We start from the raw sequence: 126,515 nt of genomic DNA, 5'->3' as shown, positions 1-126,515 counted from the left end.
CGGTAGGCATGCGGTGAATGACAGGAAGTATTACTATCTGTAGCGTCCTGATCCAGCTGTGTGCTAGCAAGAAAATGTTAGCCTGCCTTGTTTTGGATGAACTTGTGGCGGCTCCCAAGGATCACTGTTTTCTTTTCTAAGTGCTTTTAAACCATATGTTGAATAATGTGTTCTCCAAATTTGCTCGCCATCAATAGTCAGACTGATGGTTAAAAACAGAATTTGGTCCAGCTCCATGCTCCTGGCCCCTCTTCAGATCTCCAAAACCCTCCCAGCCTCTGGCCATGATACAGGTGGACAACCCAAGAGTTCATCATCTCAACCAGTGCCTCCCTGCTCCCCCTCCCCTCCGCCGTTCTCTAAAGTCCCTCCCTGCCGTCAGCTGCCTTCCCTTCTTACCAGTGGAATGTCTGCCCTTTCAAGCCTAATTCTTTCTTCTCAACAGAGCAGAATGAAGCCAACACCAACAGAGCATCTCCCCCTTCTCTCTTCCTCTCCTTGTTACTCTCACCCTCTCTGCTCCAATGGCAGGCCTGCCTCATCTCATCTTTCTTGCCAAGAACACAACTTTCAAATGCCTTCTGCCTGCTCTGGTTTTGCAACATTCAATTTTGGAGCCTGCCTGTTCCGGCAATTCTGGGCCTGGGTCGCACCCTTTGTACCTCCCCATCTTTCCTCCCCTTCCTCTTACAGATATCTGATTTATACCTGAATTTATCCTAGGGCTTCCTAGGCAGCCATATCAGCCTTTTCAGACTGTTTTTATCTCCCTCATTAGGATTTTCAGAATTTCACAATAAGAGACTCCCATCACCCTAGAAGGATCTTCCCATTTTAGAGCTTCTGTACATGGAATCTTATGTTTTCCCTGATCTGAAAAAAAAAAGGCATCTTAAAGCCTTTGGTAGGACTTTAGATTTAGGTGGTACAAATAGAGACAGGCTAACGGGATGGGCAGGAAGACAGGGGAATGAGGAAGAGCAAGTGGGCTGTATTTATGTTCTCAGTGAAGTCAGTGCATTAACAAACACCTACTGGGAGGATGGGGAAAAGGAAGTGAGATTAGGGATGGGGCTGGAAGATGGGAGGAGGGTGGCAGGGATAGGGAAGAGAGTGAGAGAATTAGGAAGAGAGGATGGGATTAGGAGATAGGCAGAAGGATGAAGGGCAGATGGGGTATTTGACGGTGGATGAGAAGATGCTGGGAACACCTATAATATGAGAGTGGGTGGTGGGCTGGTGGGAGGACAGGAGTCAACTCACTTCTTCTCCTGAGTCTTCTTGATAATGAAGGCGATGAACTTCTTAACCAGCAGGATGAAGATGAGGAACCCAATGACCCCTCCCACAACAGCCAGGATGATGAGTGTCACTGTGTTGTCCACTTCTTCCACTTCATGGTCAGAGCAGGGAGAGAAGGGGGGTGGAAAAGGGGAACAGGAGTCACCATGGCAGCCCAGCAGCTCCAGAGCCTCCAACCTGGGCAACTGGGACATGCCCACCTCAGGCAGGAAGCAGGAGAAGCTAGAATATGGCATCCATCAGGCTAGGGCATAACAGGAAGACGGCCCTCTCCCCCGACACTCTGCACATACGCCCTCCCGCAGACACCCACACAAGTTCTGGAATAACTCAGACTCAGGGACCACAGCACCCAGGTTTGACTTGACCCTCAAACATGAGACTTTCACTTGCCTCTTCCTAGGTCTCCGCTGCCCATGCAGAAGAAATTGAGAATCTCCCTGTGACATCTCTTATGTGATCAGAAGGCACTGGAGCCAGGTAGTCTGGATTTCAACTACAGGATTTCCATGGTCACTTACTAGGGGGTAACCTAGAACTGGTCACTTAACTCTTCTAGCCTCAGTTCCCTCAACTGAAAACTGAACCCCTGACTTCCCAAACCTTCTCCACCCACAGTCTCTCCCATCTCTGCTGAGAAAACTCCATCCTTCTAATTGCTCTGGCCCAAATCCTTGGAGTCATTCTTGACTCCTCTCTTTTTTACAAACCCCCATATCCAATCCACCTGAGAATCCTAATGGCCCTAACTTCAAAAATTCCAGGGCTTCCCTGGTGGCGCAGTGGTTGAGAGTCCGCCTGCCGATGCAGGGGACACGGGTTCGTGCCCCGGTCCGGGAAGATCCCACATGCTGCGGAGCGGCTGGGCCCTGGGAGCCATGGCTGCTGAGCCTGCGTGTCCGGAGCCTGTGCTCCACAACGGGAGAGGCCACAGCAGTGAGGCCCGCGTGGCGCAAAAAAAATAATTTAAAAAATAAAAATAAAAAATTCCAGAATCATGAGCATCTCCTCTGTAGAAATTCCACACCATCTAGGGAGCAGTGGACCCCCAGGCACACAAGAAACACAGCACGATCAGGATCCTTAAGCAGATTTCCTTCCTTTTTCTCTGCTTCTGCACCTCCCTAGCCTTCCAGGTTCCCCCCTCGTAGATGCCTAACTCCTCCAGCCCTTTCCCTAAACACCTCCAGTGTCCGGGATCAGGTGACATCCTCATCACATGCTTCCTCGTCTGTTTCACCTGTGTCAGAATGAAACCCCACCAGCTGGGACTTAAGCTCCAGAGGGAGAGATCATTCTTATCAGTCGGGTACCTGTGCCTCTACCTGCTTTGCCCCTGTTTCAGTTATGTGTTTACCTGTCTGCTGTCCTACCCTGACCTGTCAATTCCTCGAGAAAGAACACTGTGTATCATTCACAGCACTCTTTGGTTTGATGCCTGGCATCCAATCGGCTGTCGCTAACAGAATCCACAGTAATAATCAGCACATACGGAGAACTTTACAAAACACTGCCGTGTAGTAGCTTCTGTAACTCTCACAACAACCCTAAGCGAATGCAGATTCTACAGATGAGGAAAACAAGGTTCAGAAGGCCTAAACGTATATCACAAGCTATTCAGGGGCAGAATAAGTATTCAAGCTAAGTTATTCAAGCTTCCAGATGTAACTCCAGTAGCTCTTGAAAGCATAAAGCGAAAGAAAACACCAACGTGGTCCATTTCACCATTACACTGAATTGGGTACCCACCCCCACCCCCGTCCTTCCAACTTTACTGCCCTTGTCCCAGGCCTTACTGCATACGTTTATCAACAACTTGGAGGAAGATGGTGGCCTGGTGCTGAAGATAATTCTCCTTGGGGTTCTTCACGTGGCAGGTGTATTTGCCCGTGTCGCTGAACTCCAGGTTCCTCAGCAGAATGGAAATATTGTTCATTTTCTCCTTCACAGAGCCCTCCAGAGTGATGCGGTCATCATCTTTCAACTTCACCTTGGGGTCTGACTTCTCATTCTTCACGATCCCATCTATGAGCTGTGGGGGGGAAGAGGGGAGCCAGGAGGTGGCCGAGAAAGAATCAAGGTCCTTTCGAGAGTCATGACATCACTCCAGCCCACTCCTTGGGTATCTCGCTGCCCAGGTCCAGGAAGAGCCCTCCCCCGGTCGTTTCCTTCCAGTATCGATAGCTCTGCCTGTCTAACCTGGATTTTACTGGCTTCAGGCTAAACCCACTTTCTGTTATTAAGGTCTCCCTAGAATGTAGCATGCTTTTACTGTTCTCTTCATAAAAGCCTTTTAAGTAACGAATCCTGCAAATACCACACTCGTTTCCCTCTATCACTCCCCCCGGCCTCTGCTGACGCCACATCCCATCTGTCTGAATTCTGACCCTCCATCAGGACGTGGATCGACCCCACAGCACTGTGCATCGGTACCCTCTGAATTCAGCGTCTAATTACATCCAGAGTTGGTGTCTTGTGACTGCTGGTCCCCTACTAGATTGCAGAGTGAGTACTCAATAAACACCTGCTGACTGCCCCATCCCCACCCGTGGCCACAGCCCTGGCCCCTTCTCTTCTCCACCTTGCCCTCCCATCCTTCCAAGGCCTGTTCCCCAGCCCTCCTCCGATTTGGACTCTCCTCATTCCCCCTCTCCAAGTCTCCCAAAGGTCTTGTCTCTCCTGTTTTTTATATTATAGTATTAATTTTTATACAAGCTGACCAAGTTTCAGGTATTTCTTCACACCAGACAGAGGACTCTAGCCAAGAATTCCAACAGACCCCAAATTCTGGGAACACAATCTAAGCATCCTTCCCACTTAGATCCTTCTAGACAGGCTCCGACAACAATACTGGGAGAAAAGGTGATGAAAGGTCCTGGGGACCATCACCGTGGGGTCAGGCCAGAAATGACCAGAGCCTGGGATGGGAGGCAGGGGTGAGGCGACAAGGAAGGGAGGAGGATCTGAGCTGTCCTGTCCCTTCCCCGCCTACTTACGATCTTGAATGTATCACTGCTGTTGTAGGACCACCAGAAGCGCAGGTTCTGGAAGCCAAAGCAGCTGGTGAAGGTGCAGGGCAGCAGGATCTCCGTGCCGTTGACAGCGTAGATGGTAGCGGCCTTTCCCACAGATACCTCCAGCGACAGGGACACAGGGACCAGGAAGAGACCTGTGTGAGGGGCACCACTTCCCTTAAAACCCCATCGGGGGCTTCCCTGGTGGCGCAGTGGTTGAGAGTCCGCCTGCCGGTGCAGGGGACATGGGTTCGTGCCTCGGTCCAGGAGGATCCCACATGCCGCGGAGCGGCTGGGCCCGTGAGCCGTGGCCGCTGAGCCTGCGCGTCCGGAGCCTGTGCTCCGCAACGGGAGAGGCCACAGCAGTGAGATGCCCGCGTACCGGAAAAAAAAAAAAAAAAAAAACCCATCGGAACCTCCAGGCTGGAGGCCTGGAAGGGACCTCTCGGATAGGGTGGAGTGGCTTGGTCAGGCTGAGAGGTCTCTATCACCCTTGGTGTCAATATCAGGAAGATGGTTCTCTTTACTTCAACGTACACTGCCTGGGCCACCGCCGTGATTCATTCTCCCGCTTGGGCTGAGCTGGATGGACTTCCGAGCCAGTTAGCAGCCCTTGGGGCATTCTAAGTGACCACCAGGAGTCACCCCAACCCAGGAAACCCAGGCCCCTGCCTCCATGCCGCGAGTCCTCGCCCCCTAACCTGCGGATGCGGTCCCTGCATTGCCCCCAAGGGCAGGACCCGCGCCTCCCGTTCGCGCTGGGAATTTCCCCGAGGGCTGTGCGCGGCATCCCCGTTACGTTTCCGGGATTGGGGGTGGGGTATTGGGAGGCTGAGGGGGTCCCGTGAGGTGAAAAAGACGAAAACGGCAGCAGCCACTCATCACCGACCCTGGCGGCTCCCACCGGCCCCAAGGGGCGGAGAGGTAGAGGGGAGCCTCGCGCTGGACCTTGCTGAACCACCGAGCGGGACCCCGAGAAGAGAAGGGAGACAGGGCGGGATGGCGTCCAGAGGGGTGGGGTGGAACAGAGCACGTCTGGGCATCGGTCAGCAGCAGCGAGAACCGAACGGATAAAGCAATAACACAGAGAAAGTCAGGGCGGAAGACGCTTTGTGGAAGCCGACTGCGGGCAACCAGGTGCACGCAAGCGGGGTGCCTGGAGAGGGCGCTGCACACTCCGTCCCCTCGTGACCCGAAGTGGCCCATCCTGCCCCCCACTCCCCGCAGCCCCACTGCGGCCTCTTGTCCTGGGAACATCCCCCGAGCCCTACACCCCCGCCCCTGCTTCTTTCCCACACCCTCGCATCAAAACCACCCCTACCGCTTGAGCAGGTGGCAATCGTGAATTTCCACTCGTGGCCCCCGGGTTCTGCCTCATGAGTTCTTGTAAGGAAACCTGGAACTCCTGTCCTACAAAGTCCTTGAGGATAGTCCACCGTACCTCAAGGTCATGGGGAAGAGGGGTGTCGGAATCAGAGAGTAGCTCTCCTTGCCCCTAGATGAACCAGGCACCCAGGGTCACCCTGGGTGAGGACTCAGAGGGAGTCCTTCTCAGGTTTCCAGTGATCCTAAGAATAATGACCTTTTCCTGGGCCGGGATGCTTGCTAAGGCTATGTGTGAGTAATCTCATATCACCCTCACCTCACACCTGTAAGGGGGTCTTATTAATCACATTTTACAGGTGGGAAAAATGAGGCTCAGAAGAGCAAAGTGCCCTGTGCCTTGGCCGAAGTCATACAACTGCTAGAGGCAGTTGAAATCTGAACTGGGGTCTGACCTCAGGTCTAGTGGGCAGTTGAGAGCATCCATCTGGCTGTACCAACTCCTATGCCAAAGTTTCCCTGGCATCTCTTCCCAGACTGTAATTTCTCTCAACTACTTGGACCTCCAGCCTAGAGCTCCCAGAGTGTAAGAGCTAAAGGATCCAGACTGATCCATGTTACAGACACTAAGTTGCCACTGCGTGATTTTAGAGACAGGACAACAAGACCTAAAATGGGAGGAAACTTGGCTGAACTGACTGGGTTTAGTGGCCGAGTGACTTGAGAACCCTTCTCAGGCCAGGTCAGCTCCCAGCTCTAAAGGCAATTCCCAGAACTGCCCTAGTTCCCAAGACAGCTAGGGTCAGTCTTTGTTTTAAAGGCCACCGACCTTGCTCTTTCTCCCATCCTCACTCTCAGGGAAGGACCTCTTTTGTCAAACTTAATTCCCTCGTGGTACATCATAAACCAGCTTCCTCTTGTTTTGCCCACATGAGATAATGATGCCTGGTACCACATGGGCGATGCTTTTTAACTAGGGGAGGAGGAGTTCCCCGGCGGTGGGGAGCTAAGATCACACATGCTGCGCGAAGCCCAATAAATAAATAAATAAGAGGAGCTCCAAGGAGAGCTGGCAGCCCAACTCTGCTCTCAGGGCCCCCCTCAGCTTCTCCATGTCCACTTCACTTCTGAAGGCAAAGTGGACTGCTCTTACCACGAAGCTCAGAGATAACACCCCGGGTCCAGGATCCCCTGCCACTGTCAACAACTGCTGATACTTACTCAGCAATTACTATGTGCCAGGCACATTTAACCTTCACATCCATGCTATGAGTGGTGTACTGTGATACCTCCCTATTACAGACACGGCAACTGACCATAGACAGGTTAGGTGACTTAACCTAAGATCAAAAAAACAGAGACATTTCTAGCATCCCAAAGCCCCAAAGCAAGAAAGTCCTTCCTTACATCCTTAAGCAGCAGGGTTTGCCCACCTGCTGGGTTCCAATTAGTGCTGAGAGGTCATTTCAATTAGCCTTCATTCTTTGATCAGCTCCTCTGTGCCAGGAATTGTTCTAGAGCAGTGGCTTTCAAATTCACAGAGCGTCAGAATCACCTGGAGGGCAATTACAGCTAGCTCTGTGGGGGAGTTACTGATCTAGCATGTAGAATGGAGCCTGGAAATTTGCATTTCTAAGAAGGTCCCAGGGAATGCTGTGGTCAGGGATGACACTTTGAGAACCACTGTGCAAGAGGATTGCTACCTGTTAACTCCAAGTTTTATTAGAATGCCAAAAGGTAGGTATCATTTTTCTTATTTCACAGGCAATGAAACTGAGGCTCAGAGACGTTAAGTCACTTGCCCAGGGCCACATAATAAATGGTGAATCTGAGTTGAGCACCTATTATAAAATAGGACAGGCGTTTTACATGCACTGTCCCATTTAATCCTCATAATAATCCTATAAGGTAGTTAGTTATTATTTTTATCTCCAATATACAAAATGAAGAAAAGAGGCTGAGAGAGATTAACCTGCTCAAGGCCACACAACTGGTGAGTGGAATAGGCAGTGTACCGACGGCACTCTGCTGTCCACCCCTTTGTGACGGTGCCTCTCCAAGAGAACAGTGCTGTCAGGGCCAAGCTCTCCTTAGCACTCTTGGTTTTCTTTTTATCTCTCCCCTCCCCCAACCCCCTGCCCCAGAGGTCTAGGGATGGGAGCCAGACATGAGATCACCCTCCAGCCTAGAAGATGGCCTTCTGATCGGAGACCCCAGCTTTGCTGCTCTCCCCCTACCGCCCCCGCAAACCAAGGAACAGAGTACAGAGCTGTGACAGGGAAGCTCTCGGGAGAAGGCAGCTTCCTGATGGCTACAGTGCTCCCTTGGGGCCTGAGCATGTGCTCCAAGGATCACCACACTGCCAGCCTCCAGCGTTCGGGATCCTGGGGAAGGTGGCGGGGAATGCAAGTCAGGGGCCAAATCCCTCTCCCCAACCTCAGCCAGAATGGGCTCTCCAAGAGCACCAAAGATACACATCAAAAGTGAAATTATTTGACTGCTTTAAATAGAAGCAAAAAAAAAAAAAGAAGCAAAAAAAAAAAAGTCCAGAACAGAGGAGAAAAGTATTTCTTTAAGGTCTGGCTGATGACAGTGCACATTTCTGCCTGATTAGTGTGTGCCCATGTGGATGACTTAACTCTAATACAATCGGGACTCCCCGACTCTCAGAGTGAAGCATTGCCATTTCCATCGTAGCCCGGAGGGGACAAAGGAAAGGCAGAGACGTTTCCACGGAGAAGTTCAGAGCCCTGCCCGAGTTAAGGCATCAGAGAGGCCAAACAAGCCTGGCTTCTCCACAGCACGCCCTCCCAGCAGGCAAAAGTCCTGCCAGCTGTGTCTGGGAGACTCGTGCACAGGAAAGCCCAGGGGCCTGCCTCTTGTACCTTCTCCCCTGTGAGCCTGCGCTGCGGGGAGAGGAGGGAGCAGGGGCAGGTATAAATCCACTAGAGGACCCCGAGAGGTACTTCAGCCAGGGTGGATGGGTCAGCAGACACAAGGCAGGCCCCACTCTGCCCGCTGACCTTGAGAAAGTCAGAGGTGCCATAGCCCCAAACCAGGGATGGCTGTCTTTCCTACCTTCTGAGCTTGGTATAACATGAGCTTATAAAACACGAGAAGGGGGCTTCCCTGGTGGCACAGTGGTTGAGAGTCCGCCTGCCGATGCACGGGACGTGGGTTCGTGCCCCAGTCTGGGAGGATCCCACATGCCGCGGAGCGGCTGGGCCCGTGAGCCATGGCCGCTGAGCCTGCGCATCCGGAGCCTGCGCATCCGGAGCCTGTGCTCCGCAACGGGAGAGGCCACAGCAGTGAGAGGCCCGCGTACCGCAAAAAAAAAAAAAAAAAAAAAACACAAGAAGGGCTTCAGTGAGTCCATCCTCTGGCCTGGGCACTCTGCAGGTGGAGGCTAGTGTTTAAAGGGAGGGAGACAGAGGTGGCCCCCATCACAGGTCTAGATGTAACCAAGGCACCCCAACTCAATGACCAGTGTCAGTCAACAATATCTCCAGGCCATTCACATGCTGTTTTATACTTTCCCCTTGTATTACTTCTTGGAGGTAATTATTTCCATGTGGTTATTTCCTTAGATAAAGAAGGACTTCCTTTGCTTTGTCCCAAACTAAACTCTTCAGAATTTCTTGTGTGTGTTTCAGATTGAGGGCCTCTTTCTGGCATCGTGGGATTGATGAACAAGTCCTCCTACTCATGATCTTGTGGAATTCAATCCTAAGCCCCTAAGCCTTGCCTTTGCTCACTGAAAGACCCTAACCATGGAGCCACTCTCAGAGCAGCCGTTTCCTTTGCTATTTACTGATCGGCCCCCTCCTATATCATCTGGGTGCTGCGGTTTTGTCTAAGGATTGACTCAGGCCTCCCATTTAAAGTAAAAATGTGTTGGGTACATGCAAATGTTATCATTAAATACACCAGCAGGGATCTCAGGGCTACCATCAGACCTTCCAAGGCAGATGCCAAGGCAGAAACATTCTGCCACCTTTTCCTACATCCGGGGACAGTGACACCCACCTTGGGGTGGAGGGAGGAAAGAGAGGCAGCGTGGTGCCCTCTCTAAGTTTAGCTCCCAGGGCTCTCCTGGCAGGGCAGGCGGAATCACAGCTGACGTTAATAAGGAAGCTGATACACTCTGGCCCCCGGGGGAGTCAGACAGGCTCAAAGTTAGAGCTGGGAGGCAGAAAGTGGGCCGAGGTCAGCAGGACAAGACCCCTCCTGGGGTGCAGGCCCTGGGGGCCGTGGTGGGGGGGCAAGGCTGAGCCAGGAAGCCCCCTGGGCCCAGAGACAGAGGAAAGATTTCAGCTCCTTCACCCTAGGCAACCTGCCTCCTTCCGGCCCACACCGAGGGGCTTTGCCGGGATAGAAACATGCCCCTGAGACAACACTGGATGCTCAACAAAACCAGCTCTGCAAACAAGTCCAAGCAGAGTGCCCATCCCTCCTCCTGCAGGCCATGGAACGGGTGCACTGGTGCAGCCAGCCCGTGGCTTATGCAGAGAGCCCTACACCCACAGCAACAGGGCAAAGCGGGAGGATCTGTACCTGGGGTCTACCTAGCATGCTGGTCCCACCAGCCAAGGCAGGCATTAGGGCTCGGGAGACCCCATAGGCCTGCATCTCCTGAAGAAGAACAAATCCCCCGTTCCAGATTCAAACCTGGGGTCTTTCTCCATTTCCCCCCTTTCCCATCCTCTTCTCCATGAACTCCTCACTTACCCTTTCCTTTTCCTTCCTCTGAGCGGGACTCAGCACCCTCTCCTTCATTGCCTTCTCGTTAAACAAGCCCTTAATAAACACATACCAAGGGAAAGAAGGTGGGGCAACATAGCACCCTCACAAGTGACCATTACACAGAGGTCACAGTAATTAAGCAAATCAGGGAACAGGAAGGGGTGGGCAGGACACGTACATTACCAGTTACATGCTTAGGAAGGGACTGGTACCCATTTTATCCTCAACTTCGCAGTTGAGGATAAAACGGCCATGGCCACAGTGGGAACTCGGGCTGATCAGGGATGGGGTGAGGGGCAGCTAGTGTAGAGTGGCCCTGTGCCTAGCCCGTGAAGAGGAGCCTCAGTCCTACAGAGGCCCACTTCCTAGGGTCACTGTGAAACCAGCACATCTGTGCCTAAGGTGCAAGAGAGAACACCAGTGACTTCGATCCAGCTGTGGGGATGTAATAACATCAGTGGCCCCTGAGTGCAAGACATACTCTAACCCTCCTCCACCAGGTGCCAATGTGACGGGTCTGCACACAGTTTACATTTGCAGAAGCAGCAGTGACCGCCCTTAAAGGCTTCTGTCTCCCTGTTTACAGCCCAAATGCCTACATGGTGTGCCTGACCCGGCGAGGGGGGAGCTGCCAGAAGCCAAATGTGACTAATATAAACAGGAAGCGGTGCAGGTGCCGGAGATGGAGTCGGCTTACATTGAAATCCAGCTATGATTTGTGAGGCGATTACATTCTGGCCTTAATAAATATCATCCCCCAATCTGTTGGAGTTTGACGCTCGAAACTATCGCGAGCATACTAATAGATAATAATCTGTTCCTTCTGTGTCCTCTGGATGTGCCCCCTCCGTCTTCATACTCATCCCAAAAATGAAGAGCCAGGAGCAGGCTAAACAGGTTCCCCCACACCCCCATGGAACCTTTACCTAAGAAGAGAGATAAGATCCTTCCTAAAAGGGGGCTTGGGGAATTCCCTGGCGGTCCAGTGGTTACAACTCCGACTCCGCGCTTTCTCTGCCGAGGGCGCGGGTTCAGTCCCTGGTCCGGGAAATAAGATCCCGCAAGCAGGCGCGGGCCAAAAATAACTAAATAAATAAATAGGGGCTTGAACTGTCCTCCAAGTCCCTTCAACCTCATCCAGTCTGCAGGGAAGGCAATGGGCACTGGGGGAAGTAGAGAGCAGAGGAGTCAAACAGAAAAAGGACCAGGAGGAAGGGGAGCTCCCCCACCCCCAACTGGTGCACGCTACTGCCTGGGCAACAAGCATCCAAGTTGCAAACGGCTCTGGGCAGAGGTAGAAACCAGCATCCGAACAATCACACGTTGGGATGCAAACCCACCCGGCATCCCCTACACCCAAGGCAAAGACACCCTCCCCCAGCACGCTTAAACCTCCGAACTCTGGGCCCCAAGATTCAGCTTTAGAAGCCCGGGGCTGAAGGCACCACAGACAGCAAAGAACTAATCTCGGGGCTGGCTGGCCGGATGGGGCAGGGGACGGCGCACGGTCCCCAGGGAGCTCAGCAGTCCGAGCCCGCGTCCGGCAAGAAGCGGTAGCCGCGATGCTCATTCCGTGCCGCACTCCAAAGCCCACCCCGTCCAAGGCGCTGCTCTTCTAAGTGTCTCCTCCTCTGGGGGAAGGTGGGGGAAGGGTGGGGGAAAGAGGCAGAAGAAACCAAGCCGGGGCTGCCTTACCCAAAAGCCCAGTGCCCAGCCATCTCGCCCGGGCTGCGCCTCGGTGCCCAGCCCCGGGCATCGTGCTGTTCTCTGCCGAGCGCACCAGGGGTGCGGGGACAGGATACACAGGTCACAGCCGCGCTCGCAGCCCTCGGTCTGCAGTCGGCCCCGAGGCTGCCGGGGAGCTGTGCGCCGCCGGCCGGGGCTCGGGAAAGTTGGCGCGGAAAGGGCGAAGAGGGGGAGGGAGGGAGAGGAGGAGCCGGCTGCGGGAGCAGCCGCGGAGGGCAAGGGGAGGAGAAGGAGGGGCCCGAGGAGGAGGACTCGGAGCAGCAGGACCTCCGAGCTAGTGCAGACGCGAGCGACGCTGCTCCTCTGCTTTGGAAGCGCTCCAGCCGCAGGAGGGGCGGTGGCCGCCGCGGAGCCCCGGGCGCCCCCGCCTCATGGTCCCCGAGCCCCGGGAGCCAGCCGTACCGGCCCCACCACCACCACCCCTGCTTCCGCTCCGGCTCGGGCTGGGCGGCTGCGGCTTCGCACTGCAGGGCCGCCCTCAGCCGCGCGCATCATCCCGTGCGCTGAGCTGCCAATTAGGAGGATAGTTTGGGGAGGGGTAGAGATGGAGCTTTTCGGCTGTTGGAAGGCTGTGATGTTCTGCTTTGAGGAACACGAGTAGGGTAGCGGCTCCCTCTCCCGGGGCCGCGAAGGGACCGCTCGGATGCCCGCAGCCAGCACTGCAGCAGCCGGCGGGCGTGTGCGGGCTTGCCCGCCGCGGCCGCCGACCCGCGAGTGTGCAGCCTCACGGAGCCCCGCTGTGCAGGGTCCCGGGAACCCGGCTTCCAACTGTAAACTACCCCCGTCACCGCCCACCATCCTCTCCCACTGCTTCATGGACTCCTCGAAAATCATGATGCTCCTAGTTAGGGAATCGGCCAGACACCGCCGATCGGGTCCAAGCCCTGCTTCACCCTCCCGCGGCACCCCTACTTCTCATTTTTCCCACCTAGGCCACCCCCCTCAGACCCTCCCCTTTTACCCCCCTCCAAGGGTGTCCTGAGTCCTTCAGAATCCTGGAGGACTCCCTTGGCCTCGCCTCCCTTTTGGGGTGGGGGTCGAGGAGCCCAGGGCAGATGTCCGGGCTTGGTGGGGGTCGCAGCCAGGTCAGAGGGCTTTTTCCCAGACCCTCTTGAGTTACAAGTGACTAGTGCTACTTGGGGTGGTTTGGTGACTCATGTCTGCTATCCTCCTCAGCAGCCCCTTCCCAGCCATCCCAGCCCCCTCCCGCCACCACAGGGCCTGTCTGAGGTCCTGACCCTCCAACCTTTGCCTGTCTGGAGACTGGTTCAGACCTGGAAACCTGCTCCCACTTCATGGCCTGACCTCTGCTACTGCCCCCGCACCGCCCACCTTCTTAACCTGGGGTCCCTGGGGGGCTTCAGAGATCATGGACCCCTTGAGGTTGTACTGGAAATGCTGAATGTCTCTCTTTTTTTCCAGGATAGAGGTTTGCTCAGTAGAGCTGTGATAGTGGTATAGGGGCTCTGGAGTTAGGCACTGGGGAATCAAGTCCCAGCTCCAGCATATGTTGTCGTATGACCTTGAGCAAGTTATGCAATCTTCTGCAGCAGCTTCATCTGTAATATGGTGAAAGTGACGATATTCACCTCTTGCAATCGTTAAGAGCAATGCCACCCTTAGACCTGGGCAACAGGGGCCTCAGCCCTGGGCTCCTGAGTTTGGAGGGCCTCACTCTGGCCCTCCTCTGGCCCTACACCTCCTCACTGGAAAAGTGGTTCCTGGGACAGAAGGGAGGGTAGTCTATACACCTCCTCTTCTAGACCATGCTCCGAACATCCGGGACCCTGGAATTCCCTGTTCACATGACCCGATTCTGAGCAGGCCTCTTCCCCGGGTCAATCCTCTCAGGAGCTGCCCATGCCGGATGTGCACCCACAGGCCGGGGCAAAGGGCAGCTGTTTACAGAGGGTGGGAAGTGGATGGAACTTGACATGCAGATGAAGGGTTCCCAGGCATGCATGAGAGACCCTGTCCCAGCAAGACCAGGGAAGAGTGGACCAGGGAATGGCTTTTGGGCCTGGCCTTAAAATTAAGACTGAGGAAAATTCATCAAAGGTGGAAGATAATAGATGAGTTTTAACACTTTGTTATCTTGATTCATAACTTATATTTAGACATATATGTAATTATCATTTGTGCAGTTGCCCCAGGCCTCACAAACATCAGATGTGGACCTATGAAGACTGAATGAGATATTATCATACGTAAAAGTGCTAACAGAGTTCTAGGCACAGGGTCAACCCGCCGTCCATTTTAGCTCTCATTATTCTCAAAGAGGTCTGTGGCCCTAAAAAGGTTAAGACTCTTCCTGTCTCCAAGTTTGCACGTTTACCCCCTCCTTCTCCAGGAGCTTCCAGACACTAGATCCACAGGGCCAGACATCCACACTGCCCACTTTATTTTTACAGCAGGGGTCAAGTTTCTCAGAGCCGGAGGCTGATTTGAGCCAGGAGGTGAGCCAAAGGGAAGGAAAGTGACCCCTGCCCAGAGAAAGGGGAAGGGAGGGGACAGCATTCCCTGGATATCTTTAGACCCTGGGGACACAAAAACAGGCCAGTTTCCTCCGCACCCTCCACCTTCTCAGCTGCCTCGCTGCTCGCCAATTCTTAGAGCCAGAAGGGTCCTTAGGAAACCCACACGCCTCCCAAATGAAGAAACAGGCCCAAAGAGGTAGAATGTGTGGCCCAAGGTCACAGAGAAAGTGATTCTTAAAGTCAGAATTAGAACTTCCCCCATTATTTGATTCCCTCCCTCCACACCCCCAGCTTTCCTCCAGAGAGCAGGAGGGCTCCACAGCTGGGCAGGAAAAGTGCTTGAAAGATGCATTAGCGGCTAGAGGAATTTTACATTTAGAGAGCACTTTCCTCAAAAATTCTCAAAACCCTAGTGCATCCGTCAGATGGACGGGCACTTTGGCCCTTTCTGCACCTCCGGCTGCAAGTCCCTAGAGGGCAGGATGGTGGTTTGGACACAGCCCCCTGCTGTGCCCAGCAGGCTGGCTTCGTGGTGGTGGGGTCCTGGGCAGCCTGTCTCAGAAATACCTCAAAGAGCAAGTTTTCAGGGATACAGAGACGGACTGGACCCTGAGCCAAGGAGCTGCCAGGAAGCTGTTCTCAGGTGGGAGGAGATAGGGCCTAGATTTAAGGGGAAAGGAGATTTTTCCAGGGGGGTGGGTGTGCGGGGGAGGGCTCAGGGTCTTTGAAGCAGTTAGTCCAGCAGTCCTCTCTGAGACCAGGCAAGCCTCTGGGTTCCTGCCCTCCGCCTCCACCTCAGGGCCAGGATGGGAGCTAGGAAGCAGCGCAGGTATGAGGTTCAGTGTGTGGTGGGGAAGTGACACGGGCAGAAATGGGGGCCGAGCTCCGGCTCCCAGCCTCCGGGAGATGCTTTTATCCAGGCAGGTACTCAACCCTGGGGGTGGTCCCACCTTCCACCTACACCAGGGCGGGTAGGTGGAAGATTCCATCTCTGTCAATTCTCAGAAAGCTAGCCAAGACCCCGGCAGGGGAGGAAGGGAGAGCTCCGGTGAGGCCTCCAGAGCTATTTTGGGAGGAGTTCCTTCTAAGTAATAAGAGCCTGGCAGGGAGCCTCCTCCCCCTCTGGCTCCCCTATTGCCCTTGCCCTTGCCTGCCTCTCCCCCTCCCGCATAAGCCCTCTTGGCTCCTGTCGGGGCATTGCAGGTAACGGAGCTGGACGGCAGCCACGCTGACCCGGCTCAGAGAGGCAGAGAAGAGGGAGCTCTGCAGGGATCCATCCCCCCGCAATGCCCCCACCTCCCAGCCCCTCTCCCTCTGACCTCAGATCACTCAGATCGACACCAGGAGCTTATAGCCCAGTTATCAACAGGGCCCCAACCTCAGGACAGTGGAACTGCAGGAGCCGGGATGCTCTGCATACAGTAACTTAAAGTTGAATGCTCCCAAATCCTTCTGCCTCTGGGGTTGGGGCTGGGTGGATGCTACCTGGCCAGGCATTTGGGTGTCTCCTAATGCACCTAGGTCTGTTCCCTGCCCATCCCGACTCACCATTCCTGCCCTCCAGCTCAGCGCTCACTTGCCTCAGCCACAGTCTCAGCATCCACTGAAGTTTGGCAGGTGCTGAGGGGGTTAACAGGACAGCATGCACCAAACCAACCCGCAGGCACGTGGCTCAGCAGCCCAGCAAGGAACCAGTACTGGCCCCCTCGCCCGCTGCTCCCCAGCCCACCTCGAATCCGACCTGGAGCAGCGATGAACTCTTCCTGAGCTCTCCTCACCCATCTCCACTTTCTCTAAGGGCTCTGGGCGCACGCACCTCCTCCATCCCTCCCTTCCTCTTTTTCTGTTTTCTGCCAGGTTCTTTCCAAACATCCCTTCAGGCAAAGGGGGGTGGGGAGCCCCAGACAGATGAGCTCATTGGGAGGAGGAGGGCAGAGGGAGGAGGGAGCTAAAACATCCTGACCAGGGAGGTGCTCACTGGACAGTCCCAAGCTGGAGAGGGGCATGTGCCCCCTGGCAGGAGCAGGCGTCTGCTTCCCTCACTGCAGCTCAGAGATGGGGTGAGTCCTGGGCATCCCTTTATTCTGGGCCACTTTGGGGTAGGGCGTGAAGCCCCATGGCAGGGTCTCAGCCACCCTACCCAGCACCCCAGAGCTGTGTTTACCTCTGTGTTTCATGGATTACCATGCCCCACTGCTTGTCCATCATGGGAGGATGGGGGCTCAGGAGGGCTGGGGGTCGGAGGCATTGGGAAGGTTTGCCATTCATTGTAGGGGGACCGCCTAGTCCGCTGAATGGCTAGATGTCCTCCTGGAACCGTAGACCTGGTCCTGCCGCTGAACTGGGCGCTGGGACAGACTGACCAAACCAGAAGCATAAAAAGGTGCAGAGCGCCAGGCAGGGCTCCCCTAGTGTTCAGGTCCCATCCGCTATGAATATTTTAGTGTGAGAGCAGTGGATCTTGCAAAGTGAGAGGAGAGAGAGGATGTGGAGTAGAAGAGGAGATATGGCAGGGACAGAAGGTCAGGAGAGATGGCCGAGAGGAAGGGAAGAAGCATGGGAGCAAGGGAGAGTCTGCCTGGAATGAAGGGGAACCTGGGGAAGTTGGAGTGAGACACAGGCCGAGGAGGAGGGGTAGGGATGGAGACAACTGGTCAGCAGGTGAAGAAAAGGTTTTATAGGTTTTCAGAAACCAGGAGAGGAGAGGGTGGCCAGCGGGAGCCAGAGCTGTTTGCACAGAGCTGTGGGGTCAGGGGCAGGAGGTGGGATGTTAGAGACCCACTGGGAAGCCTTTGCCTCTGCTTCCAAACACTTTTGCCCATCTCTGGCTGTCCATGGTCATTTTGAGATTGGCTCCCAGTCACCCCTCCCCCACCCACTCCTAGGTCTCTGGGCTGCAAGAGGCCAGTCCACTGCCCTTTCCCAGTCACAGCCTGATGTGATTGATGGCTTTGGCATCGCTCCACCCTGGGTCTGAATTCTCTGCTATTTTCTGTGTCACCTTGAGTGTACCCATAACTTAGTATAACAGGTCTCCTCATCTGTAAAAGTGAGAAAAGAATGCATATTTGGGGAGTTGTCCTGAGTACTGTCAGCTGATACACATAGAATATTGAGCTCAGGGCCAGGCACAGAGTAGCTACTCAGTAAATGGTGTTCATCCTGATTAGTCTAGCCAGCTGTCACTCACCCTGCTACCACCCCGGCCCCACCCTCCAAACCCTTTGCGGCTGGATATGAGCCCTCCCATCCCACAGCCCTTCCCAAGAGCATCAGCTCCTGTGGAGAGCCCACAGGGTGTGAGCCTGCTATGGGACAAGGATGGGAAGGCTGAAGACTTTGACAAAGCTGGGAGGGTGAAGGGAGGAGAAGGCTGAAAAGATTGTCACCATTTTCTACAGTCTTGACTGAAGGACAGGGGAAGCTTTGCCCCAGCTGGAGGGCCAAAGATACAAGTTAGACTTGGCCTGATCTTTGGAAAGAAGTTCCTGAGGGTTCCTAACTCCAAATTTCCACCCTCTTCCGGCCTATTTCTCACTGTGAATAGGGGCTCGCCACCTACCCTCTCCCCACCACCATCGCTAAGTCGGGTAAAGATGAATAGGGCAAGCAGGTAGAAGAGTGCAGAGGCAGCCTGGGGTAGAGCGTGACTGAGTAACAAGGCAGAGGGACAGGAGTTTGCCCATTCATGTGTCCTGTTTATCTTCAGGCAGGCAAGCAAGAGTTAATCCTACTTCTATCATTTGAATCCTAAAATGAGGGCTGCAGAGGGCCATTGTCGGTAAATTTAGACGGCATCTAAAAGTATGCCCTGACATATGAATCTTCTCGACAACACCCCCAAGCTATGCTTGAATACCTTCCGGGATGGGGAGCTCATTACCTCAGAGAAACTCAACCCTCTGCACAGCTCTGACTTCCATTGGATCAATATCTGCCTCTGTCCGCCAGCCCTAATGTTTCGCCCTGGGGCAGAATGGGTCAAGGCGAATCCCTCTCCTTGTGGCCACAGCCCCACCCGCTGTATTAGCCATCGGCTGTGACACACACTTCCCCTCCAGGAGGAACACACCCCCTTCTTTTGCCCATTTGCCCACAGGAGGGTCTCAGTCTGTTGAGGCAAACAGTTCTAGTCCTATGCTACCCGTTTACAGGGAATTTGTCGCCGTTGAGAAGCAGAGGCAGCTGCAGTTGGGATAAAAGTGACTTTGCCAAGGCTGTAAGGGACAGCCCCTCTCATGGACTCCAGAGTAGCCAAGCTGAGCACCCAGTGTCCACTTGGCCCCCTTCCCAGCGCCTCGTGGACTCTCAAAGTCATTATTGCCAGAGAAAAGGAGAAGCTGCTTTACAAGCTCCCTACTCCCAACTCACCTGCTCCCACCACCTCCCTCCCGCAGTCTTTCTCCCTTTTCTAGACAGAGGCCTCCTCAGCCCTGCAGAGGAGTGGGGTCCAGGCTAATCTGTTTTAGGACCAAATTTATGGGCCATGTCACGATGCCAGGATATAGTTCTAAGATGGGCTTCCTTCCCCATGGCCCTCTGGAGCTCTCAAACACTGGGTGGCCAGAGCCTGTCCTAAAAGGTGGTTGGTACCCTGCACATCAGCATGGTAGCAGGCAGCCAGGAATGACTAGAACCTGGCAGGCTTCAGGGTCAATTTCACCATGGCCATCCGAGAAGAGCGCCCGCAGCACCCTGCCAGCATGGACTTTCTGAGCCCCTGCAGTGCCAAACGCAGAGGGCAGGAGACCTCAGTGGGGACCCAGCTGCCCAACCCATATCCCACCAGGCACTGCGCCAGCTTCCTCTCCCCTGAAGTTTTTTAGCACAACACCTGCAACATGGGAGGGAGACAAGTGGCCTAAGATGGACCATATACAAACCAGCATGAGGAAAGACACTCTACTGAGGTGTGGAATGGGACTTGGAATGGCGACTAAAACCAAGCTCTGTCATTAGCCTACTGTGTGACTTTGGGAGAATGACTTTCCCTCTCTGAACCTCAGCTTTCAAAACTGTGCCCTTACAAGAAGCATGGGGGCTTCTTTTTGTTCAACTCAAGCCCACTGGGAAGGGGCAGGCAGGAGCCTGGGCTGGTGTGGGCTGCTGTGCCGAGCTGTGCCGAGCGCTAGGCTCAGACTGGGTGTGGGCTGTGGGAAGAACAGGTGGCCTGGAGCCAGCTGGGAGATCCTGGATTGTCCTTGACTCATCTTGTGGCCTTAAGCAAATCACTTCCCCGACCTGGTCCTCAGTTTCCCCGTCAGGATAATCAGGAGACTTGGCCAAGTAGTCCCCGGGATCCCTCCCCTCTCTGATGTTGTAAAGATCTACTCTTCCCCCTCCCCCGCTCCTTTTGGGCCTCAAAACCTGTCCTGGGGACTCTGAGAGGCTCCGCATACAGACTACCATTCCAGGGCAGCCGGCCATGGGCAGGCCGATGGCTGTGCCTGAGCCCTGCAGGGGCTCCAGCGGGAAGCAAAGGAACGGTGGGAATGGAGAGGCACCAGCACCTCAGGTGGGGGACACGGGAAGCCGGTGAGCAATTCTGAGTTGCAGGGTGGGAGCTAGCCCTTCCCGCACACGGCAGCCCCCTCCTCAATCAGAACTACCTCACCAGGCCCCAAGCAGGCTGAGCCCCAAAACATCAGTTTAGGGGAGACACCTGAGCCAAACCCAGTCCTCCCAGAAGCCAGGCCCAGCTCCACAGTGTCCTCCAAGTGTTCTGGGGGAGAAGCCTTGGACTGAGTTAGATGCTGTGTCCACCCGGAAGGAACCCAGCACCTGAGTCCACATCCCCTGCCTCAGTTTCCTATCTGTTAAGTAGGGAAGCATCCTCTCTGACATCCCATCCTTGGAAGGACTCAGGGGCTCCAAGGGCAGACATCCTTTCAAACCAAGGTACCTTTGGTTCTGTCAAATACCAGCCACCTCTGTTTAACACTGCCACCTTCTATCTGGCTTCTTTCTCGGGTAGCAGCTGCCGGCATTAGGACTACGAATGTTAGGCTACTCCTAGAATAGTCTAAAATGCATCTGACCACTAAACCAGTGGCGAAGGTCTCTGGGTTACCAGGGAGCAGGCAGAAATGACAAAGGAACCATGAGAAAAGTAGAAACCAAGCACTTCAGCATTCCCTTGCATTCAGAAAGCTGAGGACTTTCTTATCGGGTGAGCCTCCTTGGCAAGGGTGTGTGGGTGTGTGTGTAAGAAAGAGAAAAGTGCAAAGAGATACAAAACCAGAAGGCAAGAGAGAAGAAGACTGGGTTGTCTGGGAGAGCAGAGCCCCTGGGCCAGGTGGTTGCCTTTGGTCCTGAATTGAGGACCGATTCAGCAGCACGTAACTAGGATAAAGCAGTTCGCAGATGGGACATGAGCGACCTGATTCTTCCCTGCAGCCACCCTCATCCGTGAAGTTGCATGAGGGCAGACTCTGCACCAGCTGTCAGCTATTCCTCTTGAGCCCAGAGCAGATGAAACAGATGTCTGCCTAGTCAGACACAGCTTAGAAACAGGGGGCAGGAAGGATGGCCCGTCCACCCATGGAAAGAATAGACAACATCGGCATGACGGTTAGCCTTGGGGACATAAAGTGTTGTCATCTTCCAGAAATAACCAAGAGCCCTCCAAGAAGTGGGTGTTTAGACACCCTGTCCCCAGGGTGCTTTCAAGGTGGATGGAGTCCCCCAGGATTCTGTGAAGGCAATGAGGGGAAAAGAGGAAACATCTAACAAGAGGGGAGCAGAATGATCTCATCATTGATGGGGACCCAGCAGTGTCAATGGCATCACCAGGAAAGGAACAACAGGACTCCCTGTGAAAATCCTGGCACCGTCTCAACTTGCCCCACTCTGCACCCCTGAAAAAAGTCACACTCAAGGGATGTTCAGGGGAGACCATCTGTTTATTGCAGCCAATAAATCCAAGCAACGAGACAAACTGCAACAGAAACGGTCTGCTCCCCAAAGCAGACACATCACAGCAGTTGGGTCACAGAGGACCATTTCAGTTTCTCTCTCCACCACCTCTTCCATTACCACATAGCACATAAATCCTAGAAAGTGCATAAGTAGTTGTGTTTTCCCCTCCTAGTGCACAAAGAGCAATAAGAACGTTCCATAATTTGCCTTTGGTGAATCAACTCAAAACACTGAGAAATAATTGTTGCCCCCTCAACGTAACTTTTGGGGTAGATGTAGTGAGATGTTTTATATTTGTATATATCATATATCTCTACCTATATATAGACTATGTACAAACGCATCAGCAAGCTTCAATAAAGGAAGACATCAGCAAGAGGCACAGCAAGAGACACAGGCTTTCTATCCTTAAGACGTATGTAGGAAGAAAAATTTCTCCATTCATCACCCGTTCCAATTGCACCAAGCCATTCCTATGGCCTGGGACTGTCTTTTGGACCTGGCCAGCATTTTCAATTGTCCATCTGCTTAACCTGACCTTGCAAATACTTACCAGCCCAACCTCACCAAGGAGACTCACAGGGAGAAATATGGGTCCAGCTTTTCCTTTTTATAAATTGGGAATAACTGTGATTAGTCCAGAGCTAGGGGGCAGATAGCTATTTCCAAAGCCAGTTCCAAGGCACCTCAAGGCATTTCAGTCCTGAAAAAGTGTGCTTTGTTCCTACAAGCTAAATCCCATGGGTTGGCGAGCCCATCTCTCTTTCCAGGGGCCCTTAATGAGGAGAAAGGGACAGATACGGGGTTCCAAGAGAGCAGGAGAGGCAGAGGCAGTTGAGAAAACCAGCAGACTGAACCCAGCAGAGCGCAGTGATGGGAACATGCGGCCAGAAGTAGGGCTTGAGCCCCACGGTGCAGGAAGAGGTATACACTAGAAAGCAGGGTGCTGTGGAAACATCTCACCAGTCTCCCACCTCTACGCACAGAAGCTCCATTTTGTTCCCAGCCTCATTGCCCTGGGGGAGGCAGCTCTATGAGGCCTCTGGAAGAGACTCTAAGAGGCTTGGGGAGAAAGTGCATATGAGGATGGGTACCTGAGACAAAGGTGGTTCCTGGCCCATCCCCATCTGCTTGGGCGCCTGAGGCCCCTGGACAGGCACTGCTCTCCCTAGGACCCTCTAGGGCAGGGCAGAGAAAGGAAGGAACCCAGAAGTCTTGGGCTTCTTTTTTTTTTTTTTTTTTTTTTTTTCTTGGGCTTCTTAATAGAGAGTTAGGACTTCTTAGAATAAACCTAGGGAATCTTGCAAACAATTTCCCTAAATGTTATGAGTCCTGGAAAAAGAAAAGTTCCCAGCATCCACACAGATCCTCACTCATCCCGGAAGAGGAGAGCACTTAAGAAGTTGCCAAAAAGTGAAATCTGCAAGCTGCAGACATGTTATTACAACCACCCTTGGTCTCAGCTGGAACGAGGGTGCCCACTACCCATCTCTCCCCTCTCAGCTGGTTGGCTCCAAGGATGGGCAATGTCCACCTACCCCAGGCATCCTGGGGGCTTAGCCCACCCCCATTGGCAGTGTGTTGATTGGCAGTTAGGTACTGATGAGCTAGAATTTCCAGGTGAGCTGGACTCATCCCACCCAGGAGCTCTCAGGCTGGTTGCCCACCCTCCACTCTGTCTGGCCTCTCACCCTCTTCCTTATTGCATCTTCCCTCTTTCCTTCCTTTCCCCCCTTCCCAGGGCCCAGATTCTGGAATCTCTTCCTTTTTCTCCTACTCCAGTCCTGGAAGCAGTGGCTGCAGAGGTGGAATTAGATGCACCAAAAAAAAATTCATCTTGGTCCCCACAGTGCTGACCTAGCAGTTCCCAGCTCTGTTATGGCTTTGTGTACATCTCCAGTACCTGGCCCAGTGCCTGGCACATAGGAGATGCTCAATAAATGGATGTTGAATTGAAGTGAATTAAACTGAATCGCCCATATGCTATTACTCTCTCCCCAAAAAGGCCATCTGCTGGGCAGAGGCAGAGAGGGGTCCCAGAAGCTGTCAGAGTCCCATCTCTACCCCCTTTCCCCAGACTCCTACCCTGGGCTCTGACCCCCTGAGCCCAGGCAGGGCCTGAGCTCTGAGAAAGGCTGGGAAGTGCTGCAGAGGGTCAGCCTGGGGTGGGCATGGGGCATTCCAGCAGCTCTGCCCTCCCACTCCCATCACCCCATCCCTGCCTCAGTCACAGCCTGGAGGGGCTGGGCTCCAGGGAGGTGAGCAGGGCTGGAGGAGCTCACCTCCCTCCCCTCATCTCCTTCATCTCTCTGTCTGCAGAGGTCCCTCCCACTGGGCAAAGCGTGGCTCTATTCATCCAACCTGGAGACTGAGGAACCAGAGGAGAAGCAGGCCCCTCGGTTGTGAGTTTGAACCTCAGTCTCCCGGTCTGTAGTATGGGTGACTTGGCTAGCTGATCTCTGAGGATCTTCCAAGGCAGTTTCTCTCTGTCTCTCTCCCGCTCCTGAGGCTTGAGCGATTCCCTCTTCATGTGAGTAAAATGGCAGTGAAAGTTGGCTCCCCACAAATGCTACTTTCCGTCCCCCCAGAGAGAACTGTCAGGGCAGGGGAGGGTGTGACATGGCTCCAGATGTGACATGGCCACAGGGTCTCAGAGGCTACAGGGCTCCCCTCAGGCTTCCCTCAGGGCCAAAAGCCAGATGAAACCCTGCTGAGGGTAACGGGGAAAGTCTGAACAGAAGCCCCAGCGAGGCCCCCGCTCTGCACACCTACTCCTCTGACGTGGCTCCCACCCCCTCTCTCCTTATCTCCGCACCTCAGCTGCTCCTGGCCCAGGTGATGGTGGCCACCCTGGGGGAGGAGGCAGTCAACCTTGAACTCCATTTTACAACGGAGCCTGCAGCCCCTCATCCCTCAGCTAACTTTGCAGTTGCCTCCTGTGAGTGGGTAACTGCGGTGAAAAATGACCAGCACCTGGAGAAACACGACTCCCCGCCCCCCACGGCCTAGCTCAGCAGCCCTTTGGTACTTTTCCTGCCAAAAATCCCAAGGGCTTAAGCAAGCCCACAGAAACCCAGAGGCTTCTGTGGTAGCAGCTATCGAAGGAGAAAGGTGAGAGCAGAGCTCCCTGGGCCAAGGCTTGTCTCCAGCTGCCTCCAGCTTCCTTCCCTTCAAGGCCCAGGAAACGCACGGTCATCCCTTCAACACACCCCCAAGTTATAGGAACCCATCACCACCCCCGTGACAAGGCTGCCCAGGGCTAGGGGCAGCTCTGGGAGCAGAGGCATGCCACACCCCAGGCCTTCTAGAGGCAGCCAGTAGAGCCCCGTCCCACCTGCAGGTCCCCTCTGAAGCGGCCACCAGACCAGTCCACGCACTGGGCAGACTGGACAGCTGGCCTCCTCCTCCTCCACTGCCCACCCTCCCCCTTCTCTCTCTGCGCCCCTCCCACAGGCCTCCTGCCTCTTCTCAGAGGCTGGCAGTTTTGAGCCCGCTTCTCCCTCCCCCCCAGGGCCCACACATCCCAGACGCCAGGGCAGGTTTCTCGAATCAAAGAGAGGTGAGTCTCTCTTGGTGCAGGGTGGCGGATACGAAGGGAGGGGTTCAGGAGGCCCCAGGTCAGCCCTGGGATCCTGGTTCGAGAGAAGCACACCAAGAGAGGGCAGGCGGGGGCACACAGTGCGGGGCGGAGAGTGGGAGGGAGACAGGACGCAAGGGAGGGGCTGCAGGGCCGGCCGCCCGTTACTTGGTGCCATTGTCCGCGTTGCCCTCTCCATCCGTCTTGCCCTCCTCCTCTGTCTTCAGGTCATCCGTGCTCAGTTTCTGCTCTTTTTTCCTCCTCACACATTTTACTACCATCAGCACCAAGATGACCACAGCCAGAAAGCCCCCGACGGAGGCGCCCACGATCACGGCCACAGTGGAATCCCGCTCAGGGGGCTCTGGAGAAGGAGAGGAAACAGACCCGCTGAGCCCTAGGGCTGGAAAAGGGAGCCTCGTCCACTGGCCCCTGCTCCCTGCAGTAGGTGTGGGGTGGTCCTGACTTTACTCTCCTCCGTGGAAAGCACTCTAGTCAAAGCAAAAATCAACCCAGGCCATGGACCTCTAAGCGCCCCACCCACCCCATAATCCCAGGACACCTAAAAGCCCCAGGGGAGGGCAATATAATGCAGTATCCAAGAGGATGGACTTTGAGGTCAAATGGACCCAATTTGAGTCCTGATTGTACTATTTATTAATTGTGTGACCTTAGGTACCTTACGTAGCCTCAGTTTCCTCATCTGTAAAATGGGAATAATCATAGTACCTCCCTCATAGGGTTGTATGAGGATGAAGTGAGATATTGCATCTAGAGGGTTTAGCCCTACCTATAACTGAGACATAGCAAGTGTCCAATAAATGAAAGCTGCTCTTGGGATTCTTAAGATCGTGATCGTGCTAGACAGCATCATCAGGACTCCCTGAGACATAGTCCTCAAGGATGGGAAGGAGTAAAACAGATGCCTTCCACCCAGCACGTGCTGTTGCTCCCGCCCCTCAGGAGGGCACAGCCTCTCCCAAGGAGCCCCAGCTAGTCCTGCTGGAGAGTAGCTGGGTGGGAATGGGCAGGGCCCCCCAGCAGCCCCTCACCTTCCATCAGGACTTGCAGGTAGATCTTGCCGTGGCCGCGGTGGCGGTCGGGTGGGTTCATGATGTAGCAGTTGTAGGTGCCCTCATCCTCCAGCTGCACGTTTCTCAGCGTGACTGACACGTCATACTTGCTGGGGTTCCCTGAGAACTCCACACGGTCTCGGAACCGCTCCAGCTTCAGGTTAATGATCTTCATGCGGAACTGGAGAAACTGGGGCGGCAGGAGGCGACAGGATAGGGGGCTGCATGAACAAGGAGCTGCAAGGACAGCAGGATGCCCCTCCTCCCATGCCCCCTTCTACCTGGAAGAGAGGCAGTCACCTCTAGGTCTCTGCCACCCTCCCAGGGCCACCCAGGCACGACAGCACACCTCTGCCAATGCCCTCAGGAGCAGATAGCCCACCAGGGTATGCTAGGGTCCTGGTACAGTGCAGGGGCAGGTGGTGGGAAAGGGGAGCTTCACGCTGTGGGGCTCCTGCCTCCCCCACCCCTGCCTCCATCTGAGAACTCACCATCTCCTCGGAGCAGTTACTACACTCCTGGTAAGTCCAGTTCAGGGAGAACTGTTTGTGGTTCACGGTGTAGCAGGAGTTGAAGGTGCAGGACAGGCGGGCATCAGAGCCATTGAGGACGTTGAGGGTGGTAGGTACTGTGACTTCCATGCTCCTCCCTGGTGGCACTGTGGACAAAGCCACAAGCTGGTGAGGAGTCTGGCAGACAAGGCCAGGGAGGGGCAAGCCTCTGCATCTGGTGGGGAGCGGAGCAGAGCTAGGACAGCTGGCGGGGTCCCTTATGGCTGAAATTAGGGGGTGGGGTGGAGTGGGGTGGGCAAAGCTCCTAAGCGGTAACTGATGTGGCCCTTGGGGTGGAGAGAGAGCACATCATCTGTCAAGCCAGGGACAGACAGATGGCCTCAAGCCTGCCCTCCATCTGGCTGTCCTGCCACAGGCCTGTCATGGCCACCTGATGGCTTGGACAAGGGGCTGCACGGTGCTGGCCTCGGTTCCCCCTCCTTCCCACCACTTTCAACCATCTCGGCTGAGCCAAAGCCCTTCCAGCTGAAGCTGCAGTGTCCCCTGGGGGCAGGCAGCCTTGAGGACAGATGCAGATACAGAAGTCCTCGCTCTCTATACCGCAGGGAAAAGTCAAGCCATATGCCCAGCCCAGCCCAGCCCAGCCCCCTTCTCTTCCTCAGGCTCCTGGCAGGGACAGCAGATGGGCAACAGGAAGGAAGAGATGCCCCAGAAGGATAGGCACAATTTGAAGGGATCAACTGATGGGTCTACAAGGACAGGAGCCCCTTTTGGAGATGCCAGGCCTGGACACACCACAGCAAGGAGCTGATACAGGCTGCAGGGACAGCAGGGTGCAGAATCCTCTGGGGAACGCTGGACCTGGTCCAGGAGCCCTGGGCGTGTGGCCTGAGAAGGCCCATCCCACTCTGACATTCCAAGCAGGGCAGAGTCTAGGGTGAGGGGAGTGAGCCGAAGCCCTCCCAGCTGAAGCTGCAGTGCCCATCCCACCCCCCGCCCACAGAGGGGCAGAAAGCCTTGGGCACGAGATTTAAGGGGGTGCCCACCCTCAGGGTCATGCAAACACCTCCTTAAATTTTGCACCCTAGGCACTGCACTCACCCCACCCTAGCCCTGGGCTGAATTCCAAAATTCTCTGCCAGTATGGTCAAAACCTCATCCCAAAAGATGAATATTCTTTATAAAGGAGAAGCAGTAATGCTCAGTATCAATCATTCATTCACTCATTTACCAAATATTTACAAATCACCTCCGGTGCCCCAGGCACTCAGTCTAGGGCCCAGGGATTATTGCTATGATGGAGGCAGGCAGAGGTACTGTAACATGGAGCTTATATCCTAGGGAGGGGGACAGACATTAACAGGGAAAAGAAATAATGTAACTTTAGCTATTGATTCACAGGCAAGGGCTGTAAAAAATAAAGCAAGGTGCAGGGTGTGTTTGACATCGGGTGGTCAGGGAGAGCTGCTCCGAGCGCCGCCCTGTAGGTGGCCCCCCACTAAAGTGAAGGAGTGAAGCCATTTGAAATTTTGAAGGAATGCAAGGCAGCCGAACATCAAGAGGAAAGTTCCAGCGGTTGGAATGAGCATCACGTATCTGAAGCACAACCAGCAGAGCGATCAAGGGGGCAACTGGAGAGAGCTGAGGTCCCAGAGTCAGGCCAGGACCAGGACACTATTCTTCTGAGTGAGAGAAGAAGCCGCTAGGGGACGGTAGGGGGGCAGCTAGGAGGCACGGAGACCCCATTAGATGTGGTTCAATCCCAGCTCTGCCTTCTGTCGGCTGGGAGAAGATGGGCAAGTTCCTCTATCTTCTGAGCCTCAGGCCCCTCCTCTGTAAAACGCAGCTGATGATACCTACCTCCTGGGGGTTACGGTAATAATTAAATAAGATAAAATACGTAAAGCAAAGGGTAGGGGAATTCCCTGGCGGTCCAGTGGTTAGGACTCAGCACTTTCACTGCGGTGGCCCGGGGTTCAATCCCTGATGGGGGAACTAAGATCCCGCAAGCTTCAAGGCACAGCCAAAAAAAAAAAATACAAAATAAAAATAAGGCAAAGGGTAGCCTAAATTCTCCTCAAGTTCTGCCCCCTAAGCAGGAAGGGCTTAGGCAGGGCCACGTTGGAGCCTGACCCCTCAGGGCAGCCCTTTGGAATTCCCCCGGATTGCACAGGGCTCGCGTTTTGCAGAAGATTTTGCTGTGAAAAGCTGCCGGGCCCCACCCCAGGAACAGCAGCACTGCAGCCTGGAAGCAGGGATAGCGAAGCCCTTCCACTCGGCTCATCCCTTCGGATGAGTGGCCAGGGCCAGCAGGCAGGACTTAAGAACAGGAGATGCTCTGAACTGCTGGCCAGGGAGGTCAGGACCCAGCCCTAGATGGAGGGACAGGCGCACGGCTCCACCTGCAAGGCCAGGTGTGCTGAAGTGCTCATCAGGGAAATATGAACTGGAGAGGCTGAGCGGCAGCCCCAGGAGAACACAGCCCAGTTCCCATCTCCTCGCTCTCACAGCGTTATGAAAGCACTGAGCACAGCGCCAGGCGAGGAGGAGGAGGGCTGAAAATGCTATCTCCGCCCCCGCTCTGCAGAGGCGGAGGTATCTTCAGGGAAGGAGCCCGGCAGGGCCTTGCCCTGAGCTTACCTCACATCCCAGGAACACCTTGCTTCTCTAGCACCTTCCCTGGGAAGGTTCCGCGACCTTCCCAGGGCACCTGAGCAAAAGGAGGCTCCAAGTGGCAATAGGAAGTAGGTCCCACACATCTGGCTGACCCATCCCTGCCTGTGTCCCGCCCCAGGCCACAACATCACTCCAGAGACAGAACTTGAACCCTACCAGGAGCTGCCTCCAACTTGAAGGAGCTAGCACTCTGCCGTGCGGGAGGGCAGGGCCCTGGGGAGTGAGGGGCCTTTTCTGGCCAGCAGGAGGGGGGCAGACTGAGAGGTGCAATGCGGCTCCTTCCCCGCATCCCTACGGCACAGCCTGCAGGAGGCGCCAGGCGGACACGTGTGCCCTCTAGTGGTCAGAGAGGTCAACCGTCAAGTCCCAACTGCAGAGAGAGGAACAGGAGTCACCAAAGCAGGGGGAACCTCAGGAATTGTAGATCCAGCTCCATCATCTTACCAACGAGGAAACTGAGGCCTGAGAGAGACACACAGCAGGTAGGGACAAGCCGGGTCCCGAATCACGGTTCCTGACTCCCAGTACAGCGCCCACTTCCGCCTGAGGTCTCCCAGCGTCCCAGCTCAGGGCAAGGGCCTTAGGCCTTTCACCAATCCAGGCCCTCGTTAAAGATGAGGAAATCTTCGTGCAGCGAGGACAGAGCTGTGAGCAAAATCCTGGGCTCCTGGTGAGCTCTGCTGCTTCGGGAAATTAGCCGAATCCACGGCTAGGGCCACAAAGGGACTTCATAGTAACAACGAGGTGCTTACCGTGCGCCAGGCGCTGTTTACATACCCTACAGATATCACCTCATTTAATACAGCAACCCTATTATCACCCCCACTTTCCAAGTGGGGAAATGGAGCACAAAAAAGTTAACTGAATAGCCCAAGTTCACAGCTGGTAAGTGACAAAGCCAGATTGGAACGCAGGCTGCCAGGCTGCCAGCCTCTAGACAGCAGGTTGAGGGGTGGAGGCTGGGTGAGGGGGTGAGTTTTGTACCAAGGGGTCCCAGGGCTCAGTCCTCCTACTGTCTACATGGCAGGTCCAGCCCCCATGTCAGCCCCCAGGCAGTCAGGCTGGCCAGAGGGGAATGGTCTTCTTTAAAGGAACCTCCATACAAGGGGGGCTCACAATCTTCCTGGTTTTCCCATTTGGGACCATGTCTGGAGCCTGAGTCTCTGATCTCCAACTCACAGAAAGGAAATGATTCAACAAGGGTACCGTAAGGATGTGGCTTTTGAGCTCAGTTCCAAAACTTCACCAATGCCCAGGGCCCCTCACTCTCTCTAAGGTGTATCTGGGCACCTCAGGCCCCATGTCATATACTTTTCTAACTGGCCCATCTTGCAGAGATCACAAAAATTTGCTCATCTCCTGTCAAACACTATTTCCTACACAGACTAGAAGTTAATTCTCTTCATGCCTCTTTCCAACCCTGCAGCAACCTATGAGGTAGGTTAATTTTTTTCTTGGTTAAAAAAAAAAGAACAGAGTTTGTCTAAGCAGAGAAATTAGTCCCCACCCTTCTGGAGCACGCTGTGTCCCAGGGCAGCCCCTGCTACCCAGGTGACTGTGACACGCAGCCCAACTCCTGGGCTGCCTTACCATTCAGACCCACCACCTCAGGTCTCCCTCCCAGGCCAGGCCACCCCCATGCAGCCAGAAGAGCACCTGTCCTTGTCACCCCTCATCCCCAATTGCCATTGGCTCCCTGCTGCTTTCAGGATCTCGTCCAGGCTCCTGGGCTTCTGAGCCCTTTGCCATCTGGGACCATCCAGCATCCCAGCCTCATTTCCTGTCCTGCTCCCAACCCTTCACGCTTCCTCCACTCCAGTGACCCTGGAGTTCTTACTTTCCTGAAAACGCCACCTTCTTCCACTCCTCCATGCCTTTGCACGTGTTTTTGCTGCAGGTTGGAAAGCTCATTCACCCTGCTGCCCCTGAGTCCTCCTGCTTACCCCGCAGATCCCAGCTAACAAGGCATCGCCCCCATGGCAGCTTCTCCAGTGCCCGTGACCTCTCCCCAGACCGGGAGGTTTCTGTCACTTCCAGACCGGGAAGCAGAATGGCATAGTGGCCAAGACGAGCGCTCTAGCACCGTGGTCTGATCTTAGGCAAGATGGTTCACCTCCCAGCACCTCAGTTTCCTCATCCATAAAATGGGAGACAACAATAGGCCCTACCTCCTGGGGCCGTTGTGAGGATTGAATACTAAAACATAAAGCACACAGCGGTGCCTGGATCATGGTCAGCCCCCAACAAAGGTTAGCTGCTAACAGCACATGGGATGCTGCATTACTATTTTTTGTTTATATTCCCTAGTCCCTTGGGAGGCTCTGGGAAGCTGATTCTTATTTATCTTGGCATCCCTGGACCCGGAACAGCATGTGACACACAGTGGGCACTCGATAAAAGTCTGGAGAGGGAAGGGAAGGTGTTTTCCCCTGTGTGTCCGTGTGCAGTGGGGTTGAGTGAGGACCAGACTCCACTTTCTAAGCCTCGCCTAACATAACCCAGACTTTGGTAACCAGGCCAGTGACCGTGGAGCCAAGAGTTTTGAGAAAAACTCTAAGGAAAACCAATCATTTGGATTGCTTCTAACTGAAAACTAGTCCCATGTGCTTCTGTCGTGTGTACAGCAGGTTGGCCAGCTGTCCCCTGTCCCTTTGTCAGCTCTGTAGTCATCCTCCAGGCCCTGTGTCAGTCCCCTCCCTTGTCACTTGGGACATCCCTCCATCTTGGGGACTGATGCTGCTACAACCACCAAGGTTCCATTGTCCACTTGAGCCCTCGGCCTCGGAGTACCAGGGCCTGTCTCATCACAGCACCAATCAAGTTCAAGTTCGAGGTCCTACTCCTGCACCCTCCCCCCATCCAGGTTTGCAGAGGCTTTAGCCTCCTCCCACCACCGCCTCACAGCCCCCATGCCCTGACCTCTTCACCCTAGATTCCATCTTCCTCTAAGCCACACCCTGGTCCTGGTCCCCGAGCCCCCTTGCTTTCTTCACTTAGATAAGGCTCTCCCTCCTGCAGGAAGCTCTCCCTAACTCCCCAAACAGGTTGCCTGTCCTCCATCCTCATTTCCTTGCACACTGGTCACTCACCCAACTCCCCTCTTTTGCCTGTACTTAAGATTCTTTGATCCAAATTATTGTTACCATAGCAGCATCATTTCTTAAATATCGGGGGCAGTAGAATTCAGTGGTTAAGAATGGGGTGAAGCAAAAATAAACTCAAAATGGATTAAAGACCTAAATGTAAAGCCAGACACTATAAAACTCTTAGAGGAAAACATAGGCAGGACACTCTATGACATAAATCACAGCAAGATCCTTTTTGACCCACCTCCTAGAGAAATAGAAATAAAAACAAAAATAAACAAATGGGACCTAATGAAACTTAAAGCTTTTGCACAGCAAAGGAAACCATAAACAAGACGAAAAGACAACCCTCAGAATGGGAGAAAATACTTGCAAATGAAGCAACTGATGAAGGATTAATCTCCAAAATATACAAGCAGCTCATGCAGCTCAGTAACAAAAAACAAACAACCCAATCCAAAAATGGGCAGAAGACCTAAATAGACATTTCTCCAAAGAAGATATACGGATTGCCAACAAACACATGAAAAGATGCTCAACATCATTAATCATTAGAGAAATGCAAATCAAAACTACAATGAGGTATCACCTCACACAGGTCAAAATGGCCATCATCAAAAAATCTACAAACAATAAATGCTGGAGAGAGTGTGGAGAAAAGGGGACACTCTTGTACTGCTGGTGGGAATGTAAATTGATACGGCCACTATGGAGAACAGGATGGAGGTTCCTTAAAAAACTAAATATAGAACTACCATACGACCCAGCAATCCCAGTACTGGGCATATACCCTGAGAAAACCATAATTCAAAAAGAGTCATGTACCACAATGTTCATTGCAGCTCTATTCACAATAGCCAGGACATGGAAGCAACCTAAGTGTCCATCGACAGATGAATGGATAAAGAAGATGTGGCACATATATGCAATGGAATATTACTCAGCCATAAAAAGAAACGAAATTGAGTTATTTATAGTGAGGTGGATGGACCTAGAGTCTGTCATACAGAGTGAAGTAAGTCAGAGAGAGAAAATCAAATACTGTATGCTAACACATATACATGGAATGTAAAAAAGAAAAAATGGTCATGAAGAACCTAGGGGCAGGACGGGAATAAAGACACAGACCTACTAGAGAATGGACTTGAGGATATGGGAAGGGGGAAGGGTGAGCTGGGACAAAGTGAGAGAGTGGCATGAACATATATGCACTACCAAACCGAAAGCTAGTGGGAAGCAGCCGCATAGCACAGGGAGATCAGCTCGGTGCTTTGTGACCACCTAGAGGGGTGGGGTAGGGAGGGTGGGAGGGAGACACAAGAGGGAGGGAATATGGGGATATATGTATATGTATAGCTGATTCACTTTGTTATACAGCAGAAACTAACCCACCATTGTAAAGCAATTATACTCCAATAAAGATGTTAAAAAATAAAAAAGAAAGGGGTGAAGTCAGACAACAAGGGGTTCAAATCTCACCTCCCCTTAAACTACTGTGACCTTATTGGGCAAGTTACTTAACCTCTCTGTGCCTGTTTCCTCATCTGTAACGTGAGGATCATAATGTATCTGCCCCATGCAGTTACCAGTTGCCGTGAGGACTAAACAAGATACACAGCGCGTGGGCACGTGAAAAGAGTTCATAAAGCGTAGCTATTATTAAGCACTTGCTATGTGCCAGACTCACAAAAAACCCAGGCAGTAGGTATTCTCCAGTTCACCCAGGAAAGAACTGAAGCTCAGAGGGGAGTAACTTGCTGATAGTATGAAGTAAATGACAAAGGTGGCTTTAAACCCAGATCGAGTCCAAGGCTCATGCTGTCTCTACTGCCTGAGCTTCCCTAACACTCCTGCTCTGTTGTTAATATGTTCAGTAACTCAGCAAAGCTCACAGGCCTTACCGTGCAGGCTGCCAGGGGCCCTGGGCTGTCTCTAGCACTCCAGCCCAATATCCAGCACAGCATGCCAGAGAAGGAGAGAAAAAGAGCGAGAGAAGGAGGGAGAGAGAAACTTTGTGATGGGGAATATTCCCACTGACAGCCGTTGGACTGGATCCTCAACTGTATGCCAGCAATGAGTAAGTTTAAGAGCAAAAAGGAGACTACCTATAAAGCAGGCTTGCAAGTGACCCCCTAGCCCACCTGCCCACCAGGAAGTCCCTAAGTGGGCATGTATGAAATTAGCATTTGGATCTCTTGACAGTCGGCAAGGTGGGGCTGGACAGTTCAGAGACGTGATCCAAAGGGCCACAACCACACTCATGTGTTCCCTTTTTTTCTTTTTTTTTTTGTTCTGATCCCTTCACCTGACCCCTCCTCCACTCCATCTGGCCCAAGCCAGAGAGCTTCTCCATCAGTGCCTGCTTCAGCAGTTCTCTTCCCAATGCAGAGATTGCTCCTCAAGCCTGCTTCCCACCTACGCCTCCGCACACTGCAACAAATCGGTGGTACAGATTTCCAGGAAGCCAGACCCAGACTCAACTTTCTGCCCCTCTACTCCCCCCATACACGCTTTTCTGACATCCTAAATCCACCAGATTCCAAAGATCAAGGTTCACAGAAGAAGCCCCTTAAGGGAGCATTAAGTCCCAGGAGATTTGTAGCAGCTAAAAGAAAAAATCCATGAAGAGGCTCTGCACATCAGCCTACCCTCAGCCCCCAGCCCCACATACGTCCATTTCAGGGAAATCCAAAGAAAAATCACCTCCCTTGACAATTGACACCTCCGAGGAACCCTCAGATCCCCTGACCCAACATTTCTGCGACCAAGTCGTCCCAGCGTTATGCAGTCCCCAGCCACATCTCCCCCCATCCCCGCGCCTCCCTTCCCAAGGACAACGCCGAAGGGAGGCTCAAGCGATGTCTTCTTTCCTGCCCCCGGCCCCCATCCTCCTCCTGTTGCGGCTGCACTTCTGTACCCTCAGAAGCATGCAGATGTGCAGTCTAACTTACCCAAAGAGAAAAAGAGACTGAGCCCCGTGAGACTGAAGGCAGGGCGAGGTAGCCAGGCATCTTTGTGCATTTTCAGAGACTGAGATGTTAGTCGGGTGGGATAGGGAGAGGGTGATTTGAGGGGCCGAGGGCTACAGGGGAGGAATGGTTAGATGCTAAAAGAAAAATGCACAGATGTACTTCAAAGACACATACAACATTAAGGAAGCTTTATTTCCATCTCTCTAATATGGCCGGCTTGTATGTTGCTGCTAAAAAGAGAGAGGGAGTGTGGAAGGGAGAGAGAAAAAAGTGGATGGAGTAAATTTTGTGGTTGGTGGATTTCGAAAAGCAGGTGGGAGGGCATAAAAAAGTCTGTCTGCAAAGAGCAAAGTTCCTCGGAAATTTTTACCCTCCAAAACCAGAACTAAAGCATGGCCTGCCTTTCTTCTCCACTTGGGTGATGGTTGGAGTTGGAAAGTTGTTTGAGGAACCCATTTATTTCAAAGCTGCTGTGAAGGGTGAATTCTTTTTGTCATTTAAAAACACCCAAAAAAGGAGATGCTAGTTTTTGTTTTGTTTGAAAAGGGTTCAGGGAAATGAGGTGGGAGACTTTCAGGAAGTAAGAACTTCCTCATTTTTCTAGCATTTCCACTGAAAACAGAACAGCAGGTTGGTGTAAAAATACCTGAGAGCTCTTACAGTCATTTGTAGCATGAACTTTTGGGGAATCCTGATTCAATCAAATCAACAGTAAAAAGATATTGTTGAGATCATTGGGAAGAAAATAAATATGGACTGGGTGTTAGATTATATTAATGAATAATTCTTGATTTGGTGGGGGGGGGCGTTAAAAATTTTTCGTGGTTGGGACTTCCCTGGCCATCCAGTGGTTAAGACTCCGTGCTTCCACTGCAGGGGGCGCGGGTTCGATCCCTGGTCGGGGAACTATTATCCCACATGCCCCATGGTATGGCCAAAAAAAAAAATTTGTGGTTATGTTCTTTAACATCTTTATCTATTATACACATTGGAGTGCTTATAGGTGAAATGATACGATGGTTGAAACTTGCTTTAAAATATTCCAAGAAAAAAAGTGGGGGGGAGGTAGGTGACACAAGACCAGATGTTGAAACTGGTTGTTTCAACAGATGTTGAAAAAGGGAGAAAACAATAGGCTAGTGTCACAAGTAGGAGAACTTGGGTGGAGTACCCACGTGGCCCTAAGCAGATAAGGTGACCCCCACTCCTCTGGGGAGACATTTGAGAACACAGGTTCTCCTGTAGCCACTACAGGCACTTGCAATGGGCCACTGGTGCAGCGAGGGAGCCACCCACATCTTAGAGCATCAACTCTGTGCCAAGTCTTTAAAAGTTTGTACTTAATTGTAAGCCTGGAAGAGGTGATTTCTTCTCTTTTCTTTTTAAATTGCAATGAGGAAACAGAGGCCGACAGGGCCTAACCCACTCAAGTTACCTAGGATAGTTAAGGGCAGAGTCAGAGCCAGGACTCAAACTGAAGTCTGTGTGAAACACTGGGTATGTCCAGTATTCCACATCGCCTGTTGCCAAGGGCAGGAGACACGACACCTTCCCTTGGGGTGTTTAGAGACACAGAGAAGAGCAGACTGGACTAGATGAAGCAAGGGGCCTCTGCGTGTGTGTGTGTGTGTGTGTGTGTGTGTGCGTGTGTGTGCGTGTGTGTGTGTGTGTGCGCATGTGTGTGCGTGTGCGTGTGTGTGTGCGTGTGCGTGTGTGTGTGTGTGCGTGTGTGTGTGTGTGTGTGTGTGTGTGTGTGTGTAAAAGAAGGTGCTAAGAGGCAGGGCATGGAGGAACCAAATGAGAGGTCAGCACAGTGCTTGGTTCAAAGCAGACACTCAATAAACAGGTGCTGCATAGCTGCACGGGGGCACCCTGAATGAATGAATGAATGAATGAATGAATGAATTTGGAGAGGAGTGAGACATCGTCCACATCATCGTGAAGGCAGTAAAATCTAGCTGAGGCCGCTGAGGCTGTCCTAGGCTGGGGAGGAGTGAAGTGGGCCAAATTTGGGTGGCAGTTGCTAGAGGCAGAAAGGCGGAGAGGAGGCCTCTGTGCTTCTCCACACCAGAGGTGGTTGTCCATGCCTGCATCTTGCACAGACTGTCGCCAAAGTTCCTCTATCACTTCCCCAGAGTCTGCCTGCAGCTGGCTCATGCATTCACAGAGCTCACAGCCCAAGGGAAGGAAAATCAGAGAAGAAGAGATGGGGCAGCCTAGGGAGAAAAGTGTCTTCCGGTGGCCACAACCCTCAGGCCCCAGGCCTCCTCCGCTGTCAGCAGTGGCCTGGCTCACAGGCGTGCCCGGAGAGATAGATTGGCACCAGCCCGTGCCCTGGCTCCCGCACAGCCCCTCGGCCAGGTCTGCAGCACCATGTCAGCCCGAGAGTTTTCGTTTGACATAGCCGGCCTCCTCCTTTTTCTTAATGCAGCTGAGCGTGCCTGTGAGGCCCAGGGAAGCTGATTACTGGGCTCACTTGGTCTCACACTGGGTCCAGACGCTTCTGTTTTGGGGACATCTGAGACAAGAAGGGGATCCAGAAGTTCCTTTGCCTCAATCCAGAATTTGGCCAAGAGAAACCAAGTATATGACTTTACAGACTTTGTCCAACCCAGCCCTCCAGGACCAAGGGTCAGAAGGCTCCAGTTCAGGGGAGAGACACCCTGGCAGGGTGAGTCGGGAGGAGAGCTACCCCAGAACCTCCCCTCAACTCACGTGGGCCTCCAGATGCCCATTTGCTCCAAAAGAATACGCTTTTCCCAGGAGCCAATACAAGCCTGGGAAGCAGAAACTTGAAGAGGTATTTTGCAGAATGAAGACACCACTGTTGAAGACTGGCCATTTGGGAAATGAAGCCCTATTTTCGGCATTTCTACCCAGTGCCATTCATCCATGAAGATTTTATTAGACAACACTCCATTACCTACCCTGCTGGGGAAGACTGTTACAAATAATCTAAAGGAAGGTAGCTTCCTTTTGCCTTTGGAATTCGTGGTTGAAGCTACAAAGAGGCTCCCTAGGTACCACTGCCTTACTGGACCAGCATCCTCAGCATCACCTGCGTTCTTCTTCGAAATGTACAGTCACAGGCCCCACCTCAGGCCCAAAGAATCAGAACCTGCATTTTTAACAAGATCTTTAGGTGTTTCTTGAGCACAGTAAAGTTTGAGAAGTAACACCTTCAGCTAATACTAAAAGGTTCGCATCCCAGGAGCAAGGGGCAATGCAGAGGCCAGGCTTGCGGGGTTGGGGAGAAGGCACCGGCAAGCAGAAACAAACTTAGGGGTAAGTGGGCAGAGCAACCGGCGGCCTGCTCAGGGGTAACAATCTCACTCCCCTCTCTCCTCTGCCCGGGCCCTTCCCAAGCCATTCCACACCAGGCGAGGTTTCTCTTACCCCACATAGGGCTTTACATCACGGTGTCTCTGCCTCTGCAGTTTCCTCTTCTAGGAATGCCCTTCCTCCCTTGTCTACTCAGCCAGCTCCTAGCCCTTCTTCAAAAATCTGCTACAAAGTAACCCCTTCTTTGTCATATCTACATACCTCTCCTCTCTCTGCTGCTGTGACCCTGGGTCCATTCACTCATTTATCAATTCCCTCAGTCAACAAACTCAAGTATCTATTTAATGTCCCCTATGTGCCAGACACTAGGCTAGAAACCGGAGGCCCAGAAACGAGTGATATACAGCTCATCCTTTGAGAGCTTACCTTCTAAATAGAGAGACAAATGTATCAATTCCCATCTACAGTACACCTGGGTTGCCCGAGTCAGGGAGTATTGTCATTTTTTGTTTATACTACTTATCTCCCCAACTAGACTGTAGCTTCTTAAAGACAGGGCTTGTGTCTTATTCTTTTTAGTTTGTGCTGGGCCACTACTGGTCCCTGAGCAGATGAAAATGAATGAATGAATGTCTATTTTACATCTGGGGAAACAGCAGAAACTCCATCAGCCTGACCTTTCACAGCCAAAGTGTGGTAGAACCAGGACTGGGAGCCAGGTCCAGCCACTCCACACCCTAGGAATTCCATTCAACAAGGGACTGTCCCACATGGGGTCAGGTGCTGCAAAGCTCACAGAAAAGACCTAAACAGGATCTCTAAGAGTTTAAGATCTCTCGCAGAAAAGAAAGCCTCACACCCATGAAACAATTAGAGAACATCAGAAGATAAAATCTGGTAAGTGTAGAGACATCTAGGAAGATGTGAGAAATAGGAGATCACCCAGGCGAGACTCAAGCAGGGCCTTGAAGGAATGTTGACTTGGGCAGGCAAGAAGGAAAAGGGAATTCCAGGCAGGGGAACACCAAGAGCAAAGGCTCAGAAGCACAAAAGACCAAGGTATATGGAGCAGAGGGTTCCTGTCACGGAAAAAAAAAAAAAAAAAAAAATGAGAGACGTGGATGGGTAGACAAGATGGTACCCAACCTCAGAAGGCCATGAACATATGATGTGGAGTTCAGACAAGGGCTTTGAAAGTTCTGGGACAAGTAAATCACGATTGCTCTCACCACCTATGAAATAAGAAAGGGTTTAGCTTTCTGTGAAAACTCCAAGTTCCCTTATTTTTTGATAAAGAAGGGGTGTTTCGAAAGTTGGGCTTTATAGAAGTGGTAATGGATCGCCTGATCTCCCTTGAGGAAGACCAAACCACATTTGCAAACCAGCTGGCCAGGACAGAAGGTCAGGAGTCTTGAGAAACTTTGTTTATTCTTAGTAAGAAGATAACTGGTCTGTGTTGGGATAAAACTTGCAACCTAAGGTTCTTTGGGTCTAAGCAACTGAGCCAAATCAGTGGCAGTGGGACCCCTTCCACACACACACACACACACACACACACACAGAGCTAGCATTTTATAAAAGAAAATTGCCAGTATAGACACGCAAGCATATGGGCTAGCCAGAAGGAGAAAGAGTGGGGTGGCAAAGAGAAACAAAAGACCAAAGGGCTGGCGGAAGGCTGCAGCCTTTAATAGGAGGCACATCTTCTGCAGGTCCGCAGTGGACAGACAGGCTGAACTGTTTTCAATTCCAACAGCCAAACTCTGACGGTGCCAGATTATCCATTATTCTTGGGTGGTCCCACCCCCTCTACCCTTATGCTGCTTTCTGTTGGCAAAAGCCTGCTTGCTTCTGGAAGCCTTTGAATATGGGAGCATCTGGTGTCCTAGAGACTTAAAATACTACAAATTTGAGTAACAAAACTGCTTGGGTCTACCAGGAGATCCAGCTTGCTCCACCTCCAGCAGGTTTCATACCCTTCAGAATGTCACCCCTTGGGGCTATGCAAAAACCTTCCCTGAGCTCAACTTCCTAACTCTTTCTTTGAATGGGAAGAGGGACTTAGGTATTTAGGGTTGCAAGGGCTTCCTGCCCATAGAAATAAAAATTAATGGGAGATGGGGACTGAATCATCAGAAGACAAATCCACTGGGGGAAACACACTGGAAGAGAATGGAGGGCCCAGACCAGGCTCTAGCCCCTAACTGACCTCATTTAGTCCCCACAATGTATTTTATATCTGGGAAATAGCCTCAAAGAATTGACATAAACTTTGCAATACTGAAGAGAGAGTAAGAGGCAGAGGCAAGATATAAACCAGGCCTATTTGACCTTGAAGCCATTCCCTACGCCACATGCCTTCATGGCCCTGGATTTAGTAGACAACCACCCCTAGGCGAAGGGCATGAGGGAGCAAGCAGGTCTTTTCCATGGTCCCTTGCAGGGCTATTTTGGTTTGGGGCAAAATTATATTTGACAGCTGTGGACTTGCACTCTCAACTTTGACTCCATGCCTGTGTATAAGAGGAAAATTTGTGGAGAGGTAGGCTTGTGGGAGAGAGGTGGGCTTCCTCTTCCTCCTCCTTAGAATGGAAGCCAAACCTTGGATGAATCAAATTCAGATTTGATGTGGGCAAGTCAAACTCTGGAGGGGCATGCCCACACTTCCCGGGGGAAAGCACCCTCTGCAGGAAGGAACGTATGCAGAAGCTACCCAGCCCACCCTCCAGCTCTTATCCCAAGTATCCCCTTCCACCCAGAGCAACAGATGTACAGTCACCATCCATCCATCTCACTCGGTATCCTGAAGGTCATCATCCTATGAAAACAACAATTGAGGAAATGGAAAAGGGTCCCTTAGCCCAGGACAGCATGTTACCTTATAGCCCAGAAATGAAACCACCTCCTTCCCATGAACTCTTAGTATATGAAAGACTCCTCCTCCCCCCTCTCCTTATCATGTCAACACGTGTCCCCTCTCTGGTATGTCTTGAACAGGCTATTGCCTTCAATTCACATACTGTAAATTATTGACATACTCCTTATTGAGAGCTGACAGGTGAGAAGGAGACATTTAATGACTCTTAGCCATGGCTGAACAAAAAGAGGCTTCAGGCCTCCAAGTGGAGACCTGAGAGCCTTTGGTAAAAGAGAAAGATAATGATGAGTGTGTTATAGAGGGTTGTTGATATTTGCAGAATTAAGGAAACCCTTCAAAAATGTAGCTCCACTTACAGCTACGTGTAAAAGAATGAAATTAGAACACTCTCTAACACTATACACAAAAATAAACTCAAAATGGGTTAAAGACCTAAATGTAAGGCTAGACACTATAAAACTCTTACAGGAAAACATAGGCAGAACACTCTATGACATAAATCACAGCAAGATCCTTTTTGACCCACCTCCTAGAGAAATGGAAATAAAAACAAACATCAACAAATGGGACCTAATGAAACTTAAAAGCTTTTGCACAGCAAAGGAAACCATAAACAAGACGAAAAGACAACCCTCAGAATGGGAGAAAATATTTGCAAATGAAGCAACTGACAAAGGATTAATCTCCAAAATTTACAAGCAGCTCATGCAGCTCAATATCAAAAAAACAAACAACCCAATCCAAAAATGGGCAGAAGACCTAAATAGACATTTCTCCAAAGAACATATACAGATTGCCAACAAACATGTGAAAGGATGCTGAACATCACTAATCATTAGAGAAATGCAAATAAAAACTACAATGAGGTAACACCTCACACCAGTCAGAATGGCCATCATCAAAAATTCTGCAAACAATAAATGCTGGAGAGAGTGTGAGAAAAGGGAACTCTCTTGCACTGTCAGTGGGAATGTAAGTTGACACAGCCACTATGGAGAACAGTATGGAGGTTCCTTAAAAAACTAAAAATAGAACTACCATATGACCCAGCAATACCATTACTGGGCATATACCCTGAGAAAACCATAATTCAAAAAAAGTCGTGTACCACAATGTTCATTGCAGCTCTATTCATAATAGCCAGGACATGGAAGCAACCTAAGTGTCCATCGACAGATGAATGGATAAAGAAGATGTGGCACATATATGCAATGGAATATTACTCAGCCATAACAAGAAACGAAATTGAGTTATTTGTAGTGAGGTGGATGGACCTAGAGTCTGTCATACAGAGTGAAGTAAGTCAGAAAGAGAAAAACAAATATCATATGCTAACACATATATATGGAATCTTAAAAAAAAAAAAATTGTCATGAAGAACCTAGGGGCAGGACGGGAATAAAGACACACACCTACTAGAGAATGGACTTGAGGATACGGGAAGGGAGAAGGGTAAGCTGGGACAAAGTGAGAGAGTGGCATGTACATATATACACTACCAAATGTAAAACCAATAGCTAGTGGGAAGCAGCCGCATAGCACAGGGAGATCTCGGTGTTTTGTGACCACCTATAGGGGTGGGATAGGGAGGGGGGGAGGGAGGGAGACGCAAGAGGGAAGAGATATAGGGATATATGTATATGTATAACTGATTCACTTTGTTATAAAGCAGAAACTAACACACCACTGTAAAGCAATTATACTCCAATAAAGATGTTTTAAAAAATCTAAATTTAGAAAACACATTATAAAAAAATAAATAAATAAACAAACTCAAAATGGATTTGAGACCTAAAGCTAAGGACTGACACTATAAATCCCTTAGAGGAAAACACAGGCGGAACACCCTTTGACATAAATCGCAGCAAGGTCTTTTTTGACCCACCTCCTAGGGTAATGAAAATAACAAGAAAAATAAACAAATGGGACCTAATGAAACTTCAAAGCTTTTGCACAACAAAGGCAACTATAAACAAGACGAAAAGACAACCCTCAGAAAGGGAGAAAATATTTTCAAATGAATCAACGGACAAGGGATTAATCTCCAAAATATAACAGTTCATGCAGCTCAATATCAAAAAAACAAACAACCCAATCAAAAAATGGGCAGAAGACCTAAATAGACATTTCTCCAAAGAAGACATACAGATGGGCAACAAACACGTGAAAAGCTGCTCAACATCACTAATTATTAGAGAAATGCAAATCAAAACTACAATGAGGTATCACCTCACACCAGTCAGAATGGCCACCATCAAAAAATCTGCAAACAATAAATGCTGGAGAGGGTGTGGAGAAAAGGGAACCCTCTTGCACTGTTGGTGGGAATGTAAGTTGACACAGCTACTATGGAGAACAGTATGGAGGTTCCTTAAAACACTAAAAATAGAACTACCATATGACCCAGCAATCCCCCTCCTGGGTATATATCCGGAGAAAACCATAATTCAAAAAGATACGTGTACCCCAATATTCATTGCAGCACTATTTACCATAGCCAGGACATGGAAACAACCTAAATGTCCATCAACAGAGGAATGGATAAAGAAGATGTGGTACATATATACAATGGAATACTACTCAACCCTAAAATGGAACGAAACTGGGTCACTTGTAGAGACGTGTATGTAACTAGAGACTGTCATACAGGGTGAAGTAAGTCAGAAAGAGAAAAACAAATATTGTGTGTTAATGCATATATGTGGAGTCTAGAAAAATGGTAGAGATGAACTTATTTCCAAGCAGAAATAGAGCTGTAGATGTAGAGAATAAACGTATGGATACCAAGGCGGGAAACGAGGGTGGGATGGATCGGGAGAGTGGGACTGACATATATACACTACCATGTGTAAAATAGATAACTAATGAGAACAGAATGTATAGCACAGGGAGCTCTACTCGATGCTCTGTGGTGACCTAAATGAGAAGGAAATCCAAGAGGGGATATAGGTATACATGTGGCTTATTCACTTTGCTGTACAGCAGAAACTAACACAACATTGTAAAGCAACTATACTCCAATTTTAAAAAATGCAGCTCACTTAAGATTGGATCAGAAATCAGAGAGCCACAAAAGACCTGCTCTTTATCCAGGCCCTGAATGGCTAAGAGGGAAAAGTGGGATGCAGAGAATGAGGAAGGCCCTGTGGGAATAAAGACGAGGAGATCTGAGCTGGGCCCAGACTAGAAATAGGAGTTCAGAACCAAAGGATTTTAAAAACTAACCTCATTAAATCTTACAATAGCAACCCAAAGGTAAGGGAGCCTCACATTTCAGACCAAGAGTTAAATCACTGGCTGTCCACTTTGGCAACGCGTGAGTGTCACTTTTGTAAAAGGTAAGTGCCCCAGCTCCACCCAAGAATTCCAAACCAGAGCACCTCTGGTGGAGCCCAGCAGAGAGCCACCAGCCACTCTGAAACCCAGCCAGAATCAAGAAGCACTGCGTTAAGTCAAAGAGCCGTATTCATACCCCACTTCCAACCCCATTCACCCCCTCAAAACCCCAGTGTGTAAGTCACAGCAGGGCTTTCCTCCAGTCACTTCAATTGTTTCAGGAGTTCCAGACCATAGATTCCTCACCAAGACTCCACTTGCCCCTCAGCCAGGGTAGAAACACAGGATGATTTCCACAAACTGCATTTATTTGGGGATAATTGGCCAAAGAAATCATTTGGGTTGGTTTTTATCTCTGTGATTCTTCCCTGGAACCATCCACAAAGAGCACCGTCCAAGCAGAGGGTCTGACCTGATGGGATGCTTGCGGCCTCTGGGGCAGCTCAGTCAGGGTCCCCAGGGCCAGTGTCCCGCTCCAGAGGGACCAAGTCCATGCTCCCCCTAATCAGGGCCTGTTCCTCCAGAGCTGTCCCGTCTCTCTGCCAAGCTTCAAGCCCTCCATCTTCAGCCCTTTGCCCAAGCAATGAGGCCGGGGGAGGACTTGGAGGGCAGGGGATCTGACATGGACTCAGGACACAAGGAAGAGAGAGTCTGTGCCATGGCCAAGGGCAAAGGGAACTCCCCCTTCTTTTCAAAAAGCTTGCTCTGTCCTTGGCATTCCCCCATCTGACTTTTTGTCAGATGGGCTAGTTGGTGCTGACCTCAGAGAAGGCCAAACTGGGTGCTGTGGGGAGAGAGAAACAAAGCACATTTGTAAGAAGCATTTCAATCATAATAGTTACCATTTATTGAGCTCTTTCCATCTGTCTGGCCCAATTCTGAATTTCACATGCACTGTCTCATTTGATCCTTACCACCCGAGAGATAGGTTTTATTATTCCCATTAAGGATTAAGAAACTGAAGTTCAGAGAAGCTAAGTTACCTGCCTAAGACTGAGCTAGCTTCTAAGTCAAGGTAAAGATTTGGACCCTGGTGTGTCCAACTCCAAAGCCTGTGATCTTAACCATTGTGCTATACAGCCTCAGAAAGGGGACACGGCGCGGTGCCCCCTTCATTTAAGTAAATTTAATCAAGAAGCAAAGGTTCTTTGTTACCCTGCTCTCTTTCAGATAACACCTCCCTACCTGAGGTCTCAAACAAGTGGTACGCAGTCCAGAATTCACCCACGGGCTTGTTTAATTTGGTACATAGTGTTTTAAAATAACTTGACAACCCCTGAAGGGCTTTGAGTTTGTGGCCCTGTCCTCTCATCACACTCGCTTTATTGAAACCGTTTCAAGGGGACAGGGCTGCCATTTTCTGCAAAGTTTAAATCGCAAGCACCTGGCAGTGAACATGGGGAAGTTGGCTTTGAAACTGGCTTTCCCTCCTCCATCATCTCTGCCCCACAGACTATCTGCAGACAGTACCACCCAGGTGGCTGACACACTCCGCAGCAGCCACTGTGCAGCTGTATCAGCAGGTCTCTAAGATGAGGCTCTGGCCGTCACTGTAGCACCACATGGCTATAACAGGAGAAGGATGGGGGGAGGGGAATGACTATATTCAACTTCAGAGGGGAGCTTATGTTTCTCTTGGTGGAGCCAGGCCAGGGCTCTGATCTCACACTTCCCTGGCAGAACCTTTCTCTGCTGTAATTATCTGGAAGTTCATGTGTCCTTAGTGCTGGTGTGACAGGAACAAACACAAGCCATCATCCTATAAACAGAGGAGGCCAGCCTCCCTGAACCCAGCAGAACACGGCTCCCTCCATGGCTGGGGTGCCTATCGTTAGTCTACAGATAGCATCATATCTCTCGCCAGCTCAGTCCTTTTGTCCTTACCCCTACTCACTACACAGCAAGTGTCTTTTTTAGGTGCTGGACTTCCCTGGACAGTTGAGCAAAGAGAAAGTAGGAATCAGACTCTGTATTATTACATGAAATTCAGCATGAAGCCTTGCCGGCAATTAGATGATGCCAAGGTATAACAAGTCACGGAATTTAAAAATCTAAGAGTTGGAAGGCACCTTTTGAAAGGAAGGAAAACCATCCCTTGTGACACGATGCTTGTGCAAGCCCCCTTGTTACTATGCTAAGATCAATCCTTTCCAGCCCTAGAGATGCTCATAATACTCGAAATTGGGTAAAAGGACAAGTTTGATATTACTTTTCTATCCAGCAGGACTTCAGCTTCTCACCCTTTCCTACTACCTAGAAAAATCTCTGCCCTCAGCAGAGTGGCCTCCCCAGGGGACCTAGCAATGTGCATCCCCCATGAGTTTGCCGTATCCTTCCCAGCTCCTTTTCCTGCCTCCAGATGCCTGGCTTGGCTGGACCCAGAATATTCCTCACCATGGTCATGTAGGTAGCCTCTGACTTCCCACTTGATTCTTCATCAGTCACCTCTTGCATGGTTATTGAGGAGTAGATATGTTTCTAGAGGGGAGAAAATCATGTAAATATTCCTAAAACTCAACAAGTCTTACACGCCAGAGAAAAGGCTATCTACCACTCTTCAAGGGGACAGGGGTTCTCGAGGGCATCAACCACCAAAATCAGTAGGTCAGAGGGTTACTAAGAGCTAGAGAATTATCATAGGTCACGATAATCCAGTCCTCAGACTTCCTGGAAATTAAGAAAATTAGCTCATCAGCAAAGAGCACTATCTTAAGAACCAAATTCTTTGGTTCAAAAGTCAAACATCTGGGACTTCACTGGCGGTCCAGTGGTTAAGACTGCACGCTCCTAATGCAGGGGGCACGGGTTCGCTCCCTCGTCAGGGAACTAAGATCCCACGTGCTGCATGCCGTGACCAAAAAAAAAAAAAATCAAACATCTTTGTTTGGATGGACATTGAGGTAGCAGCAGAAAATTCTTATCTTGCCAAATTATTTGTACTTTGTGATTATTTCCTCCTAATTAGAGTCACGGCAGGACGGCATTCATCAGCAGCTAACTGTCATCATCTCTTCCAGAGGGTTTATATGCCAGGAACAGCCCTCACTGAACTTCACATCTGTGAGGTCAGAGGTACTTTGTGATTCCCATTCCTGTCACTATTTGGAGAAGTGATATCATCCACTGACAAAGTCTTGGACTTCTGGAGTCCCCTGCACTATGTTGTGAGAAAATCCTACTCTTGGGACACAAACAGCCCAAAAGATGGAAAGGTAAATATGATAAGAGGAGTTTTTCAAAGGAAAGAAAGAGAGAGAGAGAGAAAGAAAGAGAGAGGGAGGGAGGGAGGGAGGGAGGAAGGAAGGAAGGAAGGAAGGGGGGAAGAAAGGAGGGAGGGAGGGGGAAAAAGGGAAGGAGGAGGGAAGAAATGAAAGAACAAAAGGGGAAAAAAGAGTTCAAGGAAACTAATCCATTTCTCAGTCCCTGGTAGCAATTATTTATCACAACTAATATGGTTGAAAAAGTTCTTGATCCTCTCTTTCTAAAGGTTTCCGAATATTTAATCTGAACAATTAACTCCTTCACTTAACTCTGGAATGGATCGTAATCATCCTTTATATTGATACCGTGCCTCATAGATTACAAAGCACTTGCCTGTCATCATGTTATCTGAACCTTACAACGGGGCAAATATGTTTGTCCTTAAACTCATTTTACTGATGAGAAAACTGAGGCTCAGGGAGGTGGCAGAGCTGGGCTTGAACTGGGACTTTCCCAGGGCCCTCCAAGGATGTACTGGGCTGCTGGACTGGCCCTGTCCGCCCCACGCCACTCACTCTCCCAGGGACTCATTGCAGTGATGGAGATTTCCTGAGCCGCTGCTCTGTGCCAGGCACTGGATGCGCCGAGACATAATGATGAGTGAGACACAGTTCACACCACCTGGATCCTGGAGCAGCCTCCACCTTGCCCTCACTGAGCACAGCAGCAAAATGGCACAGTTCTTCTCTTACCTCTGGATTTGCCTTCTTTGTGTTCTCCAGGTTTTTGACCAAGGTCGTGGAAGTTATTGAACTGCAAAGGCATGAAAAGCATGTGGAATTACCCAACCAGCACCGTATATCCAAGGGTGACAACATGAGACCACACAGAGTTTTATGAAGAGAGAGACCCCAGGTTAGGAACTACTCCCAGACACCTACAGCCCACGCTACCCAGCTCCGCTTGAGATCTGAGAGATGCATCTCTTTCACCGAGAGCAGAAAGGCATCTGGAGATAGTTTAGGCTGAAGGACAGCTTCAACCTCTCTATTGTCACACTGACAAGTTTTCTGCCCATAACAATTTTAAGTGAATTAATAGAGAGGGGCCATGGGATTCGATTTTAACATTTCCGAGGACTGGGGAGATGGAGCTGAGCCAGCAGGGAGCAGCAGAAGCTCAGCGAGACACTGGTTCAAAGGCTTCCGGCTTCTTTCTTCCAGGGAGGAGGCCAAGCAGAATTATCCCCTCAAACACCCAGGGCTGGGAGCTCCGGCCCCTTCCCTGCCCTTGGCCTTTGATCGCTCGACCATCTGCCTTCTGCATTTGCCACGAAATAGGTTTCCTTTTTTTCCTATTTTGGCCTAAGGTGGAGCGAGAAAAGAAAAATAATAACAACAACAACCAGGGTTAAAGCTAGAAAGGAATGTATATATATTTTTTTGTCTCAGAGTAGAAATATTTTAATCGTATTTTCTGATTATAAAGCTGTATGCTCTGATTGTAAAATAACTCAAATAATACAGAAATGTAGACAGTCTGAAGTTGAAGCTCCAGTAAACCCCCTACCCTCCTAGGACCCACGTTTTCTTTTATCCCAAATAGCACTATTAATATTTTAGAATTATCCTTCCAAACCTCTCTCAATGCAAGCATAAGTATACTCACACGAAATATATTTAGTATATATGCTGCTGAAGAGAGAATTACATAATATGCTTTTTTATTAAAATGAGATCATACTATATATTGTATAATACTACTTCTCGGACATCTTTCGCCATCATTACATACAGAGCCATGCGGTATTTCATTGACTGGAATACCAATTCATTGAATCATTACCTTTCTGACAGGCACTGAGAATGATTTCAGTTTTTAATTATAATCTTTGCTACAGCAACCACGTTTATGCACAAGTCTCGGCACATCCGTCTGACTATTTCTTTAGAATAAACTAGTAGACAGACAGACATGGGAATGCTGCTCTTCATTTTGAGGGAAACTGAGGCCCAGAGCAGAGAAGTGAGTTGATAGGGAAAGCCAGGTTGTCTAACTCTCGGTTCAGTGCTGTCCACATGCCCAAAGCAAAGACCTTCAAGTTCAAAACCAAGTCAGAGAGCCCCTGGGGAGTCAAGTGCAAACCTAGCAGGCAGCACCAGTTTCTGGATAATACATGTCCCAAGGGGAAAGGAGTCCCAAAAGTCAGCACTACTCAGTCTCAATGGGGGTTCTTGCCCATTGACACTATTTCAAAAAGAGAGTCAATTTGCCCTAGCAACATAGTTCATCCATAGTTGGATAAACGGAAGGATATGAGCCTGCCAACAGCCAGTGAAACACCAGTGCCCGTGCCCAGAGCCTCGGTGTATTTCTGAGGTACTGGTAGGATTTCAAGCCTTTAAAAACACATTTCAACAATAAATAATTTAGGACCTGAGGCCATTCATTCAAAAGTAGCTTCTCATAATTAAAATGTGGTCCTTCAGATAAAGCCACTGACAACCCTCAAAGCCTGAGCTTCTCTACGAAGTACATACATACTGTGGGCAATTCAAAAATCGTTTCGGGCATCGAATAGCACCATTACGGTTCTTGCATAAGATTTACACTCTTAATTGTGCTCTACTTGGACCAACATTTGTAAGTCTGTGTAATCTTTGTAAAATGAGGATGGTGTGGGAATGTGCAAGGCCTTTCAGGATAACAGTGAGCAAGGGGGGGGGGTCACTATACGATGACGTCTAATGTGGTAACCACAGATGATTCTGGTTTAAAACACCCCCTTCTGTGAAACTGGCACACTTAGAGCCTTATCACTCTCTTCCACTTCAAGCTAGAGGCATCTCCAGCCCCCCAGCCCAAGAGATGGGAGCAGCCCTGTACCTCTTATTCCCATAGGTCCTCTTCACAATCAATATCAGAACCGGAAGCAGCAGGATAGTGGCGCAGACAACTCCCACAATGATCACCAGCTGATTACCGCCCAGGATCTCAGGTCTGAGGGTTACTGAGGTCACCAATGCTTGGGAAAGGAGAGAAGTAACGACAGGGCCTCAATAATCCAGAAAAGAGCTGGGAGCCTCACCAGTTCTAGACCAAGTAGCAACAGCCACGTCAGAAGTGGGAGGAGAAGGTCAGACTCCACTCCATGTTGAAACACTAGGACTCCAGCTGTCCCCATTAGATTGAGAACCAAAGTCCGCTAACACACACACACCCCCGCCCCCGCTTACCACTAAAATGTAGACTAAGGTCGGTGGGAAAAGAGAATATCACCTCACCTACAGTAGAGTTTCCTTTCACGTTAATAATTCTGTCTTAAAATGTGGTTTACCAAATGACAGAAATAACAGACATGTTAGAGCCTGCTCTACAACACTCAGCCCCATAGTCATGATACAAAGTAAAGCACTTCCACCCTTATGGCGCCCTTCACTCATTTCCTCAGTTCACTCTGAACATACACATCAAACACCTCCTGGGTGCCAGATATCGCTAGGCACAGAAGTTACAAAGACAAATAGTGCGTGGTCCCTGCCTTCAAGGAGAGAGACAATGTAAACAGAAAACCACAGACCGCTTATAGATGCTTTGAGAGCTGTCCATATAGAGTACAGAGCAGCACAGAGAAAAGGGTACCCAATTCTATGGGAGAAGAACCTGAGAATTTGTCAGCAAAAGTTTAAGAGTTTAAGTTGAGTCTTAAAGGAAACATCAAGGTTTTTTTGGCAAACAGTATGGGGAAGGATGGTAGGGACCTTATACCCAAGGTCTGGAGCTCTTAGGTGCTTTTTTTGTTTGTTTGTTTTGTTTTGTTTTGTTTTGTGGTACGCGGGCCTCTCACTGTTGTGGCCTCTCCTGTTGCGGAGCAACAGGCTCCGGACGCGCAGGCTCAGCGGCCATGGCTCGCGGGCACAGCCGCTCTGCGGCATGTGGGATCTTCCCGGACCGGGGCACGAACCCGTGTCCCCTGCGTCGGCAGGCGGACTCTCAACCACTGCGCCACCAGGGAGGCCCTCTTAGGTGCTTTTAGGTGACAGGATGGTGCTTTTAGAAACTAGCAAGAGTTCCATGGGTCTGGTTCAAAGGTTGTGTTTGTCGGTGTGGTGGGGAATGAGGCTGGATGAATAACAGGAGCTAAGTCATGCAGGACCTTGATTATCTCAATGAGGAGTTTGGATTTTTTTCCTTGGCGATGGAGAAGACATTAAGAGATTATAAGCAGTTGAGATTTGTTACTGAGAAAGATGGCACTCAGAGCTGCATGAAGAATGAGGGGTAGTGACTGAGAATGAAAGCAGAGACTTGTTAGAGGTCTACAGTCCAAGACGGGGATGAGACAGCCAGAATAAGGCGGTGGTGACAGATGGGAGAGGAGGCAGATCCAGTCAGTAGTAGACAGCCATAAAAAGGAACGAAACTGAATTATCTGTAATGAGGTGGATGGACCTAGAGTCTGTCATACAGAGTGAAGTAAGTCAGAAAGAGAAAAAGCAAATACGGGTTGCTAATGCACATATATGGAATCTAAAAAAAAAGGTATGATGAACCTAGCGGCAGGGCAGAAATAAAGACGCAGACGTAGGGAACAGATTTGAAGACACAGTGGAGGAAGGGTAAGCTGGGATGAAGTGAGAGAGTAGCATCAACATATATACACTACCAAATGTAAAATGCGTGGCTAGTGGGAAGCTGCTGCATAGCACAGGGAGATCAGCTCAATGCTTTGTGACGACCTAGAGGGGTGGGATAGGGAGGGTGGGAGGGAGGCTGAAGAGGGAGCGGATATGGGGACATGTGTATGCATATGACTGGTTTGCTTTGTTGTGCAGCAGAAACTAACACAACATTGTAAAGCAGTTATACTCCAATAAAGATATATATATTTTTAAAGTCAGTAGTAGAAATGACAGGACTTGTCAACTTGTTAGACTGGGGGTCATGGGAAAGGGAAGAATCAAGTACAGCTCCCAGGCATCCAGTTGGATAACTGTGTAGATGGTGGTGACATTAACTGAGGTTGAAGAGATGGGCTGGGGAGAGGTGAGAGGGGTAGGTTTGGATATGTTGTATTTGAGTATTTGTGGAATATTTGGGTGGAGCTCATATAATACATAGAGATAGATAGATAGGCAGACAGATAAAGTTGTATCTAACATAGAATATATTGAATGTATATAGAACATGGTGTTCAATACTACTGAGGTAGAGAAGGTCAAGGATGTGCCTTTAGAGTACCATTGGTGATCTATGCTAGAGCAGAGGTAGAAGCAGAAGACTGAATGCAGTGTGCTATCAATTAATGGGAGATGAGATAGGAGACACCATGTCCAGCCCTTTAGCAAGCTATCTGGCTGTGTAAAGAAAGAAATACATAATGTACTGTGGGGAAGGTTGCACAACTCGGAATATACAAAAAACCATCAAGTGTACACTTTAAATGGGTAAATTGTAAGGTATGTGGGTTGTATCTCAATAAAGCTGTTTCAAGAAAAATAAAGATATAGGATGAGAGCTAAAGGAGACAAGGACATAGGTAAGAGGAAGAGTGGAGTGTATGTTTGTGCTGAGTGGTAGAAGCCCTTGGAAAGTACGGGCTTAAAGAGCCATGCTGTGAGGATCCTGAGAAGGAAGAGAGAGCACCACCCGAGCACAGGGGCTCAGATAAGCCCTGGGTGGAAGGGAGCTCAGGATGGCAGGGCAGGGAGGACGATGGGAGTGGATGTAGGTCCGTTTGCGGGCGGGGAGGGCTCCAAAGTTGAATGAGCTCCCGTTAATGGCTTCTATTTTCTCTGTGAAGTGGAGCTAAGACTTCTGAGAGTGAAGAAAGCCATCTGTCTGCTTCCCTCTCCAGCTGGGATTCTTTGCTATTGGCAAGAAGGCGCCTCCATAGACTTAAGTCTCTGGCCAGAGGTACTGGGGTGTGTTGCACCCTCACCTCTATCCCTGCCCCCAGCCAACCACAGCCCAGCCCTGGGTCCCTAGCAAAAGGCAAAGTCCACAGGCCACATCCTGACTGCTAACTGGGTTATGGTTTAACTTGAACTCCTCACTTATCAACCTCTATCAGTCAACACAATTTAGTCTTTACTCTCCTACACACCAATGGCCTTAATACACAGTGTTTCACCAGAATACAGAATCTTTGATCAGGAAACCCCTCTATTTTTGGTTCTGACCCCTTCCTGTTTTCTCTCTGTTCTTTGCTGTCTCTCACCAGCTCGGGACCATCTTCCTTTCCACTACAGAGCACAGAGCATCTCCCTTGAAGCCAAGTCAAAACAACTCCAATCCATCTCTGAGCTCCTGTACTTTTAACTTAGTATATTACACCAATGATGAGTGAGGTCCGGCAGAGGGGTGGTGTTCACTCAATATTAGCTTTTTTTTCCTTGACCTGCCAGCAGGGAAGAACTAGGGTGAGGCAAGTAAGGTGCATAGGGCACCAAATTTAAGGAGGTATCACTCTCAAGGTCATGCAAGTACAGGGTACAAGTGCCTGATAAGTGCTGGGCTTATCAGGTTCAGGCAAGTACAGCACCTGGGAGTGATGCCTCCTTAAATTTTGCACCCTAGAAGCCTCTTCAGCCTCACCCTAGTCCTGGCCCTGCCTACCGGCTATGAGGCTCCTCCTCCCTCTCCAACCAAATGTTAGATACTTCGAGGCTCTTTCAGGATCACGTGCAGCACAGTGGTTTTCCTGACTGTCAGGTTCCCCAGGTGGATACTGCAGGTGTAGCTTCCTCCATCAGACTCCTTCACTCTGTGGAGCACAATGGAGCCATCGTTGTGGGAAGTGTCCCCCACCAGGTTTACACGGTTCTGGAAGCGGCCCCAGTTCTGGGGGTATCCCATGGCTGCCTTGAGTTTGGGGTAATAGCGCAACACAATCTCCTCCTAGAAGGGAAAGGCAAAACGTATGAGATTGAAGGGCTGGGGTAGAGGGGCGCCGGGAAGGTTGAGAGGGGGAGTTCTCAGGACTCACAGACTCTGTGTGTGGAAACAGTAAAGGTATTATCAGAAGGTATTAAGTAACACAAATCCATGGACACATGTCTCTGCAGGCACATAGCTGTGCAGGATGCCACCAAACCACAAACAACTCTTCCATCTCAAGAGAGGGATGAGGAAAGTGGGAATGAGGTACTTTCAGGTTTTTGCACTTCTCCAGTAAAAAAAGTAAAAGTACACCTTTACTTTTTATGACATATCCAGTTGGATTTCCAATAGGCACCTGAAACATGTCTAAAACTGAACTCCAAAATTCTCCCCCAAACCAGTTCCTTCTCATCCATCCCATTTTGGTAAATGGCAACGTCTTCTTCCTTAAGCTCTGGTTAAGAATCTTGCAGTCATCCTTAACTCCTCTATTTCTTGAACAACTCTCATCTAATCCCACAACAAATCCTCTACCCTCGAAATACATCCCAAATCTAGCCACTTCTCACCTCTTCCACAGTCTGGTCCAAGCCACCATCTCTCACCTGGATTTCTACAAGAGCTTCTCAACTTGTATCCCTCTATACTCCCCACTACAGTTTATTCTCAGCAGATGAACCTTTAGAAATATAAGTTAAATCATATCACTCCTCTGCTCAAAACCCTCTAATAGCCCTCCATTTCTCCTAAAAGTACAAAGTCCTCCATGAGCTGCCCCACCCCCATCTCCTCTCTGATTTCATCTTCTACTGGCTTTTTCCTCACCTACTTGGGTCACTTCACTCCAACCACACCAGTCTCCTTGCTGCTCCTTGAGTACTGGCCTCAGGGCCTTTGCACTTGCTGCTTCCTTTGCCTGGAACACTCTTCCCCCCTAGACAGATGCACGGTTGCCTCCTTCACTTCCTTGAGACCTCTGCTCAAATGTTACCTTTTTGGTGAGGTCTCCCTGACCACCTACATAAAATAACAACCACAAAACCCTGCTTTCTTGTTCTCCATAGCTCTTACTATTACCTGACATATCATGTATTTATTTCTTCATTGTTTTACTATGTATATCCCTCCATCTTTTTTTTTAACATCTTTATTGGAGTATAATTGCTTTACAGTGGTATGTTAGTTTCTGCTTCATAACAAAGTGAATCATCTATACATATACATATATCCCCATATCTCCTCCCTCTTGTATCTCCCTCCCACCCCTCTAGGTGGTCACAAAGCACCGAGCTGATCTCCCTGTGCTATGTGGCTGCTTCCCACTAGCTACCTATTTTACATTTGGTAGTATATATATGTCCATGCCACTCTCTCACTTTGTCCCAGCTTACCCTTCCCCCTCCCCGTGTCCTCAAGTCCATTCTCTATGTCTGCGTCTTTATTCCTGTCCTGCCCCTAGGTTCTGTCCCTCCATCTTGATTGTAAGTCCCCCATCAGGGCAGGAGCTTTGAGTATTCACTGCATAGCAGATGCTTTAAAAACACTTGTTAAATAAATGTGTTGGAGTTTTTTATAAAGTTATATAAATATTATTATTTTTTAAAAGCTTTTAAGAAAAGGAAATGGGCATACAAACAGAAACATGAATGAAAAGACCTGGCTTGTCTCTTGTGATTCAAATTCACAACCCAAAACGTCAACTCTCATCCTATTTTCTGCAGTGTCTCAATTGGCGAATGACATATAAATGCATGACGAGTTCCCAGAGGTGAATCTGGAACTACATGTAATTCCCCAGACCCCACCATGATGCCACCATTTCTTTTTTTTTTTTTTGAATTTTTGAATTTTATTTTATTTATTTTTTATACGGCACGTTCTTATTAGTTATGTATTTTATACATATTAGTGTATACATGTCAATTCCAAACTCCCAATTCATCCCACCACCCCCCACCACCACTTTCCCCCTTGGTGTCCATACGTTTGTTCTCTACATCTGGATGCCACCATTTCTGACCCACTCAGCATATAGGAATCAAGTGAGTATAAATGACTTTTTGTAGGGATGACCTGGAATATGTCTTCATTTATAAAAGTTAAATCTTTTCTAAACTTTGTACCTTAACTTTTATTAACAATAAGTTACCTGAGATATCTCTTACAACACACCTTGACTCATCAGGATATCATCATGCCATAGTTGACATCTACTGGTCTAATGAACTAACTTGCTGTTTACTACTTCAGAGTTCCCATGAAGTACTCCTCAACCTGGCCCCCAGGACCTACTAATCCCAACATTCGAAGCATCCATGAAGATAAAGAAAATTCCCTCCATCACATAAATGGGGCAATGGGGCACAGAAGAAAACTCACAAAAATAACCCAAATAAGAATAAGAGGGCTTCCCTGGTGGTGCAGTGGTTAAGAATCCGCCTGCCATTACAGGGGACACGGGTTTGAGCCCTGGTCCGGGGAGATCCCACATGCCGCGGAGCAACTAAGCCCGTGTGCCACAACTACTGAGCCCGTGCGCCACAACTACTGAAGTCCGCGCACCACAACTACTGAAGTCTGTGTGCCTAGAGCCCGTGCTCGGCAACAAGAGAAGCCACCTCGGTGAGAAGCCCGCACACCGCAACAAAGAGTAGCCCCCGCTCGCCGCAGTTAGAGAAAGCCCACACGCAGCAACGAAGACCCAGCGCAGCCAAAAATAAATTAATTAAATAAATAATTTTTTTAAAAAAAAGAATAAGAATGCAAAATGGTATAGACGATCTTATTTGCAAAGCAGAAATAGAGACACAGATGTAGAGAACAAACGCATGGATGCCAAGGGGGATGGGGGGATGGGATGAACTGGGAGATTGGGATTGACATATATACACTATTTATACTATGTATGAAATAGATAACTAATGAGAACCTACTGTATAGCACAGGAACTCAATGCTCTGTGGTGACCTAAATGGGAAGGAAATCCCAAAAAGAGGGGATATATGTATACATATAGCTGATTTACTTTGCTGTACAGTAGAAACTAACACAACATTGTAAAGCAACTATACTCCAATAAAAATTAATTAAAAATAAAAATCAAAAACATTTTTTTAATTTTAAAAAAAGAATACAAATGCAATTGTGCTTATGCCTAGCCCATTGCCTTCCTGGCTGGGCCACCAAAATCATCCCCCTTGCTATCCCACGGACTCTATGAAAAGGAGAAGGGAGAAGAGGAATTAAACTAAAATGCAGTGGCCAAGTCATGTACAAATGCTTTACACCAGCGTCTCCTATATGCGTCCTGACAACCTGAAAAGCTGAGCAGCAGCAGCATCTGCTTCTTCTTCTTCATCATCTTCATTAGAGTCATTTTTCCCAACCGGAAGCTGAAATTGCCCAGCCAAGTGGCTGAGCTGAGAGGCCCAGCTTTGCCAAGGTCCAAAGCCCAAGCCCTCACAACACCACCACATGGCACCTGGTGCCTGGATTCTTGATCTCCCCGCTCTGTCCTGACAGCATCAGCCAGGGGCTTCTTATACACAATGAGGGTTTCTCCTCCTTACCTTGGTGTGCTCTCCTGATGAGAACATCCAGTCTACCCTGGTCATGTGTTTCTCTTCTGTGCTGTGGAAAACACATCCCATCTGAGTCGAATCACCCAAATGAGCCATGAGCTCTGGGGACAAAATGATAAATCAAGTCAAACTCAAGGTATAATCTATAGAAGCCAAAGAACTTCTAGAAGAGATAATATTTAGCCAAAGATCCTCAACAGTAAAATCAATGTCACCACCAAACACTGCACACTTTCCCTCCACAGGTGATCCAGATTATTCTGTGTGGTCAAAGTACTCAGAGGTTTCTCACTCAAATCCACACAATACCCCAAGGATAAGACAATACCCTCTAGCTACCAACATTGGGGTCCCACTGACTTCAGTAAACACTTTCTGGTTCTCTTAATTCCTTTCTCCTTCTCCTTTTCTAGAACCTCTCCCACAAGCCCCAACTCCACTTCAAGCTTGTGATAAAGAAAGTACAGAAAACCTTGAAGCCCCCCACTTTCTGTTCTCCAACTTAGATACCCACATCTGCTTAACATAAACAGGAAGTGGAAAGTTATATAACTCTCATTCTTATAAATAATCCACTGGCTCTCCTAGCTGAAAAACTGAATCACGGGTAACTCTCTTCAACTTCTTTTATTCTTCTACAAGTTGTCTTAGGACTTGCTTAGGACAATTCTGGCTAGAGTACAGGTCACAGGACTGCTTGCTAATTAGGCCAAGACAACAGACAGTTTTCCTCTTGGCTTTTCTTTCTGTTTTAATCCCTGCCCCCACTTCCCCATCTGCTCCCCCTTCCCCTGCTCCTGGCCTTCCAACAAATAGTCTCTTCCTCCTGCTTATTTGTATAAGCAGCTGACCCCATCATATGTTTACTGCTTTAGTCATTTCAACAAGTCCCTGAAAAAGAAAACAATTGGAAAGATGCTTCTGATTTTTCAATAGTGCTCTATACAAATCGACCACAAAGTCAATTAAGAAAAGAAAGGCAGGATGATATTTAAGGGAGACACAAGCCTAGGTCTTAACTGGACAGAGTTCCTTCAAGAGAGCATTAAGCGGAGCTCATAAAGGAACACAGTACATCAGCTAACCTTTTCATCCAAATTGTGTCCCTGGGAGAACGTTAACTTCCCACCCAGGAGGAAAGACGCACAATGGGAGGAAAGCAAAAGAAAATATTATGAACTCAAAACTCTATGGAGGGAATTATTTTGGAAGTAATAAAAATTCACTGCAAAGAATACCAATAGGGAAGGAAACACCCTCTAAATCTATGAGTATATTAAGAATTGAACCCTGTTTTTTAAATGCAATAATAAGAACTGAACATTCTGAGTTCCTTCAACACACCAGGCATGTGCTAGACACCTAGGATATCACCTAGTCATTACAATATTTTGAGATATGCACTATTACTCTCCCATTTCACAGAGGAAGAAAGTGAAAGAGCCCAGAGCTTCATGGCCAGTAAAAGGCAGAGCCAGCACTCAAACCCAGGCCTGAGTGAAAACAAAGCCCACGCTTTCTCACTCCCTTTACTGTTACCACCTCACATAAGTGGAAGGATGGCTGATTCTAGAGCAAAAATATGGGAAGTTAATATTATTTTATTTGTAAGAAAATTGTCTATACCACTGAAATTTTGTTTTCCAAATATTAGGAACTTTCTCTAAATTAGGATTTAAAGCACTGTTAGGTGTGATTCCAAAACATGGGCTTTTAATTATTTCATTAGATTGCCTCCCTTCTAGAATCATAGACCTTTATAAATTGAAAAGAGATTAGTATAGAATAAAAATAATAGAGTAATGAAGTTAGGGATCCAGAGGCCACCTAAAGCTCACATACTATACGACCTACCATGTGCGCGAATCCCTTCAATAAGAATATTTTCTCTCCTTGAACAACATATTTTCCAAAATGTTAAACCAAACTCAAAACATTGTTCAAGCAATTCATCTGATATGAAAACTTTAATTCAATTTTGAATCTTAAAAATGAAGATCATCTGACTGAAATTATATGCACAAGTTTGAATAAAAATTACTTTTTGTTCTCTTTATACTTTTCATCAACTATTATACAATATATCTATACAGTATAAGTGTATAATCTGAGGACACACACATTCAGATGCCTTAAAATCCTTTCATAGAATAAAATGGAAGCAAATTCCTAAGAAAGGGAAAGAAAGAAAAAAGAAAATTGTCTATGGTGTTTAAAATAAGAACTACGAATAAAAGAGTTGAAGTAGTAGAAACACAGAAAAATTACAAACTGAAGGATAAACTTTGTGGAGGAAATCTAGATGAGTTTTCACATGGAAGGAGATGGCCACCAGGCAAATGGTCAGGAGTTAGAGCTATTCCTACGCCGCTGGAAAGGAAAAGTAAATACAAGTTGCTCCACTGGCTACTGGGAAATCTGACTACCCCTAAAATTGCTCTAGCCTGCTCCCATGGACTCAGTTCTTAAAACTGCCTCCTTTGGGCTCCTTCCCTCTGTGTCTCTTCTAAGCAGGAATAGGCACCCGTTTTGTAGGACATGCTTGTAGTCCTCAGGCCCAGCATCAGAGAACAAAGTAGAAAGGGGTAACTCAAACATAATCCTTGGGGGACACAGACAGTTGGTTCATTTCTTCTTCCTGGAGAGCCATAGATTTAAAATCGAAAGAAAAATGCAATTGAAAAAAGTAGGAAAAATTAGGAGAGAGGCCAGAGGCCACCTTCTACAATTCCTTCTACCCTTCCATTTTTTAGAAGTCAGATTCAAGTGAGGGATGCTAATTTAAGAATTTCCTTCATTTGACAAATGTTTACTGAATGCTTACTCTATGCCAGGCATTGTGTCTAGGGCTGGTCATGGGACAAAGAACACAGATCCAGGTGAGCAGGGGAGACACAACTGAACAGGTGTGTTGAATATCACCAGAGACGGGGACAGGGTGCTCCAAAGGAGCTCATTGAAAGAATGGACCTAAACTAGCTGGCAGGAAGCGGGGCGTCCAGTTTCTAGTTCCCTCACTAAACAGCAAGCTCTCCTGAGGCCAAAGACTGTTCCTTCTATCTCACACTTTTTTTTTTTTTTTTTTTTTGAGGTACGCGGGCCTCTCACTGTTGTGGCCTCTCCCATTGCGGAGCACAGGCTCCGGACGCGCAGGCTCAGCGGCCATGGCTCACGGGCCCAGCCGCTCCGCGGCATGTGGGATCTTCCCGGACTGGGGCACGAACCCTCATCCCCTGCATCAGCAGGCGGACTCTCAACCACTGCGCCACCAGGGAAGCCCTATCTCACACTTTTAAAGAATGTATTTAATTCTGTGGTTTTCAAACTTTTTTTTTTTGGTTTTCAAACTTTTTAAAGCAGCAGAATTCTTTCTTCAAACGAAATCTTATCTGGCAGCCCAATGAATACAACAGGAAAAGGAAAAGGACTTTGGTTGTAGTGGAGGTGGAAGCCTGAGGTCCTGCCCAACTAGATCCTTTATCAATCCCCTGCCCTGTTCTCATGCTTTGTGTGGCCCACCAGGTTCCTTGGACCTTGAGTGTTCTATAGAACATGTTTTTTAAAACCAACAATCTACTGAAGCCATTTATAAATGGGAACATAAGGTCCTAGGAAGTTAGAGAGATCTGCTCATTTCTTTTATATCCCGCAGAACACCTAACATAGTTACCTACAAAATATGGACACAACATCAACATGGATAACTGATGGGAAGCATCAGGGTATACTGAAAAAAAAACATGGACTTTGTTGACAGAGGTACCAGGGTCCAAGTACTGGATATGCCATTTAATAAATATATGTCCTTAGGCAAGTCACTTAATCTCTCTAAGCCTCAGTTAACTCATCTGTAAAATGAAAAGAATACAGTTCTTCCTTCACAGCATTTTCATGAGGTTGAAACATGATAAAGTAATAATAAAATAATGATCATCATTATTTTTATTTTATTGAGGACTCACTCCGTGGTAAGTACATAGCACAATGGCTGTCACTTGCTCAACAAAATCAGTTCGCTTCCCTCACCGCACACCAAATCTCTTGCCCCTTCGCCCTTCTCTGAGTAAGCATTTATGTACCTTTGGGCTCCTCTGGTAGTACATGCAGGACCACTGCTTTTTTGAACACCAGGCTCTCCATTTTGAAGCGGATTTCACAGGTATAGTTTCCCTGGTCAGCCTCTTCCACATTTTGCAGCAGGAGAGAACCGTCATGGTGTAAGATGTCCCCCACCAAGCTCACACGATTCTGGAAACGCCCCACAGGCACACTGATGTTGGCATAATAGAAGAGCACGTAATCATCCTGGAGGGCAATACAACATCAGAGAAAATGTAAAGTCCATGGCACCAGACCCAGCAGTCTGGATTCAAAAGCCCCTGTTCTGTGGAGGCAGCATAGTCATCATCACCACTGTGATCAAAAAGTACTTGGGGGCTTCCCTGGTGGCTCAGTGGTTGAGGGTCCGCCTGCCGATGCAGGGGACATGGGTTCGTGCCCCGGTCCGGGAAGATCCCACATGCCGCGGAGCGGCTGGGCCCGTGAGCCATGGCCACTGAGCCTGCGCGTCCGGAGCCTGTGCTCCGCAACGGGAGAGGCCACAACAGTGAGAGGCCCGCGTACCACAAAAAAAAAAAAAAAAAAAAAAATAGTACTTGGTACCCAATTCATCATCAACAACATCATCATCATCATCACCATCATCGTGTGCCTGGCAATACACTAACTTGCACAAGGCTCTGTGGCTCATTTTACACAAAGACAATTGGAGAAACAGGGTCAACACATTTCCATTTCTTACAGTTTAAGGTAAAATGTAACACCCACTCTGAAGATCACTCTGGGGATTCAAACTCACAACTTTTGAAAAGCATCTCCCATCTTCACCCTGTGTTCTGCCATGGCCTCCGCATTCGATGGCATCCAAATGTAATCCCACAGACAGGCTGTTGTGAGAATCCCCAGCATGTTGGCTGTTACCGCTGTCCTTTCTGCCCTCCTCCAGGCAGCTTATCATAAGGCATGAGAAGGAGTCATCAACAGGGAATGGTTTACAGACTGGGAGGGGGAGCCACTTAGACCATGGGTATTTCCCTCTTATAACAATAAATAGTAATAAAAATTTGAGTGACAGTAGCATGATAGGGATAACATGCTCTGCGCTACAAAAGCGATATTTCATTTGCAAACATTGGGACTTTATTGTCAATAATACATTACTTAGGACATATTTCGCAAATGATCCTGACATACAAGTATCTCCACAGAATCTCAGATGAGGCTTAATACACTCTGTTTCCTAATCCAAAGAGCTCCCATGAAAGGCCTTCACTCAGCCATGCTGAATCTGCTAATGCCAACACTTCAAGCAGCCATGAAGGAGAAAGAGATGATTCCCCAGCACATAAGTGGGTCAGTGGAGTGCTGAAAGAATCTGTCCCCTCCCCAAAGAAAAGATTCCTGTGACACCATTCCTGTGCCTAGCCCATAACTCTTTTTGTCTAGACCAATGCGTTTTCACTCTTCTCGCTCTCCTACCCACCTATGCTACTCTACAAATGGGAGAAATAGAGGAAAGGAACTAAAGAACTTTATGTGCATGTCTCCCATTAGCTTCTCAAGGTCCCGAAAAGTAAGCATTACCATTATTATAATCACCTTCATCTTCACAGATGGGGAAGTTGAATGTCAGAGAGTTTGAGTCATTTACCCAGCTGATTACACAGCCAAGAGGCCAGGAGGAGGCTCCGTTCTGGCAAGCTCCAGAGCCCAAGCTCCTGCAACCCCGTCTCCTGGCACTGGATGACCTGATTCTCCCTCTCCCCACATTCTGACACCATTGGCCAGGGACTTTTAATACACAGCAGTGTTTCCTCCTTCTTACCTTGAAGTGCTCTCCTGATGAGAACATCCAGTCTACCTTGGTCACAAGTTTCTCTTCTGCGCTCTGGAAAATACATCCCAACAGGGCTGAATCACCCACGTGGACTGTTAGCTCCACGGAGGAAACAATCAAGTCATTCAGGCCCAAGAAATAACCTACAGAAGTCGAAAAGGCAAGAGGAGGCATCATTCAGACAAATACACGCAGCAACAAAAACTAGTATTAATCTCCAAGTATATGCACCTTTCCACCCCAGATGACCCAACGTGGACAAAGTATTCAGAGGCCCTTCATTCCAACCAGCATGGCATTCCCAAAGGTAAGAGAAATACTCTGTAGTTCCCGCCACGTAGCTCAAGTCAGAGGGGTTCTACAATCTTCATGCTATATAGATGCTAACTGGTCCTGTGCTCCTAGCCAGTCCCTTCCCCTTTTCTAGGATTCATCCCTGCAATCTCCTTTCTAAAGAAAGAAGAGAGGGAATTCCCTGGTGGTCCAGTGGTGAGGACTCTGCGCTTTCACTGCCAAGGGAGCAGGTTCGATCCCTGGTCGGGGAACTAAGATCCTGCAAGCGGCGTGGCATGGCCAGAGAAACAAAACAAAAAGAAAACAAGAAGAAAAGAGAAGAGAAACCCTGAAGTCTCTCCTTTCAGGTCATGAATTTAGACATCCATAAACAGGAAATGGGATGTCTCTGGCTCCTAGTTTCAGTTAGGGAACTGAAAAGCCAGTTCACAGGTACTTTTGCTTCCCTCTGCCTTTCTCCTTCTTTAGTTCCTTTACAAAAGCTTATCTCTAAAAAAAAAAAAAAAAAAAAAAAAAAAAAAAAAAAAAAGCTTATCTCTGAATTTGCTGGCTGATTCTGGCTGTAGTGCAGGTCCTTGTAATTAGGCCAGGACAGAGCACAGCTCCTCCCTTGAATTTCCTTTGTTTGCCTTCTCCCCACCTCCCTCCTCCAGCTCTGCCCTCAGCCCTGGCTTTCCAGTCTCTAGGGTTAGCCCATGCGGTACCCCTCCACTATCTGTCCATTGCTCAAGTAATTTCTCTTTTCCCTTAAAGAAAAAACCATTTCTAAAGAGAAAACCATTACATGGATATTTCTGTTTTCACAGGACATGCTCTATGCAAAGAGATAACCATAGCAAGAAAGACACATTTAGATGCTGGCCAGTTCCTATCAAAGAAGAGCCAAGTGAACGAATTTTGGAGTAAACAGAAAATGTGCCAACCTCTCCATCCAAGCTGCTGCCCCGGGAGAAGAGTGTTAACTTCCTGCCCACAGCAGGCAACACGCAGTGGGGAGGATGTGAAAGAAAACATGAACTCTCCACTCTCTGGAGGGAATTATTTTTTGAAAGAAATCAAAAGTACCTGCAAAAGCGACCTGGAATTTTCCTGTAAGGAAGAACTGAGCAACTTTAAGTGTGGTTAAAGGTATAAGAAGCTTATTTAATGTAATATGAAGAGCACTGTCTGTAGAATTAAATGAGTTTGCTAGAAAGCAAGAGCAACAACCAAAGCAAAGAGAAATTTATACCTGATAGGTAACCTTTGTACAGAAATAGCTGAAGAAATCGAGACTTTCTACAGAGGAGGAAAACCTCTCCAAGAAGTACTATACCCCCTGATGTCACCAGGCCACTCCACACGGGGTTGGATTGTTAAGTCTCTGGATGGAAGGGCAAAAACCTGCAGGCTGCTTCACCCAGGAAATGTCTAAATAGCCTCTGAGATTTTTATAACCCTGATTCCATGGGGAAAAAAATTCTCTAATACATACCAGTTTCATGTGTGTGTGTATGTCTGACTGCATGCTTGTGCACATGCTATGTTGCCTGGAATTAGAGCAAAGACAATTCTTTTGTGCACTTTGCTGAGTCAGTGTTTAGGTCACCATGCAAAGTTTAAGAAACTAATAATAAAGAGAAAAATAGAATAGATAAACAACAAGGTCCTACTGCATATTACAGGGAACTATAGTCAATATCCTGTGATAAACCATAATGGAATATAAAAAAGAATGTATGTATATGGATAACTGAATCTCTTTGCTGTACAGCAGAAATTAACACAACATTGTAAATCAACCATACTTCAACCATACTTTAAAAAGACAAAAAAATAGGGACTTCCCTGATGGCATAGTGGTTAAGACTCCATGCTCCCAATGCAGGGGGCCCGGGTTCAATCCCTGGTCAGGGAACTAGATCCCACATGCATGCCACAACTAAGAGTTCACATGCCACAACTAAGGAGCCCGCCTGCCACAACTAAGACCCAGAGCAACCAAATAATTTTTTAAAGTTTTTTAAAAAAGAGAAAAAAATAAAAAGCTATGAGAGCAAAGCATCTCATTAATTTATTCTTCCAACAGAGCTGTATCCATGGGATAAAGAGAAGACAAGGGGACAAAAGGATGAAAAAGTTAGAAAGAGATGGGATTAGCAAGAAGAAGCAGCCCTGAGCACCGTAGGAACAGGAGACTCCAGAGCAGGCTTTTTAAAAGTGGAGCTTAAGGAGAAACCTGAAGGATAAGGAAGGCTTAGGCATGCTTGCTAGGGTGAGGTGGGGAGAGAAGGTTCCAGGCGAAAGAAACCATCCAAAATTGGGAAAGAGCTCAGCGCATTTGAGGAACTGCAAGAAGACTAGTGTAGCTAAAGCACGAAAACAATTACAGGGATTCTGGGACTCCCTTTGGTAATTTCATTTCCTGATCTGAGACTAGCTGTGGTTTTAAAGATAACAATTTAAAGTGCAGGAATACCAGCGAGAAACTTTCTTTGTATCCCATAGGAAGGTCCTAAAACACCCAGTCAGGACCCAAAGGCATTCTGTTTCTAATAGCAGCAGAGGAATATTCAGCTTTCCAAGGAAGAGTCTCCTACCTGGCTTCTAAAACAGCTGTTGAAGCAAAACGGCTGTTTCAACAAAACTGTGAAGTTCCAGGTTGGGGTTTCCATTTTCAACAAAGCAAGGGGAAATGAAAATATATAAAACTGGCTTCTGAACACGCATGAGACTTACAAGAAATCAAATACCCTCCTTGGTCCCTTGGCTTCTACTTACTGAGTAACACCAGCACCAGGATGCGTTTCGGTGGGTAAAACATGCTGCTCTCAATTTTTCAACCTTAAAAGAAAAAAAAAGTCAGAAAATAGTGTCAAGAGAAGTTCATTAATTTAACACATCAATGGAGAGTTCTGTGAGTCAGCCTCTGTCTGAGGCACTGGGCTGCAGCACGTAGCAAGGAAGACAAGGTCCCGGCTGATAGCAGCTTGCACGTGGAGGGGAGATGGAGAGGAAAAAAGCAGCAAATGAATGAATAAGAAACAGTGGATGCTGGTAACCGCTATGATGAAACAAAACAGAGTGGTATTTGGAGAGTCACTTGCGGGCTGCCTCAGACTGGCTATAAGGGAAGATTAGATGAAAGTTGCTTTTAAAGAGAAAAAAAGCAAACAATTCCAGGATAGCCTTGAGGTGACAACCCTAGACAATCTACAACCTGAGAGTTTCACATAAACAAAAGATTACAGGATACTCAGCCTGAAATTTTTACCTATCTCTCCAACTAAATTAAAATGACTACCTTTAAATATATAAAGAATGTTCTGGACATGTAAGAAAAGAGATACGCAAATACGAGGAAATTTTTTAAACTCAGTTATGACACAAAGAAGCCACATGAAAGGTCCACAGTGAGATTTTTTTTAATATTTTTTTAGGCAGGATAGCATGGATAGAATGCGAATTGGGTTGTGCATGGGCAAAAGTACTTTTAAAACATCTATATTATCTCTGTGGTATTAATTTCACTGCATCCACCAGCTCCTGGGAAAGAATTCACTGTCTGCACAATGCCCTGCAATTTTCTTAACAAAACAGAAGAACCCTAACTCCCAGGAGTTACAATTCAACAAGCCTTGGGTTCCTACCTACTACTGTGGCTGGTCTCTGTCATGATCCCCGCACCTCTAACATTTTGGAGTAATTCCACCTCAGAATATGCTAGGAGGAAAGGTCTTCTTTGTGTATTAACATCATAGTACCCTACCCAGCTCTGCTGGAAGTCCAGCACGTATGGTGGCCATTTTAATGTATAAAAAATGATTACCTAAGAGATTTTGTTTTTTAATAATTTGTCTGTTTGATGCTTGCCGTTTTGTCTGTCTGTTTTTCTTTCTTTCTGGCTGCATTGGGTATTCGTTGCTGTGCACGGGCTTTCTCTAGTCGTGGCGAGCGGGGGCTACTCTTCGTTGCGGTGCGCGGGCTTCTTATTGCGGTGGCTTCTCTTGTTGCGGAGCATGGGCTCTAGGTGTGCAGACTTCAGTAGTTGTGGTGCACAGGCTCAGTAGTTGTGGTTTGCAGGCTCTACAGTACAGCAAGAGATTTCTTACCTGTATTCTAATCAACAAAGTCCTCCATCTGAAAAATCAGGGTCAAACTGTTTAAGGTGGCCCTACCTAGGTCTCGCTTATGCAGAAAGTCCATTGACCTTGCTGAACCTCAGTTTCCTCACCTATAACATGGGGATAATGACACAAGGATCAAATGTGATAATGCAGATAACAGTGCTTTGAAAAACAGAAAGCATTACCACATGAGATCCTATTTTTATAGCCTAAAAGTCAGATAGGAAACAGAGTTTGTAGCCTTAGAGGAGATTTTGGGTTCTGAGAATCTACCTTTACAAGAACAGCAAATGATGAATCAGAATGAACTGGAAACTTCTTAAGTTTCAGTTCTTGAATTCCACTACAATGTAGATAACAATTACACTGACTCAGATTACCAAAAGTCACATTAAATTTCCCCAAATATGAGTACTTCTAATGAAAATACAAGCTCTCAGGATAGCCACAGCTTTATTCCTGCTGCATGACACATGCCTTACCCTACGCATACATGCATGAGCATGATAAAGGGCTTCCTTTATATCATAACTTTAATTCATCATATCTCAGATATCTAAGATCCCTGTCGTGTTCTGGATGAATTCTTCTCCAGGGAGTTGGTTGTGCTCCCTTCACTGCCCAGCAAACAGCTCTCATATATTCCCCAAAGCAGTGCGCCATTTGCACGGAGGAGTAATCATTGATTACAGTGTAGAGTTATCTATACTCTCAGGGGCAGGACCATATGCGTCTCATTTATGAGTGTCCCACACCCATGTTACAGTATCGGTGAAGTGCCTGGCATATACTGGACAAGTGCTGACAGCTGCCAATACAACCATCAAACTGAAATCAACTTAGACATCGTGCAAATGCACCACTCTATTCTAAGAGGAAATCGGCGACCCCAAAAAGACTCTGAATCTAGTCACCAACCTCAAGACACACAGAGCCACACCCAAACCATTTTCAAACAAATTCTAAGAAGTGTGCAAAAATCTGATAAATAGAAGATACCCATTTTCAGTCTTAAGTACTCAAGTGCACCACTAGAACTCTGTGTGAATGAATAGAGAAGCAATGATTTAACATAAAAAGCATTAAGTTTTTAAAAAATTATCTTCCCAGATCAGACATTCCATTAACTAATTCTTTGATATTTGGGAAACCACTCAGTCTCCCCAGGCCTCATTTTTAACATTAAAGGGTCAGACTTTTTCCCCCTAGTTAATATAGCACCACACTAGAAATCAGGAGTGGATACTCAATAAACTAGAGAAGGTTATATGCCAGGCACTGTCTGAGCGCTCTGCACATTAACCAATTTAATTCTCACAACCCCCTATGAGGTTTTACAAATGAGGAAACTGAGGCACGGATTGGTGAAGTGACTTGCCTAATAACACAGAGCAAGTGGTAGGCCAGGATTCAAACCCGGGCATTCTGGATCAGAGCCTGTCTCTTTACTAGCCTGTACTGCTCTTCCATGTGTGTGAAAGTAGTCAATGTTTTACAGCAAAGCTTCCCTGAACTTCATTTACCAAAACAAGATTAATCTGCTCCCCCTGACTGAATGCTCTTCCCATCCCCTTCCCCTTGTTAACTCCTGTTCATCTTTCATATCTGAAATTAAATGTCATTTCCTCAGGAAAACCTCTCCTGAACCACCCTTCCGAGGGCAGACCCTAGCCACATGTTTTAATAGTACCATTTCTCTTTCCTTTAGGGCATTTGTCACAACTTCTAATTATCTATTTACTTATATGCTTGTTTGATTAAAGTCTTGCGCTCCACCCTCACCCCCACGAGGCCAAGAGCTGTGGCTATGGGCCAGTGCATCTCCAACACCAGCGCAGAGTAAGACCCAGAGTGGGAGCCTAGGGACCACTCATCAGATGAACTAATAACACCTAACCAGGCCAAGAACACTAGTCAAATTTGAAGATTCCTAGTTAGTTGGCAAATATTCAGAAATTCCTATCATATAATACAGATAGATAGATATTACACACACATATATATATAGTTCAGAATTTTATCATTCAGATATATAATTCAGTATACATATATATTAATCTCAGTCTCTAAAAACCTAACCAAAGCATTCAGATGCACCTTCAGCACCTTGATAGACTCCAATTGAATCCTCAACTCAGCCTGCTTCCTTTCCCGGATACTGACTTATCTCTTCACCAGCATGTTCTTGAGATAATTCTGCATAGTAAATTATCTCACATGTTGGCCAAATGTTTAGACCTGAGCTTATGGCTCTTTCACAATATAACTCTTGGCAAATACTTTCTATCACTCCTGGGGAGTTGTAAGTATCAGGACCCCCTTTTCCCCAGTGTAGGGGAATTGTTGTCCTTGGCACAATTATAACAGAAAAAAAGATCTTCAGAAAAGAGACTCATGACAATGAGACTACAACACAGGATGTGGAAATGACCCCCAAATATTACAATATTACAAGACAAAATAAGGGAGAGGCATTCTCTCTCTCAGTCAAAGCATTTGCCCCTAGTGAGGACAAGCAACCACTGAGCACACAGACAACCTCATTGCCCTCCCTCACTCAGGCAGCTGCTCTACCTGCAAGGCTAAGTCCCCTCAATTTACACATCACTGTGTACCTCCAGGATTTTGGATGTTTTTAGGTATACGAGTCCACATAACCACTCTGAGGCATGAACCTCTTAAAATGCATCCTTGTTTTTCCTTCCAAGACCATTTAGTACAGACTGGTAGGTTACATGGCTTCTTATAATACAGTCTCAGTTACATCGGTCAACCCTGTACTTGAAGGGGACCTTGAGAGTCATTACTCCTGCTCTCTCCTTTAGAATGGGTTCTATCTAAACCATCCTACTTCATCTTTCCTGAGATCAGGGCTATGCAGAGGGTGTGGCAAGTATAGACAACAGCCTAGCTCTCTAGGGAGGTTTAACTTCCTGACTTCTTAAGGTTAAATATTGGCCTGTCTAGGACTGGGAGAAGAGAAACAGTGCAGGAAGAGTTCTGCCATGAGTCCAAGGACAGCTAGTCACAGCTCTACCCGAAGCCACAGGCAACTTAAAAGCTAAAGCCTTGAAGAAGGAGTAGGAACCATTTAAAGATGCGTAGAGCAGGTGATAAACTAAGATGTGATGTGAGAAAACGTGTAAGAAGGAGGAAGCAACACAGTTGAGTTTGAGAGTCTTCTGCTGACTAAGGACAAATCTGATGTGAGTTCATTTTGAGATTTGAATGAAGATCGTAGTGTAAGGTGGTTGCTGAACTCAAGCTGTGTTAAACTGCCTGACTGCCCTGCTTCATTGTTTGTAACTAGAGCCGTGTGGCTGACAGAGTCTTTGTGCTCTGATCGGGTGTCAGGCCTGTGCCTCTGAGGTGGGAGAGCCAAGTTCAGGACACTGGTCCACCAGAGACCTCCCGGCTCCACATAATATCAAACGGCGAAAGCTCTCCCAGAGATCTCCATCTCAACTCTAAGACCCAGCTCCACTCAATGACCAGCAAGCTATAGTGCTGGACATCCTATGCCAAACAAATAGCAAGACAGGAACACAACCCCACCCATTATCAGAGAGGCTGCCTAAAATCATAATAAGGTCACAGACACCCCAAAAGACACCACCGGATGCAGTCTTGCCCACCAGAAAGACAAGATCCTGTGTCATCCAGCAGAACACAGGCACCAGTCCCCTCCACCAGGAGGCCTACACAACCCATTGAACCAAGCTTACCCACTGGGGGAAGACAACAAAAACAACGGGAACTACGAACCTGCAGCCTGGGAAAAGGAGACCCCAAACACAGTAAGCTAAGCAAAATGAGAAGACAGAGGAACACACAGCAGATGAAGGAGCAAGGTAAAAACCCACCAGACCAAACAAATGAAGAGGAAAGAGGCAGTGTACCTGGAAAAGAATTCAGAGTAATGATAGTAAAGATGATCCAAAATCTTGGAAATAGAATGGACAAAAGGCAAGAAACATTTAACAAGGACCTAGAAGAACTAAAGAGCAAACAAACAATGATGAACAACACAATAAATGAAATTAAAAATTCTCTAGAAGGAATCAATAGCAGAATAACTGAGGCAGAAGAACGGATAAGTGACCTGGAAGGTAAAATAGTGGAAATAACTACCACAGAGCAGAATAAAGAAAAAAGAATGATAAGAATTGAGGACAGTTTCAGAGACCTCTGGGACAACATTAAATGCACCAAAATTCAAACTACAGGAGTTCCAGAAGAAGAAGAGAAAAAGAAAGGGACTGAGAAAATATTTGAAGACATTATAGTTGAAAACCTCCCTAATAAGGGAAAGGAAATAGTCAATCAAGTCCAGGAAGTGCAGAGAGTCCCATACAGGATAAATCCAAGGAGAAACATGCCAAGACACATATTAATCAAACTATCAAAAATTAAATACAAAGAAAAAATATTAAAAGCAGCAAGGGAAAAGCAACAAATAACAAACAGGGGAATCCCCATAAGGTTAACAGCTGATCTTTCAGCAGAACCCCTGCAAGCCAGAAGGGAGTAGCAGGACATATTTAAAGTGATAAAAGAGAAAAACCTACATCCAAGATTACTCTACTCAGCAAGGATCTCATTCAGATTCGATGGAGAAATTAAAATCTTTACAGACAAGCAAAAGCTAAGAGAATTCAGCACCACCAAACCAGCTCTACAACAAATGCTAAAGGAACTACTCTAGGCAGGAAACACAAGATAAGGAAAAGACCTACAATAACAAACCCAAAACAATTAAGAAAATGGTAATAGGAACATACATATCGATAATTACCTTAAATGTAAATGGATTAAATGCTCCAACCAAAAGACTGGCTGAATGGATACAAAAACAAGACCTGTATATATGCTGTCTACAAGAGACCCACTTCAGACCTAGGGACACATACAGACTGAAAGTGAGGGGATGGAAAAAGATATTCCATGCAAATGGAAATCAAAAGAAAGCTGGAGTAGCAAATTTCATATCAGACAAAATAGTCTTTACAAGGGACAAAGAAGGACACTACATAATGATCAAGGGATCAATCCAAGAAGAAAATATAACAATTGTAAATATTTATGCGCCCAACATAGGAGCACCTCAATACTTAAGGCAAATGCTAACAGCCATAAAAGGGGAAACTGACAGTAACACAATCATAGGAGGGGACTTTAACACCCCACTTTCACCAATGGACAGATCATCCAAAATGAAAATAAATAAGGAAACACAAGCTTTAAATGATACATTAAACAAGATGGACTTAATTGATATTTAAAGGACATTCCATCCAAAAACAACAGAATACACTTTCTTCTCAGGTGCTCATGGAACATTCTCCAGGATAGATCATATCTTGGGTCACAAATCAAGCCTTGGTAAATTTAAGAAAATTGAAATTGTATCAAGTATCTTTTCCGACCACAATGCTATGAGACTAAACATCAATTACAGGAAAAAATCTGTAAAAAATACAAAACATATGGAGGCTAAACAATACACTAGTAAATAACCAAGAGATCACTGAAGAAATCAAAGGGGAAATCAAAAAATACCTAGAAACAAATGACAATGAAAACACGATGACCCAAAACCTTTGGGATGCAGCAAAAGTAGTTCTAAGAGGGAAGTTTATAGCAATACAATCCTACCTCAAGAAACAACAAACATCTCAAATAAACAACCTAACCTTACACCTAAAGCAATTAGAGAAAGAAGAACAAAAAAACCCAAAGTTAGCAAAAGGAAAGAAATCATAAGATCAGATCAGAAATAAATGAAAAAGAAATGAAGGAAACAATAGCTATGATCAATAAAACTAAAAGCTGGTTCTTTGAGAAGATAAACAAAATTGATAAACCATTAGCCAGACTCATCAAGAAAAAAAGGAAGAAGACTCAAATCAATAGAAGTAGAAATGAAAAAGGAGAAGTAACAACTGACACCGCAGAAATACAAAGGATCATGAGAGATTACTACAAGCAGCTATATGCCAATAAAATGGACAACCTGGAAGAAATGGACAAATTCTTAGACAGGCACAACCCTCCAAGACTGAACCAAGAAGAAATAGAAAATATAAACAGACCAATCATAAGCCCTGAAATTGAGGCTGTGAATAAAAACCTTCCAAAAAACAAAAGTTCAGGACCAGATGGCTTCACAGGCAAATTCTATCAAACATTTAGAGAAGAGCTAACACCTATCCTTCTCAAACTCTTCCAAAATATAGCAGAGGGAGGAACACTCCCAAACTCATTCTACCAGGTCACCATCACCCTGATACCAAAGCCAGACAAAGATGTCACAAAGAAAGAAAACTACAGGCCAATATCACTGATGAACATAGATGCAAAAATCCTCAACACAATACTAGCAAACAGAATCCAACAGCACATTAAAAGGATCATACACCATGATCAAGTGAGGTTTATCCCAGGAATACAAGGATTCTTCAATATACACAAATCAATCAATGTGATAAGCCATATTAACAAAGTGAAGGAGAAAAACCATATGATCATCTCAATAGATGCAGAAAAAGCTTTTGACAAAATTCAACACCCATTTATGATAAAAACCCTCCAGGAAGTAGGCATAGAGGGAACTTACCTCAACATAATAAAGGCCATATATGACAAACCCACAGCCAACATCGTTCACAATGGTGAAAAACTGAAACCATTTCCTCTAAGATCAGGAACAAGACAAGGATGTCCACTCTCACCACTATTATTCAACATAGTTTTGGAAGTTTTAGCCACAGCAGTCAGAGAAGAAAAGGAAATAAAAGGAATCCAAATCAGAAAAGAAGAAGTAAACCTGCCACTGTTCACAGATGACATGATACTATACATAGAGAATCCTAAAGATGCTACCAGGAAACTACTAGAGCTAATCAATGAATTTGGTAAAGTAGCAGGATACAAAATTAATGCACAGAAATCTCTTGCATCCCTATAAACTAATGATGAAAAATCTGAAAGATAAATTAAGGAAACACTTCCATTTACCACTACAACAAAAAGAATAAAATACCTAGGAATAAACCTACCTAAGGAGACAAAAGACCTATATGCAGAAAACTATAAGACACTGATGAAAGAAATTAAAGATGATACAGACAGATGGAGAGATATACCACTTTCTTGGATTGGAAGAATCAACATTGTGAAAATGACTGTACTGCCCAAAGCAATCTACAGATTCAATGCAATCCCTATCAAACTACCACTAGCTTTTTTCACAGAACTAAAACAAAAAATTTCACAATTTGTACGGAAACACAAAAGACCCCAAATAGCCAAAGCAATCTTGAGAAAGAAAAACGGAGCTGGAGGAATCAGGCTTCTGGACTTCAGACTATGCTACAAAGCTACAGTAATCAAGACAGTATGGTACTGGCACAAAAACAGAAATATATCTCAATGGAACAGGATAGAAAGCCCAGAGATAAACCCATGCACATATAGTCACCTTATTTTTGATAAAGGAGGCAAAAATATACAATGGAGAAAAGACAGCCTCTTCAGTAAGTGGTGCTGGGAAAACTGGACAGCTACATGTAAAAGAATGAAATTAGAACACTCCTTAACACCATACACAAAAATAAACTCAAAATGGATTAAAGTCCTAAGTGTAGGGTCAGAGACTATGAAACCCTTAGAGGAAAACATAGGCAGAACACTCTATGACATAAATCACAGCAAGATCCTTTTTGACCCACCTCCTAGAGAAATGGAAATAAAAACAAAAATAAACAAATGGGACCTAATGAAACTTAAAATCTTTTGCACAACAAAGGCAACCATAAACAAGACAAAAAGACAACCCTCAGAATGGGAGAAAATATTTGCAAATGAAGCAACTGACAAAGGATTAATCTCCAAAATATACAAGCAGCTCATGCAGCTCAATAGCAAAAATAAACAATCCAATCCAAAAATGGGCAGAAGACCTAAATAGACATTTCTCCAAAGAAGATATACAGATGGCCAACAAACATATGAAAGGATGCTCAACATCACTAATCATTAGAGAAATGCAAATCAAAACTACAATGAGGTATCAGCTCACACCAGTCAGAATGGCCATCATCAAAAAATCTACAAACAATAAATGCTGGAGAGGGTGTGAAGAAAAGGGAACCCTCTTGCACTGTTGGTGGGAATGTAAACTGATACAGCCACTATGGAGGACAGTATGGAAGTTCCTTAAAAAAAATAGAATACCATATGACCCAGCAATCCCAGTCCTGGGCATATACCCTGAGAAAACCAATTCAAAAAGAGACATGTACCACAATGTTCACTGCAGCTCTATTTACAATAGCCAGGACATGGAAGCAACCTAAGTGTCCATCGACAGATGAATGGATAAATATGTGGCATATATATACAATGGAATATTATTCAGCCATAAAAAGAAATGAAATTGAGATATTTGTAGTGAGGTAGATGGACCTAGAGTCTGTCATACAGAGTGAAGTAAGTCAAAAAGAGAAAAACAAATACTGTATGCTAACACACATATATGGAATCAAAAAAAAAATTGTTCTGAAGAACTTAGGGGCAGGACAGGAATAAAGGCGCAGACATAGAGAATGGAATTGAGGACACAGGGAGGGGGAAGGATAAGCTAGGACGAAGTGAGAGAGTGGCATGGACATATATACACTACCAAACGTAAAATAGAAAGCTAGTGGGAAGCAGACACATAGCACAGGGAGATCAGCTCGGTGCTTTGTGACCACCTAGAGGGGTGGGATAGGGAGGATGGGAGGGAGACAGAAGAGGAACGAGATATGGGGATATACGTATATGTATAGCTGATTCACTTTGTTATAAAGCAGAAACTAACACACCATTGTAAAGCAATTATACTCCAATAAAGATGTTAAAAAAAAAAAGCTAAAGCCTTATCACCATCATCATCATTATCATTATCATTTACTCTTTCATTAAGAGCAAACCTTACTCCTTTTTTCTCTAAGCATCTTAACACAAGTTACTCTACACTACAGAAAGGAAACGTGTCCCCATTAGACTACCTTATGGCAGTCCTCCTGCAGAAATTGACAGCTCTGTGATTGTGGCCTCACAATCCAAAAGGATTGCCATTAAATGAATACTTTTAGAACCAGCCTTCTTCTGAGTGAGAAAAGTTCAAGTCGCTGTTTAAGAAATACAAAGAAACTGCTTACCCAAGATGAGGAATGCCAGGAGAAGCAATGCACTGAGCTCTCCCACAACTGCAATTGCCAAGTCCAACTGAAGACACTTCTGCCTGCACAGAAGTTCAAGCTCAGAGCAAACCAATGCGTGCATTCTGAGTTGGCTGCAGAGACACAAACAGGAACCTTTAAATCAAGGTTCTTGTTTCAGTCATCTGGCCTATTACCCACTTGTTATTTACACTTTCATTCTAAAATGAGGTAACAAATTCACCTTACTGAGGAGAGCCTCATGTTCCAGACCTCTGCAGGTGTCATCTCCCCTTCTAGATTACAAACTCTCCAAGGGTGGGATCTCAAATGGTCCCAGGCAAACATGCTGAGAAAGAAATCAGCCTCTTGCAAACAAAATAAATTTAAGATTAACACAAAACATTTTGCTCTGTATCTAAAATATAGCAACCTTTCATTTTTTTTCTCTCAACACAGAGGGGCAATATAGCCAATCACTCAATCTCTGCTTCCAAAGATGTGCCTGCCCAGTCCTCCAACTCACCACCTAGGCATGTCAGTTTCCACTGACCATGTGATATCAGCATTTCTAGAATACAACAAGCATCTTATTCCCCCAGAGAATACTGTGGGTGACTAGATAAAAACTCAAAGCTTCTTCACGTTGAGCTATCTTTTGCTTTTAAGTTGCCACTTGAAAATATGTGTTCTCAGTGTACGCTCCTTCAACCTTGCCTGCACTGGCTTGCCTCACACGTGGGCATACTTGGTTTTTGGAACTTGTCCTGTATCATTTGAAAAGCTGTTGAATGCTTGCTCTTTACCAGGGCTATGCTACATGGTTCTTGAAAACTGGTGTGCTGATAAGTCAGCAATTGAGTAAATACCCCCACCATGGCCTATTTCAAGCTACCAACACTTTAACAATTGGCCTGCAAAATTCCTAAAAATTTAACAATCAGCTCTTATGGTGTGAGCTGGCTGCAGCACCCCTTGGAATCTATGCAGATTCTTGCTGGGGTACGGCTCAGTCATGAATGGTTACTTGATGCTGAAAACCACAAACCACCCCCCTTCTCTTTCACAGGACAGCTCTCATCTAATATGTAGATATACACCAAAAAGTAGCCAGAAAGTGCAAAGAAGTTTATTAACTATGACATGGTAAAGATCTCAAGAGTTACACGTCTGTGTGCATGACCCAATAGTGCATACCCTCCTACAAAAACAAACAAACAAACAAAAAACACAGTGAAATGCAGCAGTTAACAGTCCAACACTGGAGTCAAAGGGTTGGAGCTGCCTCGTCTTGCAGCAAAGTTCTAAATTGTGCAATTAAATGAGAGTGTTGGTCCATGCCCTACTAGTCTTCTTACAGGTCCCCTTTGGAACCATAACTGAGTGACACACAAGAATATTCAGATTCAGGATTTGGCCGCCAGAATTTTTTCTAAACAAGGACGTGCAACATCCCCTCATGAAGCACCAGAGTCCAGTTTGAGAGCTGCAGAGAATGTGCCCCCAAGAAGCTTGAGGTTAACAGGCCACATGGGAAACACAAAGCATTTTATAAGTTCACATTTGGTAACAGAATTAAGAGTTCAATGGACAAAACTCATAAAGTAATGTAACCACAAGTAAGACTTCAGCAGGCAAAGAAAAATTCTGAAAGGCTTTTAAGCCTCTCTGAAGCTTTCAGAATTCAATTCCCTTTCTAGACAAGGCTGGTCTCCATACAATGTGATAAGAACTCATGGAGCAGCAAAAAGAAAAATAGAAGCTATTAAACAGAAGATATTAAAGATATTAGAAGATATTAAAACAGTAAGTTAAAAAAAGAAAAAGCTTGATCTTCCTTCCATCCTTAAAATGCATGTGTCCCAACACTGCTTTGTGCTCCTTTGAAGAAAAAAAGCTGTAACCCAGACCTCAATATAAGGACTGAAGAAGGAAACTGAGAGCAGCCCTAAGACCGTGATAAACATATCCCATTGTATTAATCCTCATAACATGCCTGAAAAGAAATTACAAGAAAACTCAGCCAAAACTCGTCCTTTATTCAATGGGATGTGACTTTACCTGGGTTCCTATAACATCATCTCTTTCTCAAAGAAATGAGGACCCACAAAAATTCTATCTCACAGCTAGATCTCTATCTTCAAATGTCCTAGAGCCCAAATTATTTACTTTCATTGCTCAAATTGTTTTCCTCTCTGTGTTGAGGTGTCAGATTGTCTCACTAGATTGGCCCTAGACATCCACATACTTAACAAGTAGCCCAAGACTGTGAGATTTAACCACTGGAAATGTAGACTGCCAATCTCGCCTTTGCCTCTTCTTCTTTATATGACCAGAGGTAAATCATAACATCTATTAACTAATCAGACTCTCTAATCGATGGACTAGATTAACAAAAGAGGCCAGGCCAAATCTATGAGAACTAATAACCCAAATTTTTAAAAATAGGTCTTAGCAAAAAAATATAAAAGTGATTTTTGCACAGCATACAGTATATTATGCTATAATATGGAAACCTCCTGAGCCACCTAGCAAAAAATCATGGAAACGGGCTACCTTGTTAAAAAATCAAAGATGGGAAGAGAGGATAATTTTTGTCTCTCATAATTAAGAAGTGAACTCCATCCCTCTATTACAGAGGACTGCACAGTCAACCCTTCCTGATATGTCATATATTTTTTTTTAATTTATTTTTATTTTTGGCTGCGTCAGGTCTTCGTTGCTGGGCTTTCTCTAGTTGCAGCGAGTGGGGGCTGCTCTTCGTTGCAGTGCGCAGGCTTCCCAATATGGTGGCTTCTCTTATTGTGGAGCACGGGCTCTAGGCGTGCAGGCTCAGTAGTTGTGGCACATAAGCTCAGTAGTTGTGGTACATAAGCTCAGTAGTTGTTGCTCATACATATTTCTTAATGGCTTCTAGAAAATCCCATGTAAATTAAAATTTGAAATATGTTGCTGCAGTAGAATGGAGGAAGCTCATAGAAGGTATCAGGAGAACAGAAGGAGGAAGTATAGGTTATTCACACCCTCACTTCCTTATCTCAAATATTATGCAAAAACGGTTTGTAAATACATTAGTTTGCTCATATTTTCCGCATTTTAGAAATCAAACAACTTTTGAAGAACAGCGTAGGTTAAAAGATGATTTCATTGCCAATTACTGGTAAAATAGTCTACTTAGCCCCACTAAAACCTTTTGAAGAGTTTTTCTTGCCTCTGATCTGAAAAGTCAAGAAGGAAATCATAAATCAGTCAGCTGTCAGAAAGTAAAATAACAAATTGCACCTAGTAAGACAAAAGAAAGGAATCCCTCTATCTCATCATTTCTTTCCTTAATTGTAAACTGAATGCACTTTAACACTTTAAAAACCCAGTCAAAGTAAACCACTGACTCCCGAGCCTACCAACTCTAAAAAAAAAACTGGGGTTATGCACTCCAAGCCTCCCAAACACAATTGATGATGAGATCATTAAACCAACGAGTATATGCTGTATGCTAACTCACAGCTGAAAATGTTCATGGAGCAAAAAATAAAGAATAGCTATCCCAGACAAACATTTTGCCCGGGAGCACATCAGGAAGCTCCAAGCTCCATTTCATTAAATATATGTACACATTTTGGCATCAGCAGTATGGCCAACATCTAGGATTCTCCCTCAAAAAATTGGAAGAAAACATGTAATACATTCAAGAGCAAAGGCAAAACAAAAAGTATCTTTCTATTTAGGAAAAGAATTCCTTCATTCAATTAGAGTATAAGTTATTGAAAGGGGTAGTTATAAGTTTCTTCTGAGAGTTTTTGAACAGTTTATAAATACAAAAAGAACATTTCTTCAATAAATAAATGGCTCCTAAAGTCTTCACTGATGGCTTCCAGAATTCTCCATCACTACTGTCCAAGTCAGCTCCACTTCTCTGGGAGGCTTTAGCTGACAGTGGAATGGGATATTTTCTGTTATTAGGTGACTCTTCTTCTATCATGCAGACTTTCATCAATAAGTCTCTTCATAGTCTGAATCCTGGAGGGGAAAGAACAGTAGTTGTGGTGTGTATATGAAGCACAATGCCACAGTCAGAATTCAGGCAAAGACCACACGTTAGGGTCCCCCAAATGGAACTTGGCTAGGGGAGACATCAACAGTGAAATGGCACTGACTCAACCCACCTAAATTCCCAAGAAGCATCACAGGACCTCATTATAATTGGTATCTATTGGGCTAATTTCTGCTTTGAAACCCTAAGGGTTCCCTTTTCCTGGGTGACTATTTTTTAAAACCTCAACACACATGAAAACATGCCTGTCTGTAGCAAAATGTGCAAGACTGTAGCTAGGAGTTTAGGCTAGGAGTCAGTCTACCTCTGGATTCCAATCCCAGCTCCACCCCTTGCTGGCTATGTGACCTTGAGTAAAGTTATTTAACTTCTTTAAACCTCAGTTTCCATCACTGTGCCTGGCAATTTGTAAGCACTCATTCATGATGAACTACTATCACTATTATTCTTATTCTTATCTTTATTGTTCAAACTTGTATTCATGATTTCTAAGCTCGAGTAGGCCATTAGTACTACCTGGCATACCCCATTTCTCTAGTCCACTCATTCTCCTATTCTCCTAGATGACTATTTTCATATCTTTCCCTCTTTCTCCAAACCTCCAACACCTTCAGCTCACTTCATTCTCAGCTGATGACCTTATTTTCTCCCATCATTGGGAACAGAGAAACAGTCAGTAGGGAACTTCCACAAGCTCCCATCATATTTACCCACCCACCTGCATCTGGGCCCACCTACTTGGCCTTCCTTACTCTTCGTATGGATACACTCTCGCTGCTTTTATCTACGGCCAACATCTCCACTGGTGCACTAGATCCTGAAGTCACTCCAGCAATCCTCCCCCCTCTCCTGTCACATCAAATTTTCACTTTCTACTGGCTCATTCCCATCAGCATACAAATGTACTGTAATTTCTTCCATTGTAAAAAGAAGAGCAACCCTTGACACACACCTCTCTCTACCTACTGCCCTATTTCTCTGCATCCCTCCACAGCAAAACTCCTTGAAAGTGTCATTTATACCCACTCTCACCAAAACATCTCTTTGTATTCTTTCTTGACCCTACCTCAGTCAGGCTTTCATCCCCACTATTCCACTGAAGCTGCTTTTGCCAAGGCCACCAATGACTTCCACATTACCAGATCATCCAGTAATCAAGTCTCAGTTCTCATTTTACTTGACCTGACTCAGGAACAACTGACACAGTTAATCACTTTCTTTTCCTTGAAACGCTTTCTTCATTTGGCTCCCAGGATACAGAGCTCTCCAGGTTTTCCTCCCACCGCACTGGACATTCCTTCTCAGCCTCCTTTGATAATTTCTCCTCATCTCCCCCATCTATAAACCTTGGAGAGCTCCAGGGCTCAGTCCTTTGAGTTCCTCTCTATCTACTCTCATTTCCCTGGTGGAAATATCTCTACCAGTCTCTATATACGAATAACTCCTAAATTTATATCTCCATTCTAGACCTCTCTTCTGAACTCCACACCCATATAACCAATTGCTTACTCCACATCTCCACTTGAATGTTTAATAAGTATTTCAAATTTAAGCTCCCTTAAAGCTTGTTCCACCCACAGGCTTGTACATATTAGAAAATGGCAACTCTGTTCTACTAGTTGCTCAAGTCAAGAACCTTGGATTTATCCTTAACTCCTCTCATTCTTTCACACACACACATGCAACTCGTCAAGAAGTCCTTCTGGCTTTACCTATAAACTATAACCAGAAAACAACTACTTCTCACCACCTCCACCACCACCACCACCTTGGTCCAAATCATCACCCTCTTCCCTTACTTGCATTATTGCTAAAGTCTCTTAATTGCACTCTGTTTCTGTCATGGTCCCTCACCACCTGTTTTCAACAGAGAAGCCAGAATTATCCTTTTAAAACATACATCGGTTCAAAGTGTTCTCTTCTCAAAAACTTCCAGTGGATTCTGTTTCATTAAGAATAAAATTCTAGGGCTTCCCTCGTGGCACAACGGTTAAGAATCTGCCTGCCAAGGCAGGGGACACGGATTTGAGCCCTGGTCCAGGAAGATCCCACATGCTGCAGAGCGACTAAGCCCATGTGCCACAACTACTGAGCCTGTGCTCTAGAGCTCGTGAGCCACAACTACTGAACCCGCATGTCACAACTACTGAAGCCCGTGCGCCTAGAGCTGTGCTCGACAACAAGAGAAGCCACCGCAATGAGAAGCCTGTGCACCGCAACGAAGAGGAGAGCCCGCTCGCCTCAGCCAGAGAAAGCCCATGCGCAGCAACAAAGACCCAACGCAGCCAAAAATAAAATAAAGTAAATTTATTTTTAAAAAAGAATAAAATTCTAGGTGATTACAGTCACTATAATGTTCTATAAGATACGACATTATCTCTCCAAAGAAATACTATTCTTTGCCTTGCTCACTTCATTCCTGCCACACTGGCCTCTGTGCTGCTCCTAGAACATGCCAATCATGGCCTCTCCCCAGAGACTTTGCACCAACCACTTCCTCTGCCTGAAATGTTCTCCATGATAGCCAAGTTGCTTGCTTCTACTTTTAGGTGTTTGTTCAAATATCATTTCAGTGAGGGTGTCCCCAACCATCCTATTTATTTATTTATTTAGGTCACACCTTGTGGCTTGCAGGATCTTAGTTTCCGGACCAGGGATTGAACCCGGGCTCCGGCAGTGAAAGCACAGAGTCCTAACCACTGGACCTCCAGGGAACTCCCCCAACCATCCTATTTGGTATCATACTCCCTTATCCAGCCATTCCATCTCCCTTTCCTATTTTATTTTTTCTCTACAGCATTAAGCACAATCTGACATACTATATATTTTACTAATTTTTAAAAGATTTAGTTTGTTATTGTTTGTACCCAATTTAAGAGAAGGTAACATTTCAACTGTGTCTCAGACCACGAGTTTTCCAGGAATGGAAAGAATGTAATTTCTTCTGAGGGCAGGGATTTTTGTCAGTTTTGTTCACTGTTGTTTTCGAAGTACCTAAAATCACAGCTGGGGCATGTCAGATACATGCTCGAAGAATAACTGTTGAACAAATCAATATCTGAAATGTGGACAATAATCTTATGAACATTAGCTTATTTAGTTTTTTATTTACTTTTTTAAATTTTTATTTTATATTGGAGTATAGTTGATTAACAATGTTGCATTAGTTTCAGGTGTACAGTAAAGTGATTCTTTTTTCTTTGTTTTTTAATTTTTACTTTATATTGGAGTATAGTTGATTAATAATGTTGTATTAGTTTCAGGACATTAGCTTATTTTTTGTTATTAAAAATATTCAAATCCCAAAGGGTTGGAATTAGATCCTATCCACCTTTCTCTCATCTTACCTATAATACTCAAGTACGTGAGAGAAAGAGAAAAAGGAACACTGTGGTGAGTAATTGGGCTGCAGTCATCCGGCCAAGTGCTGAATTTGGCAGTAAGTACAAAGAAGGCTCAAGTTTAAACCCTGACATGACAGGTATGCTTTGTATTAGATCATGAGTTGCTTTTGACCTGTTTCCAACAGTACCACATCAGAGAGTCTCTCTCCCTCCTAGGATCCTGGAACAGCACACAAGCCTACCAGTCACAGCAAGCACCCAAAGGGGGAGGGATGACAGTTTTCTGAAATGTAAATCAAAACTCAAGCCTTGCAACATGGGTATGTCTTATTGACAAATGCCATCGAGTCACCTAAAAGTTTATATCACTGGGGAAAACTGAGGCTCAGAAGAAAAGTTCAATTCAGGGTTTTAGGTTCAGCCAGTCCAGCCAGGTCTCCTAGTATGACCTCAGCAGCATAGGACACTCCTCTTTCAGGATGTTCCCTGTCAGTCAGCAGAGGCTGCCTACGCAATCCCCTTCCCTAACCTAAGGACACCACTCTCTGCCCATAAGACAGAAAATAAAATAATGCTTAGAATTGGTGGGGGTCCCCTGAGACCAAAATGCTTTGGGGAAAGACCTTGGTTCATACTTTGCTTCAGACCTATTTGCATATCCTCTGCTGCCTCTGAGGGTGAAGGATTCCATTAATTAAGCAGGAAAATGAAGCATGAACAGTGAACAGAAGAAATGGCATGGACTTACCAGGCACTCGGCACAACGGACACAAAGCTTGCCCATGCAGTCATCCTTCTCCTGGTCACTGCTGTAGAAAGAGGACAAACCAAATGTGAACAATCACTATCCTCAGTATGGTAGAGCAGTTAAGAGGACAAGTGTTGAAGTTAGACAGGTCTGTTTTTAAATTTCAGTTCTGCCACTTACTAGCAGGATGACTGGGAAAATGACTTAAGCTCCAGGAACCTATTTCCTCATCTACAAAATGCAGACATTACCAGCTACACTTAAAGGGTAATGGTTAGGAGTAAATGCAAAATAAGTACATGTAAAACAGGTACCACAGTGCTTGGCACATAGTAAGTGCTCAATGAATAGGAGCCAGTCACAATCGTTCATTTAGAAATGTACTGAGCACCAACCATGACAGAGGCATTGTGCTGGGCTGGGGATAAAGACATAAATAAAACATGGTCCCCTGAGCTCATTTTGTTAGAATACAATGTGGTAAATGTTTTCATAGAGTTAAGGTCAAACCGCTGTGGTAGCAAAAAGGAGGGAGTGATCAGTTTTCCCTGAAAGAGTCAGGGAAACTCTTGAGAAGCAGACATTTCATCAGGGTCTTGGAAGATAAGGAAGAGTTTTCCAGGCAAACAAGGGAAGGAGGGAGGGGATCCTAGGTAAGAGGAAAGCATGTTGAAAATTTTTTAAAAGGTCTAAATGAGTACAGTATGTTTGGAGAAGGAAACGGCTCACTGTAGTTGGAATGTGGAGCAAATGAGAAGAAATGGCAAGAAACAATGCGACTTAGGGTTAGATCATAAAGGATCTTGTTAGACCATGCTTCGAAATAGACGTTTTAGTATTTTTACCAAGAGTTCTTTGCCTTTTTGTGGGGCCACAGATTCCTTGTAAAGGGCACTGTTACTCCCATTAAATAAATGTGCACACGCACACACATGCACACACACACAGAAAGAAGATTTTAGACTCTCTCAAAGTAAGACTTCTCTCCCCAGGTTAAGAGCCCCTGATATAGATAATGGAGAATCAACAGGGTTTTATGTAGACTTCTGTTACCTGTTTTTTGGTGGATTTGTTCTTAGGGAAAATACTGGATCACACCTGCTCACTGGCAAATGCTTTTGATAACCAGAATCAAATTAGCCCCTTCCGAGCATCTGCTGACCAAGAGTAGTTCTCACTTATTTAAACTGTTTTGCTCTCCCTGGCTGTTCTAAAGCCTCTCTCACTGCTCAGGCACTTCTGTCAGGAGACATCAGCTCAGTGCCAAAACAAGGAAAAGGGGAAAATAACTGACTTGTTGGAATTTCCTGTCCATTTTGAAGGAATGAGAGATTCACTTCAGAATTTATATTCAGAACCACAGCACTACACAATCTCATTTCAAAAAAAAAAAAGAGACTAGGACTATGCTATCAATCCCTCCATCTCTCTCTCCAAATTAACATCCACACATTTCCCTTTCAGCAGAACTAAATTCAGCCTGGAAGAAAGGAAGGCATGATGCAGAAGCCTGGGTACTGTCCACAAGCCAGGGCTCTGAAGAGGGTTGACTGCTCAGGACTGCAGCTGGACTTACTCAGCTGAAACCTCAATAGATGACTTCTTAGAGCCAGACTTGCTCCTCTTCTTCAGCCCCGCAGACTTCCTCCCCATTCTCACCAGCAGCAGCACACCCACCACAGCTGAGGGAATGAAGACAAGAATGGAAAGAAGGGCCACGGAGGACAGCATCATGCCAAAACCTGGAGGAGGAAAAAGAGGTCAAAGAGAGGGACATGCAAAGTGCTTCCTTTGACATGAGATAGTCTTACATTTGCTTTTGTATTTCTTCTGGTTACAAAGGGCATAAATTCATTGTAGAAACAGTAGAAAATACACAAAAGGACAAAGAAGAATTAAATTTTACCCATAATCCCACTCCCTAGGATCAATATGTCAATATCTACCCGTTCAATCTTCTTTCTAGGAGTATGTGGGTATGAGTCTGAATATAGGGAGGAGAGTACATGTTCAGAAGTATTGATCATAGTTTACATACTATTTCTAGCCTCTTTTTTATATACTATATTATAAATATTTTCCATAAGTATTCCTTCCAGGTGTGATTTTTTTAATAGCTGCATAGTATTCTACCATATTAAATAATTTATTGAATCAATCTTCTATTGCTAGATATTCAAATTATTTCCAATTCTTTGAATCTATGAGTTATATAATGATGATCATCCTTGTATATAAATACTTAGCTCTATTTTTTAAAATAAATTTTAAAATGGAATTACTGGATCAAAGGGTATATACTTTTAAGGCATCTGATTTATACTACCAAACTGTCTTCCAGAAAAACTATACCAGTTTCTACTTTTCCAGCAGTATGAATGTTCCTATGTCTTTGAAACCTATGAGTTGCCTTAAAAAAATAAAGAAAAAAGAAAGAGGAAGGGGAGGGAGAGAGAGAGACATACAGAAAGATTTGAGAAATGACAAGGTATCTATAATGAACCATAGATACCTTGTCATTTCTGAATCTCTAAATCTTTGGTTCAAATTCAAATAAGGACTAGAATGACCACTCAACAGTCACCAGGGAATAGTGTAGAAAAAAAGGTCAACCCTTAACCCACTCTCCTCATGTTTCACACTAAAAGGAAACAGTTGCTCTTTGCAACATAAAAGAAATGTGCTGCCTCCGTCTTTAGAGGAGGTACCCTTTCAAGAAACAGGCAAGAACACAGTCTCATAACTGAGGGTATGAACACATTAGGGAAACCAGAATGACTTCTGTTTCACACAGACAGCAACCCTCCATTTATTCAGGGGTTTGCCATACATTCCACAAGACCTCTGGTCACCTGAAATTAAAATTTTAAAAGGATAATGGAGAAACTATGACGATATTTGAAAAAAAGTCAGTTTGAAAAATAAAGGTAAAAAAACTCATCCTCAGACAATTCAAAATGGCAGAATGTCCCAGTGACCAACCGGCTTATGGAGATAGGTAGTTTTGCTTCTCACTGATCTCCCCACAAACCACTACTGTAGTCAGAGAGCACTCACTACAGAAGAAGGTCGGTGGCAGTTAGCTTACCCCTTTCTGTGACGGTTAGCTCTGTCCCTGGAATATTATGGTACACATCCGGGGGATTCTTCACAGCACAGCTGAACGTCCCATTGTCCTTTATGGTAGGGTTGATTATGCTTATGGACGCATCCCCGTTGTACACATCTCCGACCCAGGAAATTCGATTCCGAAACGTGCCCACTGTGGTTGGGTACTGGAAAGACTGATAATGAAAAATCTAAGAAAGCAACACCATGAGAAAAAAGTTAATTTGGAAAATGCAATGAAAACGTAAAGCTAAGTGGGTCCAAAATAAAATACAAATGTGTAGTGGGTTTTCCCAGTTGGACAATTTTTTTTATGTTTTGTTCACTTCCATCCAATAGATTAAAAGACAGGCTAATAAAACTTGTCCAAAAAAGGCCTGACGAAAGAATCCAGGGATCCTAATTCTTGAACCCCTTTTAAATTCTGCCCCAAGTCCTAAAGTAGCAGTTCTCAACCAGGGGCAATTTTGCCCTCAAGACACTTGGTAATATCTGGAGATAATTTTGGTTGTCTCAACGGGGAGGAGTGCTACTGGCTTCTAGTGGGTAGAGGCCAGGGATATTGCTGAAAATCCTACAAAGCAGAGGACAGCCCCCACAAAAAAGAATTATCTGTATCAAAATGCCAGCAGTGCCAAAGCTGAGAAACCCTACGCTAAAGCGGCATCTAAGTCATATGGTACTTTATAGTGTGCAAACGACTTCTATACGTTTACTCATTTGAGCTTCACAACAACACTGAACTATACATGGAGCAGGCAGAAAGGGAAACAAGGACAAAAACAAGAAATTAAATGAGTTACTCGAAGGCACACAGCTAATAAGTGGGACAGGGGAGATTTTTGTTTATTCTGAAAATCACCGGGAGACTGTACCATAAGCCTCTCTCAAGTTATCTATCTTGGCAATTAATAAAAACCTCAAGTCAGATGCATGATTGGCATTCGATGAATATACATTGAATTAAAACAATGCTACTTCAGATTGGTAATCATATATTTCATCACCAAAAACACCTAATTATATTTGGTGGTAGGCTGGGCAAGCACTACAATACAATATGATCTTTCTCTCTCTCTTATGCAAGATTCAAGCCTTTCCTAGTTCTTTTCTTACTTGGTACCTCCCCACTTAAGAACCCAGGCACTTACGAACACCGAATTGCCCAATTTTGAAAAGCAACTTCCCAGAGAAGATGCTGAATCACTTCTTGGTTCATTTGTTCATGCATTCATTCAACAAATATTTACTGCACACCTACTATGTGCCCTTAGGCACTGTATTAAGCAAAATGATACAGTGGGAGCCAATCAGGCACAGTCCCTGCTCTCACGGAATTTACCATCTAGTGGGAAGTACCGATATTAGTAAATAATAAAATGTGTAGAATGTTCCAAAGAGGGAGCTAAAGAATACCTATCTCTGATCATCAGCATCAGTATAAAAGGGTTTGAAACTCCTTATTGACAAAACAAAGCCTGCTGTGAATCTGCAAGATTAATCCGACCTGTGAGTTTCAAGTTAAACTAGTGATACTCAAATCCTGCTAACTGATTAGTTTGACAGAATCCTGACTGATCACGTAACTGCAACATAGTGTTATGCAACTTTAAGGGTCCACTAATTCCAACTTGGATGAGTTTGCTGATTTCCCGACTAGCCTCACAGAGAACAGCGCCATACGAGAACTGCTGTTTGCATTTAAGGCTTCTGCCCCAGGAAGATCCCCACTGTTTGTACTGTCCTACTTTTGGCCAAGGAGGAAGAGCCATATGAAGCCAGCCATAGTTTCCTGACCACTCAAAATAAAGTGACCTATTTTAAGTCTAAAGAAAAAAGGACCAGAAACTAACACAACATTGTTAATCAACTATGCTTCAATATAATTTTTTTTTAAGTTGAAAGAAAGAAAGGAAGGGAGGGAGGAAGGGAGAGAGGGAGGGAGGGAGGGAGGGAGGAAAGAAGGAAGGAAGGAAGGAAGGAAGGAAGGGAGGGAGGAAGGCAGAGCGTCGCAGGTGGTGGGGCGGGGAATGGCATGCTGTGCTGCGCAGGGCGGTTGGCACAAACGGCGGCGCCGGCGCCGAGGCGGGAGTAAAAACCTCGCCACCGTGACAGGTCCTTTCCCAAGCCCCTAGAGACAGCAGAGGACTTGGGGACCAGCAAGCAGCCCCAGGGCACGAGAAAGGCCTCTGCCACCTGTCCTGCGTCATCCTGCCCCACGCCAGGCCCAGCGCCCCGGCGCGCGGCTGCATCAAGTGGAGGAGGAGGAGGAGGAGGAGGAGGAGGAGGGGGAGGGAGGCAGCAGGGGCCTGGGCCGCGCCCTCCACGCCCGGGGGATGAAGGCACTGCTGTCGTGGACAGCCCGCGCCAGCCGCAGCCCCTGAGTCAGGCTCTCCCTCAGTTGCCGGGTTCGGTGTCAGAGCCCTTGGAGCCTAGCAGGGCCAGGATGGGGGTGGAGAGTTACCTGCCCTGTCCCCTGCTGTCCTCCTACCACCGTCTGGGAGCGCCTGGTGAGGCCTCGGCGGGGAGTGGGACCCCCAGAGCCACAGCTACTTCCACCACAGCCAGCCCCCTGCGGGAGTGCTTCGGTGGGCAGGATGGCGGCGAGCTGCGGCCGCTGCGGAGTGGCGGTGATGGGGCACTGGTCACCAAGGGGTGCCAGCGCCTGGCAGCCCAGGGCGCCCGGTCGAGGCCCCCAAACGGAAATGGGCAGAGGATGGTGGGGACGCCCCCGCCCCCAGCAAGCAGCCCTGGGCCGGGCAGGAGAACCGGGAGGTGGGGCAGAGGGGGAGGGCTGCAGCAGTGGCAGCGGTGAGGCCAGCGCCCGGCTGAGGGAGGAGGTGCTGCCCGCTGCACCTGAGCGCCTGGCCCTGGGCTATATTGTGCCCTGCATGCGGTACTATGGCATCTGCGTCAAGGACAGCTTCCTGGGGGCGGCACTGGGTGGCCGAGTGCTGGCAGAGGTGGAGGCCCTGAAGCGGGGCGGGCGCCTGCGTGATGAGCCAGCGGGCTATCCTGCCACGCAGCATCCGTGGGGAGCAGATCGCCTGGGTGGAAGGCCATGAGCCAGGCTGCCGAAGCATCGGTGCCCTCATGGCCCACGTGGATGCTGTAATCCGCCACTGTGCTGGGAGGCTGGGCAGCTACGTCATCAATGGGCGCACCAAGGCCATGTGGCGTGTTACCCAGGTAACGGGCTGGGGTACGTGAGACACGTTGACAATCCGTATGGCGATGGGTGCTGCATCACCTGCATCTATTACCTGAATCAGAACTGGGACGTCAAGGTGCATGGCGGCCTGTTGCAGATGTTCCCTGAGGGCCGTCCTGTGGTAGCCAACATCGAGCCACTCTTTGACAGGCTGCTCATTTTCTGGTCTGATCGGCGGAACCCCCATGAGGTGAAACCAGCCCATGCCACCAGGTACGCCATCATTGTCTGGTATTTTGATGCCAAGGAGCGGGCAGCAGCCAAAGACAAGTATCAGCTATAGCATCAGGACAGAAAGGTGTCCAAGCACCCGTATCACAGCCGACTACGCCCACCTAGTGTCTAGCCCCAGAGCTGCCTGGACAGACAGCTTGCCCTGACTTCGGGAGAGCCCTGGGCCCCAGTGCCACCAGTCTCGATGCCTGCTCCTTCCCCGCCACTGCCGCTGCTTCTGTCTTTGCCTCTGTTCTGCCTGGTGTGGAGGGCTCCATCCATCGCTGAGGACCAAGGAGCAGGAGAGATCACTGCTGCCCTGGGATGGGGGTTGGGGTTGTGACCTGGGCAGAGGCCGGTGTTGGGGACTGCCTTTACTGGAGGTGGGGGTCTGTGTCCTGCCCTGTCTGGTCATGCATGCCCCTCTCAGGTTTGGAGAGCTGGAAGGAGGCACTGCCACCTCCTACGAGAATGCAGGATTTGGGGTTGGGGTGACTCATGGCCTCTTGCTGGCAAAGGTTTGTGGGGGAGTATCCCCAAGCCCCCCACTCCTCCAGCCTGGAATGGGAAGTGACTCCCCAGCCCCTTTGGCCATGGCACACTTTGGACTAGGCTGCCGCTGCTGGGCAGGGTGAAAGGTGCTGGGAGGAGCATGGGTCTGCAAGTCCTGTCAGCCAAGAAATAAAAGTTCACCTCAGAAAAAAAAGAAAGAAAGAGAGAGAGAGAGAGAAAGGAAGGAAGGAAGGAAGAGAGAGAAAGAAAGAAAGAAAGAGAAAGAGGGAGGGAGGGAGGGAAGGAGGAAGGAAGAAAGGAAGGAAGGGAGAAAAAGGGACCACAAATACAGCCTAGCTCACTGGAGCCACCTTCACTAGGACAACTGGAGCACCTACTGTAGTTACTGAGAGATGCTACATGGCATTCCATAATGGTTCCTAAAACAAAATCCAAAGCTTATACATTAAAATCAAAGAGAAAGTACTTCTAATGAAGGAAACAGGATAAACAAATCAAGGATACTTTCAAAAATACAATCTTACATGCCACTCTGATATTCACATTCTTGATAAAAAGTATCCTGACCTAGGATATTGCTGGAAGCGTACAGAAAAAGGGTTTTTTAATAGCATTGCATCTTCAATTAGACATCCGCAATGGGATTTGAGCCATAAATGTGTTTTATCTGTGTGATTAAAATATATTGCTTCTAATATTGCAAGACCATCTGTCATCAACAGCAACTGTCATCAACATAAGGTGCCCTATAATTTCCTTCAAAGGGAGCTGTATAAATCAGTGCAGATGTTTATACACTGGGAGAAGGTGCCAAGATAAATCTACAAGTACCGATATACAAACAGAAACACCCACTGAGACAACTTCACATGACAGGAAATGAGCAGCTTTGAGCAAAAGGATGTCTAAGACTGGGACCTATAGAATTTCTCTGTCCAACAGCCTGGAGGTACCCTTTTTAGTACAACAAATCTGAAACTCAAGCTATGAAGCCAAGCAAAAAGAAACAAAAAAGAGAAACAAAACTAAACCACATTTCCTCTGAGTTTCTGACTGTTTTTCCTATAGCTTATTTGCAAGATTCTTACACAGAAGAAGAAAAAGCCCTATATAACCAGATGAATGTGATATAGGGTAGAAGCTCATCTCCTTCTATTTAATAGAAGCTCATCTTCTATTTTAAGATGAGAAGGCCTAAGGTGTACCTGTGACATAAAATAAAAGGATTCCAGAGCTGTTGACCACAGAAGGCTCAAAGAAATATCCTTAAAATTATACACTTACTGATTCTGTGCGACTGCTGCTTGGAGGTCGATATGTCCAGTCTATGGTGAGTTTGTCAGTGATAGATGAGGTTGACTTGAAGGTGCATTTCAACTTGATATTTTCTCCAACATAACCCCGGACATGGGCGTCTGCTTTAATCTCCAGGGAAAGGACGATGTAAACACCTAGTCAAAGCAAGCCCAAACATTTAAAATGTGTACACTGGGTGGAATATATAGACGTGAGTGAACAATATAGAAACCCTATTTTTTTTATTTCTTTCTTTAATTTATTTATTTTTGGCTGCATTGGGTCTTCGTTTTTGTGGGCAGGCTTTCTCTAGTTGCAGCGAGCAGGTGCGCGGGCTTCTCACTGTGGTGGCTTCTCTTGTTGCGGAGCACGGGCTCTAGGCACGCGGGCTTCAGTAGTTGTGGCACGTGGGCTCAGTAGTTGTGGCTCGAGGGCTCTAGAGTGCAAGGGCTTCAGTAGTTGTGGCACATGGGCTTAGTTGCTCCACAGCATGTGGGATCTTCCCGGACCAGGGCTCGAACCCGTGTCCCCTGCACTGGCAGGCGGATTCTTAATCATTGTGCCACCAGGGAAGCCCTAGAAACACTATTTATCACTTTTAGGGCTCTCATCAGAAAGCTGTAGCAATAAATGTCTTCTCAGGCAGACCCAAAAGGATAAGGAGCAGATATCTGCATTAATCAAGGGTGCTATTTTTGTCATTTTACGATATTAAATCATAGAATGAATGTTTGGGTAAAAATTTAAAATCTGGTCACATCAGCACTTTTTCCAAATACAGAGTTGTGGATAAATTAACTACAGCCAAGCGGGTCAGCGCACAGAAGGCTAAAAGGCAACACCACCCACTCCCTTGACACACTTATACTCCAGGAATATGGCAGTTGCTGTGGTATGAGGGATTTACCCCAAGTACAGCACGACTGTAACCTGAAGCTATCACTGCCTCAACCACCAGCAAAATAAGAGTAGAAAACAAGAATAGGATTTTTTTTTCAAAGAAAAAATAATTTTTATAAATCTACGCCAAGGTTCTATCTAGTTTTGTTCTGTTTTTCCCTTTCTTAAGGCTCGTTAATGAATCACTCATTCATTAAAAGTAAATCATGGGGAGGAAAAAGTTTATTAAATTTACAATTTAATGCATTTTAAAATGTAAAAAAAGATATCATTTTTAAACTCTTTAGAGACTTCCTCTTTCCAAAACCACTTCGTATATCCAACTTTTTTAAAATTTATTTATTTTATTTATTTATTTTTGGCTGCATTGGGTCTTTGTTGCTGCACGTGGGCTTTCTCTAGTTGCGGCCAGTGGGGGCTACTCTTCATTGTGGTGCACGAGCTTCTCATTGCGGTGGCTTCTCTTGTTGTGGAGCACGGGCTCTAGGCACGTGGGCTTCAGTAGTTGTGGCACGTGGGCTCAGTACTTGTGGCTCGCAGGCTCTAGAGCGCAGGCTCAGTAGTTGTGGCTTGCGGGCTTAGTTGCTCTGCGGCATGTGGGATCTTCCCAGACCAGGGATCGAACCTGTGTCGCCTGCATTGGCAGGCGGATTCTTAACCACTTTGCCACCAGGGAAGTCCCCTCGTATATCCAACTTTGACATCCCATCTCCCCCAAAAGAGTTGGCACTTTCTTCTGACCATTCCCTCTGCTTTCACAGAACAGTGGTAGAAATTTCTCTTCCATTAGGGAGCCATTTTTTAGGAAAGTAAGCCACCAGCACTTTGTTTTTCCTGCTTCCTTCTCCACTACAATGAGCCATGATTCACCTGGCAGGCCAAAGGCAAACAGAGCAGCAAGGTTTCAGAAGAGAGCAAACCCACACACCATCCTGGAAAACAGCAGTCCCTCTGGTTGAGAAAGGACACAAATCCCAGCCCTATCACCTGCTGACTCTGTGGCCTTCGTAGGTTTACTTGATTTCTTCAGTTTCTCATCCTGGTAGGAATGATAATAATAACACTTACCTTAGAAGGTCACTGTGAAGGATAAATGAATTAAAACATGTACCACACTAAGAAGCCCACCTAACCCAGAGTAAGTGCTCAATGCACGTTAGATAGCTTCATCATCGTTACTGACACCTCTTTAGTTCTGTCCTTAGTCTCTCAAACTTTCCTATCAGAGACATACTTATGAATCATCATTTCCACTGCCTTTACCTCTGCTGCTTTGAATCATGTTTCTGGCTCCTCTCTAGACAATCCAGTCTGTTCACATTCCTCTTAAAAGCAGGAGACCAAAAAAAAAAAGCAGGAGACCAAGACTGAGCTCACAACTCTACTAAGAATCTGACCATCCCAAAGATGAGGACTACCTTTGGTTCATCCAAGACATCCTCTCTGACTTTGCCATGCCAAACTTGTTATTCCTCCTATGCCTTTGCAAATGCTGTTCCTCTGCCTGGAAAGCTTTCATCCCTCAATCCCTACTCTCTCCTAAGCCCTCACTCCTGACCCACTTTACTCATGACTTAAGATAAAGCTCTAAAAAATGGAAGGCAGAGGGCTTCCCTGGTGGCGCAGTGGTTGGGAGTCCGCCTGCCGATGCAGGGGACACGGGTTCGTGCCCCAGTCCGGGAAGATCCCACATGCCGCAGAGCGGCTGGGCCCGTGAGCCATGGTCCCTGAGCCTGCGTGTCCGGAGCCTGTGCTCCGCAACGGGAGAGGCCACAGCAGTGAGAAGCCTGCATACCGCAAAAAAGGAAAAAAAAAAAAAAATGGAAGGCAGAAATGAATGGATAATCTTCACACTCCCCATACTCTTTATATATCCTTTATATACTCAGGATATATATCCTTTATATACTCTTTATATATCCTAAAACATAAGTATAGCAAAGAGACTTTGAAGTTTAGATTTAGAATTAGACAGACCTGAACTTGAGTTCTAGCCCAGCTGCTTTCTGGCTGTGAGACCTTGATCATAGTTACCTAACCTGTTCAAGATTCAATTTCCTCACTTGGTAAGTGGGAATAATTAAAAGACCTACTTCATTGTGTCACTGTGAGGATCTAATAAGATTAAAGAAGGTAACACATAAAATGCTTAGCATAGTACCTGAAACTGAAACTTTCAATAAATGTTAACTATTATCATTAAAATGAACACCACAAACACTCAAAAACCTTCAGTAATTCTCTATTGGGCTATAACATAAAATCTAAATAGTGCCAATCTGGCCCCCAACTTCTGCTACTCTGCCCACCTACCCATCCCATCCCCTTCACTATGCCCAGAATGTCCTGCCATTTCCCAAATTTACTATGTCCTTCATGCCACTGTGACTTTCTTTGAATATGTCTTTATCTGGAAGTTTCTCCCCATCCCTACCAATCCTGCCTGGTAACCACATCCCCAATACTCACGCCCTTCAAAACCCATCTCAAATATCACCCCCCTTGTGATGCCTTCCCAAATTCTCTGATGCAGTTTGTTACTATTTTTCAATTTTCACATAACATTTAGTACATAATGCTACTCAAGCACATATACCATTGCTTGCACTCAATTTGTAAAGACGATTTCCTCCATTAAATTAAAGGAAGTACCTTAAGAGCAAAAGTCAGAGGGAAGGGAGAAGGCAGAGAGAGACCAAGAGAAAGAGGTGGACAGGTCACCAAAAGTTCTCATGTAGGAACAAAGTGTGCTTATTAGTCACCCACTCTCTTCATATCCCCATTCTTACAGTATTTTCAACATTCTTAAATCCCCCAGACACCTACCTTCCCATTAAACAGAATCAGGAAAAGCTCAGCCCTAGATGACCACTTCTAGACTATGGCTGGTGTGCGCTGAAGGAGAAAAATCACACCACTGCACCGATAGTTACCATAAGAAATTCATCAGTTCCATCCACAGCTAAGTCCTTAATGAGGCATGATGATTCTTTAACCAGCCTTGGTCATCTCCTCTTTCTGACCCCTCAAACTTTGCCATTCTCTTTTATCTTCTGTGCAACCTATAAACCCCTCATTCTCAGAAGAAAATGTCTCTCTTCTTCAAGGAACTTGAAGCCATACAAACTGCTTAGTCACATATCTTCCTGCATCTGCACCCATTCTTACCTCCAATCTGAAAGGATGTGGTGTCCCTTTTTCTACGCAAAGTCAAGCCCTTCTTCTCTGCCTGGATCCCTCCCTTCCAAGCCTTGCTCCAGGAAGAAAGAAGAAAAGAAAAAAAACCCTCTCTACTATCTTCAACATTTCCCTTTCAAGAGGGGCTTTCTCCCCTCAGCCTCCAAATACACAGAACTCTCTCCCATCTGTAAAAACAAATATATAACAATAAAACAAAACAACAACAAATTTTCCTTAACCCTGTAATCCTACTCATTACCAACTACTGCCCTCTCTACCCTAAGCCAAGTTTGTGAAAGAGTTGTTTATATCTGATGTCTCCCTTTCCTCCCTTCCCATCCACTTCTGGACCCCTACAGCACAATTTGGACTCCACTACCACTTCTAGTAAAAGGCATTATTGTCTTAAAACAGCAAAATCAAAGGGACAAAAACTCCAATAGGCAGTTTTCTCTCCTGATTTTACTGGATCCCTCTGCAGCAGTAACTGTTTACTCCTTGACCTTCTCTGTCTCAAGGCTTCCAGGATGATACACTCATTCATTCACTCATTCTTCAAACAAAGATTTATTGAGCGTCTGTTTTGTGCCACCCTCTAAGTTCAGGATTAAATGTGAGCAAAATACATACACTCCCTGTTTTGGAGCTTAAAATGCAGCAGAAGTTCAATACACTAATCAAACAGTCATAAAGACAAATGTATAATTACAAACTCTGATAAGCACTGTGAAGAAAAGACAGAGTGGTTATGAGAACTGTAGCAGTTATGATAGGGGAGCAGGGAGTGGTTAATGAAAGCTTGCCTGAAAAAAGTTACTTTTGAGTTGAGTTCTGAAGCAAGGATAACGTGAGGAGAGGGGGAGCATTCCGGGCAGAGGATACTGCGTATGCAAAGGTCCTGTGTCAGGAAGGAGCAGTCAGTCAAGGAACTGAAAAAAAGGCAGAATGGTAGCAACACAAACAGCATGAGAGAGAAGACTGAGACATGGCTAGGAGGTAAGCAGAAACTAGATCAGGCAGGACCTTAGAGATTTGCGTCCTTATTCGAGTAATGGGAAGCCATGGAAAATACTTAAGTATGGGACTGAGTGAGAAGGGGCATGAAGAAGTTTGCATTTTTAAAACCTCACTCTAGGGAAGACGATTAGGAGTCACTAAGAGTATATATAAAGAGATTACTTAGGAAGCTACTACAATAGTCAAGTGGGAAATAAGGAAAGATTGAACTAAGTTGGTGGCAGTGGACATGGAGAGAACTAGGAAGACAACAATACAAGGTAAAATCAGCAAGAACTGGTGTTAGATCATATGTGGAATGTTTGGGAAAGAGAGGCATTGAGGATGACTCTCATATTTCTGGCTTGGTGATACCATTCACTGACACAGGAAAGACTAGAAAAGTACCAGGCTTGGCAGGGAAGAACATGAGCTTGATTTTGGATAAGTTTAAGGTGCCTTTGAGATATCCAAGGGATAATGTAAAGGGGGCAGTTGGTTTCGGGCAGGGATGGGCAAACTATGGACCATGGGCCAAATCTAGCCCACAACATCTTTTTATAAATAAAGTTTTATTAGAACACAGCCAACTTTATTCATTTATGTATTGTCTAGGGCTCCTTTTGTGCTACTCCAGCAAAGTTGAATACTTGCAACAGAGATCGTGTGACCCACAAAGCCTAAAATATTACCTGGCCCTTTACAAAAGTTTGCCAACCCTGCTTTAGAGCAAAAAAGAACTATGGATTAGAGTTATAAATCAGAATCTCATTAGTCTCCCTCCAACCAACTCTCCACACTGATTGTGTTACATACACACACACGCACACACTCGACATCTCTGCTAGTTTCTATCAAATCTCTTTCTAAGGCTCCTCCTTTCCTACCCATCCCTTAAACACTGGTGTTCCTCAGAGTTCCACCCTGAGCCCATGGTCCTTCTTTCAACATGTTCTCTTTGGCCAATCCTACCCACTTTTATAGATTTCACAACCACTAATAGGCTAATGATTCCCCAAACTATGTTGCTAGCCATGACCTGCCTCTGAGTGTCCAAATATTACTGGATATACCCACTTGACTATCACCACCACAGGAACCCAAACTGAAGGTAGTGAACTCTTGTTACCAGCTCAATATCCATTCCCCTCATCTCCTTTCCTAACAATACCAAGATTTTCTTTAGATATCCACCCTTTCCTACATAGCCCATGAGCTTGGGGGTAGCGGCCTCTGTCAGGGTCCAGGCAGGAAACAGAAGGCAAAATCAGCTAAAACTTTGAAAAGCGTGTGGGTCACTTTTCAAAGGGACTTTTTCTCAGCATCAAGGAAGCCAACAAAGGCACAACGCCTTTAGCACTCCATGCCTGAAGGGGCAAAGGGAGGAAACGGTGTTACTGAAGCCGGGTAGGAGGTGGATCTGTGGGCCATTTGACAGAAGCTGTAGCCACAGAGGATCATAGCCACTATCAGCCATGGCACCATGACAGGGAGGGAGCAGGGAAGAAAAATGTCTTTCTCCTCCTGCCCTCCAATCTCCTGCCAATGCCTCCCACTGACCAAACCTAACTGGAACCCAGAGGACGGGAGCCTGGAGGATGTGGTTTATAGGTCAGCTTTCCAGGGAGGAGGCAAAACGGAGAAGAGAAGTGAATGGATCTGGTGAGAGAGGAGCAAACCAAGAATAACGAGACCCTCCTCCCAGCTCTGGACGGTAACTCAGATTGGCCTAAACTAATCATTACATCCAGAGGTGTGATGGTGAACAGCTAAAAATAGAAAACCCAAATATGTAGGTTTCAAAATTTTCTGTGGTACAAATACTCCCACCATGGCTAATTTCAAGCTATGAAGGTAAAAGTCTCTGAATGCTGAGTTAGGAAGACATGTGCATGATTGGCTCTTGAGAGCCAGTAGGAGGTAGCTCCAGCACACCATTCTCCTGACCACAGAGATATATTTGGAGTAAACACGGGATTTAAGTTAATCTAATCAAAGTAAGTTTCAGAAAATTTTCTTGGAAAGTTACCTCTATGCCTTGTTTATGCTCTTCTCTATGTCTGGAATTTTCCTCATTCCCTTTCTCTAACTAACTCTTATCCTTCTTTCAGATTTAACTTTGGAGACACCTCCAGGAAGTCTTCCCTGTATCCTCTTGGCAGATTAAGGGCACTTCCTCTGTGATGCCATGGTTTCTAGTGCAGTTCTCTCTTAGCACTAGATTTTAAAATTATCTGCTGACTTTTCTGTCTTCTTCGATAGACCCTAAGCTCATTGAAATAGAACGTAGCACATTATGGATGCTCAGTAATATTTATTCAACTGAACCAAACCAAGAGTTTCCTTTTATAAAACAAAAATTGTCACAAAATAAGCATAAAAATTACAAGTTCTGAGCAAATTTTGGTTACTGAATTACAGCAAGTACACCTTTAATCAAACTACCTACTAGCAGCTTCTTCCTTCTTAATATATATAAACTCCATATTCATGAACATAATTTTGCCACAAAGCTATCAATATGTAAAGTCACTTCACATAATCTAAACACCGGATAAGCAGGTCTTAAATATATAGTTACAGAAAAGTAACCATAACATCCATGGATGAACTAAACAAATCTACACTACTAATCTATACATCAGGATATTGGTTCCCCCTGGAGGAGAAGGAAGAATGCCTGAAAGGAGGCACAGGGAAAGTTTCTGGAATGCCAGTAACAATCTACATGCTGATTTGGGTGCTGGTTGCCCAGGGGTGTTCAGTTTCTGAAAATTCATTAAGCTGTACACTTATAAGCACTTTTCTCTGTTTTACTGAAATTACAATTATTCTAAAATCAATGGATATAAAATAATTTTCCTCTTCCACTCAAAAAGTAAAATAAGAAGAAAAAAATATCAATCCAATGTTACATTCATTCAGAAACTTTCACCCTAGGCCTAATGTGCTAATGGATATTTATCTCTTCCCCAGAGGGAAAAAGCATTCTTGCCAGGTAAAAACAGCCAACTATAGAAATAATTATAATAATTAAAAAGAAATTTAATCTGGGAGGAAAACAAGAAAATCACGTTTAACCATAAGTAATTTTATACATGGAAGAAATGGAAAAAATGACAAAAACTCCCAATTTTATACACCCAATTTTCCAAAATACAAATCTGTCAAACTGATTCATAAAATTGCACACTCAAGTGGAAAAGAGAAAAGTGTAAGAGCCCTAGGCTTGTTAATCTACTGGTTTTACATACTTAGACAACTGATATAGCAGGACCATACTTATAACTTAGGAAGAATTCAAACAAGTTAATAATTTAACGGGTCCTAAATATGAAGAGGAAAGGCAAATAAACTGGTATGAAACCAAAGTCTATTACCTAAGAGACTCAAAACAAAAGACCCCCTCAAAGATGGATGAACCTTAAAACATACTAAGTGAAAAAAGCTAGTCACAAAAGAACACATATTGTACAATTCCATTTCTATGAAATGTGCAGAATTGGCAAATCCACAGCAATAGAAAGTAAATTGGTGTTTGCCAGAGGCAGGGGGGGAGGGAAGAATGAGGAGTGACTGTTAATGACTATGGAGTTTCTTTGCGATGAAGAAAATGTTCTAAAACTGATTGTCATAATAATTGCACAACTGTGAATATACTAAAAACTACTGAATGGTACGCCTTTTTTTTCTGGCCGTGCCATGCTGTGCATCATGAGGGATCTTAGTTCCCCAACCAGGGATCGAAACCATGACCCCCTGCAGTGGAAGCAAGGAGTCCTAACCACTGGACCACCAGGGAATTCCCTGAATGGTACACTTTAAATGGGTAAATTGTTCGGCATGTGAACTATATCTCAATAAAGCTGGGGTTTTGGGGTGGGGGGGTTTAGGCAAAAGATAAATGAACAAATACATACAGATCATAGACTCAACTTTTAACATTTGAATTATTTGGTTGCTGAACTGATGGACAGTTTTCAATGTGAAATGACATCAAGTTTGTGAAACCACCCACCATTTCTAGAATTTTTTTTCAGTAGGACAATATTTGAACATTTCTCTGTGTGTGTGAGAGAGACAGGCAGACAGACAGAGAGAGGAAACTAGGATGATTTGGAGTGACAGTAGGTCAGCCTAAACAGTATATTGGAAAAGAATTTAGGATTATTTGGAGTGACAGTAGGTCTGCCTAAATAGTATATTGCAAAATAATTTAGCTGAAAAACTGGACACCTGTTATGACACAGGCAGCTGGGAGGGATCAGGGAGTATGCTGGCAGCATAAATACTAGTCATCAAATAAATTAAAACTCCCTAGCCCTACCTGCTGAGACTTAGCACACCTGAAGCCTTTATATCAAACTTTATATCAAAGATCCCCTTCAGAAATTCCTATTACCCACAGGGAAATTTTATGAAGTTAACAATACACTCCTATGCTAGCTCTACTAACATATGATTTCCTGGGGAAGACACACACACACACTCACACAAATCCAGGGAATAATTGCACCCTAAATGAAGGTAATTAGGTTGACTGAAATTTATGCAACTTGAAAATTGCATGAAAGCAAAACTTATCCGAATTTTAACATTATGTGATAGCGTGAATACTATACTTCTGATATTGGTTAATAGATTAAAATCTTAACAGAATTGATATTCCCTTCCTTGTATTAAAAAAAAAAAACTGTTATTAAAATACCAGAGCAGTTTCTTTTCCTCAACACATGCATCTCTGTTACAATGCAATCAAAGCACATCCTTTCTGTGACTCATAAACGTTTTACTTCATAAGCCCTGACAATCACCTACAAAAAAAAAAAAAAATACCAACAGTCATCATTTTCTTTCACAAAATTACTGGAACTCCTGAAGACTAGAATTGTCCTTTCCTAATCAGGATATACGGCCCACAAAACCACAGCCGAGTCAACCACTGATAACTCATAAGACAACACCGGATGCCCCCAAACCCAGTGCCCTCCGTGATTCTATCTAGCCGTGCCATCACCACAATACAACGCACAGTGATCGAGCTGCCAGGGGCTCAGGAAAGTACGGACAGGCTACCGACGGCCCTCAGTGGGTGTTGATTACGAGAAGAGAACATTGTCCCCACGCCCTTCCGCTTCCTTCCTTCCCAGAAGCGCAGTAGGGTCTTTCCTGAGACCCCCACCGGAACCGGAAAAGCGACCATCTTCCCTAAGCCCCCGGCCGGAAGTGCGACCGAGCCCGCTGCCGACTCACTCACCCTGGAAGAATAGGACGCCCAGCAGTGGGCACAGAGCACAGCCACGGCCTCCAGCCGCCACGCTCTGCAGCATCCCGACAGCTCTCCAGAAGTTTGCACACCTTGTTTACGGCTGCCTGTAACCACACAGGTAACACCGGAAGTGACGCGAGGGCGGGAGGCCGCGAGAAGACCTAAAATGGCGATTCGAAGTTGCCATAGTAACGTGGCTTCTTTCCAGAGCCACACCTGGACTTGCTCACTTCAAGTCAGCGATTCTTAACTCTCAAGTAGGAGTTCATTATTCCCGTTTGCTCGAAAATGAAGTCGGACAGGCTTTGGAGAACTTACTATTTATTTTTACGGAATTCTGCAGCACTTAATCGTCTTGATCCCCTTGACTCTAAGCCAGAAGTCCTTTTTACTCCCTACAGATTATTTTATTTGAATGCTCTCAGAATAGATTTCTATAAATTTAGAGTTCAGAGGGACCTAGGAGATCATACAGGATCAGTCAGTGAATAGATAAATATGTATTAGGCCTTCCTGTCAATTTGTGCCTCAAGACTGTTTGGTTCATGTTCATTTTTTGTGTGTGTAGCTATTACAGCATCCAGTTCAGTACTTACCTAAATTGGGTGTTTATTAAATTGCTGTTGACAGTGGCAATGATGAAATCATTACAAAAAGGAGCTGAGATTTGTGCCACTTTTGGTTGGAACAGTGAGGAAGTGCTTGAAGTGAAATGAAGAGATGGTGTCACATTCTTCTGAAAAAGAGATGGGATGGTACCCTGCTCTAATCATTAGTCAACCTATTCTCCTGGAATCTATGTATATTTAATGAAAGCAAGAGAGGAACGAAAATATGCTTCAGCTTTTGGGAAAGTTAATAACTTTCCGTTTTTCAACTCCCATTCCTTTACTAGACTTGAAAGCTGGTAGTTTTCTCTATTAAGAAGGTAATGTAAGAGTATCAAATGGAAGCGATGATACTGTTCCTTCAAAAGAGTCCCCAAACTAAGTAGTTGGTTGTGCCCAATTCTCAGTTATTTGAAGCAATGTGGAAATTCATACAGGTTTATTTATCCAGTAGAAACTAATTCTATCCATTATTGACTTCCAGGCTGCCTCTAAGAAAATTTTTCAGTGAAGATAAAATGTATTCCCATCAGTTTTCTGTGACCTGCTATGTAAAAATTTTAGATTTGCATAAAAGCAAATTATATAATTGTAATGCTTTATTACTAAAGGTTATTTACATAGTGTTTAAAGCACAATAAAAAATAAGTTACAATACAAAAGTTCTCTTCAAGTAAAAGACACTGAACAGCCAGGCTATATTAACCCTTGAATATTTAGCCAAGACACAAAAGCTACAAGTTTTGCTGGAAACACCTTCCATGAGTTTTTAACTACCTCGTTACATTTATGGAACATCACCCAGGCCATCTGTTTGAAGAAATGCCCAATTACTATATTTTCAAAGGTTGAATTATAGAGAAAAATAGAAAATGTGAAAGGTAATATAGACTTTAAATCCAATTTTTACTTTCAAAACTGGGTACTGAAACTATACTTTTTTAGACAGTATAAAAGGCAAAATGAGACAGGTATGGAATGCATTTCGAATCAAGGTTCACATGTAAATTATACCAGGTTTTTTTTTTAGTGTTGGAAAAAATATCAAAGCTCATCACCTTTAAATACAGATAAACTATTTGGAAATTCCAGTTTTAAAAGAAATAATATCTTCAACCTAGTTGGTGAAAACTGAAAATATCAAGCTGTAAACATGGGGGGCAGGCGGTAGGGGGAGAGGTTCCTAAACATTTAGATGTTTTCTATTCTTTAAATAAGTGCTGCAGTAGCTTAAGTTTGGAAAGACACTGGGAGACTAGACACTTCTTGAAAAGCACTCTTCTTTCCATGACCCACTTATAAAGTTTGTTTTATCTACTAGTATAAGAGAAAAAAAAAAAAAAGTTGGTTACATTCTGTTAGTTTTGGTATTTCTTTGCCCCCAAACCAAATCCTCCCCCCAAATAAGCAACTGAATTAAAAAATAAATAAAAGAAAAAAATTTAATGTCTTCCAGTTCTCAGAGCTTTGTATAACACCATACAAAATTATTATCATTTAGGGTGATTTTTTTCACTAGCCCTAAATTTTTTAATTGTAATATACTCCTTCAGAAACTCCATTTAACTGCTTAATGATTCCAGTCTACAAATTAGCATAGATTTTGCTCTGTTGTTATAAATAATTGAATTGGGGGAAAAACTATAGTAAGCTAAACAGTCATTCACTGCTCATGAAAGATCTGAGCTGTTGATTGCTTGTCACAGCAGAGAAAAAAGGTGACAAGCAATTCATCTTGAGGTGGCCTTTGTCAATCTACTAGCACTTCTGTAACCTTCCCTAGTTACTCTGTGGTTTAGACTTGTACTACTGTAAACCTTGGATCAATTGACCAAAAACAAACAAAAACAAAAACCTACCATCTAGGGTATTGAAAGAAATTCAATAAAATAAGATGTGTCCCATACTTAAGGAGAGCCATAAAAATCAAACTGTTCTTTAACAGGTTGAATTTAGAATTTTCTGTTAATCAATCAAAAACAGTTGGGAGAATCAGCTCACCTTTTAATTGAGAGTGTGAGAAGGAAAGAGTAAACATGTTAACTTTAGTAGCAAGAGTGCTGCTCTAAGGAAACTAATATATTAAAGGAAATCTTATGACACACAAGTGGACTTTTATCCCATTTGATGCCAATAGATATGTATACAAATCATAATCCACAAGGAGTGTTTAAGGGCAAAAATGTAGCTTCCTAGTATATAAAAGCTAATGAGCATTTGAAAAAAATACAATATTTGTACTCTGAAATTAAATAAAACCTTAGTAACAGGGCTGTGTGTGAGTCTGCTGGTATCTGCTCAAGAAGGGCCCTATGCTGGCACCAGAGGAACGTTGCTTGTCTAGGTGGTTATATACTGCAGAGCTGGTTGGAAGACAGGTCACAACTGGAAAAGCCAAAGAAAAGCTTCCATTAACACCAACTTATCTCAGGGTTCTTGTTCTTGGAAATCTTCAGCTTCCTGAAATACAAAACAAAAGTTTAAATGGATAATGTATATGGCAAGAGTGCAATAGGAGTACCTGGCATTATGAATACATATATATATGATCTATTCTCCATCGTGAAGGAAAATATTCGTAAGTATATTTGTCCTCTTCTAACTTAACTTTTAAAAGAAATTTCCTGATCCTTATTACATATTTCTCTGAGTCAGTGTCCTTAATTCATAGTCTCTGCCTTGCATGGACACTTGGATGATCCATAGCTGCTCACTCACATGCATTCATTCCTCTCCCTCTCCCTCTCTCTCTCTCTCTCTCTCCCCCCCCCACCATCACCCCAACCCCTTTATTATAAACAAAATCAAATATACAGGGGCTTCCCTGGTGGCGCAGTGGTTGAGAGTCCGCCTGCCGATGTAGGGGACACGGGTTCGTGCCCCGGTCCGGGAAGATCCCACGTGCCACGGAGCGGCTGGGCCCGTGAGCCATGGCTGCTGAGCCTGCGCGTCCGGAGCCTGTGCTCCGCAACGGGAGAGGCCACAACAGTGAGAGGCCCACGTACCGCAAAAAAAATCAAATATACAGAAAAGTAAAGAAGGCAGTGTATGGAATTCACTGTCACTTAATTTTAAAGTTTTTTTTTTTTTTGCCTTATTTGCTATAAATACATATATTGGTGGGGGCTAAAGTTTTTAAAACAAATTACTGACATTTTAACCCTAAATACTCCAATATGCATTTTTATAATAGGGATATCTTCCTGTGTAACCACAATACCCTTATTATACCTAATAAAAGTTAACAATAATTCCCTATTGTCCAGATTGATATTTTTCATATTAAGACTTGCCCAATGTCCCCCCAAATCTTTTTTATAACTAGTTTATTCAAATTAGTATCCATCCAGTCAGGGATTGTACACTGCACTTGATTGTGTTACTTCTTTAAACTTTTTTTTTAAATTAGGGTATAATTGCTTTACAATATTGTGTTAGTTTCTGCTGTACAGCAAAGTGAATCAGCTATATATATACATATATCCCCTCTTTTTTGGAATCCTTAAATTTTTTTCAATCTTAAACAGGCTCCATCTTTATTTTCCATGACTCTGGCTTATTAGAAAATCTGCTTGATTTTAAGTATAGCCCTTGGTAAAAATCTCTCTGACACCAGATTTTTTTTCTAGGTTTACAATAGAACCATTTTTCTCCATATTCTATTTTATAAATCCTTGAGAACTTTCACTGGAGCTTTAGGCTATAAAAATGTGGCTCTTTTTGCAAATAATAATAGTGGACCTACTTCAGAGAATAGAAGAAATTGTGATCATATGAAAAATAAATCATCCTACCTTTTAAGCCTAATAAACCTAAAAACTGGAAAAACAAAACTAAACACCACTAAAATTGGATTCATAGTCCCAATAACTAAATGAGAATAGTAGAAATCAATTCCAAATAATACAGAAGTTCTCCTGTCAAAATGTCAAGCATATCTATTGAGTCACTCTCTTAAATGCCATGATTAGGTTACAATAAAACAAAAGAATAAAAGCAGATATTCTTTCATTTAAAAAAATTTATTTACATGTTGAAAGTTAATTTATTATTCTTTATGGTGGTAAATATAACCCCAAAGCCTCAAATAATCATAGAATTCTCTCAGCTTTACTGGTAGTAGGGTCTAGCTTCCTATCCTTTGCACAAAACACACTCAAAGGGGAAGCCATCGATAACACAAGAGAAGCCTTTTATCTCTCTGCCCAACTCCTCTAATTTCATACAGGAAACACATATCATATAATCTGGGAGATCCACAGTAGAAATGAGCCATATAAGAAAGCTAAGGAGGGACTCCCCTGGTGGCACAGTGGTTAAGAATCTGCCTGCCAATGCAGGGGACACGGGTTTGATCCCTGGTCCAAGAAGATCACACATGCCGCGGAGCAACTAAGCCTGTGAGCCACAACTACCGAGCCTGCGCTCTACAGCCTGAGAGCCACAACTACTGAGCTCACGTGTTGCAACGTATGAAGCCCATGTGCTCTAGGGCCCACGGCCTGCAACTACTGAAGCCCTTGCCTTAGAGCCCATGCTCCACAATAAGAGAAGCCACTGCAATGAGAAACCCGCGCACCGCGAGGAAGAGTAGGCCCTGCTCACTGCAACTAGAGAAAGCCCACGCACAGCAACGAAGACCCAATGCAGCCAAAAAAAGCTAAGGAAAGAAATGAACCCATTTGTGAACCTTACCATATAATAATGTTAGTCTGTGTCTTCTAAATAAACAGAAACCTTTTTTTCTTGGTTGAGCTTTTCTTCTTCTTTTCTGTAACATAGAAGCAGAAACCAATGTCAGGGGAAAAAGGCAAGAAGCAAGGGAGGCAAATCCTACAAAGGTTCAGGTGTGATATATTCCGCCAAATTTGGGGAAGAATTGTATGCACCTGGGAGTAGATCCAAGCTTACAGAGCACTAAACCTATTAGCGCTATCTAATAATACTCATACCTCCACATGACCCTGGGTATCTGAACTTAGACACTTTTCAGAATATTTCTAGAAGACAATATTATTTTGGAACTCCAGGTTTAAAGCAGACACCTTAGTTTACCATTACTATTCTACCTCTAATTCTACTTCCTATTCAAAAAAGAAAAGCATAAAATAAAAAATAAAACAAACAAAAACAAAAAAAGAGTGACCTAGAAGTCAACTTTATTGATCGTATTCTATCCAAACCAACTCAGAGTTGGGTTCATTAGTCTCCTTAAAAATCAATTCTATTTAGTAAATATTTCTTGAGGAAAAGAAACAAATGGTGCTGGGACAGCAGAAAATTTACAACTGCAAAAGAATAAATTTGAACTCCTACTTCACACCATATACAAGAATTGATTCAAAATGAATCAAAGACCTAAATGTAAGAACTAAACTGTAAAACTCTTAGAAGAAAACATAGGCATAAATCTTTTTGACCTTGGATTAGACAGTGGTTTCTTAGATATGACACCAACAAAACAAGCAACAAAAGAAAAAAAAGATAAATTGGACTTCTTCAAAATTTAAAGGACACTAATCAAGATAGTGTAAAGGCAACCCACAGAAGGGGAGAAAATAATTGCAAATCCTATATATAATAAGACGCTTTTGTTTACTCCAAAATATATTTTGAAAAACTCGTAGGGCTTCCCTGGTGGCACAGTGGTTGAGAGTCCGCCTGCCGATGCAGGGGACACAGGTTCGTGCCTTGGTCTGGGAAGATCCCACATGCCGCGGAGCAGCTGGGCCCGTGAGCCATGGCTGCTGAGCCTGCGCGTCCGGAGCCTGTGCTCCGCAACGGGAGAGGCCACAACAGTGAGAGGCCCGCATACCGCAAAAAAAAAAAAAAAAAAAACTCTTAAAACTTAACAATAAAAAGACAAATAACCTAAATTTAAAGTGGGCAAAATATTTGAATAGGTGCATCTCCAAATTAGATATTTAAATAGCCAATAAACACATGGAAAGATGCTCAGCATCATTAGGAAAATGCAAATGAAAACTTCAATGAGATACCACTTCACACCCACTAGATGACTATAATCAAAAGGACAGACAATACAAGTGCTGTTGAGGATGTAGACAAACTGGCACCCTCATACATTGCTGGTGGGAATATAAAATGGTGCAGCTGTTTTGGAAAACTGTCTAGCAATTCCTCTAGAAGGTAACACAGAGTTACTACATATCCCAGTAATTCCACTCCTAGTTATATACACGGGAGAATTGAAAACATATGCCCATGAAACTTGTAGATGAATGTTCATAGTAGCATTAATCGAAATAGCCAAAAAGTGGGGAAAACCTAAATGTGCATCAACTGAATGGATGAACAAAATGTGGTATATGCATACAATGGAATATTATGCAGACACAGGAAGAATGAAGTACTATAACATAGATGAACTTTGAAAGCATTATACTAAGTCAAAGAAGCCAGACAGGGCTTCCCTGGTGGTAAAGTGGTTAAGAATCCGCCTGCCAATGCAGGGGACACGGGTTCAAGCCCTGGTCTGGGAAGATCCCACATGCCGCGGAGCAAATGAGCCCGTGCGCCACAATTACTGATCCTGTGCTCTAGAGCCCGTGAGCCACAACTACTGAATCCTGTGCGCCTAGAGCCCCTGCTCTGCTACAAAGAGGAGCCACGGCAATGAGAAGCCCGCTCAGCGCAATGAGGAGTAGCCCCTGCTCGCCGCAACTAGAGAAAGCCCGCGCGCAGCAACGAAGACCCAGCACAGCCATAAATAAATAAATAAATAAGAAGCCGGACGTAAAAGGTCACATATTGTATGATCCCCTTTATATGACATGGCCAGAACAGGCAAATCCATAGAGACAGAAAGCAGATTAGTAGTTGTCAGGGGCAGGTGAGGGAGGAAAATAGGGAGTGGTGGCTAAAGGGTATGGAGTTTCTTTTGTGGAGGTGATGAAAATATTCTGGAATTAGTGGTGATGGTTACACAACTTTGTGAACATTAAATAATGAATTCTATTATATGTAAATTTTATCTCAATAAAAAAATATATTATGCACCTTATATCAGCATGGCTGACTTTGCTAGGCACTAATTCATAGAGCCCCTGCCGACAGCCCAGTGGTTCTTAGAAATGTATGCTTTACATTAAAAGTGAGGAATATCCAGGACTTCCCTGGTGGCGCAGTGGTTAAGAATCCGCCAGGGGACAAGGGTTCAAGCCCTGGTCCGGGAAGATCCCACATGCCACAGAGCAACTAAGCCAGTGTGCCACAACTACTGAGCCTGCGCTCTAGAACCCGAGAGCCACAACTACTGAGCCCACCTGACACAACTACTGAAGCCCGTGCGCCTAGAGTCCGTGCTCCGCAACAAAGAGGAGCCACCGCAGTGAGAAGCCCGCGCACCGCAACGAAGAGTAGCCCCCCTCGCCGCAACTAGAGAAAGCCCGTGTGCAGCAACAAAGACCCAACGCAGCCAAATATTAATTAATTAATTTTTTTTAAAGTGGGGAATATCCTAGAAAAGCTTTATATAAGTAAATTTTTATAATATCAAATCCTGCATAGTAAAGAAAGCTTATATAAAATCTTCTATAAAATTAAGAAACTAAAGTTACTAGACCCACAGACATAGAAAACAAATTTACGGTTTGTTTGTTTGAAAGAGTGGGGAGGGATAAATTAGGAGATTGGGATTAACATATACACGCTATAATATATAAAATAGAGAACCAACAAGGACCTACTGTATAGCACAGAGAACTATATTCAATATTTTGTATTAACCTATAAGGGAAAAGAATCTGAAAAAGAATACATACATACATATATATATATATATATATATATATATATATAAATCACTTTACTGTACACCTTAAACTAACACAACATTGTAAATCAACTACACTTCAATTTAAAAAAAGCTAAAGTTACTAATTCACACCCTAATTTATCCATCCTGTGAATTTGAATTCTGTTATGTAAGATTAACTCAAGAGGAAGAACATCTGTCCAACAATTATTTAGCCCCACTATAAAATACCAAGAGTTGCCATAAAACAGTGTTAAAAGAAGACTTTCCCAGAACTGCCCAGCCTTACGATTTTATCTCCACCACTTTATGAGCTCTTTCAGCCCGTCGCTTTTTCCGGAAATGCTGGAAGAGGACCACCACAATTACTATTATGACCATCAGTGCACAGGCGGAGCCAATGGCCAGGGCCAGGAAGTGGATCTCAGAGAAGCGTACTGTAAGGAGAAAAGATCAAGTTGGGGTTCTGAAAAGAGGACGACTATAATGAAATCTAAAGATATTCATCCTTTTTTTAAAAAATAAATTTATTTATTTTATTTATTTATTTTTGGCTGCATTGAGCCTTTGTTGCTGTGTGCGGGCTTTCTCTAGTTGCGGCAAGCGGGGCCTGTTCTTTGTTGCCGTGCACAGACTTCTCATTGCGGTGGCTTCTCTTGTCGCGGAGCACGGGCTCTAGGTGCGTGGGCTTCAGTAGTTGTGGCACACGGGCTCAGTAGTTGTGGCTCACGGGCTCTAGAGCACAGGCTCAGTAGTTGTGGCGCACGGGCTTAGTTGCTCCACGGCATGTGGGATCTTCCTGGACCAGGGCTCAAACCAGTGTCCCCTGCATTGGCAGGCGGATTCTTAACCACTGCACCACCAGGAAAGTCCCAAGATATTATTCCTTAAATGGAATCATTTAAGGGTGTATTTTCATCTTTAAATGAAATCTTCCTTTCTTCTACGATATTAATTTTGTAAAGTCTAGTAGCAGTAGAAAAGCCATACAGGGATTTCCCTGGCAGTCCAGTGATTAAGACTCCGTGTTTCCAATGCAGGGGATGCAGTTTCAGTCCCTGGTTGGAGAACTAAGATCCCATATGCTGCGTGGTGTGGCCAAAAAAAAAAAAAGTAGGAAAAGCATACAGACTACTTTAGTGGTTCTCAAACTTTGGTTCTAGGAGTAGCAGCTACAGAATTACTTGAAAACTTTGAAATGCGAGTTCTATCAGGCCCCACCCCAGGCCTAATGAATTACAGGGGGCACCCAGCAATCTGTTTTAATTTGTCCTCCAGATGATTCTGATGCATGCTAAAAGTTTGAGAACCACTTGGCCAGTTGATCTACCTAGTGGGGTAAAGTTATTGCTGACCTAATCGAATCCAGTGTCTAAACTATTTCTCCCCGAATCCTTCTCTCCTCTGTCATGCAGTCAGTCATTTATTCAGGCTTATTAAGGGCCTATTATGTTCCAGGGACTCTGATGGAAATACAAAGCCAAAAGAGACATTACCTTCAAGGAACTCATGCCCACTGGAAAGATAGACAAGTAAATCAGTAACTATAGTCTAGTGGATATATGATGCAAGAGAGAACCCAAAGGGAAGGGTCCCTAAACCAGGCTAGAGTCTGTGAAGCCTGGGTCTCTTAATTTTTACCTTGATTTCTGACTTAAATTTCAATGAACCCTCAGAGCCAGAAAAGACATTAGAGAATATCTAGCCCAGGGGTTCCCAGCCTGGAGTCTATGAAGGAAGATGGGGGGTGGGCAGGGCACAAGCCCACAGAATCCATGTCATATTGTGTGTGTACATTGTTGTGGTAAACAGGGGTTATGGCATTCATTAGGTTCTCTAAGAGTACTGATCCCAATATGTTGAAGAACCATGTGTTCTTATCTACCTGTTCATTTTGCAGGATAAGAAACTGAGAGCCAAAGACATTACATTACTTCTTTCAATACTCAAATGACTTCTCCAAGGTCATACAGCTCTCTATTGATAGGGCCTTGAAGGATGATACTAGAAATGAAAGGAGGAAATGATACCACTGTAGAGGCTTTTACGTTTTGGGTAGTAATGTTGTGTGTTGGTTAAGAACATACAGCAGAGACAGCTAGGTTAAAGTACCAGGTCCTAAAAAAAAAAAAAAAAAAAAAATACCAGGTCCTGTGTGATTTGGGGTAATTAACTTCTTTGAGCCTCAGTTTCTTCAATGTGTAAAATAGAGACAACAATATTCACTTCTTGAGTTCTTATAAAATCTAAAATCGCTCATGTAAATTGTTCCACGCTGTGCCTGCACATACTAAAGTTTCAATATATGGTAATTATTATAATTTTCAGTACAATTCAGTACAATTCAGTACAATTCAAGAAGTATTTTCATTACTTCATTTTATCCTCACCATAATTTTTGCCATATTATTCTCACTTTACAGGAGAAAAAGAAAAGTTATTTACAGCTGGTAAACTAGCAGTGACTCAAACACAAATTTACAACTTGTAAGCTTTATGGTCTTTGCTTTTTGTTGTCTGGCAGTTTTCCAGGTTGTCCTTTACAGAACTGCAGGCAATACAGGGCCTTAGTTTGGAGCACAATTTTGGAGACAGAGATGCTTGGGTTTGAGTTCTGAGTGACTCCATTTATGAGCTCCATGACTTTAGACAAGTGACTTAACCTCTATGAGCATTGGTTTCCTCATTAGTAAAATGGGTGGGGGGGGGAGCACACTAAGAGCACAATAAAATGATATGATATGTAAAGATTAGATATGATATGTAAATCCCCTAGCACATGGGAAGTGTTCAATAAACAATAACTACTCTTATTGGGATCTGCTTCCAACAGTGGTTGAGAGAATTAAATGAGATAGTACATGTCAAGAACTTTGGACAGTGCCTGATGTAGAGTAGGTACTCAATAGTACCTTGTGAATAAATGAGTGAATGAATGGACCTATTGTGTTAGCCTTTTATCGGAGGGTTGCTTCCTCTCCCTTTCACGATCTCAATGCCATTTTTGTAACAGATTCCTTAGGTCCCTTTATTTTCTGTTTCTTTCCACAGCCAAACAAAGCCTTCCTCTTTTTTACCCCAGGACTCTTCACTCTCCCTCTGCAGTTTCCAGATCCAAAGGGTTGGTCCCTCTCTACTCTTTCAGCCATCACAAAAGTTTGCCCCTCTCTTTTCTACAAGCTCTCACGCTTTCCAAAACGATTTTTCTCTGCATCACCTACCAGTTTGCACAACGCTGAGCTGGATCTCCCCTATCAGCCCATCAACATCAGGTGGGTTCTTCACCTGGCAGGTGTATGTCCCATTGTCATCAAACTGTAGCTTCCAGAGGAGGATGGAGACATCGTACCGCTCAGGGTTCCCATCCCAGACCACCCGGTCCTTGAAACGCCCACTCATGGGTCTGAAAGGATCCACATGGTAGTAGAAAACCTAGAGAGGAGAAATGGCCAAAGGTCTTATTTGGTACCTGGGAAGGGAGGCTGAGATGGCAGGACCCGAAGAGAAATGCCAGCAAGCCTGACTGCCCCATCTGCAGCTCTCCTGCAAGAACCTCTTGCTTTCCCTTCGCCAGCCTCTCAGTTCTGTCTGTTGATTTGTTTCCCAGCTTTACCCTGTGCTTGTTGCTAAGAAAAATACAGGAAGGGCAAGGAGAAATGGACTGGCTTCTTTTCCTAACAAAGGGACCCTTACTTACAAACTGCTCAGGGCCCCCATCTCGAGGACGGAAATTCCAGGTCACTGTTAGAGCATCACCCACAGGGGCAAAGCTGGAGAAAGTGCATTTTAACCGAACATCGGTCCCATTGACAGCCTCCAGCACACGGGGAGTGTAAATTTCCACAGCTGCTATTGGCCAAAGAGCTGCAATGAAAAAAAGGGAAAGGAAGGGTTAACAAGAGATGTGTATTAAGAGAATTTCTGCTGACACTACCAAAATAAAAGTATGAGTAGGGCATCAAACAGAACTGAGATGCCTCAGCTCTCACTCAAACTCACTTCATCCAGAGTCTGCATACTCCTACCTACATGCAACCTTCACCCTCCCATTCCTTAAACAACTACAAATACCACACAGCGCTCTCGCTTTCTCCAAAGCATGATACCCTAGCCTCATGGTACCCACTTCAACACTGCTGTAAGCAAACTACAAACATCGGCAAATAAAATTGAAAGCAGAAACAAACCATCAGAACTAATCAGAACATGAATTAGACATGTATTCAGATTAAGCATTGTATGTTATGTGTCTGATGGTCCCCTAGCAGGTATTTTCCAGAAAGTGTCCTTGTTGTGTGAATTTCACACTGTTCCTAGTCTTCTGCAGAAACTGAGTTAATCAGTCCCAGACAGTTTAGCTTGCCTGCGCCACTGGCACCTTTATACCACATGACATTTTTTTAGCATGATATTTACATTTAGAATGTGCATGTTGGGGCAGTTACAAAGCCCCAGTGGGTCTCTCTCCTTAACAATCTCAGCTTTCCCAGTGCTGCCGAGAGCCCCAGGCAAGACCCACACACAGAAATCGAAGTGCTAGGTTCTGCCAGCAGTGGGAGGTTGAGAGTAACCACAAAAAATGGTGTGTAACCTGAGATTAGAAAACTCTCTCTGTGCCTGAATCACTGGCACCTGAGAACACACCTAAACCTGTTTTTCCAAAAGCAACTCCCCCCAAACAACCCACCACTTCAGTTTCACTAAAGTCAAAACTAAAATGAAATGCAACTGTGGCTCAGGCTCCAAAGAGCTCCAAAGCTCTTGCAACTTCTTCAACAATTAGCTAACTTTACAGGGTAGGCAGTGAAGGAGGTAGGCTCAGAGAAGCCCGCGAGCTCTTACCTGTGAGCTGTATGCCGAGGAGAAAAAGCACAGCACGCGTAGGGCTCTTGCCATACATGAGGGAAACCCAGCCCTGGCCCCAGAGACCAGACCGGGCAGACGGAGCGTTCCAGCACCCCGCCAAGGCCACTCCAGGAGGAAAGCGCACTGCGTTTTTCCGGAGAGGGGAGTCAGTCCCTCACCTATGGGAACCTGAGCACCCGTGCCTGTGAGTCATTCCTGCTCTGCCGGTGCTGGAGTGAAAGGTGGGGCCTCAGCTCCCAACGCCCTCCTTCCCTCCTTCCTTTCCTCCCTCCCACCCTCTGTGCTACAAGCGCGCCTGTAGAAAGTCCCATGCAGTCCTGTCTTAACTTTTCAGTTTATCTGGACCCTGGCCTCTGGATGGCCTTGAAAACAGCCAGAGGAGGTGGTGCCCGTCTGAAATGTCCCAGGCTGCTTTGGTTCTGGCCCACACACACACGTTTTTTTAAAAACAGGTTTCAGGCTCGTCTGAGAAGTGAATGCTGAACCTACCTGCAGTGATTCCACTTATCAAAGCACCTCCCTTGGGCCACAGCAGCGGAAACTGGGTTTCCAAATCCAAAGTAATCAGAATTCCTTAGGACCCTCTGTGCTCAAGAAGTCCTACAGTTTATACCCTCAATTTTAGCCAAATGTTACCACAAGGATTGCCGTACCTTTTCTAGCTGCTAGCTTTCCCCGAGACCCACGTAAAATAGACTGACCAAAACAAATCTCAGTGTTTAATGACCCTTTACGTTTGAAGGATTTAAAGAGGAATCAGGACATCATCCCAGCTCATTTAGCCTATCTCAAGACAGTTTGCAAAGTGCTTTTATCTACACAACACTGCCGTGAGGCATTCCCATTTCACCAGTGAAGACGCTAAGAGCCCAGAGAAGTGATTTGCACAGCCAACAGGTAGCAGAACTGGAACTTTTTTGACTTTTTTTTTTTTTTTTGGCCGCACGGCATGTGGGATCTTAGTTCCCCAGCCAGGGAGGGATCCAACCCATGTCCTCTGCAATGGAAATGCACAGTCTTAAGTCCCCTTTTTTGACTCTTAAATCTAGTTCTCTTTCCACAAAATAATAGCTAATGTGAACAATCAGACAGAGGACTCTCAAGGAAAAGTTTTTCCTAATAACTTTTTTGTAGCTCTGATTTTATCTGCCATTTTGGGGGCAGCCATCTGTCTGAGAAATCTAAAGCGTTGAGGACTTTAAATGAGCAAAGGTGCCTCCTTGTCTGGAAGGACGATGGGTAATTGTTACAGGTTAATGAAGCAGCGTGGAAACAGCAGTAGGAGGGGGATGAAGATTACACACACAGTTAAGAAGTAGGCTTGACCAGAACCTAGAACAGAAGAAACAAATTGCCCTCATGCCTGGATTAGCAATCTAGAAACTCTTTAGTGATTCATAAAGTCTCCTAGTGAAACCCTGGAACAAAGAAGTTTCCAGGACGGGGAGGAAGGGGCAAGCTAACTAGAAAAAATAAAACAGCATAAAGAGGGAAGCAAAGAGAAAATTCCACCAAGAGAGAGGCAGATTACGGAAGAAGAAGAAAAGCAAAAGAGGAGAGAAAAGCAGCAGGAGAAAGATGTCATGATGATGGAGCAAAGAAAGGTAAACAACAGCAAAAATCAGTCCCCATTAGAACTGAGAAAACAGGGGCTCCCCAAGTGAAGATCAGCGGTGTCCCAGCGTGAGTGTCCTGGGAAGAGTGTTTCTGAACACAGAATGTTTAGCTCCTTTGTCAGCTTCTAGGTCGGAAATGCTGGGGAAACATTTCAAATGGTGATAGGATAAAAGAGCTTTTCTGGTATGTAGGTCCAAAGAGTTCAGCTCCAGGAGCCTGAAAGAAAAGGAGTTAAGGAAACTTGAGCCTCTTTGTTGGCTTTCAAATTGCAGGGCAGTGCAGCTCTGGAGAGGTAAAGCCTGAGGTTTTGAAGTCTACCACAAATTGCAAACTTTGGTCAGAGGTAGGGTTACCAAAAGGCTCAGGGATGCAGTGAACAGCAGCATGAGAGGAATCGGGGCGGGAAGGACTGAACAAACTGCTCCTTTGTCAGGAGGAGAAGTTTCCCCCCTCCCAGGTAGCCAGAAGCCCTGTGAGCTGGCTGCCAGCACTGCTCTGGGGAGTCAGCCGCTGCCCAGACCCCATTCCTCAGCAGAGTTCAAGTTCCTGGCTGTGTGCCCGGCAACACCCAATTCCTTCCAGTTAGCAGGAGAGTCACCCGGTTCTCCTCCCTGGGTGGGGAGGGGAGAGGCCAAGGGCTGGATTTGCTAAGTAGAGAAAACACTAAAGAAAAAGGACGTTTGTCCCTAAGCGTCCCCAGGATGCCAATCAGCAGGAGTCTGACCAGAGCAGGAGGCATCTGGGTAAGGCCTAAGTTACAGTTCAGTTTGTATCTGGGCAAATGAGAGAAAAGGAAGAGGAGTTCTGGAGTTTAAAGAGAAGAAAAGTGAAGTTTTCAGAGACATTACTTTTCCTCTAAACTTTTCCAGAGAAAAATTCTGATTGTCATTAAAATTCGTGGCATACTAAGTTTGGAAAGCACCTCATCTGTCCCTTCCCCTACACATTTCCTAAAAATATTTCTGATGGATACTGAGACCTTGGTCAGTAGGAAACTCACTGGGGGCTCAGAAGACAAAGAGGACAACCGGCCTGTATCAATATTTGTAAAAATTGTTTTCTTAGCATCCTAGGCAAAAATGTTTTTTTTCACCACAAGATGAAAATAGCATTCTGTGAAGCAAGGAAAACAAATAATTGAGCTCTTGGGGTGGTTCAAATAAAGTATTTAGTTACTCAAAAGTTTTGGTCCATATGTCTTTCTTACTAGAAAAGCTTTATGAAATTTTTGTTATATGCTAGACTAGAAATACAAAGTAGAATAAGAAGGACTTCTTAAATTAAATAAATAAATAAATTTTTTTTTTTAAAAAAGTAGAATAAGACATTTCTGCCTGGGAGGAAGAATCAGTCTAAAGAGAATTGGGAGGTGGGGTGTGTATGTAAGCAAGTAGTTACCGTGTTTGTGACTTTTGAACCAGTCCTAAAAGGCTGAATAGAGAGGAGAGAAGAGAAACAGATGGGTGGAATGTGGTATCCACAGGAACCTGCAAGCAATTCCTCAAATCTAGTGCATAGGGAGGAGTGGCAGTTCAGGAGGCTGGAGAGAGGTTGGGCCCAGTTGTTGAAGGTCCTCATTCACCATCTGAAGGTGTATGGACTTGATCCTGACAAATATATCCGTTGGGAGTAGCTAACATGTGACCAGAGGAGAGAATTTGGTATTTCCCAGAACCATAAAAAATAACAAGGTATAACTGAATCACTTTGCTGTACACTTGAACATGTAAATTAACTAGACTTGAATTTTTTTTTAATGGTTAAAAAACAAATAAGGAGGGACTTCCCTGGTGGCGTAGTGGTTAAGAATCCGCCTGCCAGTGCAGAGGACATGGGTTTGAGCCCTGGTCCAGGAAGATCCCGCATGCCGCGGAGCAGCTAAACCCGTGCACCACAACTACCGAGCCTGCGCTCTAGAGCTTGTGAGCCACAATTACTGAGCCCACGTGCCACAACTCCTGAAACCCACGTGCCTAGAGCCCATGCGCTGCAACAAGAGAAGCCACCGCAATGAGAAGCCAGTGCACTACAACAAAGAGTAGCCCCCACTTGCCGCAACTGGAGGAAGCCCGCGTACAGCAACGAAGACCCAACGCAGCCAAAAATAAATAAATAAAAACAAATAAGGAGCGAAGGCCTTGAGACATCAACCACCACATACTCAACCAACTGTCTCATAAGGCCCCTGGCCTAGGAGCCAGAATGAAAATATAAACTTATTACGTGTTTTCAGAAGACTCAGACTCCTAGCCTTCCCTAACCAACAATTCCAATCTATAGCTCCTTTGTTTTTTTCTAACTTCCTCTGGTTTAGAGACCTTTTCAAAGATGAGAGAGAATGTCAGAGTCCTAGATGAGAGGTGGGTTCTCAGCCCAAGGAAGAGGTGTGTTCCCTTGGGTCCTCCTCCTTGCCTCAAGGTTCCTACAGATAGTCCAGGGCAAGTCTGGATCTGAGCCTGAGCTCTAACGGCTTAGTGAAACCACAGGTAGGAATGCTCTTCTACCTCCCCACCTCTTGGCATCTTATATGTACACTTCCCCAGTAAAGCCTCAGACTCCTTTCTTAATTATAGAGGAGAGGCGTCATAATCTTATTAAACAGCCCAAGGAAGAGACTCTGAAGTTTAACCCTTCATGTTCTAAAGAGAAGTTAGATGGATTTGCACAGGGTTGGAGAGATAGGGTGTCTTTAAAGATAAACTTGAAGAGTCTCCCAGGAGGATAAAGAGACCTTGTTGGAGGCATTTGTCTATCTCCCTGTTTACCATAGGCACTACATCTAAATACTGGGTGAGAATTTACATTTACATAGTGCTTATTGATGAATGTGGTACCTTTTGGTTACCATGGCCAATTTCATTCTTAGGAAATTATTTCATTTCCTGAGAAAAGAAATAGCCTCTTCTTATACTTCTTTTTCTTCTTTTTTTTTTTTTTTTTTTTTTTTGTTTTGCTAGTAAATATTAGGAAGCATGAGGCATAGGAACTGGAGTCCAACCTGCTTAGATCCAAATCCAAGCTTGGCCACTTAGTTAGCTGTGTGACCTTGGGCAGTTATTTAATTCTCTGTGCCTCAATTATCTTACACGTAAAATGAGAATAATATCTGCCCCATAGGTCTCCCCTGGTGGCGCAGTGGTTAAGAATCTGCCTGCCAATGCAGGGGACACGGGTTCGAGCCCTGGCCCGGGAAGATCTCACATGCCGCAGAGCAACTAAGCCCGTGCACCACAACTACTGAGCCTGTGCTCTAGAGCCTGCAAGCCACAACTACTGAAGCCTGTGCACCTACAGCCTGTGCTCCGCAACAGGAGAAGCCACGATAATGAGAAGCCCGCACAATGCAATGAAGAGTAGCCCCCGCTCACCGCAACTAGAGAAAACCCGTGCGCAGCAACGAAGACCCAACACAGCCATTAATTAATTAATTAATTAATTAAAACTATCTGCCCCATAGACTTAGTATAAGAATCAAGTGAAATGCTGTATTTAAGTAAAGCTCTATGTGCAGTGCCCATAGAAAACGCTCAGTAAATTTAGTTGTTTGTGGTTATACTTAGTTAACATATTGAAAACTGTTCCCATGACCACTGGGAAAAGGTCTAGCAGCTTCTTGTAAAGCTAAGTTTCATATAAAGCTAACCACCTTAGCAATTTCACTCCTAGGTATTTATCCAAGAGAAATGAAGTTATATATCCACAAAATTACTTGTATGAGACTATTTGGAGAAGTTTTATTCATAATACCCCAAATTGGAAACAGCCCAGGGGTCCATCAACAGAAAAATAGATAAATACTCCATAGAATACTTGTACGATGGGTTACTACTCAGGGATAAAAAGGAACAAACTACTGATACATACAACCACATGCATGAATCTCAAATATATTATGTTGAACAAAATTAGCCAGACATAAAGGAGTACTTGCTCTTTTTTTTCCAACTTTTCTGAAGATTTTTATTTATTTATTTATTTATTTATTTATTTATTTTTGGCTACGCTACGCTGGGTCTTCGTTGCAGCGTGTGGGCTTTCTCTAGTTGCGGTGAGCGGGGACTAGTCTTCGATGCGGTGCACGGACTTCTCATTGAAGTGGCTTCTCTTGTTGTGGAGCATGGGCTCTAGGTGCGTGGGCTTCAGTAGTTGTGGCACGTGGGCTCAATAGTTATGGCTCACAGGCTCTAGAGCTCAGGCTCAGTAGTTGTGGCGCACGGGCTTAGTTGCTCCATGGCATGTGGGATCTCCCCAGACCAGGGATCAAACCCGTGTCCCCTTCATTGGCAGGTGGATTCTTAACCACTGCGTCACCAGGGAAGTCCCAGTACTTACTCTTTGATTCCACTTATTTGAAGTTCTAGAACAGAAAAAACTAATGTTTGGTGGGAAAAAATCATAACAGTGTTTGCCCTTGGGGGAGTGAGTGGGGGAAGGAATAGACTGGAGAGGCATGAGGGACATTTCTGGAGTGATATTAATGTTCTGCATCTTGATATGGATTTGGGTTATAGAGGCTTAGGCATTTGCCCAGTTTTTTGAATGGTATGTGCTTAAGTCTTGTGTGTTTCATTGTCTGCAAATTTTATTTCAATGTATTCTTAAAAGGAATTATAAATGAATATTGAACTCTCATTAATGCTGAAGTATGTAGGAGGATGTGTCCTGATGTCTGAAATTGTAAAATGCATACAAAAAATAAGATATTAATGGATAGGTGGATAAAGGGATGAAAAGAGAAATGAATAGATATATGATATAAATCATGTATTGATATATAGTAAAATGTTAGCTGAAGAACCTAAGCAGGGAATATAGGTGTTCACTGTAAAATCCTCTCAATTTTTCTGCATGTTTGAAGCTTTTCGTAATAAAATGTTGGCAAAAATCTGCTTCCTCCTTTACCAAGTTTCCTTAGCATTCAGTAAACGACAACAGCAAACTTAGAAAAAAAATGAGAGTCATTATTTTACATCATTCTAGTTTAGACATCATTCCTTAGAATATTGATCAATTTTAACAAATAAAAATTACCATTTATTTAAAAATTACAATTTATCAAGTGCCTAATATGTTCCCAGAACCACCACAGGCATGTCACAGATATTATGTCTGATCCTCATAATAGCAAGACAAGCAGAGGTCTCCATTTTATAGATGAGGAAATTGAGGCACAAAGAGACTCATTCATTCTAATACCTATTGAGCCCTTGTGGGTGGAGAGAAAAGGGGGAAAAGGAGAATGAATGACCAGAGATGAGGCTGAAAATCTAACCAGGGGCTAGACCCTAAAGGTCCTTGATAAGGGTTAAGGAGTTTGGACTTTATCTGGAGGGCAATGGGAAGACATTGAAAACTTTTCAGCAGAAAGTGATCTGATCAGATTTGTATATTTAAACATCACGTGGGACTTCCCTGGTGGTCCAGTGGTTAAGAATCTGCCTTCCAATGCGGGGGACACAGGTTCGATCCCTGGTCAGGAAACTAAGATCCCACATGCCGCAGAGCAACTAAGCCCCCCACACCACAACAAAGAGCCTGTGTGCCACAACGAAGACCCAGCACAGCCAAAGTTTTAAAAATAAATCAATAAATTAAAAATAAAAGATCACGCAACTACAATTTGGAGAGAGACAATGGAGAGGAACAAGACCGAAAGCAAGAAGCTGCTTCTGGGAACAGTAATCAACAGGCAGATGATTTGACAGGAACTGAAACAATGGCAGAGGGAATGGAGAGAAGTAGGGATTTGAGAGCTACGAAGGAGGCAGAATAGATGGAGATTCGTACATGATTGGAAGTGGAAGTGAGGGAAAGTGTTGGAGGATAATTCTCAAATTTTTAGCATAGGTAACTTGGTGGACAGTGGCTGCCCTTCTCTGAAATGGAGAGGATGAGGAGTTGTCAAGTTTGCTGTTCCTGTGGGACAGCCAAGCAGAGATGTTCAGTACAAAATGGGAAAAATGGATCCGAGCTCCAAAGAGAGCTCTGGGCTAGACATGCCAGACTGAGGTCTCCAGCCCTTCCAGAAGGCAATTGTGGGGCCACTGTAGAGTGAGAAAGGACGCGGTCCTAGGACAGAACCTACAGGCTGAACATCACCTAAGGAACAAGAGAAAAGGAGAATCTCTGAAGAGAGTGGGTAAACGCAAGAGAGAGAGAAGAAAATAACTGGAGTGGTGTCCCAAAGCTAAAGGAAGGGGGGGGGGTTCCAAAAAAAAAAGGGGGGGTTTCCAAAAAAGAATTTTGTATTTTGATACAAAATATCAAATGCTACTGAGAGTCAAGTAAAATAAGGACTGAAAGTATTCACTAGATCACCCACTGGTGACCTTGGTGGAAGCACTTTCACCTGAAAAGTAGTAAAGGTGGAGGTCGTTTTGCAGTCGATGGAGGGGTAAACGGGAGTGAGGAAGGGGTTTACTTATGGTCAGAGCTTATGAAGAAGAGCAGAAGAGGCGGTAGCTGGAAGGCAATGTGGTAGAAAGAAGTTTTTTAGCTTTTGGCTCATTTGTTGGTTTTAAGAAAGGAAAGTATTAGCATGTTAAAATGCTTCCTGGAATGAGCCAGCAAACAGGAGGAAGTGTACCTCCCTCATTGTTAACAAGAGGTTAAGAATGTTCAGAGACCTCCCTGGTGGTTAAGAATCTGCCAATGCAGGGGACACGGATTCAAGCCCTGGTCTGGGAAGATCCCACATGCCTTGGAGCAACTAAGCCCGTGCGCCACAACTACTGAGC

General features: G+C 45.8%; 5 protein-coding genes and 1 pseudogene across 5 annotated transcripts in view; 1 reads left to right on the top strand and 5 right to left on the bottom strand.

The window, feature by feature from the left end:
• Positions 1-12,138, bottom strand: part of SCN4B (sodium voltage-gated channel beta subunit 4) — a 17,951-nt gene extending 5,813 nt beyond the window's left edge. Inside the window, exons 1-4 of the mRNA XM_060017155.1 lie at positions 12,078-12,138; positions 4,299-4,471; positions 3,106-3,334; positions 1,264-1,393 (exon numbers count right to left, since the gene is read on the bottom strand). Coding sequence (XP_059873138.1) covers positions 1,264-1,393; positions 3,106-3,334; positions 4,299-4,471; positions 12,078-12,138 — 593 coding nt within the window. The remainder of the gene's footprint in view (positions 1-1,263; positions 1,394-3,105; positions 3,335-4,298; positions 4,472-12,077) is intronic.
• A 12,904-nt stretch (positions 12,139-25,042) lies between these two features.
• SCN2B (sodium voltage-gated channel beta subunit 2) lies at positions 25,043-35,597 on the bottom strand. Its single transcript, XM_060017153.1, has 4 exons — positions 35,399-35,597; positions 26,665-26,831; positions 26,153-26,363; positions 25,043-25,464 (listed from the first exon to the last, which is right to left on the bottom strand). The coding sequence occupies exons 1-4, from the start codon at positions 35,466-35,468 to the stop codon at positions 25,265-25,267; spliced, it is 648 nt and encodes a 215-aa protein (XP_059873136.1). The 5' UTR covers positions 35,469-35,597; the 3' UTR covers positions 25,043-25,264.
• Positions 35,598-45,178: 9,581 nt separating this feature from the next.
• Positions 45,179-68,649, bottom strand: JAML (junction adhesion molecule like). Its single transcript, XM_060017880.1, has 10 exons — positions 68,578-68,649; positions 67,530-67,592; positions 64,464-64,618; positions 62,659-62,884; positions 58,568-58,680; positions 54,779-55,016; positions 51,003-51,141; positions 48,869-48,929; positions 47,310-47,393; positions 45,179-45,699 (listed from the first exon to the last, which is right to left on the bottom strand). Exons 2-10 carry the CDS (start codon positions 67,570-67,572, stop codon positions 45,607-45,609), a joined length of 1,152 nt encoding a protein of 383 aa, XP_059873863.1. The 5' UTR covers positions 67,573-67,592; positions 68,578-68,649; the 3' UTR covers positions 45,179-45,606.
• A 10,547-nt stretch (positions 68,650-79,196) lies between these two features.
• Positions 79,197-105,808, bottom strand: MPZL3 (myelin protein zero like 3). Its single transcript, XM_060017878.1, has 7 exons — positions 105,507-105,808; positions 104,899-105,014; positions 94,554-94,720; positions 89,313-89,523; positions 87,801-87,966; positions 86,225-86,285; positions 79,197-82,098 (listed from the first exon to the last, which is right to left on the bottom strand). The coding sequence occupies exons 2-7, from the start codon at positions 104,969-104,971 to the stop codon at positions 82,072-82,074; spliced, it is 705 nt and encodes a 234-aa protein (XP_059873861.1). The 5' UTR covers positions 104,972-105,014; positions 105,507-105,808; the 3' UTR covers positions 79,197-82,071.
• On the top strand, positions 91,363-92,882 carry LOC132429331 (prolyl hydroxylase EGLN2 pseudogene; annotated as a pseudogene).
• A 2,110-nt stretch (positions 105,809-107,918) lies between the features above and the next one.
• MPZL2 (myelin protein zero like 2) lies at positions 107,919-118,402 on the bottom strand. Its single transcript, XM_060017879.1, has 6 exons — positions 118,138-118,402; positions 116,993-117,159; positions 116,517-116,727; positions 113,585-113,732; positions 110,214-110,289; positions 107,919-107,978 (listed from the first exon to the last, which is right to left on the bottom strand). The coding sequence occupies exons 1-5, from the start codon at positions 118,193-118,195 to the stop codon at positions 110,226-110,228; spliced, it is 648 nt and encodes a 215-aa protein (XP_059873862.1). The 5' UTR covers positions 118,196-118,402; the 3' UTR covers positions 107,919-107,978; positions 110,214-110,225.
• Positions 118,403-126,515: the final 8,113 nt, after the last annotated feature.

The sequence above is a fragment of the Delphinus delphis genome, chromosome 8 (genome assembly GCF_949987515.2).
Source record: "Delphinus delphis chromosome 8, mDelDel1.2, whole genome shotgun sequence".
Classification (NCBI taxonomy): Eukaryota; Metazoa; Chordata; class Mammalia; order Artiodactyla; family Delphinidae; genus Delphinus; species Delphinus delphis.
This window is presented reverse-complemented; position numbering and strand designations above follow the sequence as displayed.

Bases quoted from the DNA above. Each gene is read 5' to 3' on its own strand.
- MPZL2 (XM_060017879.1), bottom strand. From the start codon at position 118,195: ATGTATGGCAAGAGCCCTACGCGTGCTGTGCTTTTTCTCCTCGGCATA. The intron at 117,160-118,137 runs GTAAGAGCTCGC...TTTTCATTGCAG, and splicing joins CCTCGGCATACAGCTCACAG to CTCTTTGGCCAATAGCAGCT. The intron at 113,733-116,516 runs GTAGGTGATGCA...TTCTCCTTACAG, and splicing joins GCTCAGCGTTGTGCAAACTG to TACGCTTCTCTGAGATCCAC.
- SCN2B (XM_060017153.1), bottom strand. From the start codon at position 35,468: ATGCACAAAGATGCCTGGCTACCTCGCCCTGCCTTCAGTCTCACGGGG. The intron at 26,832-35,398 runs GTAAGTTAGACT...CTTTGTCCACAG, and splicing joins CAGTCTCTTTTTCTCTTTGG to TGCCACCAGGGAGGAGCATG. The intron at 25,465-26,152 runs GTGAGGGGCTGC...CTCCTTCTCCAG, and splicing joins CCTGCAAGTCCTGATGGAAG to AGCCCCCTGAGCGGGATTCC.
- MPZL3 (XM_060017878.1), bottom strand. From the start codon at position 104,971: ATGCTGCAGAGCGTGGCGGCTGGAGGCCGTGGCTGTGCTCTGTGCCCA. The intron at 94,721-104,898 runs GTGAGTGAGTCG...TGCTTTGACTAG, and splicing joins GGGCGTCCTATTCTTCCAGG to GTGTTTACATCGTCCTTTCC. The intron at 82,099-86,224 runs GTAAGTCCATGC...TTTCCCCTCCAG, and splicing joins TCCGTTGTGCCGAGTGCCTG to GATTCAGACTATGAAGAGAC.
- JAML (XM_060017880.1), bottom strand. From the start codon at position 67,572: ATGTTTTACCCACCGAAACGCATCCTGGTGCTGGTGTTACTCA. The intron at 51,142-54,778 runs GTATCTAACATT...TCCTTTCCCAAG, and splicing joins GATCCTGAAAGAGCCTCGAA to CATTGGTGACCTCAGTAACC. The intron at 47,394-48,868 runs GTAAGAGAAGAA...TCTCCCCTCTAG, and splicing joins CAAAGAAGGCAAATCCAGAG to AAACATATCTACTCCTCAAT.